The sequence below is a fragment of the Arvicola amphibius genome, chromosome 10 (assembly GCF_903992535.2).
Source record: "Arvicola amphibius chromosome 10, mArvAmp1.2, whole genome shotgun sequence".
In the NCBI taxonomy this organism is placed as follows: domain Eukaryota; kingdom Metazoa; phylum Chordata; class Mammalia; order Rodentia; family Cricetidae; genus Arvicola; species Arvicola amphibius.
Window position 1 is genome coordinate 96,686,877 of NC_052056.1, and position 144,179 is coordinate 96,831,055.

The following is a 144,179-nucleotide window of genomic DNA, read 5'->3' on the forward strand; positions in this document are numbered from 1 at the left end:
TTGGTATCTAATGAATAGAACCGTCCATTCTTCTGTGAGGTGACAGTTTATCTGGGCATAGTAGTGTAGGATGATAACTCAGTACTTGGCAGGTGATATCAGAGATTCTCAGATATCCATTGTTATATCGTGATTTTGAGGCCAGCCTGGGGTACATATGACACTGTTCTTTTTAATATGACATTGTTTTAAAGACAACCAACTAGTCAATCCAATCCAAAAGTGAAACAAAAAAAATAACCACACTCTCACACACATACAAAAGTTCTTGCTTTTCTCTATTTTGGGGAAGCGAGTGATTTTTGAACTTTGGTGGCTAGAGGTGATGAGCAATTTGATGAATGCCTATAGTCCCCCATATATGAAGACAACCAATGTCATCTTGATTTCTGCATTTTCCTCACAGAATCAGCTGGCATCTGGAGTTATGGGATGCAACCTCATAATGGACTTTATGTCAAGCTCCACTTAGGGTTCCATCTCTTGATACAGCCCTTAGAATAATGGATTTTTCTGGCTGAAAAAATCCTTGTTTTCTTAGTCTTAAAGGGATCTGCAAGAATTAAACAAACACAGTAAAAGCCAAGCAATGAAGGGTCACCAAGCGCAGAATCGAGGAAGAGATTCATCAAGGATAAATACTCTTTACATGCACATGAAAGCTATTTTTCTTTCATTAGTTGTCATTTCTTAGAAGGCAATTTTTAAAAAAATATTTGGGGTCTGCAGATAAAGATCAAGCCTTCATGCTTATAATTCAGGCATTCTCCTGAATGAACCACTCCTCAGCCTCTGCATAAGATACAGTCCCCCAACCCCTGAATCCAGAAGCTCCAAACCTCAACAGATACCACAAGTTATTTGGCTCATAGAGTAGATTAAAAAATGCGCATATTCTTCTCTGCATATAGATGGTCCAAATTAAGAAAACCAAACTGTATGTAACTTATTGGGGGAAGCACACTGACCTGAGTTTCCCTACAAGGCTGGAAGGAGAAGTTCTGCAGGACTCTGACAAGAGCAACTTTTATGCTCATGAGAGCAAACCTCATGCCAAGGCAGTTCCTGGGTCCACTCCCAAAGGGCTGGTATGAGTAAGGATCAATGCTGTCCTGGTTCTTCTTGCTGAACCTGGTCCCATAAGAATAGATGAAGACAAGTTAATAAAGCAAAAAATTCGTAGCAGTGTTTGATATCTCTTACATACACACAGCCTTAGTAGGCAGGATGCTACTTGCCTGGGTTGTTTGTGGAAATTCTGGTTGGGGCCTTTTTAAAAGTTAATTTTTGACAGTTTCTTAGCTGTATACAATACGCTGTGACCCCATTTCTTTCATTCCATTCTTCCCTACTAGTCACCTCCTACTTTCATGCCTCTTTGTGTGTCTTTGAGTGTGTGCGTGTGTGTGCACGTGTGTGTGTGGTGTGTACTATCCACATACACACACAAGGTATTTTTTTCTTACAGGAAGTCACTGATACTATGTGCCTACAATGGCAATGGCCATGTCTCGTCCAAGAGACAGTGTATTGCACACCTCCCCACCTGCTAGCCACTACAGTCTGTCCTCCCTGCCTTTCATGATGTTTCCTAGGCATTGGAGTATGAGACATACTGCAGAAATTTTAGGCTACAGGCCTCTCCCTCTCTCTTTACCATGGAGAAGCTTATAGTCATTATGATATGACATCAAAGATGTTCAAAAGAACATTTATTTATTATTTATTTTTGAGATAAGGTCTCACTGTGTAATCTTGGCTGGTTTGAAACTCTCTATATAGACCAGGCTGGCCTCGAACTCAGAGATCTACCTGCCTCTGCCTCACACATGCCAGGATTGAAGGCATGTGCCACCACACCCAGTTTAAGAAAATTCATCCTTAAACAAGTAAAGTGCATTTAGCCCAGTGACATGTTTATAATCTGACATACAAAAATGAGACCAATAGAAGAAAAGCATGTTCTTGCCTCAAGTAACACTTCTGCTGGTCACATGCCCATTGGGTTCAGAGGGCAGCACAACTGGAAGTATGTTATTGGAAGTTTGTTTTCCCTTTGCCTTGTATAATTCTCTCCTTTCCGCTCAATTCTTTCTTTGACTATTTTCCCAGTCTTTCTTTTCTTCTTGCTAGCTCCCTTCTTTCTTCCTTGACTCTCCTTCCCTTCATCCATTTCCTTCTCTGTTTCTTCCATCCTTTCCCCTACCTCCCTGTATCTCTTTTCTTTTCTCTCTTTCTTTTCTATCTCTCCCTTACTCCCATCCCTTCTTTTCTTCTTCTGCTTCTGTTTCTTCCCCAATCTTTTGCTTCTTTCTATTTCCCTTCCTTCCTTATTGAGTATTTAAGTCAGATATCTTAGAAAATATACAAAGCCACTCCAGTTTAGTACCATCAATGTTTTTCTTTAAACGTGTCCTTGGGCATTATATTGTCCTTGAGACAATACATTTTATTTAAATTTGATATCTTTTAAATATTTAAGAGAAGAATAATGATTTTAGAAGGGTGATAATTGTTATGTGGTTATGTATTTCAAACTGTACCATATATTTCAAAGGAGATTATCAAGTATTTATAGATTGTATGTTATACATACATACATACACACACATTCTATGTGACAGCTGAGAGAGAGTTGTGGGTGATGTGTGTGGAGCAGCTGACATGGGTGAATGGTTGCTCAGCACATAGAGATCCATTTAGAATGTTGTACACATAATTTGTATCTATTACTCTTGGGCGCTTGTCAACCAGTCTCTCTAGTAGACTTACATTAATATTTGGATTTTTATCAGTGTTTGGAGTATTCCATATACGAAGCAGGCATGTGTTATTTGTTTCATTGTTAAAAATACATCATAAATACAATCAATGATTCATGTTTTTATAGTCCCAATACTACAGGAGGTAGAATTGCTGAGACTGAAGGGAACACAGAAGTCATCTGGAATGCATCAACCCCTCTTGAAACGCTCAGTAAACATTATGGTGGCAGCAAGCATGCCACAACCCCTAAGGCATGTATTCTGACAGTAGAAAATCCATATCAGTACATATCTGGATCATAACTCCTTTGATTTTTAACCTCAGTGCTAAGACTTCTATTCTCTGCTTTGGCTACCAAACAGGAGATCAAGAAAATAGTATTTTTAGATTTAAAACTATGACTGAAGGCTGACTTTGACTCCAAAATTTTCAGAAGCATCTGCTTGAGGCATCTCCCATGAAGGAGGTTTCTAGACGAGCAGGTGACTTGGCCTTAGAAGAGTCACTAAGTATAATGAAGTTGGGCGGGATTACAGCTAGAGACAGGAGTGTGAGAAGCCATGGGCTCCACTGTCTTCTGAAGGGCTGTTGTAAGCATAATGGAGGAGGGACTCCAGGCCCACAGTGACACAATTGCAGCCATAATAGAAGATCCAGGAGGCAATGTCTAGTCAAGTGGGAGATGCACATGTTCTCTCAAGGTGATGGGGACAGTTAATGGGAATGGCAAGGAAAGTCTGAGATGAATAAAAGGTATATTATAAAACATGAGTGCTGAGAAAATAATGGCAGATGATATACTTGAAAGTTTACATAGAAAAACAGGCAAGTAGAGATACAGAGACACAGACAGACAGATTGTTGTTTCTAAAAGCATATCTTTAACACCAAGAGACAACAAACCATGCTTCAATTAGTCCAGTCTTGGATAGTTTCTCTTTCCAGGGTCTGTGTACCTTTCAGGGCGGAACTCCTCAGGCTCTGGCCAGCACTTTGGGTCTTTGTGAAGAGCAAAGGTTGGTACTATCACCACAGTCCCTTTGGGAATGAGCACCCCATTGATTTCAACATCTGCCTTACAGATCCTCTCAAGTCTCCCACCAACTGGATACAATCTGAGAGTTTCATTCACGACCATGTCCAGATACTCCATCTGCACCAGGGCGTCATATGTAGCAGGTGCCTGGATGAAAGGAAAGGGAGAGTGAGGGAGAGAGATTAATGAATTAATATTTTGAATTAATTTTCATATATGGAGTATTGCAGAAGTGTTTGGAGTTCCACAGAATAACTGCTATTGATAAAAAACTTTACCATTTACAAAGTATTTCTTTTTCGAGATAGGGTTTCTCTGTGTAACTGTCGTGGAACTATCTCTGTAGACCAGGCTGGGCTCAGACTCACAGAAATCCCTCTGCCTTTGCCTCCTGAGTGCCAGGATTATAGGTGTGCACCATCACCACCTGGCATTTTAATAACTCACGTTCTTCAACCTGTTTAATAATCCATCGAGAAGCAATCCTTTAGGATAATCCCAATCACAGGGTCTTGAATCCTCTGCATTACCATGTAATACTTTTTCTTTATTATGTCAGGAACCATTACTAATAGATTATGACAATTACACTCAACAACAACATGCCACAGTTAGTGTTATCTTTCTGCAGAGAGGTCACATATATATGTGAAATTCTATAAAATACAGATGAGAATCAATCGATGACCCGAATATTAATCCACACAACTTCGAACACCTGTTCTTTGACAAAGAAGCAAAAACCATCAAATTGAAAAAAGAAAGCATATTTAACAAATGGTGCTGGCATAACCGGATATCAACATTAAAAGAATGAAAATAGACCCATATCTATCACCATGCACAAAACTCAAGTCCAAATGGATCAAAGACCTCAACATAAAGCCAGCCACATTGAACTTTATAGAAGAGAAAGTGGGAGGTACACTTGAATGCACTGGCACAGGAGACCACTTCCTAAATAGAACCCCAGAAGCACAGACACTGAGAGCAATAATTAATAAATGGGACTTCCTGAAACTGAAAAACTTCTGTAAAGCAAAGGAAATGGTCAACAAGACAAAATGATAGCCTACAGAATGGGAAAAGATCTTCATTAACTCCACATCAGACAGCGGTCTGAGTTCCAAAATATACAAAGAACTCAAGAAACTTGTCATCAAAAGAACAAATAATCCAATAAAAAACGGAGTACAGACCTATACCGAGAATTCTCAACAGAGGAACATAAAATGGCTGAAAGATAAACTTCCATAGCTACTACAGCTTATCAAAGAAGCCCCTTTTTACATCAAATGGAGATCATTGTAGGAAACTGGACACAATACAGAGATCAATGGATCATAGATACATCTACACTACAGTTCCTGCACTTACAGCTCAGGGAACATGGGGAAGATGAGGTTGGTGGAAAGATTGTAAGAGGAAGTTTACTGTAAAACAGTCTTTCTTAGAAATGGATGCATAAACAAGACCAGAACAGTGGTAATATAAATGGACTTGTGAATGGAAGGAGATAATCTCACATGGTTCCACTCCTAGGCAAAGAACTTCAGGAAACTAATGACTTTTAGAGGAGGGAGAATTAGCCTCTCTCAGGAATGAACCCTCTTATTGGTTGTCAAATACAGACTATTTACATACACAAACAACAAAAATGAGTTCAGCAGATTGTGTGTATGTGTACATACATAAAAACATGTGTATATATTTATGCAACAATAGTAATCAAAAGGGGGTTATCAACTTGAGAATTGGGACATGGGAGAGGTTTGAACCATGGGCTTGAGGAAGAAAAGGGCAGGAGGAAAAGTGATGCAATTCTTTTCAATTAAAAATAGTCTAAAATTAAATAAAAGCATGCAACATGGTTGTACAGCGAAAAGCAAAAACAAAAACAGTTAAGTGATCTAAGGAGGTATTAACAGTCTCTTCTATACTAAAGACAACAAAAGACAGATAAAGCCATTGCTATCAAAATGCTCAATTCTGACCCTGGTAAAAATCACAATGAGAACAGGATCGATCACTCAGTCCTATTCTCTATTGCTGGTCCAGCCTTCTGGCTGTTCCTTCAGGGCTTCCTGTGAGCTCTGAAAAGAATGACAAACCAGACAGCCCACTCCACAGACTACATAACCTCATACCCCTCAGCCTCTCAGTTTGGGTAGAGTTGTAAAGACCAATGTGGGTAACTTGTGACTATTACTTTATGGGACTTTTGAACAGATTATAATGTAGGGTTAAGAGTTTGACTCAGGTCACCTATGAGTGGAGAGAGATGTGTGGGGCAGAGCTAAATCAGTCTTCCCAGCTTAGCCCAGCCAAGGCCAGCCACACTCAGACAACAGTGTGAGAAGGCAACAGCACACTCCACAACATCAGCAGAGCTGACAACCCAGACACGTGAGTAACCAATGCTCACACTTCTACGCCACTGTGATTTTGTGATTGTCTCTTGGTAGTTTTTAATAACAGATAATGAATGAAGATGTACCAACGTTTATCTATAGAGATATTACAATCCTAAAAGCAGTATCTGATGCCTGTTTCCCACTCACTATCTCTTCAGATCTTTCTTAAATAGATCTGGAAAAAGAATTTATGCTTATTGCCCTGTGCAAAGATTCTCACCTAATGTGAAAAAGGGCCATATTGCCCATTCCAGGTCCCATATCCTCACCTTATTGGGTAGAGCAATGTCGATTTCATCCTGCAGTTTCTTCTGGACATCAGGGTGAGTGGCCAGCAAATACATGGCAAAGGAAAGAGCGCTGCTAGTGGTCTCGTAGCCAGCGAAAATAAAGAAAATAGACTGGGCCACAATCTCCAGATCAGATAAACCTGGAGGGAGAGGGAATACAATTTATTTTTACATTGATTGATTGATGTATATACAGAGTCCAGCAGGCCAAAATATGTGTTTTGAAGTTAGAGGAGAACTTGCAAGAATGAATTCTCATTTTGTACCGTTTGTGTCTTGGGGCTTGAACTCAGGTCTTTGGGCTTGGGAGAAAGTGCCTTTATACCTACTGAGTCATCTCATTAGTCCAGGACATACATTTTAGGTGAAGGAGGTAAGTATAAATCATGGTTTAGATGAGGAGCAACCCAAAGAAAGGTTACAAATCTCTAAAGAGAACATAAAAAACAATTCAGGGTCGTAGCAGGTTTTTTTTTTCATTTCCTGACAAGGGGATAAAATGAAAAAGTCATTTTAACATAGTTTCCCTAAGGTCTGTGTTCCTCTTGTCCACCTGCTTCTCACCCCAACACCCTTAACGGCACCATACTTTTGCAATCTATAGAGAAAACATGTCTACCTAGTACAGCAGTGTCTTTAGCACACCTCTGGGTGACTGGGCATGATTATAGAAAACATCTACATGTTTTCTTCAATTTTTAGTTCCTCTTTTTGCAAGAATAAAAAATTTCTAAGCCGGGCGGTGGTGGCGCACGCCTTTAATCCCAGCACTCGGGAGGCAGAGGCAGGCGGATCTCTGTGAGTTCGAGACCAGCCTGGTCTACAAGAGCTAGTTCCAGGATAGGCTTCAAAGCTACAGAGAAACCCTGTCTCGAAAAAACCAAAAAAAAAAAAAAAATTTCTAGTACTCCTTTACAGACAGGTAAGTATGGCACATTTAAACTTTAATTCTGTTTAATTCAAAAATTATTATATGTGCATGAATGAATGGTATATGAGATATGCTTGTGTTTGTGAGTGTGCATGTGAGAGTACACTAGTATTGTGTGTATACTGTATGTGAGTGTGTATGAGTTGTGTGTGTGTATGTGAGTGTGGTATGTGTGCATGTATATGAGTGTGGTTTGTGTATGTGGTGTATTCGTATAAGTGCTTGATGGTGTTGGGGGCAGGGGCAGGATGTCTCACAGATGTCAGCAGAACTGACTATCTAGACACTTGACTAGTCATTGTTCACATTTTTATGCCACTGTGATTTTATGGATGTCTTCTTCTGTCATTTTCTGTGTTATTTCCTTGTAATAGGGTCTTTTACTGACATGGAAGCTTTCACTGTCAGCTGTACTGGCTAGACAGAGAACTTTAATGTTCCCTCTGTCTCTTTCTTCAGATGCATGGGGACACATGTCCAACCATGCCTGGCTTTTTATATAGTTTCTGGGGATTAAAATTTAAGGTCTTGTGCCTGTGTAGCAGTTGTTCTTAACTATTGATTCATCTAGCCAGCCCCAAGAAATCTATTTTTATAAATAAAATAGGGAGTAGCATTTTTCCTTAGAAAAAATGAAATTATTCTTGATAAAATATAGCTTGAAGCACTTTGAATAAGCATTCAATACAAAGGCTTGAGTGTATGGAACATTAATAGATCTGTGAACTAAATACACTTTAGGTAATCCAAGTCAATGGTATTAAAAATACTCAAAGTGTAGTCAGTGGACTCACAGCAGTTAGTGAAAGTGAACTACAAAGTCTCAAAGCAAGCTTACATTTCTCAAACCAAAATAACAACTCTGATGCGGTGTGATGTTTTCATGAACAATCTTCCTTGATAAGCTAGAATTACTAGTCTTCCCAAACGGTTGATAACAGAAGTTATGTTAATTAAGAAGCTACAGGGGTGGTGACTGACCTTATTCTAAACAATGAACTAGTGTAGCTGGAGAAAAAACAATGCCAGAAGGAGGAGCATTGAGCGTGGACCATACAAAACATGTGTTCATAGAATAAGGTTAGCAATGCTTATTCAGTCACTGCTGAATATCATCTGCTTTGTATTTCCCCCTCCCCGCTCTGCTCAAGGCTTTAGCTCAGGACCAGACAGCTCCTGAAAACAGTTGCTCTCCCTCTTGGGTTTTTTTTTTAGAGTTAAGTATTTTTTTTCTTTTTTTCATGTTTGATAGCTTTATTTTTTATATTATTAAAAATTTCCACCTCCTCCCCACCTCCCATTTACCTCCCCCTCCCCCCTGCACTCCCCCTCCCTCTCTTGTCCGAAGAGCAGTAAGGGTTCCCTGCCCTGAGGGAAGTCCAAGGGGAGCTAATACCTATACTCCTTAATGTGTTTCACAAAATAGAAACCCATGAGTCATTGCCAAACTCCTTTTATGAAGCTACAGTCACCTTGATACCAAAACCACATAAAGACTTAATCAAGAAAGAGAATTACAGACCAATCTCACTCATGAACATCAATGCAAATATTCTCAATAAAATACTGGCAAACCGAATCCAAGAACACATCAAAAAAATCATACATTATGATCAAGTAGGCTTCATTCCAGAGAGGCAGGGCTGGTTCAACATATGAAAATCTATCAATGTAATCCATCATATAAATCAACTGAAGGAAAAAAAAACCATATGATCATTTCATTAGATGCTGAAAAAGCATTTGACAAAATTCAGCACCCCTTTATGATAAAGGTCTTAGAGAGACTAGGGATACAAGGTTCATTCTTAAACATAATAAAAGCAGTATTCAGCAAGCCGACAGCTAACATTAAATTAAATGGAGAGAAACTCAAAGCCATCCCACTAAAATCAGGAACAAGACAAGGCTGTCTACTCTCTCCATACCTCTTCAATATAGTACTTGAAGTTCTAGCAATAGCAATAAGACAGCAAAAAGAGATCAGGGGGATTCGAATTGGAAAGGAAGAAGTCAAACTTTCGTTATTTGCAGATGATATGATAGTGTACCGACCCGAAAAACTCCACCAAAGAACTCCTACAGCTGATAAACTCCTTCAGTAACGTGGCAGGATACAAGATCAACTCCAAAAAATCAGTTGCCCTTGGGCTGGAGAGATGGCTCAGCTGTTAAGAGCATTGCCTGTTCTTCCAAAGGTCCTGAGTTCAATTCCCAGCAACCACATGGTGGCTCACAACCATCTGTAATGAGGCCTGGTGCCCTCTTCTGGCCTGCAGGCATACATGCAGACAGGATATTGTATACATAATAAAAAAATAAATAAAACTTACCTTTGACAGTATAATTAGGACAGTAGATTGTTAGGGCTCATGTAAAACTAGCTGTAAATGGCCGAGAAGCACAGAGGCTGAAACACAAAGGAAATACCGGAGCAGAACTGCATCACCACATACTTGCCTATGGTGCGTACTTGAAAGTGGAAGTGAGGCCAGACCCTGTGAACCCCAGAAGACTCAGGGAAAGCCGTAAGACACAGAACGCAAAGTCCTCATGATACAGAGTCCACGTAATGCTGTGGAGGTTGTAGCCATTACTAAGGGGATGTTAGTTCCACAGAGTCCACCATTCTCAACTACAGATGGCCTGAGACAGACAGAAGGAAATGATGTAAAACACAAAGTATGGGAATGCCGAGCAAGCATGGCAACACCCCCTGGGGTCATCAACCCCGAACAGTTCATCTGAGTCACACATTCATTAAATCTCAACATTATCTCTTCTTTAAGAATATCAGGACAAAGGTATTTCTGTGGCAACTTTTGGCCTTATCAACAAAAGTTTTATTATTTAGACTGTATTATACATTCCTCACTAGGCAATGCAAAATTAATTGATACGATATGTAGCACCTAGCTTGGTTTTCAATGCAGCATACTTCACAGTCAGTGATCATAGGATAGCGCCAAGAATTATCATCTTGTTTCATAAAACCATTTGTCGCTGAGATTTGTGACTTTATTTTGAAAATCAATCAAGTTATTAGCAAGAGTTTATAAACACTTGCTGCCTGATTAATGATGTCCAAGAGACTAAGAACAAAGAAAATTAGAGAGTGTGATTTATTTTGTTTTCTGTAATTACCACTGGCTCTTTTGGTTGTTTGTACTATTGTCTATTATGTCTTATGTGTTAAAGTTAAAAATATTCCTAGGTGTGAAGTCACACATTCACAAGCTAACCCACCACCATACTCCATCCCTTCTATTTGATTCACTCTTTCCTATTCTTCTATGCCACCTTAAATCTTACTTCCTCTATTGAAGTTCTCTGTTACATAGATGCTCCTTCCACTTAACCCTTATTTTAAAACCAACTACAGTTCTAAAAACTGTAAGTACATGTACAAGAACCCATTCATTTAGTTTTTACCTTCCCTATTCATATGTAGTCAATCCATTTGTAGTCAGAGTCTGATAGTGTCCTTAGCATTTGATGTGTTTCAGTAAACATTTAGGTAAATGAAGCAGAAGGAATGATACACTGACCGAGAAGTCCATATGACTAGTACTGATATAACTAGAACTTGTTAACATTGATTAAGAGAAAACAACATGATAGTGTTGAAATTTATGCTGCTTTATGGTCCATGTCTACTTCCAGGTGACATAAAAGTATGTGACAGGGTCCATATATCATCTCATCTCAGCATTTGCTTAGTTGTTTGTAGCTGTAAATACAGGATTAGAAAATCTAACCATACTGGAATTTTCTGTTTCTGCAGAATTAAGAAAAGGGCTTCATATTTACTGTCTCAGGTATTGAACATGCTTGGAGTATGTTTTTGAAAGCCCACTATGTGATTAATTAATAACTTAATTACTTAATAATGTAATAACATACTTAAGAGTATGCTATGGACTGAAGGTATTGCAGTCAGTCCTTTGAGTAGCAGTTGAAGCACTATTCTTCAGGAAGAAACTCCTTCTATATCCCCAGGATTCCTCTGGCAGGGCTTAACCTTTGGATCAAAAGTATAACAGTAGGAACAAGAAAACTAATATTTATGATGGCATACAGATCTGAGTGGCCAAGTGCTTTGTTTTTATGTTGTGCATACATAATGTGTTGTCCCAGAGAAGTCCATCTAGCTGCCTGGGTGGCAGCTTCACCTGAGTGTGAGAACTTCACATTGACTGTCCCCTAAGACTGGTGCTAGGTCTACACTTATAGTGGTGGTGTAAGGATAAAACCACTGTTTCGTTCCCATGTTGTCAGCATACCATTCAAACAGGATTGCTGCATGCTTATTGCAGTAATATGTATAATATATATATAAATATATATAATATCTTGTTTTGAAATAAAATAGTTTTGTAATGTCTCATAAAAATCTTGTAGGAATCGCTAAGTTTCTGATTATAATATTTTTTTAGATTTTATGGCCCCAGGAAAAATGTTTTATTAAAATACTTAAATTATGGGACAAAAAAAATCAGTTGCCCTCCTATACACAAAGGATAAAGAAGCAGAGAGGGAAATCAGAGAAGTATCACCTTTCACAATAGCCACAAATAGTATAAAGTATCTTGGGGTAACTCTAACCAAGGAAGTGAAAGATCTGTTTGATAAGAACTTTAAGTCTTTGAAGAAAGAAATTGAAGAGGATACCAGAAAATGGAAGGATCTCCCTTGCTCTTGGATTGGGAAGATCAATATAGTAAAATGGCAATTCTACCAAAAGCAATCTATAGATTCAATGCAATCCCCATCAAGGTCCCAACAAAATTCTTCACAGACCTTGAGAGAACAGTAATCAACTTTATATGGAAAAACAAAAAAACCAGGATAGCCAAAACAATCCTATACAATAAAAGTACTTTCAGAGGCATTACTATCCCTGACTTCAAACTCTATTACAGAGCTACAGTAATGAAAACAGCTTGGTATTGGCACAAAAACAGGGATGTTGACCAATGGAATCAAATCAAAGACCCAGATATTAACCCACAAACCTATGAACACCTGATTTTAGACAAAAGAGCTAAAAGTATACAATGGAAGAAAGAAAGCATCTTTAACAAATGGTGCTGGCATAACTGGATGTCCCTCTTGGGTTTTAATCTGCACAGTAGCTCAGCTCAGTTAAGCACTAAACAGTTAGGCACTGAGCAAGGGGTGGAGTGGGACCTCTCTGACATTGTAAATTCAAAACTGAAAAATAAACAGTGGAAAATGAATGTTTGCAGGGTTTATAGAGATCTTGTTTGCTAACTATGATGTCTGTGGTGTTCTCAGTGGGAAGATGGCCAGTCAGATTCTTTGTCCTAGTGAACATAAAACTTATGTTCTTGTTTTGGTTTGAATGTCAAGTGCCCTCATAATCTCATTTGTCTTCTCAATCTCATTTGTCTGGACACTTGGTCTCCAGATGGCAATGATGCTTGTGAAGAAGGCTGTAGCTTCCTCACAGGAACTGGGTTACTGGGATGAGTTCTTGAGTTTTGGTAGCCTGACTACACTTTCTGGTCACTCTATGCTGTTCCTATGACCATGCTTAGTTCCATGTGTTGTAAGTCTCCAAAAACAAATGAACTATCAGCTTGAACAACAAGTCACACTAGACTCTCTCTCCTTTAGATTTATGATTCTCACAGCAACAAGAAAATAGCCAGTGCATAAAAGTAGAGATGCAAAAACTCACAACTCTGCTCTCTCCTGTAGTAGCCAAGCAGAAATATAAAGCTGTTTAATTTTTTTTTTTGGTTTTTCGAGACAGGGTTTCTCTGTGGCTTTGGAGCCTGTCCTGGAACTAGCTCTTGTAGACCAGGCTGGTCTCGAACTCACAGAGATCCGCCTGCCTCTGCCTCCCGAGTGCTGGGATTAAAGGCGTGCGCCACCACCGCCCATGGATCAATATTTAATTATCTTAAAAAAGGAATTAGGAGTTCATAAGCAAGGGCATATATACTGGACACATGTCTTTGATTTTGTGTTTCAATGTAAATTATGAAGGGAAGGGAACAGGATTAATGTATGATTATGATTATGTTGGAGAGAGAGAGAAAGAAGAAGGAGGAGAAGAAGAAGAAGAAGAAGAAGAAGAAGAAGAAGAAGAAGAAGAAGAAGAAGAAGAAGAAGAAGAAGAAGAAGAAGAAGAAGAAGAAGAAGAAGTTAGAAAGAAGAAGTTGGAAGATAAGAGTGGGGAAAGAAGAAACAAAAGAAGCAATGTTGGAAGACAGAGAGAAAAAAAGAAACAATAAAACAAAATGATAGTGTTAGCTGTCTCCCCCTTACAATGGGACTCCTAGCTGCGTAAGATAGGATGGAATTAGAAAGCCATCATTCTCCAACTATCACTGCAGTGGTTTCCTCAAAAGCCATCCATGATGAGAAAATGAGTAGGCGAAAAACTAGTAAGAGTAACGGCACATATGCCTAGTCTCAAGGCTTTCTCCACATGTTCCTTATCTGCTACACAGGAAATCAAAGCTTGGCTATAAATCAAGGTTTCCAATGACCATCACCACTGTGGGGCTGTTCCTCTTGCTAGATGTCTGGATACAAGTCTCCAGGCAGAACTTTTGATTCAGTGGGTCTAGACGAGGCTCAGAGGGTATTTGTTCTGTGGTATGAGATGCGGAGACCACTGATGACCTCCAGTTCTAAATTGCATGTGCATGGCGGCCTTCAGGCTTTGAACACAGTAATAACCCTGTGCTTTTAGAAAGTTCCTCTGGCTGAATATATAATATCCACAAACATGTTATTCTGTAATTTTCAGACATATTCATCTGCCTGGGTAACCCCTTGCCTATTTCCAGAACAAATATCTGTCTTTGTGGTTCCACATCAGTAGATACCGTCTTTGCTTACCATGATGAGACTCTTTGTCTTTGGAATTCTGGGAGTTGATCATCAGCTGAAGAAAATCCAATCTTTGCTGAAAGAAAATAGTTTTGAAAGGTGCAAAGTCAGTTGTGTGGTCAGAGAGGGTCACAAGTGCAGAACTAGCCATACTTCTGATAATATTTATTTAAGACCAGAAATCTCACTAGAGTACCAGATCCAGTGGTAAGCACATATGTCCACATGTCAGCTTTGGAAAGCAGCATGCTTTTTTTGAGTGTACTCTGGCTATGTATCCAGCAGCTCTGGTCTTTGCTATCCTTGACCCTTTAGGTCCTCAACAGTCCTGGTAGTCTCCTTCCATTCACATGTGTGCTCACACAGAAGGAAGTTCTGGACTTCAGACTACGTCCTTCTATCTGAATACCGAATCCTTTCCATATAGAGGAAACTTGTGCCATTTCCAGATTTCACCGGTAGTTTTGGGTTGAGCATCTTGAAATGTTCCAACAAGTAGCATCTGGGGGTTTATCCAGTCTTGCCCCTATGATGGTTGGACATCCTTATTCTGGAACCCAGAATGTATGTAACAAAGCCTGGGTAATGGGATAAGCCTGGTGCTCACTTCAAGCCAGAAGAAGCTCAAATTTAGTTGAGACCAGCCAGGCAGGTTGATACATACTTGTATTCCCAACTTTGGGGTCAGGATGACTCAGAAGAGGCAAAACTGCATTGTCATACCATGTCTCCAAAAATTAAAAGCTAAAAATAAAGCAGACCGAATGGCACCAGATAACTTAAAATGGATTTTCTGGGAAACATTTATAAAATAATAGGTTTGGAACTGAAGTTTTACCAATGGGTGAATTAAAGTTCCTGAAAAGTCATGTTTAAATAGAAAAGTTTTTCCTTTTAGAAAGGATATGGTAACGTTTGTCTCGCATTTTTAAAAAGATTCATTCTTATTTCTGTTTTTATGTGTGTCTCTGTGTGGGTGTGTGCATATGTGAGTGCAGGTGTCCATAAATGCCAGAAGTGGGGACTGGAGTCCATGAAGCTAATGTACAGGATGAGATGAACCCCAAGCCTCACCAAATGTGGACACTGGAAACTAAATTCTGGTCCTCTGCAAGAGCAGGCCAACTGCTAAGAGCCGAGTTATTTCTTTACCTGTGTCATCCCATTAATTTAAAAAATTATGTTAAGGCATACTTAAAAAATAAAAAGTATACATATTAATGGGTACAATGGAGTTTGATACATGCATACATATATATTTACATGGAACATATAATGTATGCTGTTAAAACCAGGTTAAACATATTTTCGGATGTTTATAATTTATTCATGATAGAACACTCAAGTCCATTCCTCTAATAGCCTTTGGAATTTCTAAGATAGCTCCAATAAACATGGGAGTACATCTGTCTCCTACACAAGCTCATGCCATTATATGACCAGCAGGAAGGTGGCTGGAATATATGTGAGTTATAATTTTTAGATGTTTACTCATCTTTCCTTCCTGGTGTGAACTAAGATCACAGAATACCTTAATCCTTGAAGAAATGAGCCATTAATAATGGCTGATACACTGGGATCTCCTGATCCAACACCAAAGTGACGAACTCTGTTCCCAACATGCAGCTCTATAGTAGGGTTGAGTTGGATACCCAGGGCACCTTGGGCCATTGTTCAAGGACGGTGTGTTTGCCAACTATGCATATGATCCTGAGTTTTATCCTCAGCCAAGGAAATTACAAACTTTAATTTTTTCGAGTTATATCCTTAAAGTTTCCCATAATCCCCTTAACTAATTTATAACCTCACAAATGCAAGAAATTTTTTCTGGCATGTGCATTTCTCATTTCAAAAATATTAATTTAATGGCAAATTAGTCATAATATGTATCATTTGATTCTAAATGCTTTTTTCTTGACTTACTTTAAATCTCTATTCCCAATGCTTCATTTTTTTCAAAATATAAATATTCCTCTGTTCTTAACCTAGTCTAATTTTTAAGATTATGTGGAACATATGTGTACAAACAAATGCCTTAACATTTTATCAATAAATGAACAGCCTTGTGTGACCAGTTATTACCTTTTCTTTATCTCGCATGCGATTCTCTTTTATTTGTTCTACAGAAGTTTTAAAAAAGCTTATGACATCATTTGGAAACACGGTCATTTTGAGTGCATCGTATACTGGGATAAGGAATGGAAAGAGTACTGGAGGGGAGAGAAAGGAGAAACCATGGTGAATATATAAAATCTACCAGGAATGATTATGTTTATTCTGACACTAAGAACATCAAAGCTAGTAGGACTTCAACCAAACCTTGCCCTTTTCTCAGGTTCCAGACCACTGGCCGGGAAAGGGCACCGACATAGAGGTGATAGCAATGGTGTCTGCTGCACGGTTTCAGGGTTAAATTCCTTGACCTCTCACTCTTGACATGTTGGATTAAGGTCTTTTTGGATAGATCACGCTTCAGTCCAGTGCTCAAGAAAGAGCTTTCAAGACTGGAGAGATGGCTCAGTGGGTAAAGTGCTTGCTTTGCAAATGTGAGGATCTGTGTTCACTTCCCAGAACCCATGCTAAAAACCAAGTGCAGTGGCTCAGCAATGGCAGCATGAGAGGTGGAGACAATGGATTTTGTAAGCTCAATTGCCAGTTAGCCCAGCCTACTTGGTAGAGTTCCAAGCCAGTGAGCATCTGTTTCCAACAAGGTGGAAAGAATGAGCAATGATATACAAGATTTTTTTATGACCTATCTGTATATAAGTGTGTGGATGTGGTGTGTACATGTAGACACAAAGAGACAGGCAGGTAGGCAGATAAAGGCAGGCAGACATAGACACACACAGAACAGAATATGTGTTTTCAGGTTAGAAATATCATAGTCTGCATTCTTCACCTATCAGGGAATGAAATCAGGAATCAACAATAGAAGAAAAGTCGGGAAAGTACTATATAAATTGATCATCACCACACTCTTCCATAACCAAAAGCTCAAGAACTATGGGGCAATTCCAAATTGTGTTGAAATGAAAAGAGAAAAAAAGCATAGTATAAACAACTTCAGGGACTTGTGAGATGACTCAGCAGGCAAATCCTTTACTGTGGAACCTGACTAAGTTGTTTCTCTGGACCCCATGGTAGACGGAGATACCTGAGTCCCACATTTTGCCCACAAATGTTCACAATGCACCTCCACTTATACAGGTACACAACTAATAACAACATCAACACTAATAATATTACTACCAATAAAGAAAACCCTTCCTTATGAAGATGGAGACAAAGCAGCATCCAGAAGAAAATTTGAGTGTTGAAAAAAACCCGATCTTATATGGCAACACTTTATGAAGAGTACCATTTAGAGAGAACAAACACACTTTGGGCAGAGTAGGAGGGGATGTTAAGGCCAAAGTGGGAACTAATACAATTTTAAAAAAGACAGAGAGGAAATCAGCAAAAGCAAAAGTTGCTTCTTCAAAAGTATCCTTAGAAAGAGTTAACTGCTAGCTGGCATTGTTCTAGAAATAGAGTGATCACTCAAATTACTAGTGTGCATAGTGGATGTTTTAGGGGAATTAAAAACACAAAAGCATATTAAGTCATTCTATTGGTAATTGGAAGATTATAAGAATTGCTTCAATTACAATGTTAAGCTAGCATTGGAGCGCTGGACTGAGCTCCCAAGGCCCAAATGAGGAGCTGAAGGAGGGAGAACATGAGCAAGGAAGTCAGGACTGCGAGGGGTGCGTCCACCCACTGAGACAGTGGGGCTGATCTAATGGGAGCTCACCAAGGCCAGCTCGATTGGGACTGAAAAAGCACGGGATCAAACTGGACTCTCTGAATGCGGTGGACAATGAGGGCTGACTGAGAAGCCAAGGAAAATGGCACTGGGTTGTCTTTTTTTGATACTACTGCATGTACTGGCTTTGAGGGATCCTAGTCTGTTTAGATGTGCACCTTCCTGGACCTGGATGGAGGAGGGAGGACCTGGGACTTGCCACAGGGCAGGGAACCCTGACTGCTCTTTGGACTGGAGAGACAGGGGGAGAGGAGTAGGGGGAGGGGGAGGGAAATGGGAGGTGGGGAGGAGGCGGAAATTTTTAATAATAAAAAATAAAAAAAACACTGTTAAGCTAGGATGTACAAATTCCTAGAAATACACAAACTATAGAAATTGACTAAAAATACATGCATAACATGTGTAATAGACCTGTGACATATGAGAAAGAATTAATAATAGAAGGCCCTTCACATGGAAAACCTAAGGCCAGAAGATTTCAGTGGTGAATTCTTGCAGTTTACAGAAGATCCAAAGCCAATTTCCCCCAAACACTTCCAAAACACAGAGAAAGCGACACATCTTCAAAATTCTCTATAGGGTCACAGTGCCCTTAATCCCATGATCAAATTGACATCATACTAACACAGCAGACAGTCTGCTGTGTAATAGAGCCATACCAATAAAAATGAAAATGAATAAAACAGGTTCATAGATGCAAAACATTTTTAAGCAAAACCAATATTTAAAGGTGTTTAAAGGAATTTCCAGAATTATATGATTACATTTTTTCAGTATATATTTATTTTTGTCTGTCTGTCTGTCTGTCTGTCTGTCTGTCTGTCTGTCTGTCTATCTATTTATTTATTTCGAGACAGCATTTCTCTGTATAGCCTTGGCTGTCCTGGGACTCACTTTGTAGACCAGGCTGGCTTCAAACTAACAGTGATCTATCTGTGTCTACCCCTCAAGTGCTAGGATTAAAGGTTTGCACGACCACTCCCCAAAAACACTTGGCATAATTTATCATTATTGTTATTATTATTTTTAATGACATGTAAGTGTGTGCGTCTGCACGTGGGTTTGTGCATCTGAGTGAAGGTGTTCTTGCCTGAATTACAGATGATTGTGATCCCCCTGACATGAATGCCGGGGACTATTTTGGGTGCTCTGGAAGAGCAGCAAGTGCTCTTAACCTCTGAAGCATCTCTCCAGTCTAAGTACATATATTACATTAAACGTTAATATAAAACTCATCACTTCCAGTTGAGTGTATGTCCAAAAGAAATGAAAATTATTGTTCAAACTTGAATAAGAATACTCAGAGCAACACCATTAATAACAGCCATAAGTTTGAAAAATCCCAAATGTCCATCAATAATAAATTCAACCTCAAAAAGAAAGGATATACTGAAACATTCTTCAAGATACAGGAGCTTTTGAAAACATATAGAAAACCAGAAACAAAAGATGGTAAATTATACAATTCCATTTACAAGAAATGTCGCTTACACCAGAGGAAGGCAGGGAGCCAAGGACTAAACATGCAGTGTTTCTGAGTTGCTAAAAGTGTTCCATAGCTGACCATAGTGATGACTGTGAATATCTTCGTGAACCAGCCTACTTAAATGGGCCATGTACAATGCATGTGAGATAAAGTTCACAAAATCACTAGCAGAGAGAGAGGAGGGAAGAGAGGAACAGGGGAATGAAAATGACTGATATCCACTATAAAATGTATGAAACCATTAAACAATAAACATGGGGAAAAACAGAAATAATGGAATGGTAGTTCACGTACTCACTGAGAGGAAGAATGGATCCAAGAAATTAATTTTTAAGAGCTTTTTCACTTTTTGTACAAAGGGATTTTGTGGGTTGTTGAGGGAATCAACGTTTACTCCGAATGATGTGCCGGTGATCACATCCATGCTGTAGGCCCCAAAGATGCTGAATCGAGAGACACATGGAAATTAACATCTATGCCTTCTCTTATTCCTTCTAACATACACAATGGATAACATGGGAGTAAATTCACAAGCCAAGGCATGACAGACACTGCCAGGACCCCTTCTGTGATGGATCTAGCCCTCCATCACGCTCTCTGGTGAGAAGCTGATCAGAAGACAGTGTTAACACTGGTTTTGCACTGGCTTGTGATGTGGATGTGGTGAGGGTTAGCTTTAGTTGCCTACATGACACCATCTAGATTTATCTGGGAAGAGATTTGCAGTATGAAGTTGTCTGCCTCAAGTTGGCATTTGGGGATATCTGTGAGGGATTGCTTTGACTGCTCTAATGAATGTGGAAAGAGACAGTTCCCTTTGGGCAATACCTTTCCCTGGGCTTGAGTGCCTGACTGCATAAGGGTAGAAAAGGTAAATTGAACACAAATGTGAATGTATTTCTCCCTGTACTTCACAGGGGATGTGACTAGAGACTTCAAGTTCCTGCCTTGACTTCTCTGTAAGAACATTGACTGGAACATGGAACTGTGAGATTTTATGACCTCTTTCCCCCCTAACGTGCCTTCTTTTCAGGAAATTTTACCAAAGATAGTAGATATGAGATTAGAATAAACATCAGGAAACATGGAGTCATAGAAACAGATCTAGAATCAGACAAACTGCACCAGAGTTAATGAAGTGTTGGTAATAAAGAATTTGGAAGCACCAAGTCCCAACAGGACAATACCCATGGGACTAAGAAAGAGAACACTATATCAGGAATTTCTGCATCACTGGTATCTGTGCCCAGAGCCAATTCATCTTCAGTACAACACATAACAACTGTTATTAATTCCCTGGAGCACGGCCCATGCTCCAGGTACTGACAGATTAGCCTTTCCCAGTACCAGGGAGCTGACAGTGCTCTGAGGGCAGAAGTGTTGCTGTATGTTGTGAAAATCAGCACTATTCCTCCACTTATGTGTCCACATGTTCCTTATTCATGAGGAGAGCTGTATGTTTTATCACTGTTTCTTGAACAACTCAAAAGGCCTTAGTTTATTCAAGAAAATGATCCAATGGCAATGATTACATCCTTAGTGGGACTTCACTCTTTGGAAATGAATTAAAATAGAAATAGTGGATTGGTTACATTTTCATATATTGACTCTGGGTGAAACATGCATGTGCACCTGCTCCTGTGCGGTGTCTGTGTATGTGTGTGTGCGCATTTATGTGAGTACACTTGTACCATGTCATACATTCAGAGGACAACTTGTGGGAGTCAATTCTCTCTTTCCTCTGTGTGGGTCCTGGGGATCAAACCCAGGTCCTTCGTCTCAATGGCAAGCTCCTTTACCCACTGAGTCATCTCGCTGATCCTAGGGAGTATTTACTGCCTTACTGATACTCTTCATCAGCCCAGGATGAGATATAAACTGATCTAAGTTCTACATTTAACTTTCTTGGTGCACACACAGTGTTCTAATAGGAGTTAAATGCTTTCTATGCTGTCTATTTTCCATGGAGTCTACACTAACAGAAGTGTTTTAAATCATAGTCCTTCTTTCTAAACTATTTTTTCCTACAATTTCCAAATTAACACTTGATAGAGAGATTAATCAAGGCTTCCATAAAAAGAAGTGGCATCCTTTAATTTGTGGCCACCCTACCTTCTCCTTGGAGATGCCCTTTTCCTCAGATGGCCTATTACAGTCATAAGGCTGTTACAAGAAGGTCTCCACTTTCCACTGGTCTCAACCTCAGCAGAAGACTGAGTTGTTGTGATCAGTTGTAACACCAACAACTCACTCCTGTCTATTTCCTGAGGCATCTTAAGAATAGGAGCTTCAGCACCCTCGATGGCAGTTATAGTGTCTACTAACAACTGCTGTGATTTGAATGTAAAATGTCCCTCATAGGTTCATGTGTTTGAACACTTGGATCTGAGTCTATGGTACTGTTTGGGAAAGCTCCCAATTTTAGGAGGTGGAGATTCATTAGAGTAAGTAGGTTGCTACAGCCAGATCTTGAATCTATATAGGTCGGGCTTCCTGTTTCTTGAATGTTAGATGCAGTGTGGCCTGCTGGACTACGGCTCCTGATATCACGTCTTCCTGCCACAATGGACAGGTAACCCCATGGAACTGTAAGCTCAAATGAAGACTTTCTCTTTCTGGTCACTTTTGTTGCAGTAACAGAAAAGTTTATAACACAACAACCCAGTCCCCAATGACCGTGCTAGTACTTACTCTTTCATGTTGATGGGATCCCCATTCTCCACTCCATGCCTCAAGTTTCTCACCAACAAATCTGCAAACTGGTTAATGATAGGGAACATCTACACACAAAACAAAATCCCATCCATAGTGAGATGAGAGAGCTCAGTTTCCAGTGGACACAACTTTCCTAATGACAAAGTAAGAGGTCCCATTAACACAAAAGGACATTCTTAGGAAGTTTCAACCCAGAGGACACTGATAGGAAAAGAGCTGTGGTCTTCCACTCCCCCTACCCCCAGGATCTGCTCTTTATGTTTCCAGTGAAGAACTTACTACTTCTTTACCTCCTTGAGCTTTCCACTGGTGAAGGTCGGAGACAGCAATGTTCTTAATCTCTTCCATTCTTCATTATCAGATAAGGTGATTGCTTTTTTCAAAAACCCCACTGGACCCAACACCTAAAAACCAAAACAAAAGCAGTGTTGCCCTACATAAGCTTGAAAAATTCTACAGTTGCAAAAAAAAAAATAAAGCAGGTATCATTTATTTAAAAAGATTTATGATTGTATAGTTGGTTAATGTAACATGTTCAGTGAATATTTGTCTTAAATGATCCCACACCTGGGAGGGTTGAGGTGTCATTCAGCCCAAACATGTGGCTCTACGACTATAATTTAGCTCCTTACTTCTATAGAAGTTCCACATAGCTGTTTCAGAGGAACTAGAAAGCAACAAGACTTGGCCCATCCTTCCAGTGTACACCAAGCAGAAAGGAACTGATGACAACTGGTGGCCTTGTAAAGACAGACCAGTGATAAACTGCAAATATTCAGAGTAGAAGCTTCTTGGTAAAGGGGTGATAAAAGTGATTTGAGAAAGCAATAACAGTGCATGAAAGAATTTAGGTATTATTTGGAAGAAATAATGTAATTCTAAGTAAAATATTTTTCTTGCTGATTTTCTTAGGTGTAGATGATTGTACTTCTCTTCCCACCTTAAGCTAGACTTGGCACTATCTTCTTGAATCTTATGCCCATGAAAACATGTGTTTAGTAAAAAAGTGGATATGTCTGTCATTCTATATTTTAAAATGAGCCCATTCTATATTTGATGTCTATACAAGAAAAAATTTACCTGTTTTACCTGTTGTATTAAAATTGAATTCATCGGAAGATGGGGAGAGAAAAGTGTGAAGGGGAGAACGGGGGGAGCTCGGAGGAATGGGGTGCTTGGGATATAGGAAGGGTGGATATGGGAGCAGGGAAGCATATATCCTAATTTAAAGAGCTACCTGAGGGTTGTCAAGAGACTTGACCCTAGAGGGGTTCCCAGGCTTCCAGGGAGACGCCCCCAGTTAGTTCCTTGGGCAGCTGAGGAGAGGGAGCCTGAAAAGGCCAGTTCCTATAGCCATACTGATGAATTTCTTGCATATCACCATAGAACCTCCACCTGACGATAGATGAAGAAAATGACAGAGCCCCACATTGGAGCACCGGACTGAGCTCCCAAGGTCCTGATGAGGAGCAGAAGGAGAGAGAACATGAGAAAGAAAGTCAGGACCGTGAGGGAACCTCCAGCTGGCGACAGATGGGGAAGGTGACTGAGCCCCACATTGGAGCACTGGACTGAGCTCCCAAGGTCCTGATGAGGAGCAGAAGGAGCGAGAACATGAGGGAGAAAGTCAGGAACGAGAGGGGTGCGTTCACTCATGGAGACGGTGGGACAGAACTACTGGGAGATCACCAACTCCAGTTGGAATGGGACTGATGGATCATGCGACCAAACCCGTCTCTCTGAATGTGGCCAACAGCGGGGGCTGACTGAGAAGCAAAGGACAATGGCTCTGGGCTCTGATTCTTCTGCATGGACGGGCTCTGTGGGAGCCTTCTCAGCTTGGTCGATCACCTTCCTGGACCAGGGTGGAGTTGGGAGGACCCTGGTCTTAGCATAGAGTGGGGAACCCTGATGGCTCCTTGGCCTTGAGAGGGAGGGAGGGGAGGTATGGGTGGAGGGGAGAGGAAGGAAGGGGGAGAAGGAGGGGAGGGAAGGGGGAGGAAGAGGGGAGGGAGGGGGGAGGAGGAGGGAAGGAGATGGAAATTTTTAAATATAAAAAAAAATAAACCATGAGGAAAATAAAATAAAATAAAATAAAATAAAAAAAATAAACTTAGAGAAAAACCAATGTTTTCAGTGTTTTTCATTGTGTGCATGCACATGAATGTTCATGTGTGCATGTGCAGAGGCAAGAGGAGGACATAGGGTGTCATACTCTGTCACGTTGCCTTATTCCCTTGAGACTGGGTCTCTCACAGAACCCGGAGCTCACTGTTACATGTAGGCGAGCTGTGAGCTCCTGGGATCCACCTGTCTGTCTCCAGTGTTGAGGTTATTATACCTGTGGCCATGCTCAATGTTTTTTATGTGAGTCCAAATGCCTTCGTAAGAGATAAGATAAATAAATATTCAGATGAATTTCTAAGGTGAGGGTAGGTAAGACCACATGATACACACAATCACTTTCACAATCATTCCAAAGAAATGAAATACCAAGGGCTAGAGAGATGGCTCAATGGCTAAGAGTACTAACTACTCTCTCAGAGGATTTAATTTCCAGAAACCTTATGGCAATTAATAATCATCTGCAACTAATTTCAGGGGTTTTGCTGATCTCATCTAGCTCCATAGGCACTCAACATAAACATGCTGCATAGACATACATGCAGGCAAAACATCCATACTTATATCAAAATAAAATAAATAAAAAAGAAGATGAAACATATTAGGTTTGAATTTAACAAAAATGTATAGTACTCTAGAAGCTGTAAAAGTAGTGGTGAAAGGAATCAAATAAAATTTGAAGGAATGGAGAAACATAATATTTTGAGACCAGACAGCTCTTCCAAAGAAGATGGCTCATCAATTAAGAGAACTTTTTCTCAAACATGAAGACCCAAGTTTGAATCCCCAGCATCCACAGTAGAGAAAGTTGGGCATGACTATATGTGCCATAACTACAGTGTTGAGAACAGAGACTGGTGGATCACAAGAGCTCACTGGTAATCCAGCCAAGATGAAGCAATGAGCTTCGGGTTCAGTTGGAGACTCTACCTCAAGAGAATAAGGCAGAGTGCTAGAACTCTACATCTAATGTTTTGTACTTGCATCTGTACATGTGCACATGGACACATGTATGTAGGTAATACACATACAACTCAAAGTTATAAGAACAGTGATTTTATCCAAATTTATCAAAAGGTTTAGTTCATTTCTAATAGCATAGGTAAGTGGGGTTTTCATGTCTAGGCGTCAATAAGCTTATTCTGGATTTGCATAAAAAGACAATGAAAGAAGAAGAGATAGAAAGGATTCTGAAAATGACGAGAAACCAATTGTTCTGCCTCATGTGGAGTCACAATGCAGTTACAACAATCAAGAGTATGCTGTTATAGGAAGGACAGACACAGGGCTATGGTACTTAACAGGGAATGAGTAGTTCATCTGCAGACACAGCCCCAAATGATTTTTATTCTTTCTTGGTCCTCAATACAATCATTTAATCATTGGTTTAATGAATTGACTCTTTGGAGTCTAATCTGATATGATTCCAGACCAGAATGTGGTCCCCACTGATCTCTCTCTCTCTCTCTCTCTCTCTCTCTCTCTCTCTCTCTCTCTCTCTCTCTCTCTCTCTCTCTCTCTCTCTCTGTCTCTCTCTGTGTGTGTGTGTGTGTGTGTGTGTGTGTGTGTGTATACTTTCTTCTATATGAATGCAGGCATATGCATGCCATGAAGTATGTAGAGATCAGAAGACAACCTTTGGATGTTGGTATTTAAATTTCCACCTTGTTTGAGATAGGGTCTGCTTTTTCCCAGTGCTTAGACCAGGGCATCTGGCCTACAAGCTTTTGAAAATTCTATCTCTACTTCCATTTCCTTATATATATACTGGGAGTACATCTCTCTGTGTTACCATGTCTAGTTTTTGTATGGATTATGAGGAACTGAACACAGGTTGTGTTCTATGAGCTTTTATACATTGATCCACCTTCCAAGACTCCAGATATTTTCCCCCGGGTGCAAAAGTGACTCATTTATGTCAGAAAAACTAGAAAGACGGAAGAAAAAGGGAAAAAATTTGCCTTAAATCTGATACTTCATATAAAGCATAACACAAAATCTCAGACTTAGATTAAAATTTAAAACTGTAAAGTTTAGTAAAGGTAAACAAGAAACCAACAAGGAGGCTTATGGGATGAATTTTCAGACATGCCACCACAGCATAATCCACAAAATTAAAAATAGGTGTTTTGCATCTTTCAGACAAGATTCTCCCCATCCTTTACAGAAAAACTCCCGTTAAACAAACAGTAGTGAAGATATGCTGGAAATGAGCCGTTGTGTGCTACTGGTTGGAGTTTTAATTTGTGCAGCCACCATAGAAACCAATATAGAGGAACATCATCAGCCTAAACATTTAACTACCACATAATCCACTACACTACTGCTGGGTATAAAAGTAAAGAAACTGAACTCAGTATACCACAGAGATACCTGTGCACCCATGGTTTTTGGTGGTTCTATTCAGAATAGCCATGGTGTAGAATCATTTGATTTTTTTTTTTGCTGTGATAAATGAATGCCATCACTAGAAGCAACTTGTAGAGGAAAGGGTTTATTTTAGCTTACAGGTTATAATCCATCACTGAGGGAAGCCAAGTAAGGAACTCAAGAGGTTTAGCAGAAACCAACAGAGGAACTCAAGCCAAGAGGTTAAAGCAGAAACCACCAGAGGCATGCTTCTCACTGGCTTGCTCCAAGGCTCATGTTCAGCTACCTTTCTTATATAGTCAAGGTCATTCTGCCTAGGGATGGTACCACTCATAATGGACTGCATTCTCCTACATCAGTTAACAATCAGAAAAATGCCTCACAGTCATGCTCATGGGCCTATCAGACAAAGAAAATTCTTCAACCGAAGTTCCATTTTCTAGCATATGTCAAGTTGACAATCAAGATTAGTTGTCACAGGTGCCCATCAATAGGTGAATGGATAAAGAAATGGACACACACACACACACACACACACACAAATGGAGTTTGGTTCAGTCATAAGGAAGAACAAAACTATATCATTTGAATGAAATTAGATGAAACTGGACACCATCATGTTAAGCGAAATAAGCCAAATTCAGAAACACACGTCATATGCTTCTTCTTCTATGCCATACCTATATTAGATTTTTTTAAATGCCATGGAAATAGAAGGGGGTATATTTGGGAAGAAGAGCAGAGGGAGAAAAGAGGGAGAGGGAAAGGGAGATATAAGATGGTAATGGAAAGATATTTATAAAGTGCATTATATATGGTAAGAAATGTCATAAGAAAATTCATTATTTTTCAAAATAAATATATGCTAATAAGAAAGAAAATAGACATAGATTCCCATTAATAAAAAGGCTTGACCACATATGCTTGTAACTCCAGCTGTGTGAGGGGCAGAGACAGAAAAATGTCGAGGGCTTCTGGCTGCCAGCTTAACTCTAAGTTCAGTGAGAGACTCCATAAAGGAATGAGAGAGTGAAAGAGCAGGGAACTTGTCATCTTTCTCTGGTTTCCTGTATGTATTGGGCAGGGACATCTACACACGTGTGCATATACTAAACATCTACACACATGCTATACATCCCACACCCACCCACACATACACATACACAAAGTCACATACAGACAAAAACACCCAACTAATGCATAAATACGGGAGTAGATGTTGGAATAATTTAAGAAATGGATGCCTACCCGGCGGTTTGTGAAGGTAGAATAACATTCCTTTATCAGCACTGATTTGATCATTTCTGGATCCATGATAGCCAAAACAGGCTGTCGGCCTTCATAAAACCTGCATTGGCAAAGCAGAGAGGATTCAACCAACCAGCTGGATTCTGCTTCTAGCACGCTCAGAACCCAGATGCTGACCCAGATGTTACATGATCCATAATCCAAATTGTGCAATACATGATTATATGAGCTCCTAGTTCAACTCAGGAACTTGAACCACATATCACAGGAGTCTCAAGAAATGAAGTATAATGTCACTCATGCAGGGAGGGGCAAACACAAAATATCTCTACAAAAATCACAACTAGAAATAAAGGGGAACATTTTTAATGTCTGGGTGATGTACACATGAATATTGAGCTGAATAGCCAGACACTGGACAGAAAAATCAGGTGAGCCATCCCTGGGCCATCAAGTCTGAGAGAAAAGTAAAAACATGTAACTTTTATCAGAAGAATTCAGTCTGTGAATGTGGTACCTGGAGACACATGACCTCTGAGATCCTTATAATCATATCTTCAACTCAAGAGACTGTGGGCTATAGTTGTCTTCTAGGCACTGAGATACGCGATCATTTCAAGTTAACCAATGGAAGTTTCCAGAACACTTACCCCCATATTTTCCCATATTTTTCATAGCATTGTCTGTCAAACTCCCAAAATCCCTGGGGACAGAAGGAAAATGAAAACATGTTATTATTATTTTTTACATTTATTTATTTGGTGTGTGTGTGTGTGTGTGTGTGTGTGTGTGTGTGAGTGTGTGTGTGTGTAGAACAGAAGACCACTTCTGGTAGTCAGTTCTTATCTCTCACTATGTGGGTTCCAAGGATCAAACTTAAGTAGTCAGGATTGGTGGAAGACATATTTATCAACTGAGCCATCTTGTAGCTCCTATTATTTTAAGAAGACTGCTCTTGTCTCTATTCGGATTGTCTATATCTAAATAATTTGAATCTCATTAAATCGTGCCAACTATCCATCACTGACAATAAGAGGATTGCCCTTATTCCAAGGTGTATAAGTGGGGGGAGAGAGAATATAGGAGATATTTGAAATGGGGGCCTTGTAATCTTTGAGAGTTTCCCCCAACATTGTGCATACATTGCCACTTACTCTTGTCGGTTAATAATAGTGAATACCATGTCTCTCTAAATTGTGTTTGCTTCTCCCTAAATGCTCAATCTCTCTGAGATATTCTTTTTTTTTTAGGTGGAAGAGGAAACAGAAGGTAAGTGAAAGCGAGGGAGAGTCCCAGGAACAGGTGTCATTGTGTATTTCCGTATTTAGAGTCCTTTTGTTTACCTCATAATCTCTCTCTAGAACACCAGAGGAATTAGAAACTGAACTAACTTGAGAACTCTTTTAATTTAGCTAGTGGGTGAGTCCCAGACTTGGAGCTGAGTGAGAAAACAAGCAAGTGAAAAATGAGAATACAGGGTCCCTACTGAATGCAGAAAGATGGAGAAATGCCACAATCACGAAGCACTGCAAACTAAGCATTTCTTTGACTTATTTCCTGTACTAGTTTGTTTTCATTATCAACTGGACAGAGCCAACAATTTGGCTAGGGACTCTCCAAGATCATATTGGGCTGTGAAGCCAATGTCTGTGGGGGCTTATCTCAATGGTTAATTGATATAAGAGACCCAGCTCACTGTTCCCTGGGCAGGTAGTTCTGGGCTGTATTGGATGTAGACACGATCGCCAGGCAAAAATTGGGAACTTGAGGTTTGGGTGAGACACGGCCAAGGGAAGATGGGGAGAGAAAAGTGTGAAGGGGAGAATGGGGGGAGCTCGGAGGAATGGGATGCTTGGGATACAGGAAGGGTGGATATGGGAGCAGGGAAGCATATATCTTAATTTAGGGAGCCACCTGAGGGTTGTCAAGAGACTTGACCCTAGAGGGGTTCCCAGGTTTCCAGGGAGACGCCCCCAGTTAGTTCCTTGGGCAGCTGAAGAGAGGGAGCCTGAAAAGGCCAGTTCCTATAGCCATACTGATGAATTTCCTGCGTATCACCATAGAACCTCCACCTGGCGATAGATGAAGAAAATGACAGAGCTCCATATTGGAGCACCGGACTGAGCTCCCAAGGTCCTGATGAGGAGCAGAAGGAGAGAGAACATGAGAAAGAAAGTCAGGACCATGAGGGAACCTCCACCTGGCGATAGATGAAGAAAATGACTGAGCCCCACATTGGAGCACTGGACTGAGCTCCCAAGGTCCTGATGAGGAGCAGAAGGAGAGAGAACATGAGAAAGAAAGTCAGGAACGTGAGGGGTGCGTTCACTCATGGAGACAGTGGGACAGAACTAATGGGAGATCACCAACTCCAGTTGGAATGGGACTGACGGATCATGTGACCAAACCCATCTCTCTGAATGTGGCCAACAGTGGGGGCTGACTGGGAAGCAAAGGACAATGGCGCTGGGCTCTGATTCTTCTGCATGGACGGGCTCTGTGGGAGCCTTCTCGATCACCTTCCTGGACCTGGGGGGACTTGGGAGGACCTTGGTCTTAACATAGAGTAGAGAACCCTGATGGCTCCTTGGCCTGGAGAGGGAGGGAGGGGAGGTATGGGTGGAGGGGAGGGGAGGGAAGGGGGAGGAGGAGGGGAGGAGATGGAAATTTTTAAATATAAAAAAATAAACCATGAAAAAAATAAAAAAAAAGAAAGATAGCTAACAGGAGCCTAAGAGAGTCAGGAAACAGCGTTCCTTATGGTTTCTGACTCAGGTTCCTGACCTGACATCTGTCAATGATGAATCACAACCAGTAAGATGAAAAGAGACCTCTCCCTAATTTGCAGCGTTCACAATGCTTTGCTTTAAAGATTTACTTGCATTTTATGCGTTTGGGCGTTTTACCTGCATGTACACTTGTGTCCTGTGTGCATGCCTTGCGTCTAAGGAGGCAAGAAGATGTCAGATGCCCTGGAATTGGAGTTACAGATGTTGTTTGTTGGGTGCCATGTGGGCTCTAGAAACCAAACTCACCTCACGACCTCCTTCGTTCTGAGTGGTTAATCTCAGAACCAGAAAGGAAACTAGAACACTTTTAAAACTGAGAAACAAAAGGAAGCAAAACTTTTGTCAAGTGTCACTTGTGATGTGTTAAGCCATGGAAACAAAAGCAACCAGTGATATGGCTCAGTGCATAAAGACATCTCCCACCCGAGCTTGTTGACTTCAGTTTGATCCCAGGATCATGAGGTAGAAGAGAATCAAGTCTCACAGTAATTCTCTGACTTTCATGTGTTTGTCACACACACACACACGCACACTGAACAAACAAACAGACAAATGTAAATTTTAGAAAAGATTCCAGAGGCAATACTGTATCTTGCTAGAATACGTACTGGTGTGGGGGGGGGGAAGCAAATTTTCATTTGAGGCTCACAAATCTGAAAGTCCTCAACATGAGAATAGGTCTGACAGAGGTCTGAGCTAATCAGCTGCACGAACCAGAGGCTCCAAAGACAATAATAATAAAATCCGAGAATTTTAACCCAAGATTTGGCCTTCCTATTGGGAGGAACTAAGCCAGTTTCCACAGCCATGAGTCAAGCAGGGTGATCAAGCAACACTTACATTTCGGTATGCAAGAACATTTCCCACAAAAGGCAATGGTTTGGGTCCAGAAATCCCCAAGTTCTTAAAAGTCCCATGTGTATAGGTTCCGTACCTGTAAAGTGGGAGGTCAAGTTTAGGGATCACTACTGTGCGTTATGCAGGCTTACCAGTTACAGACACAGAAACTGTAACATTCAGGTTGGAGTGGGGGATAACATACTCGGTAACAAAGAACGACAAAAATGTCAATGTCAACAACTACTTTTGATGTTCATTTTTTACCTCCACATTTTCTGAGAGACTCCCCAAAGCCACAAATATAAAACACAAAAGGTAGATGAATTGTTTTGGCTCTAAGTCCTAAAGTGAGTTATTTACAAATGTCCCTAAATGTCACTGTTAATGTGAGATTCTGGTTAGAATACTTTCCATAATTTCATTTGCTTGTGTTATTTTGGGAGACTGAGTGGACGTCAGTGGGTCTGCCCTTCTAGTAATCTTCAGTGGGGGGCTGAAATCCACAAGCGTGTCTGAGAATTCTTCCTTGAGAGGAGAGGAATATTGTTTGCTTCCTCCTAACTCAGTGGTTTTCAATCTTTCGAATGCTGTGACCATTTAATCCAGTTCTTTATGCTGTGGTGACCTCCAACCATAAAGTTACGTTATTGCTACTTTGTATCTGTAATTTTGCTACTATTATGACTCTTAATAGAAATATCTGATATGAAGGATATGTGACCCTCGTGAAAGGGTCATTTGACCCCAAAGGGGTCACGACCCACAAGTTGAGAATGACTGTCCTAACCTAACCCATACCTGGATAGAGTTTTTGTCATCACTGGCCCATTCGCTTCCTTATCCACCTACACTGAGAAATTCACATGGCTTGATGGACAAGCACAGCAGAAACTGGTGCGCTGAAGAAATCCAGCTAAGTAAGTTTATTTCAAAGCATGCACACCATGCAGCCCATGCATTTGCTTATGCATTATGCTTGCATTCTTGTCACTTAGAAACAGATGAAATCACTTTGTACAATCAGTTGTCACAAATACTGAGAGCAGCAGCCCCACTTTAACTTTCTGAAAGAAGACTGCTGGTCATATCTCATAGAAGTTCTAGGATCAAATAGAATGAAATGAAACCTTTTCAACTAATTGCAAAACATGATCATATGGGAAAGCTATTGCCACAATATCTTAAGTACTTTTTATCAAAGAATAAAACCATGTTTGAGATTCTATTTCTATTCTATTGTGGAAATTTCTGTTTCCACATTGCTATGAGCATTTATCCTTTATTAAACTTATTTTTTATTGATTTTTATTGAGCTCTACATTTTTCTCTGCTTTCCTTCCTGCCTCTCCCCTACCCTTCAACACTCTTCCAAGGTCCCCATGCTCCCAATTTACTCAGGAGATCTTGTCTTTTTCTACTTCCCATGTAGACTAGATCTATGCACGTCTCTCTTAGGATCCTCACTGTTGTCTAAATTTTCTGGGATTGTGATTTGTGAGTTGATTTTCTTTGCTTTATGTTTAAAAACCACTTATGAGTGAGTATGTGTGATAATAGTCTTTCTGGGTCTGGATTACCTCACTCAGAATGATGTTTTCTAGCTCCATCCATTTTCCAGCAAAATTCAAGATGTTGTTATTTTTTTCTGCTGTGTAGTACTCCATTGTGTAAATGTACCACATTTCCCTTATCCATTCTTTGGTTGAAGGGCATTTAGGTTGTTTACAGGTTCTGACTATGACAAACAATGCTGCTATGAACATAGTTGAGCACATGCCCTTGTGGCACGATTGAGCACATGGGACAACACTATACCTCCGCAGCAGAGGACTCAGGTGAAGATGACACAAAACTCCTTCCATCCCCACAATTGTGAGACATTGCAGAAGAGGCCTCCCATCATGCACAGTTATTTGTAATCTGTTTTTGTTAAACTCTGGTTTGTTAATCTGGGGAAAACCTGATACTCAACCAGAGGATACTCTAAGTCTAACTAGGTCATTCTATCATCCTACCCACAGAAAGTAGAGTTCAGTCGAAGAGGAATGCACATTTATCTCCTTAGAGGACCAACAACAACACCTTAGGTCTTTGTAACATCCCCCACTTAAGCAGCATCCCCTTCATTTTCTCTTGGGATTTTTCAAACGGGGAGAGGAAAGATTTAGCCATTTCACATTCCCAAGTCCTAATCACTGAGGAGAGGAGCCTGGACAGTTTACTCACAGGTAGAGGAGCACCAGGCTGGTAACCAGGAGTATCCAAGTTTCCATGGAGAAGTTTGGGATCAAGTCCATTGCTGCTTCTTTAATCAAGTCTCTTTTGTGCTTTATTCTCAGATGTTTGTGCTCCACCTTGCAGGACTGAGCCTGATGAGCTTCCTTTCCTGCCCAGCTGTGAGTCAAAAGGCAAACCTGCAGTGCTTAAGTACGGGAGAGGGGTGGAGTTGGCCTTGCAGCCAATGAAAACACCACTGTTGTGCCCCACCCACTGTCCTAAGAGTCAAGTGCACCTCAGTAGTTGGCAAAGAACCATGAACGTGTCCACTCAGATGTAAGAATTTGTCTTGTAGAAATATCAATTTAAATAGAACCTGCGTCATCATTGGACCAAAGGTTATTACTTCTTATCAGAGACTCGGGTGAAGTTATTGACTTTAATTTGATGTAGTCTGTCCTCTTGCCCAGGACTGCTTTTATTTTACAGTACTTGAAATTCAGCCAAATGGACTACACCAACATGTATTTTTTTCATTCATTTCCCTCTGCCTACAATATCCTCTGTCTCCCAGAAGACGCTTATTCATTCTTCAAAATCCATTCTTTAAGAGGGTCACATGGATCGCCCTGGGAAGGGGAAATAGATGACATCTTTTGGGTAAATTGGGGGTGGGAACAGTAAAGAGAAGGGAATGGGAGATGACAACATGAATGGACAGGAAGGTCCAGTTGGAGGAGGGGTGAAGGAGATGTTTCCATAGAGAGGGTCATTACAAGGGAGAAGCCTTATGCTAGGGATATTTCCAGAAATCCACAAGGATGACCCCAGCTAAGACCCCTAGTGATAGTGGAGAGGGTGCCTGAACTGGCCTTCTCCTGTAATCAGATGGTTGACTACTCTAAATGTCATCATAGAACTTCCATCCAGCAACTTATGGAAGCAGATTCAGAGATCCACATTCAAGTACCAGGTTGAGCTTTGGGAATCAGTTGAAGAGTGGGAGGAGGGTTTATATAAACAAGGAGTTTAAGATCACGATGGGGAAACCCACAGAGACAGGTGACCTGAGCTAGTGGGAACTCAGGGGCTCTAGACTGAGAGATGGGGAGCCCACAGGGGGTCAAACTGGGCCCTCTGCATGTGGGTGACAGTTTTATAGCCTTTTATATTCATAGGACCCATGGTAATGGGACCAGGATTCATCCCTGGCACATGAGTTGACTTCTTGAAACCCAATATATATATGGTAGGATGCCATGCTCAGCCTTGATACAGGAGGGAAGGAGCTTAATCCTCTCTCAACTGAATGTACCAGGTCCTTTTGACTCCCCATGGAAGGTCTTATACTTTCTGAGGTGTGGGTGAGGAGTGGGAGGGGCAAGAGGAAGGGAGGGAGGGGGAGCTGTGGTTGGTATGTAAAATGAATAAAACCCACATCTGATAGGATTCTGCCTCACCAACCTCATCAAATTTAGAAATACTCTCCTGGGTGACCTTTATCATGTCCAGGAGAAAATTTATTTTTCTCTCTCCAAGAACATTATTGGTTTCCATACATTTTTTTCATTATCAAGTCATAAGATTCTGTAAGACATAGTTTTTAATTAACCAATTTATTTTTTTTTAAAAAACCTACTTTTTCTCATTTTATATACCAATCCCAGTCCCCTCTTCCCATCTACTCCTCAGAGAGCTAAGACTTCTAATGGTGAGTCAACAAAGTCTAGCACATTGCTTTGAGACAGGACCACAGCCCACCCCATTATATTTAGACTGAAAAAGGTATCTCTACAAAGACAATGGGTTCCAAAAAGCCAGTATAAGCAGTAGGGATAAATTGTGGTCTCACTGCCAATGGCCCCACAGTACCCAGGCATACAACTGTCACCCAAGTTCAGAAGGCCAGTTTGGTCCTATGATGGTTCCTTCGCTGCCAGGCCAGAGTTGGTGGGCTTCCATTAGCTCAGATAAGCTGTTTCAGTGGGTGTCCCTATTATGGTCTAGACCTCTTTGCTTGTATTCTCACTCCTTCCACTCTTCAGCTGGACTTTGGGAGCTCAGCCCAGTGCTTTGCTATGACTCTCTGCCTCTGTTTCCATCAGTTGCTGGATGAGGTTCTATGGTGACATTTAAGACTGTACAACTCTCTTTTATGTCTCTTGTCCCTAGAAGATTGCTAAAAAATGTTGACCTCCAGAAAGTTCAGGTGATGTTGTCTTCTCTGTGTCCATTTCCCATGCATATTTGGTGACCATTTTATGGTTTTGTGTCATAAAAACAAAAGTGTTTAGTTAGACCCAGTCTTCTTCCTGACGTATGCAGGCTGATCTGCCTTGAAGCTGACTGATACATCAGATAGAGCTAGAGAAATGTCTCAACAGCTTAGAGCACTGTCTGTTCTACCAAAGGACCATGGCTCAATTACCAGCACCACACAGTGGCTTACAAACATCTGTAACTCAAATTTCAGTGGATTGATCTCCCTCTTTTGGTTTCTCTGGTCACTGTACACATGGGATGCAAAGATATAAATGCAGACAAAACTCCCAAACACATAAAGTAAAATAATTAAAAAACCTGTGTGTGTGTATAGATGTGGTGTTTGTGTGTGTGTGTGTGTGTGTGTGTGTGTGTGTGTACATGTGTGTATTCACAATTGTAGGAGTAAGTTGAGGATTAAACAGATCCCTGATAGGTATACAGATAGAGAAGCATATCACATAAATATGATAAAGATGGTAAATAGCTGGCTTTTCTCTCACCCCCTGATTTGAAATAAAGGCCTGGAAGGCTTTACAAAAATTGTAAGGTGAGACTCAGATAAATTTATCCAAACCTGTGAGCCTTTTCACTTCCCCTTCTATGTTTATGCAGTCCTAAATTAGAAGAAGAACCTATTTCCATCCCACCCAAGCCCTTAAAGTCCCCAGCTCTCCATGGGATGCTGGAATTTAGCTTCCCCTTCTGTTTCCAGGGTTCTTTCTCTATGCATGCCTTGGTATGTGCTTTTTCACTTCCAATAGAAGTAGTTTTCAACTGTTAACTCCACCCACTGTGCCTGAGATTTCCCCACTGCTAGCTGTTATGCTCCAACCTTTATTGCCTTTTAATTCTTTGACTGGCAGACAAAATAAACTTGACCCAGAACCCTCTATGAACTTAGGGGTGCTTGTGAGTATGGGTATGTGCAGTGCACATGTGTGCCTATGAATGTGGTAGATTGCAGACATCCTTTGACCAACAGCCCATCTTTTTTTAAATTGATTTTTATTGAGCTCTACAATTTTCTCTGATTCCCTCCTTGCCTCTCCCCTCCTTCTTTCAACCCTCCCCCAAGGTCCCCATGCTCCCAATTTACTCAGGAGATCTTGTCTTTTACTACTTCCCATGTAGATTAGATCTATTTAAGTCTCTCTTAGTGTCCTCATTGTCTAAGTTCTCTGGGATTGTGGTTTGTAGGCTGGTTTTATTTATGTTTAAAAACCATTTATAAGTGACTACATGTGATAATTGTCTTTCTGTGTCTGGGTTACCTCATTCAAAATGTTTTCTAGCTCCATCCATTTTCCTGCAACATTCGAGATGTTGTTATTTTTTTCAGCCCGTTTTATATAATGGACCAGTTTCTCTCACTTGAAACCTGAGCTTGCCAATTTGGCTTATCTAACTGGCCAGCTTGCCCTGCTGTTCTCTGGCTCTGTCTCCCACACCCTGGAGTTACAGGGTCCACTATGCCTGCCAGACACTGTGTGCAGACAATTGAACTTTGGTCCTTATGCAAGCAGAGCAGGCACTTTATCCACTGAATCATATCCCTAGTCTCCAAGTTAGCCATATTCTTAACCAAATAAATGCAAAGTCTCTGAATGAATGCATATGAAAGGACTGAGAGGTGGACCATAAGCACTCTGGCCACCAATCTATGGCAGCTATCACTACATATAGTATACAAGGGTACCACATATACTAAAATAAAATATTCCTTGATTTTTTTTTTAGAAATTTTCATTTCATCATTTGGAAAGCGTCCACTTAGCTCCTTTGCTAGCTAGTTTTGTGTTAACTCGATACAAAGTAAAGTCATTTTGGGAGAGGAAACTTCTATTGAGGAAATGTCACCAGCAGATTGGCTTTTGGGCAAATCTGTAGTGCATTGTCTTAACCAGTAATTGATATGGGAGGACCCAGACCATTTTGGGTCAAAATGGATGGTAGTTCTGGGTGTTAATAGAAAGCAGGCTGAGCAAGTAATGAGGAATTAGCCAGAAAGCAGTGTTCCTTCATAACCCACACAGTCCATGCCTCCAAGGTCCTGCCATGCTTGAGTTCTTGACTTCTTTCAGTGATGGACTATGATATGTGAATTAGAATGGCCCCCATAGACTCATATGTTTGAATACTTGGCCAGCCAGTTGGTGGAACTGTTTGGGAAGGATTAGGAGATGTGGTCTTATTGGAGGATGTGTGTAACTGAAGGTAGACTTTGAGGTTTCAAAAGCCCATGCCATTCTAGTTGGCTCTTTCTGTCTGTGGTTGTTTTCTCTACATGTAAACTCTCAGTTACTGGTCCAGCACCATGTCTGCCTGCCTGATGCCATGTTTCCTGCCATGATGGTCATGAATTAACCATCTGAAACTGTAAGCAAGCCCCCAATAAACTCTTTCTTTTATAGGTCAACTTGATCATGGTGTCCTTCATAGCAATAGCAAAGTAACTATGACAATAAAATATTGTCTATAAAATGAATATAAAGGGAGATTTAGAATTGCTTTAGCTGGAGCTAGGAATGTGGCTCAGTTGGTGGAATTCTTGCTTAACATGTATGAGGCACTGGGTCTGATCCAAGTGTTCCATGATGCTGGCTGTAGCTCATGTCTAAAATCTCAGCAATTGGTCAGTAAGAACAGGAGTAATAGGCATTCAAGGTCTTCTTAGGCTACATAGTAAGTTGGATAACAGCTCAATGGGAGTCATGGAGAAAAAGGCTAGGCTCATGTCTCAGTTGGTAAAATGTCTGCCATGCAAGAAAGAGGATATGAAGCCAGGCATGGTAATGTGTGCCTGTGACAGCCTAGGGATAGGGTTGAAAACTGATAGATTCCTGAAGTTCACTGGCCTGCCAGTCAAGTGTAATCAATGAGTTTCAGGTTAAGTGGGAGATCCTATATCAAAAAATAAAGGTGGAAGGGCTAGAGAGATCACCAAGTAGTTAAGAGTGCTTGTTTCCCATGTATAGGACCTGAATTAATTCACAACACAGCATTGGGTAGCTTATAACTACCTGTAACTCAGGTTGCAAGAAATCTTATGCCTTCCTCTAGCTATTACAGGCACATGCAAATGCTTTACACACATAAATATAAAAACACTTATAAGTACAATAAATATTAATAGAATAAATGTAGAGAATGAGCAAAGAAAGATGCTTGATTTTAACTGTAAGTTTTTTACACAAGTCTCATACTGTGCATTCACACCTACACACACATACTCTGTCTGTCTGTCTGTCTGTCTATCTGTCTCTCTCTCTCTCTCATACACACATACGCACAAATACAACAGACATGTTAGCATACACATAATAAAATTTTAAAAACTTTCTGGAACTAATGCATTTTACTCTGAAAAACTTAGTAAGTGGATCTTGAATGAGGTGCAATAGAGGTCTCTAGTCTATCTGGGTAGGATAGTCTAGTCATTTTTTGAGACCAAAATCCAGCCAGCACCAGGGTCAACCCAGAGCAAAATACTTTAGTCTACAAAGGGTCGTAAAAGAGGCATGCCTTTTGTGAAATATGCTCTTTAAGGTAATATCCTTAAACATAAAAAGACATAAATACCAGTGAAGAAATTGTAGGAATGGATGAAGACTCTCTGTACAGATACACATTGATGATCTCTGTGCTTTCATCTGCATGTATTGTCTGCCTTCAATGGCCTGCTATGAATACATGGAGGAAAACAGATGACTCACAGACAGACAAAGGACATAGACCACTAACAGCCAGATTCTATTTTGGTTGCAAATAGAGGTGATAATTATAGTATCTTGAGCTAAAATTAACCATATCACAACATAAAACCTTTACCAGTGTTGGTAGACTTATCTTTTTCAGTTTCTCTAAGAAGTTAATGTTCAACTTTAGATAGTAAAGGAAGTAATTAAGCTCATAAATGGTGATAGTCATGTTGTCATGTTATAAGGTTGTGAGCCCCCATGTGAATGACGGGAACCAAATCCAGGTCCTTTGTAGGAACACCCACTGTTCCTAACCAAGTCATCTCTCCAGCCCCGATCTTTATTAAAGATAAACTTTTACTGGTCTCTTGAATTTTTTTTTAACCACAGGGCAAGAGTATTGTTTATCACCAAAGGAAGCTGACATATAATTACCCTTTAGGGATGGGGATTTTTAGGAGAAAGGGCCTTGAGACCATGATCAGATTTCAAGGTGAGAGAATAAGAAAGAAAATACACTATATTAACAACACCATTCCAGGACCATATAGGGAAGGGAAAGCTTCCATTTACAGTGTGCAGAGAGAAGTTGCATTAAGATAAAAATACCGTGGCCATTTTGCAGCAAGGGTCTGAGCTGATGTCCAAGGTCATGCAAATGCCAGGGGTATGGGCAGCTACCTGGGGTCACATTGGTGTCTGAGGGCCATGCTACTTTGGGGACCATGCCAAATCAGGTGGCACTGCCACCTGGGGTTATGGTGACATATGAGCCCTTCATGTTGCCTAGGATTATGTCTGGGTTCATGGTCCTGCCATAGTAAGTGTCTGTGTTGAACTGTAGTCCATATTGCTGCCAGAAGCCACAGGGAGGCTTGGGGTCTAGGTCACAACCTGTGGTCATATGGGAGTCTGGGGTTGGGTTGCTGCCAAGGCCAGGGCATGGTGTCTGTCCTCTGGGCCAGGGCTGCTACTGCTGTGTTTATGACTCTACAGCAGTCAGGGTCTGAGTTGATGTCCATAGTCCCCATTGCCCTTGAGGACTATTTGTATGTCTGGGGTCTGGTCAGACACCTGAGACCATGTTGGTGTCGGAGGGCCATGTTGCTACCAGGGCCACACTGGTCTGGATGGCGTGTGCTGACACCAGACCCACGGTGACACCTGGAACCCAGGTTCTACGGAGGGCTGTGTCTGGGTCAGTGATCCTGCTGTGGCTGGGGTCTCTGTTGATGTCCACAGTTCATGTTTTCACAGAGGTCATAGGAACCAAGCATGTTGAAATTCGAAGTCTGTGCTGAGCTGGCCCTGCTCCTCACTGGACCTGGGAGAGCTGACTCTACCCCTTACTAGATTACAGCCATAGGAGAGCTGCCACCCCATGCTCCCCCAATCAGGAAAGATGGTGTCACTCCTCACCGTGAGTATGTACCTCACCTGGGCAACTGACTAGAGGCAACCCTGTTGTTGAGGATGTAAGCAAGCTGGCCCTGAGGGCATGAGAACAGCAAAGCTGACTCCCCTGAGTCTCCATGTGGTGGCATGGGTAAGAAAAAGATGCCCTCTTGCTCACACCCCTTGCTACCTGTGGCATGTGAGAAAGCTGGCCCTGGGGTCATGAGAGTGAGAGAACTAGCCCCTCAACAACTGCAGCTCACAGGAGAGCAGACAGATCCTGTACTCTGTCAGTGCAGTACACTAAGATATTGGAGATGAAGCTGAGCCAGCTCTGAGGGATGAGAGCAGGGGAGCTGGCTATACCCTCTTATATGCCCCCTACAGCAAAGAGAGAGGGTCCTGAACATTCCCAGAGCAATGCAGTGGACCTGGCCCTGGTGGTGTGAGTGACCTGGACCAAGGGCCTGGGAACCAAAGAACTGTCCCCTGTCCTTGCGGCAGCCTGCATTGGGTAGGTTGACTGAGGCAGAACTGGAGAACTCACCTAGGTGGTGACAATGTGGGCAACCCGATGGGCTGACCAGCCCAGCTACCACCCAGGCCAGAACGTAGGCTATGAGTTGGCCTAACCCAACATTCACCTCATCTATGAACTGTTGGAGCACATAAAGGGGATGGACCTACAAATTCAAAACTGCTGGACATAGAACTCAGGGCATAGAACAATAACAGGGTATCCAAGAGGAGCTCCAGCGAGAGCCTGTCATCGACTGTGCAGCAGAAGCCAGAGGTCCTGAGCCGAAGGAGTCATTACTCATGGAAGTGAACGCTTAGAAGTGAAGATGGCAGGACTAAAGAGTAAACTAAAGTGAGGTGTGACTCAACAGTCTACACCACATCTTCCATGAGATTCTTCTGGGTATTTTTTTCTTCTTCTTGTTTTGTTTTGGTTGTTTGTTTCTTTCTGTTTTCATTTTGCTTTTTGTTGCCTTTTTTCCATTTGTATGTTTGCTTTGTTTGGTTTTCGGTTTTTCTTTCAAATGTCATTTTGTTTTGGTGGGGAGGTTGCAAGAGCAGAGAGTAGATGGTGTGTGTGTGTGTGTGTGTGTGTGTGTGTGTGTAGATGGGCAGGATACTGATGCACGATGTAAAATCTGTAAATAATCAATAAAAGTTAAAAAGAAAGAGAAAAATACATTGCATGCACATATGGAATTCTCAGAGTTAATACTGGCACTATATTTTTTATAAGGTGAAAATAATTCTTCTTAATGGCATTTTATGCCTGATGTGTTTGGGGCAGTGACAAGCACTTAGGAGAAGAGAGAGTCTGAAAACTCTTTCTCATGAAGCTCCACTTCTCATGAAAAAAGCAGAAATGAACTAAACACACATAAAGAAGTGCAAATTTGGATAAATGTTATGAGATAAAAGAACTTCTATAAATGCTTTCCATGGTTCTATCACGACACAAGTTCCTTAACATATAATTTAAAGTTTTTCACTGTTGTTTTGGGGTCATTTAATAACCTCCAGCCAAATTCTAAAACGTTTTTGTTCTGAAATAGGAAATGATATTCAGTGTTCATTAGCAGTCAGTGCTCTTCTACAGCAATGACATGTTGACTGTTGTCATTGCTAATTCTTTTAAATTACATGTGAACCAGCCTCACTTTCTGTAGGCATTTTCTGCACCCTCCTTCAGTGACAAGGGTCACTGGGACAATAATACTGCATCCTTTTGAAATTCTCTACTCAGAAATAATTTCAAACATTGCAAGACTATTACAAAGGCCACCTGTATGGACTTGACACAGATCCCTTCATTGTTAACAGTTTACTAATACATTTGTTTCCTGTGCATATTTGTGTGCATTATTTTTCCGAATGTTTTGACAGGGATTTAAAGACATAATGCCCTATTATCTTCTAATCCTTTAATATGCAAAACCCTAAAAGAAGCACATTCTTTCATAAAATTACATTACAAATGGTTTTATCATCCTACAATCTAATTCACAAACAACATCCCCCCCAGGTCAATTGTTGCACAACATTTTACTCTTACTGTCTATCCAAATAATATTTTTAATTGGTTCACAAAACAATCCAGTATTAAGCAAAGCATTTGGCTGTAACATCTTATTCATCTTCTTTAATTTGGAAGTGTTTCAACTTTTCCTTGTCCTGTCACTGATATTGTTAGTAATTATTTATTGAAAATATATTTTTAATACAGTATTTCCTGGTTATATTTCTTGTTCCCAGCTCCTTCCAGACCCTCTCCATTTCTCCTTCTATCCAAATCTACACCCTTTCTTTCTCTTTCTCATTACAAAACAAACACAAATCTGAAAACTTAAATGATATGATAAAAAACAAACAGAATAAAAAGAGTTAAAGACAAAGCACAGAAAATATATAAGACTGAGACATACATTCATACACACAGAAAAACCATAAAAAAATCAGAGGCTATAATATATAAGCAAAATATCTGTAACTCCCCCCCCACAAAGGTCCAGATGAAGCATTGTGAGATTAAAAAACAAAAACAACAAACAAACAAACAAACAAAATCAATCCCTCTAAAAATACCATTTTGTTTGTTGGCCATCTATTGCTGGGCCTGGAGCCTGCCCTAAAGTGTGATTTGTGTTACCAGTGAGACTCCTTTGGAAAGAACTAATTTTTAAATTGGAAGCAGTTATCAGTTGGAGAAGCCTCTGGGTTAGGAATGGGGGCTAAAGTCCATTTACCCTCTCAGAGCTCAGATTCATCTCTGTAGGCCCTGTGCATGCTGCCAGTCTCTGAGTACATATGTGCATCAGTCCTGTTGTGTCTAGACAGCCTTGTTTCCTTGGTTTCTCTCATTCCCACTGGCTCTGGAAATTTTTCTGCCTCCTTCAGAGTTTCCTGAACCCCAAGGGGAGGAATTTAGTAGAGACATAACATTGAAGACTGAATGTCCCAAGGTCTCTCACTCTCTGAACACGGTCTACTTGTGAGTCTCTGTATTTGTACCCATCTACTGCAGGAGAAAGCCTCTCTGATGATAGCTGAGTAAGATACTGGTCTATGAGTATAGTAAAATGCTGTTAGGGGTCATTTTATTGCTGTGTTCCTTTAGCAGAACAGTAGTGTTTAGTTTCCTGGTAGGTCCATGGCCTATCTAGTTTCAGGTTCTTGGCTACATGGACAGTGTTGGTTAAAGGTTACACCTAATGGAGGTGTTCCTATAGGCAATCAGATTATGGCTGATTACTCCGCCACGATTGCAGTAGTGTATCTTTCAGGAAGGTCACCATTTTTGATCACAGACTTTATAGTTGGGTTGTTGTTTATCTCTCTCCTCTGGTACTGTACAGAGTAACTTATCGTTAGCAGGGGTCAAGACACTATTTATCCACATTCAGTGAGTCATGCATGTGCTGTCTTCACCAATAGAGCCTTACCACCAGTTTGTGGAGAGCAACCAATAGCCTTGGCAATAACCTGGGTTGTTTAAGGGGTTCTATGGGAACCCTTTATCCCAAAATTGACAGATGTAACACATTCCTGGAACTGAAGGTGATCTCTAGTTGGGACCTTATCTATCCTGTTATTTGGTGATTACAATTTAGGATTCTTGAACTGCGCACGTGCAGCCACTGCTCAGTGCAGCCTGCTAGCGCGGGCCGGCAAACATGTCGCACTTACAGATGAAACTCCTGCGCAAGAAGATTGAGAAGCGGAACATCAAGCTGCGGCAGCGAAACCTGAAGCTGCAAGAAGCATCAAACACGAGCCTATCACAACCTTCCAATGAAGATGTGCCCAAAGAAGAGGTAAAGGTCAGAAAAGTTAAGAAAGCCTTAAAGCACGCTGCGAGGGTGGGCTCAGCAGAAGCACAAAGTGGAGGCGTGCCTGAAGAGACAGCAGAAAACTGGACGAAAGTTGAAAAGTTACCCCAGAAACCTACCGCTTTAACCAATGGAGAAACAGCAGCAGTGCCATCTCCTGATTCAAAATCAAAAAAGAAAAAGAAGAAGAAAAAGAGGAAAATGGCAAATGACGCAGAGCCTGACACCAAAAAAGCAAAAACTGAAGATAGCAATGTGGCTCTTGAGGAAGCAGAAGATGCTGCCGTGGAGAAACCAGATGACAAGGAAGTGCCCAGCCTGCCCCTAGGGCTGACAGGGGCCTTTGAGGACACTTCGTTTGCTTCCTTGTCTAACCTCGTCAATGAAAACACTCTGAAGGCTATAGAAGAAATGGGCTTCAAGCGCATGACTGAGATCCAACATAAAAGTATCAGGCCACTTCTGGAAGGCAGGGATCTTCTAGCAGCTGCTAAAACCGGCAGTGGCAAAACTCTGGCTTTCCTCATCCCTGTGATCGAGCTCATTGTGAAGTTAAAGTTTATGCCCAGGAATGGAACAGGAGTCCTGATTCTCTCTCCTACCAGAGAACTGGCCATGCAGACCTTTGGTGTTCTTAAGGAACTGATGACGCACCACGTTCACACGTACGGGCTGATCATGGGTGGCAGTAACAGGTCTGCCTAAGCGCAGAAGCTCACCAATGGCATCAACATTGTCGTGGCCACCCCTGGCCGGCTTCTAGACCACATGCAGAATACTCCAGGGTTCATGTACAAGAACCTCCAGTGTCTTGCTATTGATGAGGCTGATCGTATCTTGGATGTTGGATTTGAAGAAGAATTAAAGCAAATTATTAAACTTTTGCCAGTACACAGGCAAACTATGCTCTTTTCTGCCACACAAACTCGAAAAGTTGAAGACTTGGCAAGAATTTCTCTGAAAAAAGAGCCATTGTATGTGGGTGTTGATGACGATAAAGAGGTTGCCACAGTGGACGGACTTGAGCAGGGATATGTTGTGTGTCCCTCTGAGAAGAGGTTCCTTCTGCTCTTCACATTCCTTAAGAAGAACTGGAAGAAGAAAGTGATGGTCTTCTTTTCGTCGTGTATGTCTGTGAAGTACCACTACGAGCTACTGAACTACATCGACCTGCCTGTCTTGGCCATCCATGGAAGGCAAAAGCAAAATAAGCGAACAACCACATTCTTCCAATTCTGCAATGCAGATTCCCCTGAATACTGCTGTGCACAGATGTGGCAGCCAGAGGGCTGGACATCCCTGAAGTCGACTGGATTGTTCAGTATGACCCTCCCGATGACCCCAAGGAATACATTCATCGTGTGGGTAGAACGGCTCGGGGCCTCAACGGAAGAGGGCATGCCCTGCTCATCCTGCGCCCTGAAGAGTTGGGTTTCCTTCGTTACTTGAAGCAATCCAAGGTTCCACTGAATCAGTTCGACTTTTCCTGGTCTAAAGTTTCTGATATTCAGTCTCAGCTGGAAAAGCTGATCGAAAAGAACTATTTTCTCCATAAGTCCGCGCAGGAAGCATACAAGTCCTACATACGAGCCTACGACTCCCACTCTCTCAAGCAGATCTTCGATGTGAACAACTTAAACTTGCCTCAGGTGGCTCTGTCCTTTGGCTTTAAGGTTCCTCCCTTCGTTGATCTGAACGTGAGCAGCCATGATGGCAAGCTTAAAAAGAGAGGAGGTGGCGGTGGATTTGGCTACCAGAAAACAAAGAAAGTGGAGAAGTCCAAGATCTTTAAACACATCAGCAAGAAGACAGCGGACCGCAGGCAGTTTTCTCACCGACGGGAATGGCTTTCCACCTGGACTTTGCCCTAATTTCCCCTTTCTCTTTAAGAAGGAACTTTTTAAAATCACCTTTAGGATCTTTTTGTCTTTACTATGAATGATAATTTTTATTTTTAAATACTCCCATAAAAATCATGTCATTGTTTTAATGTCATTTATACTTTTCCTTTTTGGTATAAGGAGGGATGCAGTGATGGACAAAATAGGCTGGATTTTTATTTTTTGAATGTTAGCAATAACCTGGAGCCCCTGAAAATGCCACACGTATGTAAGGGCAAAGACTGTTGGGAGTAATTAGTGCACATCTTCAGTGGTGCCGTTGCAGCTGAGATGACTCGGTGGGTAATCAAGTGCTGCTGCACAGATCCTGAGTTCAGCATCCACGAAAAATGCTGAGCGTGGCAGCGCATGTAACTCGAATGCTTTGGAGCCAGAGACAGGCAGGTCCTGGAGCTTCCTGGCCAGCTGGTCTAGCCAAATACCATTCCATGTTCAAAGAGAGACCTGTTTCAGCAGCGAAGGTGGAACGCAACTGAGGTAACTTCTGGCCTCTACATGTGCACATAGAACGTGGACATAAAAGTAGTACCACTTCTGTTGTATGTTCCTGACTTTTTGTTTTTCAAGACAGGGCTTCTCTAACTATGGAGCCTGTCTTGGAACTCATTCTGTAGGCCAGCCTGGCCTTAAATTCTCAAAAATCTGCCTATTTCTGCCTCCCCGGAGTACTGGAATTAAAGGCATGTGCTTTAATAACAAAAAAAAATTTAGGATTCTTACACACACACACACACACACACACACACACACACACACACACACACACTAAAAAAAACTTCTACTGTATTAGGTTTCCATATAACCCCTCAAATGACCCTTAGATTTGGCTGTCACTCCCCACATTCCCTTCTGCTATGAACCACAGAATCATTAATTAATTAATCAGCCTCATTTCACAGGATTGACTCATCAGAGTCAAGATCTCTGTAAGGAGGATTAAGCCAAAATGTAAGACATGTTAGAATTACTGGCTTGCAAATAAGGTGGCTGTTTCTTGCTGTAGATTTCTCACCACAGCTTATACCCTTCTGTTACAAATTTAGAATTTATCTCCCATAGTGCAGCACTATTTGATAATTTACTGGGCACAATTTCCACTATGCATTTGGGGTTTACTGATAACATCCCCTTACTATGTGTGAAATTACTCACACAGTCAAAAAGCCTGCTTCCCAATATCAGGTCTTTGTTCCTTTCTCCTATGTAAATGTAGAGATCTGCCTTCTTGCAGTTATCTTTATTGACAGGTCAGTGTTTGTGGTCCAGACAAAGGTATTCCATTTAAGACATTTCCAGGTATCCAAGGACATAGAATTACAACCTGTCCAAAGCTGTTGATTCATAGATGCTCAGAGAGAAAAAAATAAGCATGCCCTGGTTTTATCTCACTCATAGATAAGAAAAGCAATGACCTAAAACTACCTTTGCACTAAAAGATTCCTAGCACCTTACGCCCTCATATACCTCAGTTTACTGATGATTTTTGATTAGGAGATTGACTGCTTGTGTTTTACTCTCAGGAAAAGTAATTAGCAATCTACCCACAGCCTGGAGGGAGACAAACCTTCACTGGCACATCTGATAGGTGCCATGTCCTGGATCTGATAATTTAGATAATTTCTATCTGGCTCTCCTCTTTGTTTCAACCATTTAGAGTAGATGCTGTAAACTTCAGATCTAAAAGGCCTCTCTAACTTGCAACATTTGAAAAAAGTGCTATTTGTGGCTATCGTGAAAGGTGCTGCTTCTCTGATTTCCCTCTCTGCTTCCTTATCCTTTGTGTACAGGAGGGCAACTGAGGTTTTGGAGTTGATCTTGTATCCTGCCACATTACTAAAGGTGTTAATCAGCTGTAGGAGTTCTTTTGTAGAGTTTTTGGGGTCGCTTATGTACACTATCATATCATCTGCAAATAACGAAAGTTTAACTTCTTCCTTTCCAATTCGAATCCCCTTGATCCCCTTATGTTGTTTTATTGCTATTGCTAGAACTTCAAGCACTATATTTGAAGAGGAATGGAGAGAATGGCCAGCCTTGTCTTGTTCCTGATTTTAGTGGGATGGCTTTGAGTTTCTCTCTGTTTTATTTGATATTAGCTGTCGGCTTGCTGTAAATAGCTTTTATTATATTTAGGTATGACCCTTGTATCCCTAACCTCTCAAAGACCTTTATCATAAAAGGGTATTGAATTTTGTTAAACGCTTTTTTCAGCATCTAATGAAATGATGATATGGGTTTTTCTTGCAGTTTCTTTATATGATGGATTACATTGATAGATTTTCGTATGTTGAACCAGCCCTGTATCTCTGGGATGAAGCCTACTTGATCGTAATGGATAATTTTTCTAATGTGTTCTTGGATTCGGTTTGCCAGTATTTTATTGAGAATTTTTGCGTAGATGTTCATGAGTGAGATTGGCCTGTAATTCTCTTTCTTGGTTGAGTCTTTGTGTGGTTTTGGTATCAGGGTGACTGTAGCTTCATATCTTGGGGTAACTCTAACCAAGGAAGCAAAAGATCTATTTGACAAGAACTTTAAGTCTTTGAAGAAAGAAATAGAAGAGGATACCAGAAAATGGAAGGATCTCCCTTGCTCTTGGATTGGGAGGATCAACTTAGTAAAAATGGCAATTCTACCAAAGGCAATCTATAGATTCAATGCAATCCCCATCAAAATCCCAACAAAATTCTTCACAGACCTTGAGAGGACAATAATCAACTTTATATGGAAAAACAAAAAACCCAGGATAGCCAAAAGAATCTTATACAATAAAGGAACTTTTGGAGGCATTACCATCCCTGACTTCAAACTCTATTACAGAGCTACAGTATTGAAAACAGCTTGGTGTTGGCATAAAAACAGAGACGTCGGCCAATGAAATCTAATAGAAGACCCGGATTTTAACCCACAAACCTATGAACATCTGATTTTCGATAAAGGAGCTAAAAGTATGCAATGGAAGAAAGAAAGCATCTTCAACAAATGGTGCTGGCATAACTGGATGTCAATTTGTAGAAGAATAAAAATAGCTCCATATCTATCACCATGCACCAAACTCAAGTCCAAATGGATTAAAGATCTCAATATCAATCTGAACACACTGAACCTGATAGAAGAGGAAGTGGGAAGTACTCTACAACATATGGGCACAGGAGACCACTTCCTACGTATAACCCCAGCAGCACAGACATTAAGGGCATCATTAAATAAATGGGATCTCCTGAAACTGAGAAGCTTCTGTAAAGCAAAGGACACTGTCATGAAGACAAAAAGGCAGCCTCCTGACTGGGAGAAGATCTTCACCAACCCCACAACAGACAAAGGTCTGATCTCCAAAATATATAAAGAACTCAAGAAACTAGACTTTAAAATGCTAATTAACCGAATTAAAAATGGGGCACTGAACTGAACAGAGAATTCTCATCAGAAGAAGTTCAAATGGCCAAAAGACACTTAAGGTCATGCTCAACCTCCTTAGCAATCAGGGAAATGCAAATCAAAACAACTTTGAGATACCATCTTACACCTGTCAGAATGGCTAAAATCCAAAACACCGATGATAGCCTTTGCTGGAGAGGTTGTGGGGTAAGGAGTACACTTATCCACTGCTGGTGGGAATGCAAACTTGTGCAACCACTTTGGAAAGCAGTGTGGTGGTTTCTCAGGAAATCGGGGATCAACCTACCCCAGGACCCAGCAATACCACTCTTGGGAATATACCCAAGAGATGCCTATCATATTACAAAAGCATTTGTTCAACTATGTTCATAGCAGCATTATTTGTAATAGCCAGAACCTGGAAACAACCTAGATGCCCTTCAGTGGAAGAATGGATGAAGAAAGTGTGGAATATATACATATTAGAGTACTACTCAGCGATAAAAAAACAATGACATCTTGAATTTTGCATGCAAATGGATGGAAATAGAAAACACTATCCTGAGTGAGGTAACCCAGACCCAAAAAGATGAACATGGGATGTACTCACTCATAATTGGTTTCTAGCCATAAATAAAGGATATTGAGCCTATAATTCGTGATCCTAGAAAGGCTAATTAAGAAAGTGAACCCAAAGAAAAACATAATTATCCTCCTGGATATTGGAAGTAGACAAGATTGCCGGACAAAAATTGGGAACTTGGGGGTGGGGTGGGATGGGGGTAAGGGGTGATGGGGAGAGAAAAGTGAGAAGGGGAGGATGGGGAGAGCCTGGGGGAATGAGATGGTTGGGATAAAGGAAGGGTGGATATGGGAGCTGGGAAGCTTATATCTTAATTAAGGGAGCCATTTTAGGGTTGGCAAGAAACTTGACCCTAGAGGGATTCCCAGGTGTCCAGGAAGAGATCCTCAGCTAGTTCCTTGGACAGCTGAGGAGAGGGAACCTGAAATGGCCCGATCCAATAGTCATACTGATGAATATCTTGCATATCACCATACAACCTTCATTTGGCGATGGATGGAGATAGAGACAGAGACCCATGTTGGAGCACTGGACTGAGCTCCCAAGGTCCTAATGAGGAACAGAAGGAGGAAGAACATGAGCAAGGAAGTCAAGACCGCGAGGGGTGCACCCACCCACTGAGATGGTGTGGCTGATCTAATGGGAGTTCACCAAGACCTGCTGGACTGGGTCTGAAAAAGCATGGGATAAAACCGGACTCTCTGAACATGGTGGACAATGAGGGCTGACTGAGAAGCCAAGGACAATGGCACTGGGTTTTGATCCTACTGCATATACTGGCTTTGTGGGACCCTAGCCTGTTTGGATTCTTATCTTCCTAGACCTGGATGGAGTGGGGTGGACCTTGTACTCCCAACAGGGCAGGGAACTCTGAGTGCTTTTGGACTCTAGAGGGAGGGGGAGGGGAGCTGAAGGAGGGGGAGAGAAATGGGGAGGATATGGAAATTTTTTAATAGAAAAAAATAGAAAAAAGTGCTAATGTACAAAGGGCTACAAACTTCCCTTGTCTGTTTTCGTGGGTTGCCTGCCTGGCTACTCTCTCTCTGTGCCTGCATGATTTTGTGGGTCTTTATAGCTGGGTAAGAACAAAGAGAGTTAAAGAAGCTGGAGCAGAAGTTGGAGCAGAAGTGTCTCTGAAATTAGCAGAGATAGGAAAATTGAGAAGGAGAAGGAGAAGAATGTAGCGGAAAACTGGAACTGGAATTAGAATTGAGACAGAGAATTAGAGCTAAGAAATTATAGACAGTTAGAACAGAAAAATTAGAATAGAGAACAAGAAAGAAAGAACAATAAAGAGACATGGATAAAAAGAAAATGTTGTGAATAGATTAATTTTTTAGTATTGAGAGGGGGTTTCAGTGATTACTGAAATTCACCTGCATTTAATTTCCAAGTGCTTAAAATATCCCTGACCCCTAAAGGTAGGAGTAAGAAAAAAAATTACATTAACATGATACAAGGAAATGAACATACCAATTGAGGGTCTTGGGCTACATTCATAGTTAAACATTCTGTTGCTGGAACAAAGCAAGCCACACTTATACCCTAGACCAAAACATTCTGCAGGCAAATCACTCCCTGGGTGGAATTGTTTTTAACTCTCAAATTTCAGTCCTTTTGCTTATTGTAGTGTCTTTTTCTGAACCCCGAGAGAATGTTTTCAGAGGAAGTCCCTTTAAATTTCTTCTCCCTTCTTCATTTGATCCTCAATTACATTTGGCCCCCAATCTATTTATAATGATTTATTCTTTTTCCCTTTTCTAGGGTTTAGTTTTTTACTCCTTTAGACCTTTACTTTATATCTAACCTCTGTGTCACATATGTTTTCAAAGAGTTCAGCTGTTTATTCTGTAGAACATTACTCAGTTTGAGTTTGTCTAGTGACTGCTCATGACTGTACTTAGTTTGTGTGTTTTTGGCAGTAACACAATAGCATAGACACTGAGAGCAACAGTAAATAAATGAGGCCTCCTGAAACTAAGAAGCTTCTGTAAAGCAAAGGACATAGTCAATAAGACAAAAAGGAAGCCCACTGAATGGAAAAATTTCTTCACCAACACCACATCAGACAGAGGACTGATCTCCAAAATATATAAAGAACTCAAAAAAACTAGACATCAAAATACCAAATAATCCAATTAAAAAAAACAGAATTTTCAACAGAAGAATCTCAAATAGTTAAAAAACATTTAAAGAATCACTCAACATCCTTAGCCCTCAGAGAAATACAAATCAGAATGATACTGAAATATCACCTTATACCTGTCATAATGGCTAAGATCAAAAACACCAACGACAGCTTATGTTGGAGAGGATGTGGAGTAAGGGGAACATTTATCCACTGCTGGTGGGAATATAAACTTGTACTCTGCAAATCAGTATGGTGGCTTATCAGAAAATTGGGAGTCAACCTACCTCAGGACCTAGCAATACTGCTATTGGACATACACCCAAAAGATGCTCCACAACCTCTCTCATTGTCATCATAGAACCTATATCCAGTAACTGATGGAAGCAAATGCAGTGATACACAGCCAAGCACTGGGCTGAGCTCTTGGATTTCAGTTGAAGAGAGGGAGGAGGGATTATATTAGTAAGAGGGTGTCAAGATCATGATGAGGAAAACCACAGAGATTGCTGACTGAGTTAGTGGGAGCTCGGGGACTGTCAGCTGGGTAACCTGCATGGAATCAAAGTAGGACCTCTGGATGTGGGTGACAGTTCTGTGTCTTAATCTGTTGGGGGGGGGTGGCTGGCAGTGGGACCAGGACTTATCCCATGTGCATAAAGTGGCTTTTTGGAGCTCATTTCCTATGATGGGATACCTTGCTCAGCCTTGATGCGTGGGGGTGGGACTTGATCCTGCCTCTGTTTTGTATGCCAGACTTTGTTGACTCTCCAAAGCAGGTCTTACTCCCTCTGAGGAGTGGATTAGTGGTCAGATTGCAGGAGGTTGGGGGATAGGACATGAGGGGATGGGTAACTGGGGTTAGTATATAAAACAAAACAAAAAAAATAAACCAAAGAAAAGAACTAAAAAAAGTAGATGTGTGGAAACTTCTTGCCAAACAAAGTGCATAGAATGCATGAAAACAAGGAGACAGTACCGCATCCTAACTGTTGACAACTTACTGAGCTCACCAGACTCAAAGCCCATTTGTTAATACTTTTAAAATACAAAACCTTGTAGAATGAGCTGCGGGCAGACCTGCTTTTTCATCCGGCCTGGCTTCCAGCCACCGGCTAGCTTATGCCCCAAAATAACAACACACAAACTGTATTCATTTAAACACTGCCTGGCCCATTAGTTTCAGCTTCTTATTAGATAATTCTCGTGTCTTGCTTTAACCCATATTTAGTAATCTGTGTAGCACCATGAGGTGGTGTCTTACCGGGAAGGATTCAGCATGTCTGACCTGGTGGCTGGCTTCATGGCGACTGTCTCAGAGAGGAGAGGCATGGCGTCTGCCCAACTTCCCTCTTCTTCTCAGCATTCTGTTCTGTCAACTCCACCCACCTAAGGGCTGGCTTCTCAAATGGGCCAAGGCAGTTTCTTTATTAACCAATGAAATCAACACAAACAGAAGACCCTCCCACATCAAAACCTGGCTGGGGAAAGGACTCTGTTGATGGAGTACTCACCACTGAAGCCTAACAACCTGAGTTATTCCCTTAAATTCCAGCATAAAAGTCATGCCTGTAATGGGGATGGAGGGACAGGAGGATCCCTTGGGCTTTCTGGTCAGGATTCTATTCTCTTTGGATGTATACCTTGCTCAACCTAGATGTAGTGGGGAGGGCTTTGGACTTTCCACAGGTCAGGGTGCCTTCCCTCTCTTAAGATTGGAGAGGGTGGGAAGGAGGGTGTGTGGAGGGAGTGGGAGGGGAGGGTAATATGGGAGGAAGTGGATTGGTATTTCTTTTAAGTAATAAAGTATTTAAAACAAAAAATGCCACTCTGTTGAATCAATTCTCAAAAGTAGAACCTAGTTTATTTTCAATTTAATTATAGTGATTGACATAATTTACCTTCTACCTTATTCTTGAAAGTTATAGCTTGTGAACTGTAAAATAACTGATTACTGACAAATGATAAGATATAAGGCACACAGCAATAAGGTCTTATACATTTGTTCAAATGTGTGTTACAGAAGAAATAAGAAGAGTCAAAAATATTGTTCTCAAAGAATTACATTTTTATGAAATATCAATAAAATATAGAGAAATGAGTACTCATAAATGTACAGGAGTCACACAATACACAGTTACAATCTTCCGAGATTTAACAGAAGCTTCATGTAATTGTCTGGGTAAATATCTGATTAGTTGATATCCAACTTTGGGGTATAATTAAGAAATAAATTGGTCCATTCTGTTATAGTATGCTGGTACTTATGTAATCATTTGGCATTGCAATTCATTCATGTCAAAATTATATTCATTTTTTAAAATATGCTTCCATTCATAGTAAAAGCATTCATGAAATGTAAGCAAGATGAATCCAGAAAATATATCAAGGGCATCAAAAACACATGAAAACATATGAAAATGTTTGGTGCTATAAAGGTGAAGTTATATAATGTTGAAGAGGTGAAGAATACATATACATCTCATTCAGCTTTTTCAAAATATTGAGAGAGTAATGAATGAAGTATGATCCTAATTAATCTTAATAATAAAACCCAGAGCCTATTGTCAGGGTAAAAGTTGAAAGATCAGAGACGCAAAGGAGCAGCCACAGTCACCTCTTACCTCTCCGACTCCTCAGACCAAAAGGGGCTGAGATCCTGCCTTTGCCCTGCCTTATCACTTCCTCATTTACACCAGCTATATTACTTCCAGTCTCCTGACTGTATAGACCTCCAGACCTCTATGGTTAACTAGTGGCTAGCTTCACACGCCAATCTCCAGGTAAGCTTTATTTGTCAGAACACAAACAAAATATCATAACAAATGAATTTTCATGGATGTCAGCTCCTAATTTAAACAAATAAGTAAATCATATTAGGAGATGAGAAAATAAAGATGGATTTCATTAATAAACAAAAGAAATTATATATATATATATGTATATATTCTTAAATTTCTATACTATCTCTGACAATTGGGTTGGTGCTAAACAGGCTGGGTTACTTCTATGTACTTAAGAAAACATGGACGAAGACGTAAGATTGACTTTTCCTCTAGAATGTGTTTTGTTCCTGACATGAGGAAGCACATTCCTATCTGGTCTGAACAAAATAATATAGCACTTGGGGACAAAGATGCAGCCTAGGAGGTCTGCACTGGAAGCTAGGATAGAGAAGACTTCCATGGCTACCATGAGTTTCCCCTTGGTGCTGTGGTAGACAGGGAGGAAGGTCACCCATACACTGAAGAACACCAACGTGCTGAAAGTCATGAACTTGGCTTCATTGAATGTGTCAGGCAGGTTCTTGGACAGGTAAGCCAGAGTGTAGATTCTGAGTGCCATGGAACAGAGGTATCCCAGGACAGTAAGGGTTCCCTGCCCTGTGGGAAGTCCAAGGTCCTCCCAACTCCCCCCAGGTCCAGGAAGGTGAGCAACCAAATTGACAAGGCTCACACAGAGCCCGTCCATGCCATAGAATCAAAGCCTATCGCCATTGTCCTTGGCTTCTCAGTCATCCTCCACTGTCAGCCTCATTCAGAGAGTCCGGTTTGATTGCATGTTCCATCAGTCCCATTCCAACTGGTCTTGGTGACCTCCCGTTAGTTCTGTCCCACAGTCTCAGTGGGTGAACGCACCCCTCATGGTCCTGACTTTCTATAAAATAGGGTCATTTCTACACAATGAGTTAATGAGTACTTCTCACATTTTTAGCTTATGTTAATCAAATTAACAAAGACATGATACAAATCTAGATTCAAATTCATGATACATAACTACTGTTTATTTAAAAAATGTGTTCAGTATAAGAGTCCATAAAAGCTTTTTGACATACCTCCCTAATGGATATATTCTGGTCTACACATGTTTTAGATCTTTAATACTTAACGTTACTGAAAGATATCACTCTCCGAGCCAGCAGGAGAGCTTCCTGCAGGTAGGCTCCCCCCAAACTCAACCCTCTCCACATGATCTTCTGTACTACTAGTCCCATCCCACCCCCAAACTCGCCTATCTTCCTGCAACCTCAGTGGAACTCTGAAACACAGCTTGCTACAATACTGAGGGGACTTAAGAGGTGAGTGAACAGCCCTGAGGTAGGACACCCCATTCTCTAGGACCTCCACAGTGGGACAAAACCCCAGGCCTCTCCCCCAACTCCCTTGGCTTTTCTAGCCAGCTGGCAGGAATTTTCTGCAGGTAGGCTCCCCCAAAACCCAATCCCATCTACTGGACCCTCCAAGCTACTAGCCCCACCCCACCTGCAATCTTATCTATCCTCCTAGAACCTCAGTGGAACTCTGAAACACAGCTTGCTCTAGTACTGAGGGAACTTAGGAGGTGAATGAACATCCATGCAGCAGGACATCCCACTCTCTAGGATCTCCACAATGGGACAAAACCCTGAGTCCCTCCCCCAACTCCCTGAGTTTTTCTAGCCAGCCAGCAGAAGAGTTTCCTGCAGGTAGGCTCCCTCAAAACCTAACCCCATTCACCAGACCCTCAAAGCTACTAGCACCACCCTGCCTGCAAACTCACCTATCATCCTGCAACCTCGGTGGAACTCTGAAACATTGCTCTGATACTGAGGGGAATAAGAGCTTGGTCCAATATTGAGGGGATCAAGAGGTTGCTACAACATTGAGGGGTCCAAAACTTGCTACATCCCTGAGGGGATCAAGAAACAGGATCAAGAGAGTTATCCAGGAGAGAAGACCAAGAGAGCAGGCTTAGAGAGACCCAAAGGCTTCCCGATACACAGATATTGACAGAGCAGAGCAGAGCAAGAAAAATTCCCAATCACTGAGAAAGCCACTGCAAGGATTGGACAAAGGTGCAAAGACACTGCTGGCCTCATTTGAAGGAAGAGATGGGTAGGTATCAATGCAAGAATTCATCCAACAACCTAAAAAGCAACATGGTAACACTAGAACCCAAAGGTCATACAACAGGAAGACTTGATCATCGTAACCCAGGAGAAGCAGAAGAAAACAACATTAAATGTAATTTTATGAAAATTATGGAGACCTTTGAAAAGGAAATGAAAAACTCCCTCAAAGAAATGGAGGACAAGACAAACAAAAAATTGGAAGAAATTGGTAAATCCCTAAAAGAAACCCAAGAAACCTGAGGGGGAAAAAAAAACAATCAAACAGGTGAAACAAACAGTTCAAAACTCGAAGACTGAAATAGAGGTAATAAAGAAAATAAAAGACAAGGGAATTATGGATATGGAAATTCTAGGTTAATGGACAGGAACTAAAAATGCAGGCATAACCAACAGAATAAAGAGATGGAAGAAAGAATCTCAAATGTTGAATATACTATAGAGGAAATAGACTCATCTGTCAAAGAAAATGTTAAATCCAACAAAAATCCAGGAAATCTGGAACACCATGAAAAGATCAAGCCTAAAAATAATAGGGGTAGAAGAAGAAAGAGATGAACTCCAGCTCAAAGACACAGACAATATATTCAATGAAATCATAGAAAAAACTTTCCCAACCTAAAGAAGGATATCCCTTTGAAGGTACAAGAAGATTACAAAACACCAAATAGACTGGATAAAAAAACAAAACAAAAGAAACATCCTCTTAGCATATAATAATCAAGACAAAAACCATATGGAATAAAAAAAGAATATTAAGAGTTGCAAAGGAAAAATGTCATGTAACATATAAAGGTATACCTATCAGAATTACACTCATCTTCTCAGTAAAAACCATAAAAGCCATAAGGTCCTGGAAAGATGTGCTGCAGACATTAGAGACCTAAAAGCCCATACTACTAAACTTATTAAAGCTTTCATTCACCATTGATGGGAAAAGCAAAAAATTTCATGACAAAACAGATTTAAACAATAGATACACACAAACCCAGCCCTACAGAAAGTACTAGAAGAAAAACCCCAACTCAAGGATGCTAACTGCACCCACAAGAACACAGGCAAAACTTAAGACTCCACCAGCAAAACCCAAAGAAGGGAAACACACAAACATTACTACCAAAAAATAACAGGAATTAACAACCACTGGTCATTAATATCTCTTAATATCAATGAATTCAATTCACCTATAAACAGACACAGGCTAAGAGAATGGATACAAAACCAGGATCAAGTCTTCTGCTGTATACAAGAAACACCTCAACCTCAAAGACAGACACTACCTCAGAGTCAAGGTTTGGGAACAGGTTTTCCAATCAAATGGACATAAGAAACAAGTTGATGTAGCTATCCTAATATCTAACAAAAGAAATTTCAAGTGAAAATCAATCAGAAAAACTGGAGAAAGACACTTTATACTCATAACAGGAACAATTCATCAAGATGTAGTCTCAAATCCTGAATATCTATGCCCTAATACAAGAGCACCCACAAATGTAAAGGAAACATTATTATTTTTTTGGGGGGGGTTTCAAGACATAGTTTCTCTGTTGCTTTGGAGTAAAGGAAACATTATTAAAGCTTAAATCACACATTAAACCTCACACACTGTTAGTAGAATACTTCAGTACTACACTCTTGTCAATGGACAAGCAAACCAGGCAGAAACTTCTCAGAGAAATAAGAGAAATAACAGATGTCATGACATCTATAGAACATATCACCCAAACACAAAAGAATATACCTTCTTCTTGGCACCTCATGGAACCTTCTCTACAACTGATCACATACTTAGTAACAAAGTAAATGTCAACAGTTTTAAAAAGAATTGGAGTAACCCCCCTGTATCTTATTGTATCACCATGGATTAAAATCAGATTGTAACAATAATACTACTCTCAGAAAGCATATAGACTCATAGAAATTGAACAATGAACTACTGAACCACCCCTGCATCAAGAAAGAAATTAAGAAGGAAGTTAAAGACTTTCTAGAATTCAATGAAACTGAAGGCACATAGTATCCAAACCTATGGGACACTATGAAAGCAGTTCTAAGTTAAAAGTTCATAGCACTAAGTGCCCACATAAAGAAAATGGAGAAAGCTAACATTAGTGACTTAACATCAAACCTGAAAACTCTAGAACAAAAAGAAGAAGACTCACCAGGAGGAGTAGAAGACAGGAAATAATCAAATTGAGGGCTGAAATTAACAAAGTAGAAACAAAGAAAACAATACAAAGAATCAACAAAACAAAGAGCTGGTTCTTTGAGAAAATCAACAATATAGACAAACCCTTATCCAAACTAATCAAAAGCACAGAGAGAATATCCAAATCCAGAAAATCAGAAATGAAAAGGGGGACATAACAACAGACACTGAGGAAATACAAAGAATCATTAAGTCATACGACAAAACCTGTATATTACAAAATTGATAAATATAAAAGAAATGGAAAATTTTCTAGGTGGATACCATATACTGAAATTAAATATATACTAGGTGAACAATTTAAATAGACCTATAAACTGCAAGTAAATGAAAGCTGTCATCAAAAACCTCCCAGCCAAAAAGAGCCCAGGACAGGATGATTTTAGTGCAGAATTCTACCAAAACTTCCAAGAAGAGCTAATACCTATACTCCTCAAAGTGGTCCACATAATAGAAACAGAAGGAACATTGACAAACTCATCAGGCTACAGTTACCCTGATACAAAAACTACTGGGGAGTACTCTACAACATATGGGCACAGGAGACCGTTTCCTATGTATAACTCCAGAAGCACAGACATTAAGGGCATCATTAAATAAATGGGACCTCCTGAAGCTGAGCAGCTTCTGTAAAGCAAAGGACACTGCCACTAAGACACAAAGGCAGCCTACTGACTGGGAAATGATTTTCACCAACCCCACAACTGACAAAGGTCTGATCTCCAAAATATATAAGGAACTCAAGAGACTAGACTTTAAAATGCTAATTAACCCAATCAAAATATGGGGCACTGAACTGAACAGAGAATTCTCCACAGAAGAAGTTCAAATGGCCAAAAGACACTTAAGGTCATGCTCAACCTCCTTAGCAATCAGGGAAATGCAAATCAAAACAACTTTGAGATACCATCTTACACCTGTCAGATTGGCTAAAATCAAAAACACCAATGATAGCCTTTGCTGGAGAGGTTGTGGGGTAAGGAGTACACTCATCCATTGCTGGTGGGAATGCAAACTTATGCAACCACTTTGGAAAGCAGTGTGGCGGTTTCTTAGGAAATTTGGGATCCACCTACCCCAGGACCCAGCAATCCCACTCTTGGGAATATACCTAAGAGATGCCCAATCATACTACAAAAGCATTTGTTCAACTATGTTCATAGCAGCATTATTTGTAATAGCCAGAACCTGGAAACAACCTAGATGCCCTTCAGTGGAAGAATGGATGAAGAAACTGTGGAATATATACATATTAGAGTACTAGTCAGCGATAAAAAACAATGACTTCTTGAATTTTGCATGCAAATGGATGGAAGTAGAAAACACCATCCCGAGTGAGGTAACTCAGGCCCAAAAAGATGAACATGGGATGTACTCACTCATAATCGGTTTCTAGCCATAATTAAAGGACATTGAGCCTATAATTCGGGATCCCTGAGAAGATAATAAGAAGGTGAACCCAAAGAAAAACATAGAGTTATCCTCCTGGATATTGGAAGTAGACAAGATTGCCAGGCAAAAATTGGGAACTTGTGGGCAGGGTGGGATGGGGGCAATGGGAGATGGGGAGAGAAAAGTGTGAGGGGGAGGATGAGGAGAGCTTGGGGGAATGGGATGTTTGGGATATAGGAAGGGTGGATATGGGAGCAGGGAAGCATATATCTTAATTAAGGGAGCCATTTTAGGGTTCTCAAGAGACTTGACTCTAGAGGGGTTCCCGGGTATCCAGGGAGATGCCCCCAGCTAGTTCCTTGGGCAGCTGAGGAGAGGGAGTCGGAAAAGGCCAGATCCTATAGCCATACTGATGAACATCTTCCATATCCCCATAGAACCTTCATCTGGCGATGGATGGAGATAGAGACCGAGCCCCACATTGGAGCACTGAACTGAGCTGAGCTCCCAAGGTCCAAATGAGGAGCAAAAGGAGGGAGAACATGAGAAAGAAAGTCAGGACCATGAGGGGTGTGTTCACCCACTGAGACGGTGGGACAGAACTAACGGGAGATCACCCAGACCAGTTGGAATGGGACTGATGGAACATGTGATCAAACTGGACTCTCTGAATGTGGCTGACGGTGGAGAATGACTGAGAAGCCGAGGACAATGGCGATGGGCTTTGATTCTATGGCATGGACGGGCTCTGTGTGAGCCTTGTCAATTTGGTTGCTCACCTTCCTGGACCTGGGGGGGGGGAGTTGGGAGGACTTTGGACTTAACATAGTGTAGGGAACCCTGATGGCTCTTTGGCTTGGAGAGGGAGGGAGTGGGGGTTTGGATGGAGGGGAGGGGAGGAAAGAGGGAGGAGGGAAGGAGATGGAAATTTTTAATAATATTAAAAAATTAATAAAAACAACAACCAAGAAAAAAAATCAGAGACCAATCTCACTCATGAAAATGGTTGCAAAAATACTGCATAAATTACTGGCAAAATGAATCCAGGAAAACAAAAAAAAATATATCCACTATGATCAAGTCAGTTTCAATACAGAGATGCAGGGATGGTTCAACATATAAAAATCCATCAATGTAAACCATCATATAAATAAACAAGAAAAAGAACCATATGATAATTTTATTAGATGCTAAAAAAGCATTTAAAAAAATCAAACACTCCTTCATGATAAAGGTTTTGAAAAGATCAGGGATAAAGGAACATACCTAAATATAATAAAGTCATATACAGAAAGCTGACAGCCAACATCAAATTAAATGGAGAAGAACTCAAAGCAATTACACTAAAATTAGGAACAAGACAAGGCTGTCAACTCTTTCCATATCTCTTCAACATAGTTCCTGAATTTTAGCTATAGCAGTAAAACAATCAAATGAGATCAAGGGGATTCAAATTTGAATGGAAGAAGTCAAACTTTCATTATTTGCAGATGAGATGGTAGTATATATAACTGACCCCAAAATCTCTACCAGGGAACTCCTACAGCATATCAATACCTTCAGTGATGTGGCAGGATACAAGATAAACTAAAAAAAATTATTAGCCCTCCTATACACAAATGATAAAGAAGCTGACAGTAAAATCAGAGAAACGCCACCTTTCGCAATAGCCATAAATAACATAGAATATCTTGGGATAACACTAACCAAAGAAGTGAAAGACCTTTTCGACAAGAACTTTAAGTCTTTGAAGAATGAAATTGAAGAAGATAACAGAAAATAACAAGGCCTCCCATGATGTTGGATAGGTAGGATCAACATACTAAAAATTGCAATCCTACCAAAAGCAATCTATAGATTCAATGCAATCCTTATTAAAATCCTAACAAAATTATTCACAGATTTTGAAAGATCAATAATCAGCTTTATATGGAAAAACAAAAAACCCAGGATAGCCAAAACAATCCTATACAATAAAGGAACTTCTGGAGGCATTGCATCCCTGACATTAAGCTCTATTACAGAGATACAGTAATGAAAACAGCTTGGTATCGGCATAAGAACAGAGATGTTGGACAATGGAATCGAATTGAAGGTGTGGATATTAATCCACACACCTATAAACACCTGATTTTTGACAAAGAAGCTAAAATTATACAATGGAAAAAAGAAAGCATCTTCAACAAATGGTGCTGGCATAACTGGATGTCAACATGTAGAAGAATGAAAATATATCCATATCTATCCCTGTTCAAAAACTCAAGTCCAAATGCAGTAAAGACTTCAATATAAATCTGACCACACTGAACCTGATAGAAGAGAATATTGGAAATAGTCTTCAATGCATGGGCACAAGAGATGACTTCCTAAATATGATGCCAGTAGCATAGACAATAAGAGCAACAATAAATAAATGGAACCTACTGAAACTTAGAAGCATCTGTAAAGCAAAGGGCACTGTCAATAAGACAGAAAGGTAGCCTACTAAATGGGAAAAGATCTTCATCAACCCCATATCAGAAAAAGGACTGATCTCCAAAATATATAACAAACTTAAGGAATTAGACATCAAAATTTCAAATAATCCAATTAAAAATAGGGTACAGAACTAAACAAAGAATTCTCAACAGAAGAATCTCAAATGGCTAAAAGATACTTAAGGACATGTTTAACTTTCTTAGCTATCAGGAAAATGAAAATCAAAATACCTCTGAGATTCCATCTTATACCCGTCAGAATGGCTAAGATCAAAAACACTAATGATAGTTTATGCTGGAGAGGATGTGGAGTAAGGGGAACACTAATCCACTACTGGTGGGAATGCAAACTTGTACAACCACTCTGGAAATCAGTATGGCATCTTCTCAGAAAATTGTGAATCAACTTACCTCAGGATTCAGCAATACCACTCTTAAGAATATACCCTAAAGATGCTCAATCATGCTACAAAGGAATTTGTTCAACTATGTTCATAGCAGCATATTTGTAATACCCAAAACCTGGAAATAACCTAGATGCCCCTCAACCAATGGATGGATAAAGAAAGTGTGACATATTTACACATTAGACTACTACTCAGTGGGAAAAAAGTCATTTTGAATTTTGCATGCAAATGGATAAAATTAGAAAACACTATTCTGAGTGAGGTAACCTAGACCCCCCCAAAATGAATATGGTATGTACTCACTCATAAATGGATACTAGCTATAAATAAAGGATGTTGAGCCTATAGTTCATGATCCTATAAAAAGCTAAGTAATGAGGTGAACCCTAAGAAAAACATATATAATTCCACCTTGAAAGCTTAAACAGACAAGATTGCCTGACAAGATTGGGAGCATGGGGGTGGGGGAGAAGGGAGAGTGGTTAGGAGAACTTAAGGGAATGGGATAATTGAGAAGCAGGAATGACAGAGATGAGAGCAAGGAAAGATATATATTGATTGTGGGAGCCATTATAGGGTTAACAAAAAACCTGGCTCTAGAGAAATTCTCAAGAATCCACAAGGATGACCCCAGAAAAGACCCTAAGCAATAGAGTAGAAGGGGCCTGATCTTGACTTGGCCTGTAGTCAGACTGATGAATATCTTAAATATGACCATAGAACCTATATCCAGCAATTGATGGAAACAGAGGCAGAGACCCACTTCAGAACACTGGACTGAACTCCCAACGTCTACTTCAAGAGTGAGAATATGAGCAAAGAAGTCAAGACCATGAGGGGTACACCCACTGAAACAGTCTACCTCAGCTAATGGGAGCTCACCAACTCCAGCCAGACTTGGAAGGAATAGGCATAGGACCAAACTAGTCCCTTTGAATGTCGTTCACAGTTGTGTGGCTGGGGCAGATTGAGAGGCCACTGTCAGTGGCACCAAGATTTTCCCCTACTGTTGTACTGGCTTTTTGGGAACTCATTTTCTTTGAATGAATATCTTATTTAGCCTAGATATAGTAGGGATGGCCTTGGATGCTCCCCAAAGCAATGTGCCTTACCTTCTCTGAGAATTGTTTGTGGGTGAGGTGGGACTGTATGTTCAGGGAATGGTAGGAGAGGAAGGAGTGGGAACTTAGATTGGTATGTATAATGAAAAAAGATAGTTTGTTTTCTTCAAAAAATAAATTAAAAAAGAAAATTATATCCCTCTCCATGGAAGTTACGTAGCTTGATATTTTTAGTACAAAGGTATTTAGAAAAACAGGGACAAAAAGATACACATTAAAGAAATGTTGAAAGTTGTTTGTGCTGGACATCAAAATGATGAAGTTACATAAATGGTTCCATGGTCAGGATGCCTGTTAATCTTAAGGAGTAACTGGTTTCAGTTGCAAGCACCCACATGTTGGTCAGTGCTACTGTGACTCCACCTCAAGCTGATCTGATGCCCTCTTAAGTTTGATGTGCATCACAAAGGTATATTTCACACATACATGCATGCAGACAAAACACTCACAGATTAAGTAAAATGAAAAAAAGTAAAATAAATAATTTTTAACATGTCAATGGGTAAATCATATATGACCTTTCTGATCACCTCTGATGAACCTACAACCATGACTGAAATCACGTGTCTAAGGGTTACAAGGATCCAACGCTTAAATGTTTGCTAACTATGAACTAAATATGCTTTGAAATACAAGAAATGTCAGGTGTGTGTGTGTGTGTGTGTGTGTGTGTGCGCGCGTTTTAAATGCCATGGTGAAATGAAGCAGACTTCTCTGTGAATGGTCAAGTGATTCTCTGAATGGAACAATGACTGTAGTGGATCAACAATGTAAATCAAGTGTGAGTTTCAATGGCCAGAGCACCATTTTAAATGATGATAGAATGAACTAAAATCTTTTTACTTCTAACTTTAAGAATCACAGGACATATCTGTACTCTTCCTTCATAGAACTTGTCCATCTTCTTAGACATTCTAGGACACCGTGGAGAGGTGGTCAATACCCCATTTAGACTGTCACTTACCTGTCTCATTAGAAATCTCATTGTCTGGACAAGGAGTGCAATCATAGCAACATACAGCTGAACCCTCGAGGGGAGATTTTCTGAAACCAGGAACACAGCTCTCATTGCACACAGAGTGAGGAAGCTGAGAATTAAATATTTATAATAGGAAATACTTAGGAAACTACACTTTTAAAACAATAAAATATTATTTTTTAATATTGAACAACGAAATGACAAGATTTGTGTATTTATTATTTGCAGATTCTTGTTTTGATGCACTGCTTCAAATTTCAATGTATTTAGACAATAATCCAAAGACAGTAGAAATCCAAACAATTGTCCAAATAAGAGGTAGGGCAAAATAAGTAGAAGTTAGGTCATTGAGTATATGTCTAAAAGGACAACTCTAATACCGTAGTGATCCTATTGTGTACTTCCTGACAGCTGGAGTAAGCAGATTTGTTTCCCAGTGGTGATGTTTAATTTACTTTTGCAACTTTACAGAATTAATAATTACCATATAAACTAATCATTTGTGACTTTTTGTGAGAGATGATCTACAATAGGGTACTTGACATTGAAAGACACATTCTATGATTAGCACTGTTTCATTGGCTGTGTTAAGGACTGAAAGAAAAACAAAGAAGAATGTGAAGAGAAAGTTCATCTTGATCTACTTCCTGACTGAAGATGCAACTTTCTCAGGCTTGGCCAACATGATTTCCTGAATCATTATGAACACTTCACACCAAGTGTGACCCAATAAAGTCTATGTTCTTAACTTACATTTGACTTATTTTCTTGGGTTGTTTGACAAATTGCTTGCTTTTTCAGGAGCAAGAAATGAAATTAAGCCAAGCACAAGTTTTCTCCATGCTACTGTGCATTGCCAGGTGCCTGAAAACAAAATGACCATGCACTGATATTTCCTAATCTGGGAGTCAAATTACTACACTTGTCAGGTGGTTTGGGGACAGGAATGAAATCTCAAAATATAAGCACTGTATTTTTTGACTAGAAATAATTGCTCATAGAAAAAGTAAGGAAAAATAATCTATTACTCAGAATAAGGCAGCAAAACTTCCCTCATATGACAATAGTTTCATGCATACAGTTGGGCACTGAGCAAGGAACCACCAATAATTACATCCATAAACAAATGTTTAATGACATAGGAATCAAAGCAATGAGATAAGATCCAGCCCACCTCTGTAAATCCTATAGGCCATTGTATCCTGTGGTTAGACAAAAACAGTTCTTGGCCTTGTAGAGCCTTTGGAGAAAATGTTCCAACTTTCACCTTTTGTCTGAGACCATTTGGGAAATTCCAGAAGTTGAGAATATCATATTCTATATTCAATTTCCATTGTGAATCCAAAATCACAAGGCTTCCAGCACCATTTTTGAAATGGATATTCTTGAGAAAAGGGTGAAGCTAAAAGAGATGAATAATTTGATGATGAATTATTCTCAGAAAGCTTCAACAGAACCCAGTGAAGCAATGGATCTCATTGTTCTAGATCCCTGAAATTAATTGCCAGATATACCAAACTACCAATATTTTAATGGATAAAGACCAAAATGAACATATCATAACGTTTCTAGGATTTTAGTTAGTTTCAAAAAAAAGAAGTGACATCCAAAAATACAATAACAAGCAAACAAAATGATTAATCAGTGAATGCTGGTTCAATAAAATTTCCATAACCTTGAAGTGCTAGACACATCCAAGTATTTAATTAATCTACTCAAGGTTTCAGTTTGTAAATTGTGGTCTTTATGTCAAAACTATAATAAAATGGTCAGTTAGAAAAAAAACATAGCTTCAGAATTTGAACTTTAAAGATCTAATAGCATTTGATTGTTTAAGATATAGTTTTCCAAGTCTCTTCTGAAATATACTTAGAGATAATGGGGTATCAATTGAGTGTAGTATCATGAAAAGATTCTAAGGTTAATTATAACAAGAGTAAATAACAACACACACACATTTAAACTTTTTTTATTGCCACCTATTTATCATGTGTTTGCAATGACTTCTAGATGATTAATTACATATAGTCTTCCAGGTGACTTTTGGCAAAGCCTGCCACAGTAAACAATCATGTTTTAAGTGCTTTTATTAAACCTCATATGTCATAGAACTATTGGTAAAATATACATGGAAAGAAATTACCCCCCCAAGGGTAGGTAGGTATTTACCTCCCCATTTCCATGGGGGTCACTTTGTACTTGTTTGAGAGCCATCTCATGGAAACTGTGAGCCACAGCATATATAGAATTATATGCATTGTAACTCTCTTCAGTCATATCCATTTCCCAAATATTTTCAGGCAACATTTCCAAGGAAACATTGGGTAGACAGTTACCCAATATTTTAAAATCAAGTCCAGAAAAAGAACAATTGAAGAATCTATTCCACAAGAGGGCAAGATAAAAGTCTTCTGGATATTTGGAAGGGTTGTATGATTGGATAAACTTCCTAAAATCTGAAAGCTCATTATGGTGATGTGCAAAAATGAGACTCCCATGGAATGAATCAAATATGAAATATTGAAAAACAGTAGTTGTATCCCATTGTGAATTCATTACCCAGACTTTCCAATTCAATAATGTATGTGAAATATTTAATATTATAGAATGAAAAGATTCAGTGTCACCATAAATAATAACCACATTTGCAGATGATTTCTGGATCTGCAGATCAGTTCTAGAAAAATATTCCAAGTAAACCAAGTTGTCTGGAATCATTTCTACAAAAGCTACACACACTCTGTTTCTGTCCATCTCTTCTCTCAAGTCTGATAGAACCTCAGCCCCATTGTGGTCTTCTATGAGAACCAGTCCTACCCAGGTCCAGCTGAAATGAACCATCAAAATGACAATGCCGGAGATACCTGCACAGCAAGGAGCCATTAGCCTGAAACAGAAGACCCAGCGGAGGGTAAGTGTGTCTCTGCAGACATTCCTTGACCCCCGAATCTTTCTGGTCATTCTGCAGGGGTTTCTTCCCGCGCCTTCTGCCCTTCTCTTCCTATCCCATCCCAGCGTCCCTAAAGCACCACTCCACTCCTTAGGGGCCACAAAACCACCCTGCTTGCCCCCTATCTGGGCTGGGAGTCAGTGGTGAGGGGGGAGTTCCTTTATCTCACTCAGCTTGCTGCTGGCAAGCTGGGCCTTAGTCTGAGATACCTGCCCAGCAAGGAGCCATTAGCCTGAAACAGAAGAACCAGTGGAGGGAAAGGGGTGAGAGGCTGCCCTCCAGGGAGATCTGAGGATTCTGGCAAGGGAGTTCCTCCTCCTTCAGATTGTGCTGCTAGGTTCTCTGTGGGATACTCCATCCTACCCTGCCCCCACCTTTGCCCTTTTGTCCCTGTGGGGTCCCAGGGCTATCAGGAATCCCGGATTCAGTGCTGTGGAGTTCCATCTGGACAGGTGAGTGTGTGCTATCCTGGGGGAACCTGTCCTGGGAGAGAGCACATCCCTCCGCCCCCAGCGCCTGGTGCAGGGGTGTCTTTGGTACAAACGTCCCTACCTCTCCCAAGCCTACCCTAGTGTATTCAAGTGTCCTGCTCCTATACCAAGGCCACCCACACAGAGGTGAGATAGGCTGCCCACTAGGCAGGTCTGAGGATTCCAGGCAAGGGAGTGCTGGCTCCTTCAGATCGTGCTGCAAGGAATAGCTCCTGATTCGGCACTGAGGAGAGCCACCCAGATTCAGTCACAGCAAAGATTGGACCAAGACACCAAGTCTATCCTAGCTCCATTTGAAAAAAGAGATGCAACATAGTGTAGAGAACCCTGATGGCTGTTTGGCCTCAAGAGGGAGGGAGTTGGAGTGGGGGTGGAGGGGAGGGGAGGGAAGGGGGAGGAGGAGGGGAGGAGATGGCAATTTTTAATAAAAAATAAATAAACTGGAAAAAAAAAGAAAAAAAAGAAAAAAGAGACGGGCAGGCGCCAATGCAAGAACTACTCCAACAACCCGAAAGGCAACATGACATCACCAGAATCCAGGCATCCCGAAACAACAAGAATTGTACACCCTACTCCAGAGGAAATAGAAGAAATCGACCTTAAACAGTACTTTATGAAAATAATAGAGGACCTTAAACAGGAGGTAAAAAGCTGCCATAGAGAAATGGAGATGACAAACAAAAAGGTAGACGAAATAAATAAATCTCTCAAAGATACCCAAGAAAAACAAGAAAAAGCAATCAAACAGGTAAGGGAAACAGTACAAGACCTGAAAAATGAAATGGAGGTAATGAAGAAAACACAATCTGAGGGAAGACTGGAAATGGAAATTCTGAGTAAACAAACAGAAACTACAGAGACAAGTATTTCCAACAGAATACAAGAGATGGAAGAAAGAATCTCGGACTCTGAAGATACTATAGAGGAAATAAACTCACAGATTAAAGAAAAAAACAAATCCAACAAATTCTTAACACAAAACATCTAGGAAATCTGTGACACCATGAAAAGACCAAACCTATGAATAATTGATGTAGAAGAAGGAAAAGAATTACAACTCAAAGGCCCAGAAAATATATTCAACAAAATTATAGAAGAAAATTTCCCCAACCTAAAGAAGGATATTCCTGTGAAGGTACAAGAAGCCTACAGAACACCAAATAGACTGGATCAAAAGAAAGCATCCCCACACCATATAATAACCAAAACACAAAACATACAGAATAAAGAACAGATATTAAGAGCTGCAAAGGAAAAAGGTCAAGTAACATACAAAGGGAAACCTATCAGAATTACACTTGACTTCTCACTGGAAACCATGAAAGCCAGAAGGTCTTGGAGAGATGTGCTACAGACACTAAGGGAACATGGATGCAAGCCCAGACTACTATACTCAGCAAAGCTTGCATTCACCATTGATGGAGAAAACAAGATATTCCAGGACAAAAACAGATTTAAACAAACCCAGCCTTGCAGAAAGTAATACAAGGAAAATCACAATCCAAGGAGTCCAACAAGGCCCACAATAACTCAGACATCTAGCGACCCTTCAACAGCACAACTAGAAGAAGGGAAACACACAAACTATACTTCGAAAAAATGTCCAGAGTTAACAAGCACTGGTCATTAATATCACTTAATATCAATGGACTCAATTAACCTATAAAAAGGCACAGGCTAAGAGATTGGATACGAAAACAGGATCCAACATTCTGCTGTTTACAAGAAACACACCTCAACCACAAAGACAGACACCTACTCAGAGTAAAGGGTTGGGAAAAGGTTTATCAAGCAAATGGACCTAAGAAACAAGCGGGTGTGGCTATATTAATTTCTAACAAAGTTGACTTCAAACTAAAATCAACCAGAAGAGATGGAAAGGGTCATTTTATACTCATAACAGGAAAAATCCTTCAGAATGAAGTCTCAATCCTGAATATCTATGCCCCTAATATAAAAGCACCCACTTATGTAAAAGAAACATTACTAGAACTCAAGGCATCCATCAAACCACACACATTAATAGTAGGAGACTTCAACACTCCTCTATCACCAATGGACAGGTCAATCAGACAGAAACCTAACAGAGATTTAAAAGACTTAATGGAGGTAATGAACCAAATGGACTTAACAGACATCTCTAGAACATTCCACCCAAATAGGAAAGAATATACCTTCTTCTCTGTGGCTCATGGAACCTCCTCGAAAATTGACCACATACTCGGTAACAAAGCAAACTTCCACAGTTACAAAAAATATTAGTAACCACCCGTGTCCTGTCAGATCACTATGGATTAAAATTAGAATTCAACAACAATGATACCCCCAGAAAGCCCACAAACTCATGGAAACTGAACAGTCAACTACTGACCCACACCTGGGTCAAGGAAGAAATAAAGAAAGAAATTAAAGTCTTTCTTGAATTTAATGAAAACAAAGACACAACATACTCAAATCTATGGCACAAAATGAGGCAGTGCTAAGAGGAAAGTTCATAGCACTAAGTGCCCACTTAAAGAAAATGGAGAAAGCACTCATTGGAAACTTAACAGCACACCTGAAAGCTCTAGAAAAAAAAAGAGGCAGAGTCACCTAGGAGGAGTAGAAGACTAGAAATAATAAAATTGAGGGCAGAAATCAACAAAATGGAAACACAGAAAACAATCCAAAGAATCAATGAAACAAAAAGCTAGTTCTTGGAGAAAATCAACAAGATTGACAAACCCCTAGCCAAACTAATCAAAAGGCAGAGAGAGAACACGCAAATTAATAAGATCAGAAATGATAAGGGGGAAATAACCACAGACACAGAGGAAATTCAGAGAATCATTAGATCTTACTACAAAAGCCTGTATGCCACAAAATTGGAAAATATAAAAGAAATGGACAGTTTTTTAGATAAGTACCATATACCTAAGTTAAATCAGGACCAGGTAAATGGTCTAAATAGTCCTGTTAGTTGCGGAGAATTAGAAACTGTGATCAAAAACCTCCCTACCAAAAAGAGCCCAGGACCAGATGGTTTCAATGCAGAATTCTACCAGAACTTCCAAGAAGACCTAATACCTATACTCCTTAAGGTATTTCATAATATAGAAACAGAAGAGTCATTGCCAAATTCCTTTTATGAAACTACAATTACCCTGATACCTAAACCACACAAAGACCCAACCAAGAAAGAGAATTACAGGCCAATCTCACTCATGAACATCGATGCAAAAATTCTCAATAAAATACTGGCAAACTGAATCCAAGAACACATTAGAAAAAATTATCCATTACGATCAAGTAGGCTTTATCACAGAGATGCAGGGCTGGGTCAACATACGAAAATCTATCAATGTAATCCATCATATAAAGAAACTGAAGGAAAAAAACCATATGATCATCTCATTAGATGCTGAAAAAGCAATTGACAAAATTCAACACCCCTTTATGATAAAAGGTCTTGGAGAGAATAGGGATACAAGGGTCATTCCTAAATATAATAAAGGCTATTTACAGCAAGCCAACAGCTAACATCAAACTAAACGGAGAAAAACTCAAGGCCATCCCACTAAATTCATGAACACGACAAGGCTGTCCACTCTCTCCTTATCTCTTCAATATAGTGCTTGAAGTTCTAGCAATAGCAATAAGACAACATAAGGAAATCAACTGGATTCGAATTGGAAAGGAAGAAGTTAAACTTTCGTTATTTGCAGATGATATGATAGTGTACATAAGCGACCCCAAAAACTCCACCAAAGAACTCTTACAGCGGATAAATGCCTTCAGTTAAATGGCAGGATACAAGATCAACTCCAAAAAATCAGTTGCCCTCCTATACACAAAGGATAAAGAAGCAGAGAGGGAAATCAGAGAAGTATCACCTTTCACAATATCCACAAATAGCATAAAATATCTGGGAGTAACTCTAACCAAGGAAGTGAAGGATTTATTTGACAAGAATTTTAAGTCTTTGAAGAAAGAAATTGAAGAAGATACCAGAAAATGGAAGGATATCCCTTGCTCTTGGATTGGGAGGATCAACATAGTAAAAATGGCAATTCTACCAAAAGCAATCTGTAGATTCAATGCAATCCCCATCAAGGTCCCAACAAAATTCTTCACAGACCTTGAGAGGACAATAATCAACTTTATATGGAAAAACAAAAAACCCAGGATAGCCAAAAGAATCTTATACAATAAAGGAACTTCTGGAGGCATTACCATCCCTGACTTCAAACTCTATTACAGAGCTACAGTATTGAAAACAGCTTGGTGTTGGCATAAAAACAGAGACGTCGACCAATGGAATCGTATAGAAGACCCGGATCTTAACCCACAAACCTATGAACACCTGATTTTTTATAAAGGAGCCAAAAGTACACAGTGGAAGAAAGAGGTCATCTTCAACAAATGGTGCTGGCATAACTGGATGTCAACTGTAGAAGAATGAAAATAGATCCATACCTATCACCATGCACAAAACTCAAGTCCAAATGGATTAAAGACCTCAATATCAATCTGAACACACTAAACCTGATAGAAGAGAAAGTGGGAAGTAGTCTACAACACATTGGCACAGGAGACCACTTCCTGTATAAGCCCAGTAGCACAGACAATAAGGGCAACATTGAATAAATGGGATCTCCTAAAACTGAGAAGCTTCTGTAAAGCAAAGAACACTGTTATTAGGACAAAAAGGCAGCCTACTGACTGGGAGAAGATCTTCTCCAACCCCGCAACAGACAAAGGTCTGATCTCCAAAATATATAAAGAACTCCAGAAACTAGACTTTAAAATGCTAATTAACCCAATTAAAAAATGGGGCACTGAACTGAACAGAGAATTCTCAACAGTAGTAGTCCAAATGGCCAAAAGACACTTAAGGTCATGCTCAACCTCCTTAGTGGTCAGGGAAATGCCAATCAAAACATGTTTGAGATACCATCTTACACCTGTCAGAATGGCTAAAATAAAAAACACCAAATGATAGCCTTTGCTGGACAGGATGTGTAGTAAGTAGAAAACTCACCCATTGCTGGTGGGAACGCAAACTTGTGCAACCACTTTCAAAATCAATGTGACGGTTTCTCAGGAAATTTGGAATCAACCTACCCCAGAATCCAAATATACCACTCTTGGGAATATACCCAAGAGATGCCCTATCGTACTACAAAAGCATTTGTTCAACTATGTTCATAGCAGCATTAGTTGTAATAGCCAGAACCTGGAAACAACCTAGATGCCCGCAATGGAAGAATGGATAAAGAATATGGAATATATACACATTAGAGTACTACTCAGCATCAAAAAACAATGACATCTTGAATTTTTGCATGCAAATGGATGGAAGTAGAAAACACTAACCTGAGTGAGGTAACCCAGACCCAAAATGATGAATATTCTATTTACTCACTCATAAGTGGATTCTAGACATAAATAAAGGTCAGTGAGCCTATAATTTGTGATCCTAGAGAAGCTAAATAAGAAGGTGAACCCAAAGAAAAACATATAGTTATCCTCCTGGATACCGGAAGGAGACAAGATTGCAAGGCAAAAATTGGGAGCTTGGGGGTGGCATTGGGGTGGGGGTAAGGGGAGATGGGGAGAGAAAAGTGAGAAGGGGAGGATGGGGAGAGCTTGGGGGAATGGGATGAATGGGATGGAGGAAGGGTGGATATGGTATCAGGGAAGTATATACCTTAATTAAGGGAGCCATTTGAGGGTTGGCAAGAGACTGGACTCTAGAGGGGTTCCCAGGTGTCCAAGGAGATGTCCCCAACTTTTTCCTTGGGCAGTTGAGGAAAGGGAACCGGAAATGGCCCAATCCTATAGCCATACTGATGAATATCTTGCATATCACCATAGAACCTTCATATGGCGATGGATGGAGATAGAGACAGAGACCCACATTGGAGCACTGGACTGAGCTCCCAAGGTCCAGAAGGAGCAGAAGGAGGGAGAACATGAGCAAGGAAGTCAGGACCATGAGGTGTGAACCTACTCACTGACATGGTGAGGCTGATCTAATTTTGAGCACCCCAAGGCCAGCTGGACTAGGACTGATGGAGCATGTGATCAAACCAGACTCTCTGAACGAGGTGGATAATGAGGGCTAACTGAGAAGCCAAGGACAATGGCACTGGGTTTTGATCCTCTTGCATGTACTGGCTTTGTGGGAGCCTAGACTGTTTGGATGCCTACCTTCATAGACCTGGGTGGTGGGGGGAGGACCTTGGACTTCCCACAGGACAGGGAAACCTGAGTGCTCTTTGGACTGTAGAGGGAGGGGGGAGTGGGAGTAGGGGGAGGGGAAGGGAAATGGGAGGAGAGGAGGACGTGGAAATTTTTAATAAAAAAAGATTAACTAAAGATGTACAAATAGGAGTAACAGACCCAGAAGATGATTAGTACTTATTGAATCTCTGGTTCTTGAAAATGCCAATTTAGAATGCAAAATTATACTTTGGTTTTTAAAGGTTAGGTCAGCACCAATGGATGCATGAACCCTGAATACAATGAACATTGAGACATTTGACTATAATAATGAATCTTGGGAGGAAAGCAATTTCCAAAGTTATGAGGTGACATTAAAATGTCAAATGTTTTGGTTGTGGTAGAATAGGACATCTGAGAAGAGATTGTAGAAAATGAATTTCTAGAAATAATGTTTCTTCTGGGAATGACAAGAACAAAAGTTATCAACCATATGGATTATGTAGAAGGTATGTCAAATGCCAACATTGGACCAATCCAATGAATGCAGATCAACAAAAGATAGACAAGAAAATTTAATAACATCAGGAAATTCCTAGATGTGCCTCTCACAGGCCCCCAAGTCAAAAGTGGTCTAGTCATTCCCACTGATTGTGGAGGACATACCTTACAAGGAAAATTAAAAAATCCAGTGCTCTCTGTAAAAAAAGACATACTGTTCTTGATGATGGAATAAACATGAAAAATGAATTAAAAATTCTAATAGGAAACAGGAAACATATATTCTGGCAGACTTCTATAAATGATCAAAGACAAAAGCTAAGAGTGCATATAATGGCATTGTAATTGTGGGCTTGATAGACACAAGTGTGGACAAGATTATCATTACTCCAGAATCTTGGCATCCATATTGGCCTCTTCAGGAAGCAGAAGTTCTATTTCTAGGAATTGGAATCCTATCTCAAATGAAACAAAGCATGAGATGGTTTGAATGGATAGAGCCAGAAGGACAGAGAGGAAGGTTGAGGCCATATGTGGCTAATATTGCAGTGAATTTATGGGATCATGACCTATTGAAGCAATGGAAGACCCTGGTTAACATTCCTGCAGTCCCAGAAATATGAATTTCTGGGAAGGATATTATAAGATACTATACACAAAGGTTACCAGCTGTTCAGGCTGTAGAAGAACAGAAAGCAACTGCAAACCCTCAGTGGTACTAATGGACCTACCTTTAAAATGGTTAACTGAGAAATGAATGAGTTAAATAGTGGCCTTTAACATAGGCAAATTGCAGGCTTTAGAACAGCTGGTACAGGACCAACAAGATATTCACCATATTGAAGAATGAACCAGCCCTTAGAATTCTCCTGTATTTGTTGTTAAAAAGAAATCTGGAAAATAGAGAATGGTGACAGATCTAAGAGCTGTCAACAAGGTAATTCAACAATGAGCCCTCTACAATCTTGAACTCCTCTGTCTTCTCTGTAACCAAAAAATGGCCTCTTATAGTTATTGGTTTAAAAGATTGTTTCTTCACTATACCTTTACAAGGATGGGACAGAGAAAATTTTACTTTCACAGTGCCTACTTATAATAATTCTTAGCCTACTAGGAGATACTAGTGGACAGACTATTATTCCACAGGGAAGGCTCAATAGGCCCACCCTGTGTCAATAATTTGTAAGTCAGTCATTGGAAATATTTCCCTAAATCTTTAATTTACCTTTACCTGGATGACAATTTGCCATCTGATTCAAATGTAGATACTTTAGTAATGATGTTTGAAGAAGTAAAGAAAATTTTGCCAAAATGGGGATAAAAATTGCTCCTGATAAAACACAGAGAGGAGATTCTATAAATTACCTATGTTATTAAATAAGTTTACAGAAATTTAGAAAACAAAAGGCACAAATTAGGAGAGACTGATTGTGAACTCTTAATGACTTTCACAGATTGTTAGGAGACATTTCCAGTGTATGACTGACTTTTGGGATAACACCTGATTGAATAGTTCATTAAAAAAAAAACCTTAGATGTTGACAAAGACTTAAATAGACCCAGGGAATTAAAAGCTGAAGCTGAAAAGGAATTGGTTGTCATAGAAGAAAAAATTACAAGAGACACATGTGGACAGGATGAATCCCAAGCATTTAAGGCTGCTTTGTGACACAGAGACAAGATTTGTTCCTGTGGGTCAGCATAAGTGCCCTTATCAAGCATTTGATCTTGGAAAGTCTCAAGTCCTTTTACTTTTCCCTGTTGTTCTAATATTTTTGCCTCTTCTTGTAAATGGCATTTCCAAAATAATTGTGGCCAATATCCAGGACAGTTGAAACTAACTGAAGCCAGTCATGTGGGGTAGCTTATTGCTAGAAGCCCATGTGTTTACCCGCTCCCCAACAAAGCCATAAGATACTACTGCTTGCTTAGTTTCTTTTAGATCATTCATTCCTATAAGTATCCATCTACCTTCTTTGGGTCCTTTTGGGCATTTAGAACTTGATACTTTTTCAAAGTAGATAGCAGGGTAGAAAACTAAAACCCTGGGTAAGTCATCTCTGACAGGTTCTTGTGATGTTATATCCTGCCCTTGTTCTTTCTTTCCATGTTTATCAGCTCCAATAACTACCTCAATCATTTCAAGTCTTTTTACTACTGTCTTTTGTAAAGTCTGAATCTCCTGGCCTGTATATATTTCTAGTGATTTCATTGAGACACATAGCTTTTGTTTTTCATTCTTCACATATGATTCCAAGGTCTGAAGTTTTTCCTTTAAAGATAACATCTCATCCTTGGACATATTTGGATAGTGTGCAGAAAGCCTTCTTGGAGAGATACTCTATCTGCTAACCTGTCATGAAATTAGTAACAGATTTTGGTTGTCAAATTCAACAGTATAAATTCTTTCAGATAATTTTGCAGTACACTTTGACATGGATTGAATTTGATCCGTCAAATTAATGTTATCATTTTCAATAGTATTAATTTTTTCAGATAACTTTTGAATTTTGGTGGTATTAATCCTATTAGCTAGCTGTATATTATTAGCCTGTAAAGATTGTATCATTTCTAAAAGTGCCTCATTTTTGGTTCTGTTATCAAACCATTTTCTTAAGGATATTATATTAAAAAGAAAACTGAGTCCCAATATGTATCACAATAATGATAAAAAACCTTGCAGAATACAATTCATATTATCAGCAAAAGGTTATTAAAATTTTGCATGGTAGTGTTATCTGAGATTATATAACTTTCAAGTTTATTGATTTATTTATTAATCAAACTTTGTTATGAGACTCGGCAGATTGTTTTAGGTGTAATAATATTTATTGTCCAGCAGGTGTCGTGGTTGCAGCTGTGTGGCAAAGAGCCACAAAGGGTGGTGGCATAACAGGTGGCAGCACAAAAAGTCATGCACTGCTTTGGTTTTCTCCTTTGGTGCCTGGTTAAATACTGACATATATACTTTGCCTGACAAACTAAAAGCAATTAAATCAAATCCATACACAGAGCAAGGAACCCAGAACTCAGGAGCAGGGAGAGCAAACTGGTAGCTGCTCAAGTCGCCACACAGCGGGGAACATGGCAGTGGGGAAAGGATGTGCATGAGCCTGGGAAATTTCCAAGTCACTGTGCTTAACTCTGCTGTGGTGTGATTTTTTTTTTTTTAAAAAAAGAACTTGGTAGGAGAAAGCAAGTCAGGTGTGTGTAGCGTGGGAGACCTTCTGGGCCATGGACATTTTGGGTCTTTTAGACCAGTCCACCTGGTAGGTATGGAGTTGGCATCCATGTAGGGTGCCAGATGAAGACAGATGTTAAAAGAAATCCCACACTAGCTCAGAATTGAGTATAATAAATGCTTATTTATTTAAGGGTAGACTCATATATCACACTCCTCTGCTCAAACAGGGAGCAGCAAACAAATCCAGCATCTGGAAATGAGAGGGAGAATGTGCTTTACATCAGCATTCATATTATAAGAGGCCATGCCCAAGTAGGCTGGTAACTTAAAGACTACTGGCTGAAGGAATTCCTACAGCATGCTAAGTGCTTTGGTGGGAAACATCTATAAGCAGTAAGTGGAATCAGATACATATGCACAAATTACAGATAGATGACAACATACTGCACAGACAGTCATGGGGTGGGAAAAGTGGAGAGATCAAGAATGGAGTTTCTCTTGTTCAAACTGCTCCAAAGGGAAGTTCTAATGTAATGAAAACACAATTTGGTACCTCTTGGCAAATCTTTAACTCACTTAACTGACACAGGCACTGAGAACATAATATTGAGCAATGCAGAGATTATTTGCTTAATAATAACATTGTGTAAAGAGAACATGTATAGATGATGGGGAAAAGACAACAAAAGAAATGCATGGTGCCAAGCAATGGTGGCATATGCCTTTAAACCCAACACTCTGGAGGAAGAAGTGGGTAGATCTTTTTGAGTCAGAGAGTAGTCTATTCCACAGAGTGAGTTCCAGGAATTACAGACCTACACACACAAAGACCCTGACCTGAAAAAGAATAAATAAATAAATAAATAAATGGAATTTTTTAGTTTACAAAGAAGGATAAAGTGATTTTTTTTGCCCAAGTGGTTATAAAATATAGTTCATCTTCTATTGTGAAAAGAGACCCCAGAGATAGTAATACACATATGTAAAGATTTATAGATGGGGCTCTAGCAACCTCAGTGGAACTCTGAAACATAGCTTGCTACAATGCTGATGGGACTAAGAGGTGAGTCAACAGACATGCAGTGAGACACCCCACTCTCTAGGACCTCCAAAATGGGACAAAACCACATGTCCTCCTCGCAACTCCCTTGGCTTCTCTAGCCAGAATGAAGGAGAGTTTCCTGCAGGTAGGATTTCCCAATACCCACCCCTACCCACCAGATTCTGCAAGTTACTAGCCCCATCCCACCTCTAAACTACCCTATCCTCCTGTAAACTTGGTGGAAACTCTGAAAAACAGCTTGCTATAATACTGACAGGAATAAGAATTGAGTGAACAGCCACATGGTAGGACACCCTACTCTCTAGGACCTCCACAGTGGAACAAAATTCTGGGCCCCTCTCCAATCTCCCTTCACTTCTCTAGCCAGTCAGCAAGAGCTTTTCTTGCAGGTAGGCTCTCCCAATATGTACCTCCACCCACCAGACCAAAAAAGCTACTAGCCCCATGCCACCCCCAATCTAAGAGCTTGCTAGAATACTGAGAGAACAAAAAGCTTGCTAAAACACAGAGGAAAGCAAGAGAGAGGACCAAGAGAATAAAACAGGAGAGAAGACCAAGAGAGCAGGCCTAGAGAGACTTCAGAAGCTCCCGAGAAACAGACATTGACAGTATAGAGTAGATTAAGAACAATTTGCAAAGACTCAGACAGCCACTGAAAGAACTGGATCAAGATTCAAAGACACTGCTGGCCTCATTTTAAAAAAGAGATGAGTAGGCAACACTGCAAGAATTTATCCATCAACCTAAATAACAACATGGTAACCCCAGAACCCAGTGGTCACACAATAGGAAAACTTGATCATCCTAACTCAGAAGAAGCAGAAGAAAAATCCCTTTAAATGTAACTTTATGAAAATTATGGACACCTTTAAAGAGGAAATGAAAAACTCCCTTAAAGAAATGCAGGAAAATACAATCAATAAATTGGATGAAATTAATAAATCCTTCAAAGAAACCCAAGAAAACTAAGAAAAACAATCAAACAGGTGAAGCCACCAGTTCAATACTTGAATACTGAAATAGAGTAAATAAAGGAAACACAAATCAGGGAATTCTGGATATGGAAAATCTGGGTAAAAGAACGTGAACTACAGAGGCAATTATACCCAACAGAATATAAGAGATAGAAGAAAGAATCTCAGGTGTTGAAGATACTATAGAGGAAATAGATTCATTGGTCAAAACAAACCATTAAATCCAGCAAATTCTTAACACAAAGCATACAGGAAATCTAGGACACCATGAAAAGCCCAAACCTAAGAATAATAGGGATAGAAAAAGGAGAAGAACTCCGGCTCAAAGACACAGGAAATATATTCAACAAAATCATAGAAGAAAACTTTCCAAACCTAAAGAAGGATATCCCTATGAAGGTGCAAGAAGCTTACAGAACACCAAATAGATTGAATCAAAAATGTTCCCTTATCATATAATAATCAAAATGCAAAACATACAAAATAAAGAAAAAGTATTAAGAGCTGCAAAGGAACAGGGTCAAGTAACACATAAAGGTAGACCTATCAGAATTACACCTGACTTCTCAATGGAAACCATGGAAGCCAGAAGCACTTGGGCAGATATACTGCAGACAATAAGAGACCATGGATGCAAGCCCAGACTACTATACCCAGCAGAGTTTTCAATCCCCATTGATGGAGAAAACAAGATATTCCATGACAAAAACATTTTAAATAATTGTCTCCATAAACCTAGTCTTACAGAAAGTACTAGAAGGGAAACCCCAATCCAAGGAAGCCAAATGCAACCACAAACACACAGGCAACAGATAACCTTCCTGATGTGGGAGGGTCTAAATAACAGTGCCCCCATTCAGCAGGAAGCAGTTTAGAGAGAAATAACTGCACCCATATTCCCAAATACTGTTTATAAATGTTCTTTTACATTTAAAGGGAGATATGATATAGATATGAATAATTTGCATTGGTATAAATATTGACTTATTGATACCAATTTAAGGTCAATTTTGTTATATGTATATGTATTTCTGATCTTGATTAAGGTATTGTGATTGTGTAGTTCATTTTAAAAATGTAATGTATAATTAGGAGATATAGGTTGTTAATGAATAATCATCGATAATAGTCAAGCTTGTAGTCACGTTAGTTAGATTTTCTAGATATATAGAGACATATTTCAGTTAGATAGACATTCTTCGTATCTTTCAAAGACTACAGAATAAGGCATTTAATGTTTTAATAAGTTAGGACTGTTCATAACAATGAGACACGTCTGCTCCTGGCAGTACCAGTGACTTCAAGAGGAAGATGGGCATTGAGGAGGCTCCTTATGGAGTTTGATAGCCATTTGGGCAAGAAACTGCTGTTACCTGGACTGTTGCATAAACTGGACACAGAGAACCCTCAGAGAGGGACTGCTGAACTTGCCTAAAGGTGAGATGATTCTTTCGGATTCCTGACTCATGAAAGAGTCTGTGAGATATTCTGAAGGACACAGCAGATAGTGACTGAACTGCCTTCAAAATTTCCTGCTTCATGGAAATGTCTCTGGATACTATGGGCCTGAAGGCCGAAGATGGATGCCCCAACGGTAGAGAGGAACTTTGGGTGTCTGTCCAGGCAGCAAGATGTCTCTGTGATTTCTAGAGTTTTGTAAGTTGCTTACTTCTCATTTACTTAGGTAATATTATATCCTTCTGGAGTCTTTGATGGAGTTGAAGAATAGATAGATAGTTATAGTTTTCCTTAGTTATGATAAAAGATAAAGTAGATATAAATACTATAACTGTAATTCTTACTTGATAACTGTTTTGTTATATGTAATTTTACTATGTTAAAGTGAAAGCCTTCTTTTTTGTTTAAACAGAAAATGGGGAAATGATGTGGGAGGGTCTTCTGTTTGAGTTGATTTCATTGGCTAATAAAGAAACTGCCTGGTTCATTTGATTGGCCAGCCCTTAGATGGGTGGAGTAGACAGAACAGAATGCTGGGAAGGGAAGTTAATAAATCGCCATGCTTCGCCTCTCTGGGGCAGATGCCATGCCTCTCCTCTCCTCTCTGAGCCAGATGCGATGAAGCTCTGGCCCAAGATGGATGTACGCTAGAATCTTCCCTGTAAGGCACCACTTCGTGGTGCTCTATAGATTATTAGATATGGGTTAATCAAGATGTGAGTAAGAGACTGAAACTAATGGGCCAGGCAGTGTTTAAATGAATACAGTTTGTGTGTTGTTATTTCAGGGCATAAGCTAGCCGGTGGCCGGGAGCTGGGCAGGATGAAAAGCAGGCCTACCCGAAGCTCCTCACTACACCTTCCACCAGAAAAACCCAAAGAAGGTGAACACACAAACACTACTAATGAAAAATAACAGGAATTAACAACCACTAATCATTAATATATCTTAATATCAATGGACTCAATTCACCTATAACAAAAAAAAACACACTGGCTAAGAGAATGGATACACAAACAGGACCCAGCCTTCTGCTGCATACAAGAAACATACCTCAACCTCAAAGACAGACACTACCTCAGAGTAAAGAATTAGGAAAAGGTTTTCCAATCAAGTGGACCTAAAAAACAAGCAGGTGTAGCTATCCTAATATCTAACAAAATAGATTTCAAACTAAAATCAATCAGAAGAGATGGAGAAGAACATTTTATACTCATAACAGGAACAATCCACCAAGATATAGTCTCAGTCTATGCCCCTAATACATCTATGCCCCTAATACAAGAGCAACCACATATATAAAAGAAACATTACTAAAACTTAAATCACAATCAAACCCCACACACTAATAGTAGGAGACTATTCCTCACTCTACTCTCTCCAATAAAACAGGTCAACCAGTCAGAAACTTAACAAATAAATAAGAGAACTAGCACATGTCACAAATCAAATGGACTTAACAGAGATCTTTAAAGCATTTCCTTATACCTTCTCAACACCTCATAGAAGCTTTCCTAATATTGATCACAAATCTCCACAGACACAAAAATTAGAGTAATCCCCATGTCTTATCAGATCACTGCAGATTAAAATTAGAAGTAACAACAACACTACTCTCAGAAAGCCTACAAATTCATTGAAACTGAACAGTGAGCTATTGAACCATCCCTGAGTCAATGAAGAAATAAAGAAAGAAATTAAAGTCTTCCTAGAATTCAAAGAAAATGAAGGCACAGCGTACCCAAATCTACGGGTCACCATGAAAGTAGTCTTAAAAGGAAAGTTCATAGCACTAAGTACCCACATAAAGAAAAGGGAGAAATCTTGCTTCAATGACATAACAGCACACTTGAAAGCTCTAGAACAAAAAGAAGCAGACTCACCCAGGAGGTGTAGAAGACAGGAAATAAATTGAGAGCAGAAATCAACAAAGTAGAAACAAAGAAAACAATAGAAAGAATCAAAGAGCTGGTTCTATGAGAAAATTAACTATTGACTATCCTGTATCCAAACTAATCAAAAGGCAGAGAGAGAATACCCAAATTAACAAAATCAGAAATGAAACGGGGGACAAAACAATTGACACTGAAGAAATCCAGAGAATCATTATGTCATACTATAAACCCTATACTCCACAAAATTGAAAAACATAAAAGATATGGACAGTTTTCTAGATGTCATTTACCATATACCATAATTAAATCATGACCAGATAAATAATTTAAAAAGGCCTATAAAATGCAACGAAATAGAAGCTGTCATCAAATAACCTCCCAACCAAGAAAAGCCCAGGGCCAAAGGTTTTAGAGGAGAATTCTACCAGAACTTCCAAGAAGAGCTAATACCTATACTCCTCAAAGTGTTCCACATAATAGAGACAGAAGTAACATTGCCAAACTCTCTTCATGAGCCTTCAGCTACCCTGATACCAAAACTACACAAAGAATCAACCAAGAAAGTGCATCACAGACCAATCTCACTCATGAACATGAATGCACAAATATTAAATAAAATACTGGCAAACCTAAACCAAGAACTGGTGTAGGATGTGTTGCTTTCATTGGTTGAATAAAGAGACTGCCTTGGGCTTTTGATAGAGCAGAAACTTAGGTAGGTGGGAAAGACAGAACTGGATGCTGAGAAGAGCAGAGTCATGCAGATGCCGTGATTCTCTTTCCTGAGATGGACTCTGGCTAGACTCATGCCAGTAAGCCACAGTCAAGTGGCAATACACATTAATAGAAATGGGTTAATCAAGATGTGAGAGTTGGCCAATAGGAGGCTAGAAATAATGGGCCAGGCAGTGTTAAATGATTACAGTTTCTGTGTAATTATTTCAGGGTTAAGCTAACAGGGTGGCTGGGAGCCAGTGTGGTTATTTCGGGGGTTAATCTAGTCGGGCGGCAGGATGCAGCTTGCTCCTCTTTACTACAAAGAACACATCAAAAAATTCATCTACCTGATCAAGTCAGCGTCATTCCAGAGATGCATGGTTTGTTCAACATATGAAAATATCTCAATGTAATCCATCATAAAAATAAATTAAAAGTAAAAGTCTCCATATGGTCATTTCATGAGATGCTGAAAAGGCATTTGACAAAATCCAACACCCCTTCATGATAAAGATCTTGGAGAGATCAGGAATAAAATGAACATATCTAAATATAATAAAAGCAATACACAGCAAGCCTACAGCCAATTAAATGGAGAGAAACACAAAGTGATTCCACTAAAATTAGGAACAAAATGAGACTGTCCACTCTCTCCATATCTATTCAATGTAGTTATTGAAGTTCTCATGATAGCAATAAGAAAACAAAAGGAGATCAAGAGAATTCAAATTGGAAAGGAAGAAGTCAAACTTTCATCATTTGTTTATATATGTATATATAAGTTACCACAAAAACTCTGCCATAGAACTCCTACAGATGATAAATACCTTCAGTAATGTGGCAGGATAGAAGATCAACTCCAAAAACTTAGTAGCCCTCCTATACACAAATGATAAAGAATCTGAGAAAGAAATCAGAGAAATGTAACCTTTCACAAATAACATAAAATATCTTGGGGTAACACTAACCAAAGAAATGAAACATCTATTTGACAAGAACTTTAAGTCTTTGAAGAAAGAAATTGAATAAGATACCAGAAAATGGAAAGATATTCCATACTCTTTAATAGGTAAGATCAACATAACAAAAATGTCAATCCTACCAAAAGCAATCTATAGAGTCCATGCAATCCCCATCAAAATTCCAAGACAATTATTCATGGACCTAGAAAGAAGAAAAACCAATTTCATTTGGAAAAACAAAAAACTCAGGATAGCCAAAACAATCCTGTACAATAAAGGAACTTCTGGAGGCATCATCATCCCTGACATCAAGCTCTACGACAGAGCTACAGGAATGAAAACAGCTTGGCACTGGCATAAAAACAGAGAGGTTGACCAATGGAATTAAACTAAAGATGAGGATATTAATCCACACACCTATGAGTGCCTGATTTTCGACAAAGGAGCTAAAAGTATACAATGAAAGAAAGAAAGCATCTTCAACAAATGGTGCTGGTATAACTGGATGTCAACATGTAGAAGAATGAAAATAGATTCATATCTATCTCTATGCACAAAACTCAAGTCCAAGTGGATTAAAGACCTCAATAAAAATCTTACACACTGAACCTGATAGAAGAGAAATTGGGAAGAAATCTTCAATGCATGGGCACAGGAGACCATGTCTTATATATAACCCCAGTAGCACAGACAGTGAGAGCAAAAATAAATAAATGGGACCTCCTGAAACTGTCAAGCTTCAGTAAGGCAGAGGACACAATCAGTAAGGCAAAAAGGCAGCCTACTGAATGGAAAAAGATCTTCACTAAGCCCGCATCAGACAAGGGAATGATCTCCAAATATATATATATATATATATATATATATATATATATATATATATATATATATATATAACTCAAGAAATGAAACATCAAAATTCTAAATACCCAATTTAAAAATGGGGTACAGAATTAAACAGAGAATTCTCAACAGAAGAATCTTAAATGATCAAAATGCACTTAAGAAAATGTTCAACATCCTTAGCCATCAGGGAAATGCAAATCAAAATAGCTCTAAGATTTCATCTTACACCTGCCAGGATGGCTAAGATCAAAAAGACCAATGAGAGCTTATGCTGGAGAAGATGTGGAATAAGTTGAACTCTCATTCACTGCTAGTTGGATTGCAAACTTGTACAACTACATTGGAAGTCAGTATGATGGTTTCTCAGAAATTTGAAAATCAACCTATGCTCAGTAACCAGCAATGCTACACTTGGACATATACCCAAAAGATGCTCAATCATATTACAAAGGCATTTGTTCAACTAGGTTCATAGCATCATTATTTGTAATATACACAACCTGCAAAAACCTCATGCCCCTCAACCAAAGAATGGAAAAAGAAAATGTAGCACATTTACTCACTAGATTACTACTCAGCAGAAAAAAAATGACATCTCAAATTTTGCATATAAATGAACAGAACTAGAAAACACCATCCTGAGTGAGGTAACCCCGACCCAAAATGATGAATATGGTATCTACTCATGCATAAATAGATACTAATCATAAACATAGGTCATTGAGCCTATAGTTCATGATGCTAGAGAAACTAAGTAACAAGGTGAACTCTAAGAAAAACATATATAGATCCACTTGGAAAGTCGAAATAGAAAAGATCATCTGAAAAAAAATGTGAACATAATGGTTCAGAGAAGCTAGGGTGGAAGTGGGAGAGGAGGGGAAAAAGGGAGGAGTGAGGAGAACTTCAGGGAATGAGATAGGATGGAGATAAGAGCAAGTAAAGAGATGTCTTGATTGAGGGAGCCATTATGGGGTAAGCGAGAAACCTGACTCTAGAGAAATTCCCAGGAATCCACAAGGATGACCCCAGCTAAGATCCTAAGCAATAGAGGAGAGGGTACCCAAACTGGCCTTGCCCTCTAGTCAGACTGATGAATATCTTAAATATCACCATAGAACTGTCATCCAGCACCTGATGGAAACAGAGGCAGAAACCTGCATGAGAGTCCTGGAATGACCTTCCAAAGAACAGCTGAAGAGGGGGAAGAGTGAAAAAATGAGCAATGATGTCAAGACCATGATAGATAAACCCACTGAAAGCAGCTAGCTGATTTAACAGGAGCTCGTCAACTCTAGCCAAACTGGGAATAAAAAAAGCATAGGACCAAACTAGTCTCTCTCAATGTGGTTGACAGTTTGCATGGCTGGGGCAGAATGAGGGGCCACTAGCAATGGCACCAGGATTTATCCCTACTGCATGCACTGGCTTTTTTGAAACCTATTCTTTTGGGGTGGATACCTTGCTCAGCCTAGATATAGTAGAGAGGTCCTTGGATCTTCCCCAGAGCCATGTGCTTTACCTTCTCTGAGAGGTGGATGGGATGGGGTGGGGAGATATTTGGATGGAATGGGAGGAGGGAAAGGAGTGGGAACTTGGTTTGGTATGTATAATGAAAAATGATTGTTTTTTTTCTTAAAAATACAAAAATATTTATAGATGGATCTTGTATAGAAAGACTTACTGTGCTTTGCAATAAAGATAGGTGAAGAAATACTAAAGGACATTTAATGTCAGTCATTCTATTACATTTCTGGTAAAAAAAAATGACCTCTGGTCTTCTCACTAATATTTTTATAACCTAAATAGTTATTAACTTATTAAAATAATTATTAACTTATTAAAATTATGCTTAAAATTAACTATTAAAACTCAAAATGTCAATACCCGTGTTGGGGTCACACCTCATCTTTCTACTGGCAGTATCACCTCCTCCACCCCTTTTCCTAGCACATAAATACTGTGGCCTGGCTTCACAGATTCATACCTGGACTCAGAAAGAGTATTCAAGTCCTCACCGAGAAGGAGACGTCAGAGAGCAAATTTATTGAAAGAAAAAAAATCAATGGATTCAATTTTAAATTTTTCCATGGAAACGTGGGCTCTGCTGGCTAGCATCCTGGTGCTCCTCTACCTGTGAGTAATGGGCTGGATGTCTCCCCTTTGTGGCCCTAGAGTTTGGATGATTCGCAGGTTGCTTTTCCCTGTCAGGAAAAAATATCATCCAGTGGAAATTAATACTGCCACAGCTGAACAGATTTCTACTGCAAACTTAACCATTTAACTCTCTGTGTTTCTGGCCAAATGTTCTAAATGCTTTTCAAGAAATCAATGCTGTAAAAAAAATCAGAAGAAGTTTTAAAGTGATTACAGTAAGCTGTTTCTCTTGGTTTGTTTTCTGCCTTTACTCTTGTCATGTCTTCATCAGTCTGCAATAGGAAGTTTTGAGGGACCTAGAACTCTCAAGGATGGAAACTACATTTGAGTTGCAAATGACTACTTGACTCAGGCCTGCCTTTCCAAAAAGGAAACAGAGGTTGTTGTGTTACGAACATAGTTAATAAATAAATACCTTATGACTCATCCTATTGCAGAAAGCTAACATGGTGATGTCTATGGTCTAGAAAGAAATAGGGCATAGAAATTGTATTTTATGTGGGCCATCACCTCATGAGTTCATGTGGGTAATACATGGTGAAATTTCACTTTTCTGGGAAATACGGGAGCAAATACCTTTTGACCTAAGTAGGACACAATTGACAGATCAAAGTAGCTCTTCCTACAAAATACCCCTTGGAGACACAAAAATTTATGAAGTTATCACAGGAGTTTATTTAAAATGTTACTTGAAGGACCATGAATGACTCAGAAGCAACCACAGCATCAAACCCCCACACCTGAGCAGATGATGACTCAAAAAACCTGTATCTTTAATATATGTATTTATTTTAATTTTGTATAAATAAATGTTTTACATGCCTGTATGTATATGTATCACATGCCTATCTGATGCATGTTTAAATTAAGAGAACTGCACTGGATTTCCAGTTATTTGGGTGTTGAACCTGCATGCCCTCAAGAGCAGCCAATGCTGTTAGTTGCTGAGCCACCACTCTAGCCCAAAGTATCTACATGGGAAACTCTTCACAATTTTCAAGCTGAGGGATGGGCAATTTGAAAGTCTGGTCAGGAGGCTCTGATGGTGGGCTAACTTCCTCCTCTGAGCAACCTCACTGTTCACTGTTCTTGAGGTATCAGGTGAACTTTGTCTTGCAGATTACCCAAGTTGTTGATGTTTGATTATTTATTTACTCTGGTGAGCCCCTTTCTAACTCAAGGTTAGAAAGTGTTACTACATATTAAATCTAAGTCTTGGACCATTAAGTATTAAAAGAATAGTTTAAAATAAGAAAGTAGGTCGGAGTAATTAATGCTCTCAGTTTTTATGTTATATTCTGCCAACCTGTTACCACACTGAATAACTTCTTGTAGTTGTCAATATTTGTATCCAAGAATGTATATGTACATATATATGTATTTATTTTGACTTAATAGTATACATGTATATATATATGAATACATACAAAAATATGTATTTATATACATATGTGCATATGCATCTTAGTTAAGGTTTCTGTTGCTATGAAGAGACACCAAGACCACAGTTACCATTTGGCTAACAGATGGTGCAATTCTAGCTCCTGGGAAATATGGAAGTAAATACCCATTGATCTCAGTAGGACACAATTAACAGATCAAAGCAGATGGGAACAAATACCATATGATCTTAGTAGATCTTGATTAACAGATCAATGTAGCCCTTTCTCCAAAGTTCCCCTTGGAGAGACATGAGTTATCAATTTCTCACAGGAGTTTGTTTGAAAGGTTACTTGCAGGTGCATGAATAACTCAAAGGCAATTGCAGCACCAAATCCTCATAACTGAACAGATGATGACTGTAAAAATCTATGTCTTTAAATATATATTTATTATTAATTTTGTTCATATGAATGTTTAGCATACATGTTTGTATGTGTATCACACATCTACCTGATGCCCTTTTAAGTTAAGGGAAATGTTTTGGATTCCCAGGAACTAGAATCGTAGACGATTGTGAGCAGTCATTTGAGAGCTGGGAACTGAACCTGAATATTATGCAAGAGCAGCAACTGCTGTTATGTGCTGAGCCACCTCTCCAGCCCAAAGGCTGCATATGGGAACCTCTGCACACCTTTAAAGCTGAGGGATAGGCCAGGTGAGAGAGTCTTGTCATGAGGCTCTGCTCGTGGGCTAACCTCCTCCTATGAGCAACCACACTCTTCACTCTTCTGTGGGCATCAAGTAGAACTTGAATCACACATTATCCATATTGCCGATGTTTGCTTATTTACTAACTCTGGTGAGCCCCTTACTAATATTCAAACTCAAGATTAGAAAGTGTTATTGCATATTAACTCAAGGACTAAGACCATCAAACATTAACATAAAAGTTTATACTAAAATGGAAGGTGGAGGGAATTAATGCTCTGTGTTCTTTTATGTTATATTCTGTCCTCTTGGTATCACACTGGGTAAATATTTGTAGTTGTCAATATTTGCATCCAAGAATGAATACGTACACATGCACACACACACACACACACACACACACACACACACACACACAGATCAATAGTATAGATGAATGTGAGTAATTCCCTATGCGAGTATGTATTTATATATGTATTTGCATGCGTGTCTTAGTTAAGGTTTCTGTTGCTGTGAAAAAAACACCAAGACCACAGTTAGCATTTGCATAATAGATCATGCAATTTTAGTTTCCTGGGAAAACAGAACAAATAATCACTGATCTCTGTAGGAAAAATTAATAAATCAATGTATCATATCCTCCAAAGCACCCTTGAAGAGACATGAGTTTATCAGGTTATCACAGTAGTTTGGTTGAAAGTTTACATGCAGGAACATGAATGACTCAAAGGCAATGCAATAACAAAACCCCCTATCTGAAGAGATAACTCACAAAGTCTGTATCTTTAAAATATATATTTATTCTTAATTTTGTGCATATGAATGTTTTTATGTTTTTATGTATGTGTACTGCATGCATGCCTGTTAGCCTATGTTAGTTAATGAAAGGCATTGGGTTTCCAGGGACTGGAAGTGTAGACCACTGTGAGCAGTCATTTGGGTGCTGGAAACTGAACCTGCATGCCCTGCAAGAGCAGCCAATGCTGTTAGTAGCTGAGCCACCTCTCTAACCCAAAGGCTATACATGGGAACCTCTGCACAATTTTCCAGCTGAGGGATGGGTCATGTGAAAGTCTTGTCAGCAGACTCTGCTGGTGGGCTATCATTTCCCTTAGAGCAACCTTACTGTTCACTGTTCAGGAGATATCATGTAGAGCTTGCAATGCAGGTTACCCGCGTTGCCAATTTTTGCTTATTTTCTGTCTGGTGAGACTCTCAGTAACATTCAATCTTAAGGTTAGAGATTATTATTACATATAACTCTAGGACTGGGATCATGAAGTATTAACATAAAAGTTTATAATAAAATTGTATGTGAAGGAGATTATCATACTTAATTTTTGTGTAAAATTCTGACCACCTCTTCTGTCACTGGATAAATTATTGTAGTTCTCAATATATGTGTCCAAGAAAATATATATGTATATAAACACACATACATGTATGTATCTGTATATATAAACACACATGTGTGAATATATTTACATATGTATATATTATATATTGACTCAATAATACGCATGTATTAGGAGTACATGAGTAACTACATATGTGTATTTGTTTTATACTTGTATTTATATTTGTGTTAAAGTTGTTATTGCTGTGATGAGACACCATGACCACAGCAACTCTTATAAAGAGAAATCTTCAGCTAGTGTGTTTCCTTTACAATTTAGAATTTTAGTCCATTCTTGTCATGGCGGGAAGCAAGTCAGCATGTAGGCAGACATGGTGCTAGAGCTTAGCATCCTTTCATTCTTGTCCAAAGGAACAGGAATTGAATTGTCTCAGTGGAGGTGGCTTGAGCATATATGAGACTGCCAAGCCCTTTTCTACAATGACACACTTCCTCTATCAAGACCATACCTATTTCAGCAAGGACATGTTTCCTAATAGTCCCAGTCCCTTTGTTGGCCATTTTCTTTGAAATCACCACAATGTACAATATGTATATTTATATTTGTGCATGCATAGATATGTATATTTATGTACATGTGTATATGTGAATGTGTCAACTTATGTATGTGAAGATGGAAATATATATTCATTCACTGTGTGTGTGAATGTGTATATTTACATGTACTACCAAGAAGCCCATAACTTGGTTTTCTTCTCTATGTCTTAGTTATGGGACCTCTTCACATGGACTTTTCAAGAAGATAGGAATTCCTGGCCCCAAACCTCTCCCTTTTGTTGGGACGCTACTTGACTACAGGAAGGTGAGTGATTTGGGAATTTTTCCTTTACTTATTGTGACTGTGTCAATTTCATGAGTGTCCAGACACCCTGTGTCAGTTCATCAGTGCAACTGGCCATTGGTATGAAATACTAAGGTTTTCAGCTTCCAGAGTTGTATGTGTCACAAGAACATCATTGTGAGGTTACCCTGTTGTTGTTGTTTAACAAATGTCTGAGGCCTCAGGTTACATCATATGAGAACCCACAGTGTTTGCATAACCTGATTTAAAAACCTGATGTATAGGCTTTGGAAGCCTCAAAGATTAAGGTTTTTTTTTTCAGTACAACTTCCAAAAATGTAAAGTTACACTAACTCAGTATTTAAAGAAACACATGTCATGACTTCTGCATGGCATGCCACTAAATTGAGTGTTTCATTCATGTCAGAGTTCGCTGTAACTTTGGCCCTTCTTGTTGAGTAACTCTGGCACATGCTGATCAGGAGGCACACAGTTATTTTGTGGTATATGCACATGAATGAATACTCAATGATACCATAAAATTCTTTGAAATCATTTCCCAGGCTCTTGCTATCAGTGATTTCATGTGTGTGTGGAGGGGTATATTGAGAGGTCAAACAAGAATATTCTCCTTTTCACTTAGAAATAGAACCTATTTGTAATTCTTAGCAGGAGGAATATGAGAGACGTTGTCTTTCAACCTAAGATATTTAGCTAGATTATGAGTTTTGTTTCTTTAAACAAAAGCAGAATCATTTATACATAATCACTAAAGAAAGCATGATTTGACACATTTTTGAAAAAATTTAGGAAGTGGATTATAATATATGCAAATGCATGCTAATATAGTCATTATTAATATATAACAAACTGGACTATGAATTTACACAGAGCCTTCCTGAATGCTTTCTTTCTAAAACGGTAGGCTCCTGTACTGTTGTTCCTAAGCTCATGCCCAGGAGACCAAAATCAGTTCCTATATGCAGACTGCACTCTTAAAAGATTAGTTTTTCAAAATACTCATGGTTTACTTATCAGATCATAATTCTTCAAAACTGATGGTCCATTACTAACTTTACTAAGAATTCCATACTTTCCCCCTGTTTCAAAATGTAGTAACTACCCCATTATTTTTAGAAGATGGAGATATTCTGTGAAATGCACGTTTGGGGTTTGTCCCGTTCATGCTTTTGTTTCACATCTGGTTTTGTGTTAAGCAGCATCTCCCGAAGAGAAAACTGGTTGCAACCTTGCTATTCAGAAGACCATGGATTCCCTAATATCCGTACTTAGTGCTTTGTGTGACCTGGTATCTTATTTATAGGAGGGTGGGTAACAAACCTAGGGTTTGACCCTAACCTACAGGAATAAGGGTCCCAAAGACGATGTGTTCAGGGGAAGAACTGGAGATGAAAAATAAAGAAGGTGGACAGCTGAAATCGGGAGGTCTTTCGTGAGCTCATTATACCGAGCAATTTTAATAAGACACATAGCTTCTTACATACTATTTGCATGGGGGAAATGGCCAAGGATAGCAAAGACAATGTTTGCCAAGAAAACAGAAGATAACTCAAACTATCTTCTGTCAACTGCCTTAGGAGTGACAGTCCAGTCCAGATGAAAGGTCAGTTCCTGAGAAAAAAAACTGCCACATTGACTCTCTTGAGGCCTTTGATCCATACACAGACTGGACCGTACCAAATCTGTTGCTGGACAAGGACACAGAACTTGTAACATGATTTCCCTACTATATGTAGACTGAGCAAGATATCCATCCAAAGAGAATGGGTTCCCAAAAAGCCAGTACATTCAGTAGGGATAAATCCTGGTGCCACTGCCAGTGGCCCCTCAGTCTGCCCCAGCCATGCAACTGTCACACATTGAGAGGGACCAGTTTAGTTTTATGCATGTTTCTTCCTTGTCTGACTGGAGTTGGTGAGCTCCCATTAAATTAGGTAGACTGTTACAGTGGGTATACACATCATGGTCTGAACTCTTGGCTTATATTCTCATTCCTCCCACTCTTCAACTGTGCTTTGGAAGCTCAGTCCAGTGTTCTGATGTGGGTCTCTGTCTCTGTTTCATTCAGGTGCTGGAAGAAGTTTCTATGGTGATATTTAAGATATTCATCAGTCTGACTATAGGGCAATGCCAGTTTGGGCACCCTCTCCTCTATTGCTTAGGGTTTTAGCTGGGGTAATCCTTGTGAATTCCTGGGAATTTATCTAGAGACAGGATTCATGCTAATCCCATAATGGCTCCTTCAATCAAGATATCTCTTTACTTGTTCTCATCTCTGTTCTTCCTTAATCTCAACTATCCCATTCCCTGAAGTTTTGCTTGGAACCACTTGTTCATCCCAGATGCTCAAAACTGAAATAATCATACAGAAACAGTATTAATTAAATGACTCTTTGGCCCATTAGCTCTAGCTTCTTATTGGCTAACTCTTACATCTTAATTTAACCCATTTCTTATTAATCTGTATATCACCATGAAGCTGTGGCCTACCAGCAAAGTTTCAGCACATCTATCTCTAGTGGTGGATCTATGGTGTTCTCTGACACCACTTTCTTCCTTCAGCATTCAGTCCAGTTTTTCTGGCCTAGCTTAATTTTCCTATAGCTCTGCTCTAGGCCCAAAGCAATTCCTTCATTAACCAATGAGATCAACACATAGAAGGACCTCCTACACCCCTCCAGCTCTTCCCTCTTCTCCCCCTTCCACTCTAGCTTCTCCCCACCATTATGTTCCCAATTTTGTCAGTTGATCTTGTCTATTTTGACTTTCCAAGTGGACCTATATATGTTGTTCTTAGGGTTCACCTTGATACTTAGCTTCTCTAGTATCATGAAAAATAGGCTAATAACCTATGTTTATAGCTAGTATCTACTTATACATGAGTAGATACCATATTCATCTTTTTGGGCCTGGGTTACCTCACTTAGGATGGTGTTTTCTGGTTCCATCCATTTACATGCAAAATTAAAGATGCCATTGTTTTTTACATCTGAGTAGTATTCTAATGAGTAAATGTGCCACATTTTCTTTTTCCATTTTTCAGTTGAGGGGCATCTAGGTGTTTGCAGGTTTGGGCTATGACAAATACTGCTGTTATGATCATAGTTAAACAAATATCTTTGTAATATGATTGAGCATCTTTTGGATATATTCCCAAGACTGATATTGTTGGATCCTGAGGTAATTTGATTCCCAATTTTTTGATTTCTAAAGTGGTTGCACAAGTTTGCATTCCCACCAGCAATGGTAATGTTATTATACTTACTCCACATCTTCTCCAGCATAAGTTATCATTGGTGTTTTGATCTTCGCCATTCTGACTGGTGTATCTCAGTGTTGTTATGATTTGCATTTCCCTGATGGCTAAGGATGTTGAACATTTCCTTAAGTGTTTTGGCCATTTGAGATTCTTCTGTTGAGAATTCTCTATTTAGTTCTGTACCTCATTTTTGATTGGGTTATTTAAAATTTTGATGTCTAATTTTTGAGTTCTTTATAAATATTTTGGAGATCAGTCCTCTGTATGATGTGGGGTTGGTGAAGGCATTTTCCCATTCAGTAGGCTACCTTTTTTTCTCATTGACTGTGTCTTTTGCTTTAAAGAAGCTTTTCCATTTCAGAACATTTCATTTATTTATTGTTGCTCTCATCATCTGTGATAAAAGTGTTATATTTAGGAAGTAGTCTCCTCTGCTCATGGATTGAAGATTACTTTCCACTTTCTCTTTTCTCAGTTTGGTGTGGTTATATTTATATTGAGGTTCTTAATCCTTTGGACTTGAGGTTTTTGCATGGTGATAGATATGGATCTATTTTCATTCTTCTATGTGTTGATATCCAGTTATGCCCACACCATTTGTTAAAGATGTTTTCTTTTTCCCATTGTATAATTTTAGCTTCTTTGTCAAAAATCAGGTGTCCATAAGTGTGTGGTTTAATATCTTGGTCTTTAATTTGATTCCATTGGTCAACTGCTCTGTTTTTATGTCAGTACCAAGCTGTTTTTATTACTGTAGCTCTGTAGTAGCTCGTGATGTCAGGGAGAGTGATGCCTCTGGAAGTTCCTTTAATGTATAGGATTGTTTTGGCTCTCTTGTTTTTTCCATATGAAGTTTATTATTGTTTTTTCTATGTCTATGACAAATTTTGTTGGGATTTTGATGGGGATTGCATTGAATCTAAAGATTGCTTTCATCCTACCTATCCAAGATCATGGGAGATCTTTCCATTTTTTTGGTATCTTCTTAAATTTCTTTCTTTAAAGACTTAAAATTCTTGATGAAAATGATTTTCACTTCTTTGGTTATTTGTTGCTATTGTAAAAGGTTTTCCTGGTTCCTGTCTCATCTTCTTTATCATTTCTTTCCCTTATTTGCTTTTTTGATACAGGGTTTTCTGTAGCTTTGGAGCCTGTCCTGGAACTCATTCTTGTAGACCAGGCTGACCTCAAACTCAGAGAGATTCACCTGCCTCTTCCTCCTGAGTGCTGGGATCAAAGGTGTGTGCCATCAATGTCTGGCATTCTTTCTCATTTCTGTATAGGATGGCTACTGATTTGCTTGAGTTGATCTTGTATCCTGCCACATTACTGAAGATATTTATCATCTGTAGGATTTCCTTTGTAGATTTTGGGGTCACTTATATATACTTATATATCATTAGCAAATAATGAAAATTTGACATCTTCCTTTACAATCTGAATCCCCTTGATTTCCTATTGTTGTCGTATTGCTATAGCCAGAACTTCAAAACTATGTTGAAGAGATATTAAGAGAGTGGACAGCCTTGTCTTTTTTCCTGATTTTAGTTGAATCACTTTGAGTTTCTCTTCATTTAATTTTATGTTGGCTGTAGGCTTGCTGTATATTTCACTCATATTTAGATATTTTCCTTTTATCCCTGATCTCTCAGACCTTTAATATTAAGAGGTGTTGAATATTCTCAAATGCTTTCTCAGCATCTAATGAGATGATCATAGGGAGATTTTTTCTTTCAGTTTATTTATATGATGGATTACATTGATTATTATATGAAGAGGGGATTATTTTATTCAGTGTATTTGGTGTTCTGTAAGCCTCTAGGGATATCCTTATTTAGGCTTGGAAGGTTTTCTTCTATGATTTTGTTGAATATATTTTCTGTGCTTTTGAGCTGGAGTTCTTCTATCACTATTATTCTTAGGTTTGGTCTTTTCATGGTGTCCCAGATTTCTTTGATGTTTTGTTTTAATAATTTGTTAGATTTAATGTTTTCTTTGACCAATGAATCTATTTCCTCTATAGTATCTTCAGCACCTGAGATTCTTTCTTCTGTCTTTTGTATTCTGTTGGTTATACTTGCCTCCTTAGTTCCTGTTAATTTACCCAGATTTTCTGTTGCCAGAATTCCTTTGGTTTGTGTTTTTCTTATCGCCTCTATTTCAGTCTTGAAATCTTGATCTGGTGGCTTCACCTGTTTGACTGGTGTTTCTTGGTTTTCTTTGAGGGATTTATTAATTTCTTCAAACCTTTTTTTCCTTGTTTGTTTTTTCCTTCATTTTAAAGGGAGTTTTCATTTCCTGTTTAAAGGTCTCCATCATCTTCATAAAGTTACATTTAAAGTCATTTTCTTTGGGTTCTTCTGGGTTAGGATGAACAAATCTTTCTGTTGTGTGACCATTGGGTTCTAGTATTACCATGTTGCTTTTTAGGTTGTTGGATGAATTCTTGCATTGGTACCTAAACCTTTCTTTCTTCAGTTGATGCCGGCAGTATCTTTTTGTCTTGGCACAATCTTTGGAGTTGCTCTCTGAATCTTTGCAAATTGTTCTTGGTCTGTTCTGTACTGTCAATGTCTGTGTCTCAGGGAGCCACTTTGGTCTCTCTTATCCTGCTCTTGGTCTTCTCTCCTGGTTCACTTTCTTGGACCACTCTGTTCATTCACAGCTTGTGTTTTAGAGTTCCTCTCTTGGTCCTCTCCCTCTCGGTCCTCTCTCTTGGTCCTCTTAGCAGGAACGTCTCCTGCTGGATAGTTAGATAAGCTAAAGCAGGTGGGGAAGGGTCCTGGGGTTTTGCCCCACTATGGAGAGCTTAGAAAGTGGGGTGTCCCAACTGGTCACTCACCTCTTGTCCTCTCTGCATTGTAGGAAGCTGTGTTTCAGAGTTCCACCAAGGTTGCAGGAAGATAGGCAAGTTTGGGGGTGGAATAGGACTAGTAGTTTATGGGGTACAGTGGAATGGGGGTGGGTATTGGGTCAGCCTACCTGCAGGAAACTCTCCTACTGTTTGACTAGAGAAGCCTACATAGTTTGGGGAGAGACTCAGGGTTTTGTCCCATTGGAGGTCCTAGAAGGTGTTGTGTCGTGCTGTGTGGCTTGTCCCTCACCTCTTGGTCCCCTCAGTATTGTAGTAAGCTGTGTTTCAGAGTTCCACTGAGGTTCCAGGAGGATAGTCAAGTTTTGGGGCAGAATGGGGCTAGCAGTTTTGTTCTTGTGTTTTTAAGGCCACAGAAGTATTATAAGTAAGCTGATTTACAAAATGAGAAGTTTGCATTTGTTGAGCAAGAGACAACATGGAAGCAGTCTCTGGCACTATAGCTGTAATGACTTCAAAAATAAGAAAATAAAGATTAAAAGAGAGACCTAGAAGCCGGGCGGTGGTGGCGCACGCCTTTAATCCCAGCACTCGGGAGTCAGAGGCAGGCAGATCTCTGTGAGTTCGAGGCCAGCCTGGTCTACAAGAGCTAGTTCCAGGACAGGCTCTTAAAAAGCTGCAGAGAAACCCTGTCTCGAAAAACCAAAAAGAAAAAAAAAAAGAAAAGAGACCTAGAAATCTTTATTTGTCATAAAAGTCTGATAAAATTCAAAGAGAAACTGTTGTCCAAAATCACCATATGATATATCTCTAAAGTGAATATGAATCATGACAAGTGAAGGCTATTGAAGTAAAACAAGGCATTTATGAGCAGAAGAGTTTGCACAACCAGAGAGGATACAATTGGCACAAATAATCTTGAAGTATCTCCCACTTGAATAGAGGAGCTCACAATAATGATTATGAAGGGTTAATAGCAAGCAGTGAGTCCACATACAAAAGAATTTCTATGCCATACATGGCTGTTCATCTGATCAAAAATCCAATAGTTCATTACACTGTCCAGGACTGTTAATAATGACCAAAATGTCCTGTTGATACTTTTCTGTTGAAAATAGTATGACAGGATATGGTCAATGAGTGGGTTCAAGAACATATCTTCATCCAGACCAGGTGGGTGGTTCCAGGTCAAGTCAACAGTACCTTAGATCATCCATTCAGAGGCACAAAGTTCTGAAGATCCATGGAGCCTGCACCCAATGGGGAATTCCATTCCGAAACCAAATTTCTAGTGTCTTATGAGATACTAAGAAACACCAGTACATCAGAGTAACCTGTGGGCAATGGGAAACTAGAAAACTAAAGGGATGAATGAATTTGTGTTGTTTAATAAATATTACCTTTGCACTGTCATGGACCCCAAAACAATAGGCCTTACCAGTCACTCAAATGAAAGGAACACATCCATACTGAACCATCTGATGTTGTGCTAGTACAGTTAGATACCTGAAGGTGCGTGGTTGATCAGCAGTTATGATTCACCAGAGTAGCTTTAATATATATAATTCAGTTTTAATAAAGGAAAGAAAAGGGAACTTACAAATCCAAGGTTCCAGCGAGGAGCAAGGAGCGCAGGAAAACAAAAAGCAGGCAGGCCACAGGCTCGCAAGATTTTATAAGTCAATATTAGCCTAAGGGGGACACGCCTTACAAAACAAGGTGATTGGCTGAGCTTCCCCTTCAGATACCTAGTATTGCCTGGAAGCACCTGTAAAATAGAATTGTGAAATAACCTGCACATCATTAGCAAATATTCAGATAGGCAGATCTTCCCAATTGATGGAATGGATCAAATGTGTGGGGGGAGGAACAGTCACAAGGACTGGTAGTCTATCATACTTTCTATGATTGTTTCTATGATTGAGTCAGAGAGTAATTGCAGAATTACTGAAAATAAATGGATGCAACTCACAGGCTGCCATGTCTTCTAGACCACAGAAATTTCTTCTTCAGTGAGATGATTAATCTGTCCCTAAACTGGGTAGAAACTTCACTGGGTAGACTGCCAGGGATGCCCTGGTCTCCATGATACTTTCAAACTCATCATTATCTGTAGCTTCACTTTCTGACATCTGGACCACAGCAGACGCCATTGAAGTCTGGAAGTGCATAACAAGGTGTCCAGTGACCCAATGTGGCTTATCAGCTTCTTTCAAGAAAACACGGACATATCCTCTCTCCCACCTGAGCACAAGTTCAGGATCAGCTCCACACCATTTCTTTCTTTCTTTTGATTTTTTGAGACAGGGTTTCTCTGTGGCTTTGGAGCCTGTCCTGGAACTAGCTCTTGTAGACCAGGCTGGCCTCGAACTCACAGAGATCCACCTGCCTCTGCCACCTGAGTGCTGGGATTAAAGGCGTGCACCAACACTGCCCGGCCACACCATTTCTTATAGGAAGATCTTGCCACATAGCTTCTCCTTCTGGAGCATGTATGACCCTTAAATTTTCTTCATTAATTAATTTTTATTGACCTATTCTCAAAAAATAAAGAAAATAAAGTATGAGTAATGAGATTCCTAGGAGTGGGGGCATAAATGTGTTCCCTCTTTTAAATTTTCAAGTAAAATATTAAGAGACCCATGTATTAGCTCAACTATTTTCAATTTTTATTATAACAGGTGATAGTTTTGTGTGCATTACCTAAGAGGGGTACAAAAGTTCTTAAAGGCATCAGAAGAGTGTCTTTCACTGTAACATTAAAAATATAAGGAGTTTCTTCTTGAAACATAGCAGTAGACATCCCAGAACTCCCAACAAAAGCACAGTATCTGTTTCCAAAGTAGTGGATAGCATAAAAATGGTTAGGAGAATTATAGATAGGTATCAAAAATTTAAATTAAAGGTTTTTCATGATGTGAAGTAGAAAGTTTCCCCATAGTCAACAAGATCTGCCTGTAAAGAGTCAGAAAATATCAAACCAAATAAAGCTTTGAAGAGGTAAAGGAATACACTATTATCATGATCTCATAAATAAATTGACAGGTTTTAAATCCCCAGCTTGATAAAACTAGCAAGTAGCCAACATAAGGAGTCATGGCATAGCCAGGCTTAGTAGGCAAAAAATTCATTCCATAGATTTGTAAGGCTGGCAAAGTATGATGTTACTCATTCTTGATGATTTCTTCAATTCTCAACCACAAATTGGGAACCACTTGACCTGAAACCACAATAATAGGGTCCTAAACTGAGAGGTATCAGAGGGGAAACCAAAAATGAGATGTAAAGAAGACAGATAGCTGGAACAAGAGGTCTTGCATATGATGATGATTTATACCAAACATAATTTTAGATCATCATTATTTCTTATATGTTATTCATAGGGTATAATAGTCAAGGCCAGGAGTGCACTAAATCAGACAATATTTGCAAAGAAAACCCAGGAAACATCAGGCACAGCTGCCCTGGTACTAATATCCAAGGGAAAGTTGGATTCCCAGAAACTGCAACCCTCACTCCTTGGAGAGAGTGGCTCCAGCCCTAACTGGAACTTGCCACGTCAACCCTAGACAAGAACAGAAATGGTATTTACTTTTTCATTTGTCATTTTATTAGAGTCTCTGAGAATGCCTTGTATCAGTTTGAATCTAAATGGTAGGCAAAAACTCAACATGTTGAGCTCTCTCATCTGCCCAGAGACCTAGTTTCATACACTTCAAACTTGCAATGCCTGAAGATGAAATTCTGTCTGTAGATTACTTGAAAACCATGGGAAAAGCCCTAGTGGGTGTGTAAACACTAGCTGTAAGTCTTCCTACAGCAAACTCAGAATATTCAATTTAATGTGAATTTTGTGGTGGGTGACATCTCCTTCTCTTTCCATATTGAACTGAGGCACAAGAAGGCATATCCATCTTCCTTTACTTATTGTTATTTTTCATTTCATACTACAAAGACAATTATATAAATCCAGTGTGGTATAGGCATCAATGATATTGTCAATTTACTAATCAGTAAATGCAATAGAATTGCAAGGGAAATCATTGAGTGAGTGAAAGGGATTATAAGCAAGAAACAAATAGATTTTACACATTCACAACCATCTCCTCAATTCTTGGTCCACAGATCATAAAGAAGGGGGAAAGACATAGTGTTTTAGGAATTCAGAATCAAAACATAGCAAGAAATTGTCACAGATAAAGACAACTACTGCTTTTAATAAAAAACAAAGTTGGGCAGTTGTGTGTTGCAAGGAATGCCAAGAGTTGCAGGAGGGCCTACTTGTTTTTCCTGGCCACCCAGATAGCTTAGCCCCAAAATAACCTTAAACTTTATTAATTAAATTGTTGCTTGGTACATTAGCTCTAGTTTCTTATTGGCTAACTCTTATATTAATTTATCCCATTTATATTAATCTATGAATCACTATGTGGTAGTTTCTTACTGAGTAAAATTCCCAGTGTCTGTCTCCAGTAGATCTATGGTGTCTCTCCAACTCTGCTTTTTTCCTCCCAGCATTCAGTTCCATCTTCCCTGCCTACATAAATTCTACCCTATCAACAGGCCAGGGTTGTTTATTTATTCATTAAACAATGAAAGCTGCACATGGACAGAAGACCCTCCCACACCATTTTCCCTTTTGTTTAACGTAGTAAAATTACACATAACAAAACAGTTATCAAGCAAGAATTGCAGTTACAACATTTATTGTAGTGATGTGATGCGGGCCTGCTTTTCATCCTGCCTGGATCCCACATGGTTAGCTTATGCCCCGAAATAACAACACACAAATTGTATTCTTTTAAACACTGCCTGGCCCATTATTTTCAGCCTCTTACTCACATCTTGACTAACCCATATCTAATAATCTGTGTAACACCACGAGTGTTGTCTTACTGGGAAAGATTCAGCATTTCTGACCTGGTGGTTGGCTGCATGGCATCTCTCTCCCTGAGGAGAGGCAAGGAGGTCTGCCTCACTTAGGAGAGGCGTTGCAATTGTTTGAGCCATATACCTCATTTCCTTCTTCCTGTTCTGTCTACTCCACCCACCTAAGGGCTGGCCAAGGCAGTTTCTTTATTAACAAATGAAACCAACAGATAGATAGAAGACACACCTACATCAATTTATATCTATTTTACCTTTATCATAACTAATGAAAACTATAACTATAACTATAAATTCTTCAACTCCAGAAGAAAATAATTTAGCTAAACATGAAGTGCACTGTAAGCAACTTCCAGAACTCTAGAAATGACAGAGACATCTTGCTGCCTGGACAGTCACCCAAAGTTCTTCTGTACTGTTGGTGCATCCATCTTCAGCCTACAGGTCCATAGTATCCAGCAGACTTTTCCATGAAGCAGAAAATTTCAAAGACAGGTCTGCCTACACTGGCAGTTTGTCGGTCACTTTCTTCTGTATCCTACAGATTGTCTCACAGACTCTTTCATGAAACAAGAACCCCAAAGGATCATCTCTCCTTTTGGGAAGTTCAGAAGTCATTTCTTGGTGGGTCCTGCATGTCCAGTTCAGCATTTTAGGCAAGAGCAGTTTCTTGCTCAAATGGCTAACCAACTCCATAAGGAGCCTCTTCAATGTCCATCATCCTTTTGAAGTAGCTTGGCGCTGCCAGGAGCAAATATGTCTCACTGTCCTGAAAAGTTTTAAGTTCTTAAACATTTTAAATGTCATATTCTGAAGGTCTCTGAAAGATGTGAAGGATCCCTATCCATCTGAAATACTTCTCTGTACATCTAGATAATCTAAATAGCATAACTACAAACTTGACTATTATAGATGATTATTAATCTTTATTTCTTAATTATGCATTACATTTTTAGATGAACTATACAATTACAATACCTTAATCAAGAGCAGAAATATACATATACCAAAATTGACCTTAAATTTGTATCAATAAATCAAGATCCATATCAATGCAAATTATTCATATCTATATCATATCCCCTTTTAAATGTAAAAACATTTATAAACAATATTTGGGAATATGGGCATAGTTCTATCCATACTGCTTCTGCTGTTTGGGGGCACTGTTAATCAGTTCTTTCATTGTGTATCCTGTGTGCTAGGTTCATTTTAGCCAGCAGTTGGACAAGGTAATTTTGAGGGGTGTTCTTGGAAACCTTTCAGGGGGGTCTTGTTCCATGATAACATATTGGTCTGGAAATAATCCACAAGTTCTCATTTTCTGTGAAAACAAAAGAAAACCCCTTTTTCCAAAGCAACATGTCCTTAGACTCAAATTTTGAAATCAAGATACCTTTAGCTTGTTTTAACTTAGCAGCCCATACAATGGGCTCATTCACAATCAAAAATTCAAAGAAAACAGAACAATAGACATAATCCAGACTTTCTGTGAATTTTCCATCTTTACGTGGCTTGTTTTTCTTTCTGTACTCTGTATCTTTAAAGTCTTTTCCTTTTTTTAACAATTTACTTATTTTTATAACTGTCTATTCTCTTTCTTCTCTCTCCCAAGCCTATGTACATTTGTCCACCACTGTGACTCATTTAGAGTTCATTTATGTCTGGATATTGAGCACCAAAGACACTCCACTTGGAGCTTGTTTTCTTCTTAGCAAAACTGGCCTTTGGCAAAGAAATGCCCATGCCTCAACTACTGACAAGACACATGGTATTCAGAAATGGATAAGAGAAACTGTCAAATCTTGCCAAAACAGGATAAGACAGTTTTGATAAAATTCTTGCCTCTGAAAGTGGTCTGTCAATTATTCTAGGCCTTAGCCAAAGTTGGTTGCTTCAACGTTGCAAATGAGACTTTGGGCCCAGGTAGCCAGTTGTCTCTGTCATTTGTTGCACATTTTGGAAATTGCTTGATTGCACTTCTTGCTTACTCAAGTAATATTATTTCCCATCTTGGATCTTGAATGGGGTTGAATTCTAAATAGTTGTAGTTACTTTCCTCTCATGACTTGGTCAGGTTATTATACTAGTTAGGATAGGATAATTATTGACTATATTTGTTCTTAGTATATATAATTTTGTATTAGACTTAGAACTCTCTTATTTAAACAAAAAGAGGATGTTCTGTATGAAGTCTTACAGCCAGTGGTTACCTGTCCACTGGGGCATGGCCTCTTATACTATATAAGACGATGTAGAGCATGCATCTGAGCTCTTTTTCTGGTTGCAGGATTTGGTTTCTGATCTCCAGTCAGGCAGAGGATTCTGATTTGTGAGTCTACCTCTAAATAGATAACTATTTATTTCTCAATTCAGAGCTAGTGTGGGATTTCTTTTATGCATCCTTCTTCAGTTGTGGCACATGCCTTTCATCCCAGTACCTAGGAATCAGAAAATGACAGATCTCTGAATTCAAGGGCAGCCTGATCTACAGAGCAAGTTTCAGGGCAGCCAGGGACATGCAGAGAAACCCCGCCTTGAAAAACCAAAACAAACAAATACACACAAAAAAACAAAACTATAGAAAGAAAAGTTTTGGAACATAAACTGTCCTGGAAATGAAAACCTGATTATCATTAAAATCCCCATTTCAAGCATGTCCTGTATTTTATTTTACCCCATCAAAAATTCTGAAGGATTTCCATTAACTTCTTATTATGGAAATTAAATAATGAACCTGATATCCTGGGCTTTGAGTCTTTTTTTAAATTTAGTGGCCAATACATGTAGAAAAATAATGGCCTTTCTTTGTTTCATTCATCCTTTCTTTATTCCTTTTTCTTTTCACAGGGTTTGTGGAAATATGATACAGAATGCCAAAAAAAGTATGGGGATTTGTGGGGGTAAGTATTCTGGAAAAAGCCAATATGTAGGTTGGTTATTATATGACACCAAACTGCAGGACAATTTTGTCAAGTCCAGAGTATCTTGGGACATATTTGCCTCATTTTTAAATTTATTCTTTGTGCCTTTCACATTATGCATCTCAATCCCATTCATCTCTCTGTCCCTTTGTATCCACCTCTGCCTTTGTAACCTCTGGCCTAAAGTAAAATAAAATTTAAGAGAAAAGAACAAAGTACAAAAAAGTAAATAAATGAAGAAAGGAGAGAGAGAGAGACTGACAGAGAAAGAGAGAAAGAGAGAGAGGAATGAAGGAAAGGAAGGAAGGAAGGAAGGAAGGAAGGAAGGAAGGAAGGAAAAAAGGGAGATCGATCTTATTGTGAATTCTATAGTGTAACATCTGTGGTGGACCAGTGCAGCCTGGATGCCGAGACTGGCAGGGTGGTGCTGGGATTGAGACACTGACTCTTCTTTTCAGGTGGAAGCAACCTTTATTTTCCCTGAGCTAAAGCCTTTTATACTACTACTGCTTTTGTGGAAAACCACCAGCCAGAAAAAAACACAAAGATCCTTGTCAATTACAGACCACAAGGAAGCTCTGCTATCGGTCAGAGGGAGTGAGGGCAGCTAGATCACAACACACATCAAGCCACATAGTATACCTCTTAGTCCATATACTTCTACCTGCTATTGTTCATTGCAAGCAATCATTGTTCTGTTTCAACTTCTCTGGTTTTTGTTCCATTATAGTAGTGGGCCCTCACTGGGACTCCTCTTGGATATCCTGTAGTTGTCTTGGGTCATTCCTGAAGTTTGTCTTGTGTCATCCCTTCACACGCTCCAGAAGATCATAGGCATGGATATTGGGTTGGGCCACCTCATTGTCCTGGTTCTGGGACTGTGTTGTTATTGCAGGGTTGGTCAGACTGCCAGTTCTCACATGTCATTATGACAAGGGTGAGCTCTTCAGCACTGCCATTGCTAGTTCACCCTATGCAGTGATGAGCATGATGCAGGACCAGTTCCTGCTTTCATGCTCTCAGGTCCAGCTCACCTACACAAACACCACTAGGGCCAGCTCTGCTATGTTGACCAGGTGAGGTCTCCTGAGTCCTGCAGCGGATGAGGGACAGAGACAACTCTCCCACTCTAATGACCTCAGTGCCAGTTCTCCCAACCTGCAACAGATATCTTAGCAGGGAGCATCTTTCTCTCACACAAGCTGCCAAGTGGCAGATGATGAGCATGGCCAGATCTCCCAAGCTCACTGTTCTGGGTGACTCACCTGTACCCTGTGTACAGTATCAGCTATACTGTGTTGCCCAAGTGAGGCATAGGACCTGTTCTTAGGAGTGATGCAGTTGGCAAGGGGTTAGGTCATATCCTTTTCCTACTGCAGGTAGTGAGGGGATGAGGTGGGGCATCTTTCTTTCACTCATGCTACCACATGGCCAACAAGAGAGGATGGGAACCTCTTTCCAACTCTCATGTTTGCAGGGCCAGCTCACCCATCATCACTTAGCTTTACATTGCAGTCCAAGAAAGATATAGGAGCCAATCCTGAGTGCTACAGTTGATAAGGGAAAGGGACACTTCTCCCTAGTGTTGCAGCTAATGAGAGGCTGTTCCAACTCTGTGCAATCCTATCTTCTAGGCCTATGGTGGTATCAGACATGGGCCTTGGCAGCAGCCCAGGCCAAGACATCACCATGGTTCTGGGTGACACTTAACCTCAGCCCACTCATCGCTGCTTTCACCTCTTTGATCTACCTCTCTCCATAGAATCTCTCTCTCTCTCTCTCTCTCTCTCTCTCTCTCTCTCTCTCTCTCTCTCTCTCTCTCTCTCTCTCTCTGTCTCTCTCTCCTATACACACCTTACATTTGCTCACCAAAATAGTGCCCAACCACCCAACACTGTAAGGACCCTGGAAAGCCCATGTTTTCTCCTCAGCACCCAGAACAGTCCACCCTGGAAATGCATGTGTGAGTACTTGTCCTATTCAGTCATAATCACATTTGCCTATTTTAAGTGTGTGACAGCATTTCCTGCCAGTAGTTCCATATGTATGTTATAACTCACAGTCTGAAAGACTGAGAAAGTTGCAGACAATCCTTTTATGATCCAGGGACACATAATATTACTTCCATCCAGTACTTTGTAAGGGTTCGTGCCTCCATTTACCCTTCTTTAGAACTTTTAAATTGTGTGGAATATATTATTTCAGATGACACATAATGTTTCCTCATAATTCGGGAGAGCACTTCTTTTCCATACTGATTTGCACTTAAGGAAAAGCAAAATCATTTTATAAATTTATTTACAGTAAATATATACTTTTAAAAGATATGCCACCAGAAAACAGGCATATTTATGATGACTTGTTTAATTTCCTATATCAAAACTTTGTAATGATTTTTATCTATTATATCTTTTATTGTTTGGGACTATAATACAACTTCATTTCTCCCTTCACATACTTCCATATTCCCCTCATTGCTCTCTTTCAGACACATTGTCTTTTCATTAATTACTACTACATGAACATATATAGATATATGTAAATGTTTAATATATGTAAACACATATATTTGTATATATATACATATATACAAAGGTAGTTGATATATATATATATATATATATATATATATATATATATATATATATTCCTAAGTACAACCTGCTCAGTTTGTAAAATGTCACTCATATGTATGTTTTCAGAATGGACCATATGTAAGTGAATAATCAATTGGTGTAGTTTTCCCTGAGAAGAGTATTTCCTTCACTCTCAGCATTTCTTGGTTTTCTGTAGTTCTTTATTCATGTTTGAGTGTTCCTTGGTTTTCTCCCTCTTTTATCAGGCCAGATCTAAATGTGTCTTATGTTGTCCTGGAAGTGTCTATGAAGCCCACATTGGCCTGGAGGTCACTGACTTCAATATCTGCTTCCTAACTACTGATCCTAGGCATCTGTGACATCACATCTTGCTGAATTTTATTTGTCTTTTCATTTTTTTACATTTGAAAATAGTCAATGTCTATTTAGCAGGAATGTATGGGATATAGTCTCTCAACACATATTACTCACTTTGAATAACAGGTATAGGATGACTTATACCATGCTGTTGCCTTCTAGGATTTTATTAATTACTTTGTATGATGATTGAGCCAACAGCAGCAGATCTTCCCTCTCAGAGCTCATGGGGTTTTGGTAAGAGCCTGGGAAAAAGTGACATCGCTGTACTGTGTGCCACAAACATGGAGGCACACATCCATCATCAGAAACCACAGTACTAATGGCAGAGTCTGCTGAGTTGACATGGCCAGGTGACCCATTGCCAAGACTGTGCTGTGCTGCATTTCTTATAGCCCTAAAGGAACTTCCTGTAATATTATTGCTTGTTAATTGTTCATAGTTTATCTTAAGGGGCTGGAGAGATGTTTCAGCAGTGAATAACAATTGTTGGTTTTTACAGAATATCCACAGTTGGATCCCAACACCCATATGGTCACTCACACCCAGGAAATCTGATACAACCTCAGATATTCAAGAGCCTCTGCACATGCATCATGCACATTCATCGTAGTTGTGTTCACACTTACATATGAAATAAAAATAGCTTATCTTTAAATTTGAACACATTTATTATCATTCTGATATCAATATGTCTTTTAATTTTTGTATGTTTGTACTGAAGTCCATAAGCTCATGTTATTATACAACCTAGGAAGGAGTCCAATACCAGCCTCCATTCCAAGCATAGATAGTTAATAATTTTAAATGTTGAACAAACTAAACCATATATGATATAGGATTCCAGGCAATGACTAATTTTTGGAATCCAAGGACTTTCCTACAAATAACAGTTTTATATTTTTAGGGTAAGAGACATATGATCCTTTGGTTGAGGATTATGGCCCTTATTGACATGGAAAGAGTTGCAGAAGACTGATTCACCATCAACCTTCTAATCCTTCACAACTATTTTTGGGACCATGTCTCTTAGGGGTAAATCCTAAGGTTAAATAGGAAATGAGTAAAACATCAAGTTAAGCATAAGAACATAAGAAATAACCCAGTTTCCAGAGGCAGTCTGGAAGCCCTTCTTTATTTGGGCTCCACATGAGGATCAGAGCATGTGTAGATAAGATAAAAGCTAGAGAAACACAAATTTGAGAAGCTGTACTTAAAAGGTCTTATCAAGGGCTGCACACTCCATGGTAGATACCAATATGGCTCTTTTCTCAAGTTACAAGTATACTTCATTGCTGACAGTGCAATCATATTCTTAATCAGTTGTATCTATTGTTTGCATAAGAGTGATATATATACACATATATACATATACATATATATACATACATACATATACATATATATATATATATATATATATATATATATATATATATATTACTATCCATGGCCCGGGGTCACAAAAGCCTAAGATCCTGTGTCATCTGAACTCTTGATTAGTATCTTGGCATTCCAAACACTCTTTCCTTCAGAGTGTTGTGCTTTCTTGCTTTTATTTTGACCTCCATGACTAACTTAAAACATGTTACTTTTGTGCTGTTTTCATTTCCTTGGAATGTGCTGGAATTTTTTACTTCCTTGCATTGCTGTTTTTCTATCAAACACTAATAAAACTGTCTTTGAACTTAAATTATAAAGGACAGCACAGTTCATTCCCAAATGTGCTCATTTGGAGGGCTGTTTTGTTGTCATGTATTTCATCTTTTCCTGGGTTATGTTACTCTTCATTTCCAGAACTAACAAGTGGCTTCTGTGGTTGAACTAGCAGAAGTTGTTGCCCTTTCTTGTAGAACCGGAGGTAATATCAGGATCAAAGTTTAACCATATCTCTTTTCCTAATACAGACTGTATGATGGGATGCAGCCTCTTCTGGTCATTGCAGAGCCAGACATGATCAGAAAAGTGCTAGTGAAGGAATTTTATTCTGTCTTCACAAATCGGCAGGTATATTTTTCTCTTCTTTTAATGTGAGCAACAAATGAACTGAAGAGGTTATGTTTAAAATATATATGTGTATAGATATGTATATATGCTTGTAACAACAATTATTTTTAAAAAAGAAACTTGAATATGAAATAGATCAGGAAAGAGTATATGGAAGAGTTTAGAAAGAGGAATGACAAATGAGAAATGTTGTAATTGTATCATAATCTCAAAAGTAAAAAGTAAAAATGTAAGCATTCATTGGTTGTTGGTCTTGTTCAGTGATAAATTAGTCAATTAGCTCAGGGTTCAATCTCCAGTTGACAAAACACACAAACAAGCAAACATTTTACTATAAAGTTCTTAGTTATTCACTGTAATTTGCCAACAATAGACAAGGAGTGTTGTGTGTCTTCATGCTATTCAATCTTCCAAAAGGGGAAATTCTCAAACCTCAAAGCTGAGAGGTAAACCAATGGAATGAAATATTAATTCACACACCTATGAAAACCTAATTTTTGACAAAGAAGCTAAAAATATACAATGGAAAAATGAAAGAATCTTCAATAAATGGTGCTGGCATAACTGGATGTTAACATGTAGAAGAATGAAAATAGATCCATATCTATAACAATGCAAAAACTCAAGTCCAAAAGGATTAAAGACCTCAATATAAATCCGACCACACTTAACCTGATAGAAGAGAAAGTGAGAAGTAGCTTTCAATGTATGGGCACACGAGACAACTTCCTAAGTATAACCCAAGTAGCAGAGGGAGTGAGAGCAACAATAAATAAATGGGACATCCTGAAACTGAGACGCTTCTGTAAAGAAAAAAACACAGTGAATAAGGCAAAAGGCAGACTACTGAATGGGAAAAGATCTTCACCAACTCCACGTTAAATAGGGAACTGACCTTCAAATATGTGTGTGTGTGTGTGTGTGTGTGTGTGTATTAAGAAAATAGACATTAAAATTCCAAATAATCCAATTATAAAAGGGGGTAGAACTAAATAAAATTCTCAATAGAAGAATCTCAAATGGCCAGAAGACACTTAAGGAAATGTTCAATATCCTTAACCATCAGGGAAATGCAAATCAAAACAATTCTGAAATACCTTCTCACAGAAATTAGAATGGCTAAGATAAAAAGAAACAATGAGAGCTTATGCTTGAGATGATGTGGAGTAAGGGGAACTCTCATCCATTTCTGGGGGGGGGGGAAGCAAACTTGCACAACCACTTTCCAAAGCAGTATAGCGGTTTCTCAAAAAAAAAAAAAATAGGAATCAACCTACCTCAAGATACAGCAATACCACGCTATATCTCAAGATACAGCATATACCCAAAAGATGCTCAATAATATTACAAGGACACTTGTTTAGCTATGTTCATAGCAGTATTATTTGTAATAGCCTGAACCAGAAACCAAATTGGTACCTCTCAACCAAAGAATGGGTAAAAATATGTGGCACATTTAGACATTAGGGTAGTACTCAGTGGGACAAAAATGACATCTTGAATTTTGCATGCAAATTGATAGAACTAAAAAACACCATTCTGATTGAGGTAACCCAGACCCAGAAAGATGAACTTATTATACACTCACTCATAAGTGGATACTAGATATAAAACAAAGAATATTGAGCCTACAGTTCATGATCTTAGAACAGGGAAGTAACAAGGTGGACCCTCTGATAAACATACATAGATCCACCAAGAAAGGGGAAAAGAGAAGATTGCCTGACAAAAATGAGAGCATGGTGGTTGGGGGAGTAGGGAGGGTGGAAGGGGAAGATGAGGGGAGAAGGGAAGGGTGGAAGAAATCATGAAGGAACAGGATAGTCGAGATGGAGGAAGGGCAGAGATGAAACAAAAAAAAGATATTTTGATTGAGGGAGCCATTATGGGGCTAGCAAGAAACCATGCACTAGAGAAATTCCCAGGAATCCACAAGGATGACCCCAGCTAAGTCCCTAAACAATAGAGGAGTCAGGGCCCAAACTGGCCTTGCCCTGTAGTCAGACTGATGAATATCTTTTTTGTTATTATTAAAAAATTTCCATCTCTTCCCCTCCTCCTTCTCCTTCCCTCTCCTCCCCTCCACCCATACCTCCACTCCCACCCTCTCAAGGCCAAAGAGCCATCAGGGTTCCCTACACTATGTTAAGTCCAAGGTCCTCCCAACTCCCCCCAGGTCCATAAAGGTGAGCAACCAAACTGACAAGGCTCACACAGAGTGCGTAATTGTCATATAGTTCGAGCCCATCGCCATTGTCCTTGGCTTCTCAGTCGGCCTCCACCATCAGCCCTATTCAGAGAGTCTGGTTTGGTCACATGTTACATCAGTCCCATTCCAACTGGACTTGGTGATCACCCGTTAGTTCTGTCCCACCGTCTCCATGGGTGAACGCACCCTTCATGGTCCTGACATTTTTCTCATGTTCTCCCTCCTTCTGCTCCTCATCAGGACCTTGGGAGCTCAGTCCAGTGCTCCAATGTGGGGCTTTGTTTCTATCTCCATCCATCGCCAGGTGAAGGTTTTATGGTGATATGCAAGATAATCATCAGTATGGCTATAGGATCTGGCCTTTTCCGGCTTTCTCTCCTCAGCTGCCCAAGGAACTAGCTAGGGGCATCTCCCTGGAAACCTAGGAACCCCTCTGGAGTCAAGTCTCTTGACAACCCTAAGATGGCTCCCTAAATTAAGATATATGCTTCCCTGCTCCAATATCCACCCTTCCTATATCCCAACCATCCCATTTCCCCAAGCTCTTCCCATCCTCCCCTTCATGCTTTTCTCTCCCCATCTCCCCTTGCCCACGTCCCACCCCACCCCCAAGTTCCCAATTTTTGCCTGGCAATCTTGTCTACTTCCAATATCCACGAGGATAACTGTATGTTTTTCTTTGGGTTCATCTTATTATCTTCTCAAGGATCACGAATTATAGGCTTGATGTCCTTTAATTATGCTAGAAACCGATTATGAGTGAGTACATCCCATGTTCATCTTTTTGGGCCTGGGTTACCTCACTTAGAATAGTGTTTTCTATTTCCATCCATTTGCCTGCAAAATTCAAGATGTCATTGTTTTGATCGCTGAGTAGTATTCTAATATGTATATATTCCACAGTTTCTTCATCCATTCTTCCACTGAAGGGCATCTAGGTTGTTTCCAGATTCTGGCTATTACAAATAATGCTGCTATGAACATAGTTGAACAAATGCTTTTGTAGTATGATAGGGCATCTCTTGGGTAATTCCCAAGAGTGGAATTGCTGGATCCTGGGGTAGGTTGATCCCGAATTTCCTGAGAAACCGCCACACTGCTTTCCAAAGTGGTTGCACAAGTTTGCATTCCCACCAGCAATGGATGAGTGTACCCCTTACCCCACAACCTCTCCAGCAAAGGCTATCATTGGTGTTTTTTGATTTTAGCCAATCTAAGAGGTGTAAGATGGTATCTCAAACTTGTTTTGATTTTCATTTCCCTGATCGCTAAGGAGGTTGAGCATGACCTTAGTGACTTTTGGCCATTTGAACTTCTTCTGTTGAGAATTCTCTGTTCAGTTCAGAGCCCCATTTTTTAAATGGATTAATTAGCATTTTAAAGTCTAGTCTCTTGAGTTCCTTATATATTTTAGAGATCAGACCTTTGTCAGTTGCAAGGTTGGTGAAGATCTTCTCCCAGTCAGTAGGCTGCCTTTTTGTCTTCATGACAGTGTCCTTTGCTTTACAGAAGCTGCTCAACTTCAGGAGGTCCCATTTATTCCATGTTGCCCTTAATGTCTGTGCTGCTGGAGTTATACATAGGAAACGGTCTCCTGTGCCCATTTGTTGTAGAGTACTTCCTACTTTCTCCTCTAACAGGCTCGTTGTGTTTAGATTAATATTGAGGTCTTTAATCCATTTGGACTTGAGTTTTGTGCATGGTGATAGATATGGATCTACTTTCATTCTTCTACAGGTTGACATCCAGTTATGCCAGCACCATTTGTTGAAGATGCTCTCATTCTTCCATTCTGTACTTTTGGCTCCTTTATCAAAAATCAGGTGTTCATAGGTTTGTGGGTTAAGATCTGGGTCTTCTATTCGATTCCATTGGTCGACTTCTCTATTTTTATGCCAATACCAAGCTGTTTTCAATACTGTAGCTCTGTAATAGAGTTTGAAGTCAGGGATGGTAATGCCTCCAGAAGTTCCTTTATTGTATAAGATTGTTTTGGCTAGCCGGGCGGTGGTGGCGCACGCCTTGAATCCCAGCACTCGGGAGGCAGAGGCAGGCGGATCTCTGTGAGTTCGAGGCCAGCCTGGTCTACAAGAGCTAGTTCCAGGACAGGCTCTAAAAAAGCTGCAGAGAAACCCTGTCTCGAAAAAACAAAAAAAAAAAAAAAAAAAAAAAAGAAAAGAAAAAAGAAAAAAAAAGATTGTTTTGGCTATCCTTGGTTTCTTGTTTTTCCATATAAAGTTGATTATTGTCCTCTCAAGATCTGTGAAGAATTTTGTTGGGACCTTGATGGGGATTGCATTGAATCTATAGATTGCTTTTGGTAGAATTGTCATTTTTACTATGTTAATCCTCCCAATCCACAAGCAAGGGAGATCCTTCCATTTTCTGGTATCCTCTTCAATTTCTTTCTTCAAAGACTTAAAGTTCTTATCAAATAAATCCTTCACTTCCTTGGTTAGAGTTACCCCAAGGTATTTTATGCTATTTGTGGCTATCATGAAAGGTGATACTTTTCTGATTTCCCTCTCTGCTTCCTTATCCTTTGTGTATAAGAGGGCAACTGATTTTTTGGAGTTGATCTTGTATCCTCCCATGTTACTGAGGAGTTTATCAGCTGTAGGAGTTCCTTGGTGGAGTTTTTGGGGTCGCTTATGTACACTATCATATCATCTGCAAATAATGAAAGTTTCACTTCGTCCGTTCCAATTCAAATCCCTTTGATCCCCTTATGTTGTCTTATTGCTATTGCTAGAACTTCAAGCACTATATTGAAGAGATAAGGAGAGAGTGGACAGCCTTGTTGTGTTCATGAATTTAGTGGGAAGGCCTTGAGTTTCTCTCCGTTTAATTTGATGTTTGCTGTCAGCTTGTAAATAGCTTTTATTATATTTAGGAATGACCCTTGTATCCCTAATCTTTCCAAGACCTTTATCATAAAAAGATGTTGAATTTTGTCAAATGCTTTTTCAGCATTTAATTAGATGATCATATGATATTTTTCCTTCAGTTTCTTTATATGATAGATTTTCATATGTTGAACCAGCCCTGCATCTTTGGGATGAAGCCTATTTGATCATAGTGGATAATTTTTCTAATGTGTTCTTGGATTTGGTTTGCCTGTATTTATTGAGAATTTTTGTTTCGATGTTCATGAGTGAGATTGGCCTGTAATTCTCTTTCTTGGTTGAGTCTTTGTGTGGTTTAGGTATCAGGGTAACTGTAGCTTCATAAAAGGAATTTGGCAGTGACTCTTGTGTTTCTATATTATGAAATACCTTAAGGAGTACAGGAATTAGTTCTTGGAAATTCTGATAGAATTCTGCACTGCAACCATCTGGTCCTGGGCTCTTTTTGGTTGGGAGGTTTTTGATAACAGTTTCTAATTCTTTGCGGCTAACATGAATATTTAGATTGTTCACCTGGTCCTGGTTTAACTTTGGTATATGGTACTTATCTAAAAAAAAGTCCATGTCTTTTACATTTTCCAATTTTGTGGCATACAGGCTTTTGTAGTAAGATCTAATGATTCTCTGAATTTCCTCTGTGTCTGTGGTCATGTCCCTATTTTCATTTCTGATCTTATTAATTTGCGAGTTCCCTCTCTGCCGTTTGATTAGTTTGGCTAGGGGTTTGTCAATCTTGTTGATTTTCTCCAAGAACCAGCTTTTTGTTTCATTGATTCTTTGGATTGTTTTCTGTGTTTCTATTTTGTTGATTTCAGCCCTCAGTTTGATTATTTCCAGTCTTCTACTCCTCCTAGGTGAGTCTGCTTCTTTTTATTCCAGAGCTTTCAGGTATGCTGTTAAGTCTCCAATGAGTGCTTTCTCTGTTTTCTTTAAGTGGGCACTTAGTGCTATGAACTTTCCTCTTAGCACTGCTTTCATTGTGTCCCATAGGTTTGAATATGTTGTGTCTTTGTTTTCATTAAATTCAAGAAAGACTTTAATTTCTTTCTTTATTTCTTCCTTGAGCCAGGTGTGGTTCAATAGTTGACTGTTCAGTTTCCATGAGTTTGTAAGCTTTCTGGTGGTAGCATTGTTGTTGAATTCTAATTTTAATCCATGGTGATCCAATAAAACACAGGTGGTTACTAATATTTTTTGTAACTGTGGAAGTTTGCTTTGTTACCGAGTATATGGTCAATTTTTGAAAAGGTTCCATGAGCCGCAGAGAAATAGGTATATTCTTTCCTATTTGGGTGGAATGTTCTATAGATGTCTGTTAAGTCCATTTGGTTTATTACCTCCATTAAGTCTTTTAATTCTCTGTTTGGTTTCTGTCTGATTGACCTGTCCATTGGTGAGAGACAAGTGTTGAAGTCTCCTACTATTTATGTGTTTGGTTTGATTGCTGCCTTGAGTTCTAGTAATGTTTATTTTACATAAATGGGTGCTTTTATATTAGCGGCATAGATATTCAGGATTGGGACTGCATTCTTAAGGATTTTTCCTGTTATGAGTATAAAGTGTCCCTTTCCATCTCTTCTGATTGATTTTAGTTTGAAGTCAACTTTGTTAGAAATTAGTATGGCTACACCAGCTTGTTTCTTAGGTCCATTTGCTTGATAAACCTTTTCCCAACCCTTTACTCTGAGTAGATGCTGTCTTTGTGGTTGAGGTGTGTTTCTTGTAAACAGCAGAATGTTAGATCCTGCTTTCATATCCAATCTCTTAGCCTGTGCCTTTTTATAGGTGAATTGAGTCCATTGATATTAAGTGATATTAATGACCAGTGCTTGTTAACTCCAAACATTTTTTGTAGTAGAGTTTCTGTGTTTCCCTTCTTCTAGTTGTGCTGGTGAAGGGTCGCTAGATGTCTGAGTTATTGTGGGCCTTGTTGGACTCCTTGGATTGTGATTTTCCTTCCATTACTTTCTGCAAGGCTGAGTTTGTGGCTACGTATTGTTTAAATCTGTTTTTGTCCTGGAATATCTTGTTTTCTCCATCAATGGTGAATGCAAGCTTTGCTGGGTATAGCAGTCTGGGCTTGCATCCATGTTCCCTTAGTGTCTGTAGCACATCTATCTAAGATCTTCTGGCTTTCATGGTTTCCATTGAGAAGTCAGGTGTAATTCTGATAGGTTTCCCTTTATATGTTACTTGACCTTTTTCCTTTTCAGCTCTTAATATCTGTTTTTTATTCTGTATGTTTTTAGTTTTGTTTATTATATGGTGTGGGAATGCTTTCTTTTGATCCAGTCCACTTGGTGTTCTATAGGCTTCTTGTACCTTCATAGGAATATCCTTCTTTAGGTTGGAGAAGTTTTCTTCTATAATTTTGTTGAATATATTTTCTGGGCCTTTGAGTTGTAATTCTTCTCCTTCTTCTACCCCAATTATTCTTAGGTGTGGTCTTTTCATGGTGTCCCAGATTTTGGATGTTTTGTGTTAAGAATTCATTGGATTTGTTTTGTTCTTTAATCTGTGCATTTATTTCCTCTATAGTATCTTCAGAGGCTGAGATTTTTTCTTCCATCTCTTGTATTTGGTTGGAAATACTTGTCTCTGTAGTTTCTGTTCGTTTACTCAGAATTTCCATTTCCAGTCTTCCCTCAGATTGTGTTTTCTTCATTACCTCCATTTCATTTTTCAGGTCTTGTACTGTATCCCTTACCTGTTTAATTGCTTTCTCTTGTTTTTCTTGGGTATCTTTGAGAGATTTATTTATTTCGTCTACCTTTTTGTTTATCATCTCCATTTCTTTATGGCAGTTTTTTACCTCTTGTTTAAGGTCCTCTATTATTTTCATAAAGTACTGTTTAAGGTCGATTTCTTCTATTTCTTCTGGAGTAGGGTGTACAATTCTTGTTGTTTCGGGATGCCTGGATTCTGGTGATGTCATGTTGCCTTTCAGGTTGTTGGAGGAGTTCTTGCACTGGCACCTGCCCATCTCTTCCTCAAAATGGAGCTAGGAGAGACTTGGTGACTTGGTCCAATCTTTGCTGTGACTGAATCTGGGTGGATCTCCTCATTGCCGGAGCGGGAGCTATTCCTTGCAGCACAATGTGAAGGCGCCAACACTCCGTTGCAGGAATCCTCAGACCTGCCTGGAGGGCAGCCTCTCACCCCTCTGGGTAGGTGGCCTTGGTACAGGGTCAGGACACTTGAATATGCTCGGGAAGGCCATCCAGATGGGACTGCACAGCACTGAATCTGGGATTCCTGGTAGCCGAAGGACGCCTACCAGATCTGGTGTATTAAGATCTGGTGTCTTTGCTCCCAGATGTGTCTTCTGGTACTAATATCCGGTGTCTTGGCTCCCAGATGTGTCTTCTGTTAATAATATTCGGTGACTTGGCTGGTCAGGGAGTTCAGAGAGGGCCTACCTTGCTGCAGGCAGGCTATTGAAACAAAGAAACTCCCTACATGGTCCCAGCGCCCTGATCAGGCTGAGCTGGAGATGTTATGAACCCTAAGAGGGGAGGAAGAAGGAACAGTTTTCCTGAGTGCAGGCTGGGTGGACTAGGAGGATAGAGGCAGTAGCCAGGGAGACTCACTGATGAATATCTTAAATATGACCATACAACCTTCATCCAGCAACTGATGGAAGTAGAGGCAGAGACCTGCATCACTTCACTGGACTGAGCTCCCAAAGTCCAGTTGAAGAGTGGGAAGTATGAGAATATGAGCAAAGTGGTCAAGACCATGATGTGTACACCCACTGAAACAGTTTACCTGAGCTAATGGAAGCTCAGCAATTCCAGGCGGACAGGGAAGGAAACAGCATAGGTCCAAACTAGTCCCTCTGAATGAGGGTGACAGTTGCTGGGGAAGACTGCAGAATCACTGGCAGTGGCACCAGGATTTATCCCCACTGCTTGTTCTGGCTTTTTGGGAACCTATTATTTTGGGATGTATACCTTGCTCAGCCTAGATATAGTAGGAAGGGCCTTGAACCTTCCCCAGAGAGATGTGCCTTACTCTCTCTGAGGAGTGGATGGGATGGGGTGGGAGGTATGTGGAGGGAATGAGAAGAGGGAAGGTAGTGGGAACTGGTATTGGTATGTAAAATGGAAAAATATTGTTTACTTAATAAATAAATAATTAAATAAAACTTTAGTTCCCAGCTATGGCCTCAGCCTTTGCTTAAGGACACCTAAACATGCTAATGGGTTACTGGTGGTGATCACTTTTCTAGAAAGAAAAGCTAATGTGACCCTTTTCAAAAGAGAGGGGGGACAAACAGATTCACATGGCAGAAGCCAGAAGTTCATGTAACTCTGTTGTCTCTGTCCAGAAATGCATTCTTACTCTGTTACCTTATTTCTGCATCAACTAGTAGTCCCTAAAGATGCTTGGTAGTCATAATTAAGGTTAAAGTTGCTGTTTTTCCATTCTCCTTCAGTTTTCCTTGGATATTTATTTATTTCATCTGGCAGCATGCTTAAGGCTTTGTTAGTAAGTCTCAGTGCTTGCCTTCAAATACAGTTTTGTCTAATGACAGAGCCAGGATAATTTATGAAAAGAAAATATTAACATTATTCAAGTTCATGTCTTCTTGCATAAACGGCTTTAAACTATTCTTTTATAATTTTAATTAAAAGATAATTGTATTATTTCCTTTCTCCTACCACATATTTCCCCATTTTTAGAACCTCATCCTATTCTTTCTTTTTTATTTTTGAGAAAGAGTCTCACTATATGACCTAGATATCCTAGAATTCAGTAAGTGGATCATGTTGACCTCACAATCACTTCTGCCTCCCAGGTATAGGGATTGAAGGCATGTGTCTCCAAGCCAAGCCATGGTTCCCCCAGTGTGTAAATCATGTCTTCAGCTCATAGAGATCTGCCCTCATTTTCTCCCATGTGCTAGGAATAAAGCCCTGCAGCACTTAGACCATTTCTCATTGTCCATTTTTTTTTATTATTTTCTCATATGTTATATCCTGATTGCAGTTTCCCCTCGGGTCCAGTCCTAGTTCCTTCCCCCTTTCCCCTCTCTCCCAGATCCACTCCTTCTCTGTGTCCCTTCAGAAAAAGAGCAGAACTCCCAGGGATATCAACCAAATATTTTGTATAATAAGTTTCAATAATACTAGGCACAAACCCTCATATCAAGACTGGTTAAGGCAACCCAGTATGGGAGAAATGGTCCCATGAGAAGGCAAGAGAGTCAGGCACAAACAATACTCTCACTGTTAGGAGTTCCACTAGAACACCAACTGCTCAACCATAACATATACAGAAACTAGATCAGACCCATAAGGCTCTGTAATTGTTGGTTCAGTCTTTGTGATCCCATATGAACCCTGTTTTGTTGATTCTGTAACCTGTGCCCTTGACTCCTCTGGCTGCTACAGTCCTTCTTTCTCCTCTTTCTCAGGGTTCCCTGAGGTCAACCTAATGATTGGCCATGGGTCTCTATGTATGCTCCACCAGCTGCTGGACAAGGCCACACTGATGACAATTGCACTAGGCTTCAGTCTATGAGTATAGCAGAATAAAATTAGGAATAATTTCAGTGATTTTTTTGGGCAGGCATGTTTGGTTCTATCCTGGGTCTCTGGACTATCCAGACTCTGGTTCGTGGCCATCCACGCAGTTTCGGTTGTGGCTTCTCTCTCAAGGTGTGGGCCTCGAGCTGGACCAGTCACGGATTGGCCATTACCACAAGTTCTGCACCCCTGTTACCCCTGCACATCTTATAGGCAGAACAAATTGTAAATTGAAGATTTTGTGGCTGGGCTGATATCCCAGGTCCACCACTGGAAGCCTTGCCTGGTTAAAGAAAATGGTCAGTTTAGTTGATATATTCCTCATTACTAAGTATTAACCATAGTCTGTTTTTTAATTGTGTTGTTCTTGGCTCCTTGCTTTTTGAGTTCTTTACACATTCAGATAATAATCCTTTTCAAACATAAAAAGATTCTCTCCCACTTTGTGGGCTTTGTCTTCACTCAATTGATTGCTTTTATTCTTTTGATCTCTGTGTAACAGACCTCACTTGTCCTGGAATTCACTTTGTAGACCAGGCTAACCTCGAATTCACAGAGTTCGACCTGCTTCTGCCTCTTGATAGTGGAAATTAAAGGTGTGTGCCACCACCACCAGATAATTAATTGGTTTCTTTGCTGTATTGAGCTTTTAAATTTCATGAAAAATCATTTGTCAGTTGTTAACCTGATAATTGCTAGACATATGGAATCCTATTCACAAATTCCTTTCCTACACCTAGTGTAGGCAACACATTACAAGATACTGTTCTACAAGATTTGGCATCTCAAGTTTTACATTGAGGCCTTTGATGCATTTTAATTATTGTTATAAGGTGATAGCTATGGAAATTTATTCCTCTACATGTAAATATCATGTTTCATAGCACTATTTATTGAATTTGCTCTTTTTCTTAGTGTCTCTTTTTTAACATCTTTATCAAATATCAGATGGCTGGAGTTGTGTGTGCTCATGTTTAAATAGGCTGTTTGTTACATTATTCAATAAATCATTTTGTGTGCCATAGTATTTTTATTACCATAGCTGTCAAATGTATTTTGAAATGTGGAATAATAATCCCTCCAGCTTTGTTCTTATGCTGAGGACTGCTTTGGTTTTCCAAGGACTCTTCTGGTTGCATATAGATTTTATGATTTTTTTTCTGTTTTTATAAAGAATGCTGTAAGGATTTTGATTGTTGTTCTATGGAATCTGCAAATTTGCTTTGATATAATTATAGTTTTTACAAATTCAGTTCACCAATCCATGAATATAGGAATGTCCTAATCTTTTTCTTCACAGATATAAAGTTTTCATTGAAGAGTTTTTCCCCTCCTTTGTTAGGTTTCTTTCAAGGTCTATTATTTTCTTGGAGGCTATTGTAAATGGAAATTTATACATGATATCCTTCTCAACATACTGGTGCATGGAAAGACTACTGATTTTTTTAAAATTAATTAATTTATTTATTAAAGATTTCCACCTCCTCCCATTTCCCTCCCACTCCCCCCACTTCCTTTTCCCCTCCCTCTCCAGTCCTAAGAGCAGTCAGCATTTCCTGCCCTGTGGGAAGTCCAAGGTCCTCTCCACTCCATCCAGGTCTAGGAAGATAAGCGTCCAAACAGACTAGGCTCCCACAAGGCCTTAAAGAACTTAAAAAATCAGTAGACTAGCCTTGTGGAAGACTACTGATTTTTTTTTAATATTTATTTATTATGTATACAATATTCTGTCTGTGTGTACGCCTGCAGGCCAGAAGAGGGCACCAGACCCCATTACAGATGGTTGTGAGCCACCATGTGGTTGCTGGGAATTGAACTCAGGACCTTTGGAAGAGCAGGCAATGCTCTTAACCTCTGAGCCATCTCTCCAGCCCCAGACTACTGATTTTTTAAGTTCATTTTGTATCCATCTTGTTAGCTGAAATTGTTAATCATTTCTACAAGTTTTCTTACAAACCATTTGATATCATATATATGTGTGTGTATATATATATATATATATATATATAGTCTGCAAATAAAAATAATTCTAATTTTTCTATAATTTCCTCCTCTTTCTACCTTGCACCAGAAGATATCATGAGGCCATAGTACTATATTGTAAAGGAGTGGAGATAGTAGACAGCCCTGTCTCATTCCTGATTTTAATAGATTGCTTGAGTTTTCCTCCATGTAGTATATAATTGGCTGTGGGTTTGAAACATAGTATTTATTATTTTGATGTTCATTATAAATTTTTGATGTATGTTTCTTTCAGACATACCCTTTCTAGAATTTTAGTCATGAGAGCCTGATAAAAGGCTATATTTCTTTTTGAAACAGGGCCTCTCAGTTATCTCTGCCTGACATGGAACTCTTATTAGTCAAGTATAAACTTGAATTCACAGAGATTGGCTTGCTTCTGCCTCCTAAGAGCAGAGTAAAGCCTGCAAAATCACACCGGCTTTTTAAAAAGTTACTTATTCATTATTTATTTATTTTGAAGATTTATCTTTGTTTTTCAAATTATATATAGGGGTATGCACATGACCTTTAAGTGCTTGAGGAGGCATGGGGTCACACTATACAATATGGGTGCTGGGAATTGAACATAAATCCTCTGCATGATTAGCATTTATTCTTGTCTGCTAGATATCTCTCCATTATAACCTTTTGTAATAATAGTAACTCTTACATTTTTATGGTTTCTTTATTTCATTTGTATATATCTATACAGGTAGGCAATCCAATTTATTGTCACATGTAATATAATAATATTTATCAAATTTATCATCAAATTTATTATCATATGCTAATATATATACATATCATATATACATATTTAATGTAGTTCACTTATATTTAGCTCCAATTGCTTACACTTGTTTTTCCACTCTTGCTTTTCCCCTTCCCCTTTCTAATTATTCTTCCTTTTATTCTAATGTCTTCTTGAAAAGTTTTGGTGACTCAATGAATTTAATATGGGTTCCTTCTTCTCTGTCTTGAGGCTAGATTTCTCCTATTTACTCTCTGTCTAGCATCCCCACCCATCCTTTCTGCCTAGCTGTTGGCCACTCAGCTCTTTATTTGACTAATCAGGTGCTTTAGGCAGGCAAAGTGAAGGAGTTGTAATACATTTTTATATAATTAAATACACATCCTTGCATTGTTAAACAAATGCAACCAAAACAAAAGTAACATACCTCTACACAGTTAAAGTAATATTCTTCAGCATAAACAAATGTAACATATCTATACCTAGTGAAAATAATATTCCACAACATACATACATGCATACATACATACAAGCAAAACACTATCATTAGTTCATTAAATGGGGAGGTGGTATCAGGAGCAACTTTCCCCTCAATGTTGTTTTTTTAAATTATACTGATCTTCTTTGTGTCTTGGAGTGACCATAGCGACTAAGAGTTCATGTGTGTTATAGTTAGTCCTGTCATGTTCAGAGGCCAGTCTGACAATACTGCTCTAATTCTTGAAGTCTTTCAACCCCTTCTTCTGAAATGTTTCCCGGGCCTTGGGTGGGCATGTCTAGAGATATTCTGTCCCTTAACATATCCTTAATTTTTGTGTATAATTGTTAGGTTTCCGCGTGGTTAATGACATCAGTTAAATATGGAAATACTTTTCTTTCCAATTAAATCTTCATGCATTTTAATTTATTATTTTTCTCTCATTGAACTAACTGTCAGATTGAGTTGGAATAAAGGGTGAGGATTGTTATTTTAAAATGTTTTCTTAAAGGAAAACCTTCAGTGTTTCTCCACAAACTGTGATATTGGACAAAGGCTTTGATGATGTTTTTGCCATGTGGAAGAAGTTCCCCATCACTAATAACATGTATTTTTATACTGAAAAAATACTGGAAAATTTCAAGTTAGAATCAAATACAGATGCATTTGATGGAAGGAAATCTCCATCTGGAAAATATAATTATATTTCTCTTCTGCTTATATTCCTGTATAACCAAGCATGAAAAAATATTTCCATTACATTCAAGTAATGCTTACAAAAGCAAAACATGGTCCTTTCAGTATTTCTAACAATTTTAAGAATTATTAGATCATGTCACTTTTTTTTAAAGAAAAAAAAGCTCATGCTGTAGATAGTTGCAAGTACAAAACTGATCTGAAGTAAGTTTGCCATTATAGCCTCTATGTGGATCCTATTGTGCTGGTTGCTATTTGACAACATGGCATAAACACAGTCTTATTTAGAACCCCAATCGTGATAATGCCTGCCTCAGGTCACCTGTAGTCAGACCATGTGGCATTTTCTTAGTTACCGAGGGCCCCGCTTGCTGTGGTGGATGCCACTTCTGGGCAGTTAATCCTAGGTTGTGTATGAAAGCAGGCTAAGCAATTCATGTGGAGGAAACCAGCAAGTGGCATTCCTCCATGGCTTCTGTTTCAGGCCCTGCCTTGAGGTTCTGACTTTCAGTCCCTGCCCTGACTTCCCTCACTGCTGGAGTGTGACTTGAGAGTTGGAAGCTGAAATAAACCCTCTTCTCCCCAAAGTGGTTGTGGTTATAGTCTTTATCACAGCAATAGAAATCTAAACTAAAACTCTATCCAGTATTTTCTGTATTGTCTTAGAGACTGTTTTAGATTTTCTACCTGCCTATTCACCTATACAGGCAGTTTTTCAGAAGAATAAACTGTGCTGAAATAATATTTTAATACAACAACTTTACACCACACAATATGGTTATATTATCCTTATTTTAGTTTGAGGCATTCTACACATTTTAATTTATTTTTCAGGTGTGTGTCTGAGTGTATGTATGTGCACTGAAGGTGTATGAGAAGAAGATGGTATCAGATACCTGCAATTGGTGTTAGTTAGTTGTTTACCACCAAATATGGGTGTTGATAATTGAAACAGGGTCCTCTACAAGAAGAGCACGTGCACTTAACCAATCCAGTTCCAGTTTGAAGCATTTTAATTAAAATTATTAAGATTCTAGCATAAAACTGGACACCTAGAAGAGGGTCAGAAACTACATTAAGGGAGTGTTCTTTCTTTTATCCATGTTTTACAACTGTTAAGATAACCAATCTCATAAAGGGCAACATCCATTTTTCTCGATATTGTAGTCTTTTGGTCCAAATGGACTATTGAAAAAGAGTGTCGCTGGTTGTGAGAATGAAGAATGGAAGAGAATTCGAGCATTGCTAACTCCAACCTTCTCCAGTGGAAAACTGAAAGAGGTAAGAAAATGAAGGACTTTATGATAAATGTAAAAGAGTATATCTGAGAACAACTAAAACCAGTATCATACTCTTTGAAGGGATGTTCTTTTGAGCATTACGTTCTAAGAATGGTCTTTGCTCTATTGAGATCTAATACATTCCACTTAAAATGTGATTATCTTTTCATAATTGCAGATATATTGTTATTTTGGGACTCAGAACCTCACATTTTAACAACATACTTTTTTGTGTATTGTGCTTAGATGTTCCCCATCATCCAAAAGTATGGAGATGTGCTGGTGAAAAACATGAGCCAGGAAGCAGAGAAAGGCAAGCCCATTAACATGAAAGTGTGAGTAGTGGGGTACGTGTTTTCTGGGGCCTCTTTGCTCTATATGGAGATCTCCCCCTTCTTGCCAGGTAGCTTATTAATGGAGACTTTGTTCCAGATGGATTCATGGACCTGGGATAGAAGTGTAGAATCATTGCAACAAAGAAATTGTGACCACCTGTTGCTGTTTAATGAAGTGTCCCCAGATAGCTTGAACAGTCTTTATTCAGTTTCAATAGTTCACATGAACAGTTTTACAACCAGTTTTTACTTCCTATGTTTCTAAATATTATTACAATAATTACCGATTTGTTCCTTGCCTATTTCCCTTTCTGTCTTCCAACTCTCCTATAGGTAGACATTATTATTTTTATCTATATTGCTATTATCAGAAACATGAGCAGTTTTGCAAGCTACAAAGGAACTTTCTTTTTTTTTTATTTTTTTTATATTTAAAAATTTCCATCTCCTTCCCTCCTCCTCCCCCCTCCCTCCCCTCCTTCTCCCCCTTCTCTCCCCTCCTTCTCCCCCTTCCCTCCCCTCCCCTCCACCCATACCTCCCCTCCCTCCCTCTCAAGGCCAAGGAGCCATCAGGGTTCCCCACTCTATGCTAAGACCAAGGTCCTCCCAACTCCCCCCAGGTCCAGGAAGGTGATCGACCAAGCTGAGAAGGCTCCCACAGAGCCCGTCCATGAAGAAGAATCAGAGCCCAGAGCCATTGTCCTTTGCTTCTCAGTCAGCCCCCGCTGTTGGCCACACTCAGAGAGATGGGTTTGGTCGCATGATCCATCAGTCCCATTCCAACTGGAGTTGGTGATCTCCCATTAGTTCTGTCCCACCGTTTCCATGAGTGAACGCACCCCTCTCGTTCCTGACTTTCTCCCTCATGTTCTCGCTCCTTCTGCTCCTCATCGGGACCTTGGGAGCTCAGTCCAGTGCTCCAATGTGGGGCTCAGTCATCTTCCCCATCTGTCGCCAGCTGGAGGTTCTCTCACGGTCCTGACTTTCTTTCTCATGTTCTACTAGGCACACCTTCACGTAGAACAGTTTTCTTGTTTGTCAGCACATATGGTCACAGTATCATGCAGAATGAAGGACAATTTTCTCTCTTTGCTTAATATTGACATCTGTACCATACAGTATGATCTGTGTTCTCACAATCAACTTACCAACCAGAATTGGATCAATCCATTCTATATTTTTTTACTGTTATACTTCTTCTTGGGGAATGCCAGGCTTTTCCATTTTGTTCTATAAGCAACGTAACCTGGAAACTTATTCCTAAGTGTTGCCATTGCTTATCCCTTGACATTATGTCTATCTTCCTTAACTTTTTGGGGATATTTACATAGTTATTAAATGAGAGAGCAGTGGGTTTCTGTGATTTTGCATTATTCCCTGTTCTGTTCCTTGAATGTTCCCATTAACTTCTGGTATCATTTATGTAATAGTATTTCTTTAAAATTCTTGTGGTCAAAATCATTCTTCCCAGAACAGTTATATAAATATGTATCTTTAAAATTCTGATACTGTGACCCATTCAGGCCAGCAGTATAGCTAGCATAGTGAAAACAAGGAAAGCACATAACACACGTACTCCTAGGGTCTTGCACAGAATTATGCAGGGAACTGTCCACAAATCCTTGCCAAGTGGACTTGCCACAAGGAGAGCTGTTCATGCTATTCTTAGGCATTGTTTCCCAAAGAAGTCACATAACTCCCACCAGCTACTGTTGTGCATGTTGAATTATTTCAGCACCAGAGTAAAAGAGGAATGTGATGTTATTCTGCTATGAACCTTGTGGGAATTCTCTTCCAGATTGCCTTGGGAGAGTCCCCCTTGTGTATGCAACACAAAATTAGGTTAGTTGTTGTCTTATTGTATGCTCTAAAAGAAAATCATATATAGTTCTGAAAGAAAGAATGTTTTAGAATAGCAATGGGAGTGGCAATTAATAAATATGAGATGTAGAGACATCTGACCTGAGTTCATAGGAGCTCATCGAATCTGTACTGGTAGTCAGAGAGACTGAATGTCACCAGCCTAGGCCCTCTGCATGTAGATGACAGTCATGTTGTTTGATCTGTTTGTGAGGCTCCTAACAGTAGGATAAGGACTTTTCCCTGGCCCTTAAAGTGCTTTTGGTAACCTATTTTCCATACTGAGTTGTCTTACCTTACCTTGATGCAGGGGTAAGAGCTTGATCCTGTCTCAACTTGATGTGCCCTGCTTTGTTGATGCCCAAAGAAGGCCTGCCCCTTTTTGAATGGAAACTGAGGAGGAGTGTATGGGGGGGGGTAAAGAGGAGGCCTAAAGGAAGGACTAGGAAGAGGGAAGGTAGGGGAAACTGCAATCCAGATGTAAAACTAAATGAAAATTTTAAATTAATATCACTCCTGAAGGAGAGGACCATGAGTGTGGTAAATAAGAGGTATTTGGTCAGGAAAGAATGTTATTGTTTATAACTGAACAGTCTAAAATTCCAATTTCTGTGGAGGAAAAATAGCAGGAAAAAACAAGTTTATTCTAACTTCATCAAACTGAAAATGGAGAAGGTTCTGGAAATTGAGCGGCTAGCAAAGTCATGCTGAATTCTGAATACATCACAATGATAAACTCGTACTACAGATGAATTGTCAGACAGCTCATAGGTTGTGTGTGTTACTTGTTAACTCCCCTGTTTCTCTACTCAGGATCTTTGGGGCCTACAGTATGGATGTAATCACTGCCACATCATTTGGAGTAAACATTGATTCCCTCAACAACCCCCAGGATCCCTTTCTGAAAAATACCAGAAAGCTAGTAACATATGGCTTTTTCAAACCACTGATTTTCTCTGTAGGTATGTAGCCTATTTTTCAACCATGTAAACATTGTAATTTATTTTCAATTAGTATGCAAAGTAAAAATTTATTATAGTGTATACATAAACACTTAATTCTCTCCCCTATCTTACTGTCCCTACTCTATGATCTAGCCCTATCATCCCCCTTTATGCATTCATATCACATTTGGTTATTCACAATTGCCAAATACTTTTCAGTACTTTTGCAGGTCTGAGAAATTTGAATAAGGATAAACTGAAAAAAGGAGAGGGAGGTTTGTACAGTCAGGTCATATAGAACAGTTTCCTCTCAACGGAAACTGAGTCACAGAGGTCCTATCGAGCAGGGCATTCCATGTTCAAAAAAGAAGAAAGGATATAGAGAAAGCTTCCCAAAACCTTCCATAAAATGTGAAAATTGAGAAATGGTAATGGCTTTCTAAATTGAACTTGGATATAAAAAATAAAGAATAACTCAGAGAAAATGAGAATGGGGTGGTCGGTCATTGGATAATAAAACCAACTAGCCAGAATAATGGGTTGTCTCTCTTCTGAAAGATCCTCTCTATATATTTTCCCAAAAGTCCTGCTCCAGAATATTTTTGCATCTTGATTTTCAACTTCATATCCTTTCTGGACCATCCTCCATGATTTTGAAGCAGCCAGTTGGACCAGTATGTAGTGGTTGGACCAAGATTATTTATGTTTTGATGATTTTGTAAATGTTGTTTTCTTGCTAATCTCATGTTGTACGTATTTGTTGCTTTAGACATGAGTACAATTAAATAAAAGTAAATGATTATGTCAAGTATTTTGGTGAAGTTTTAATGCCAGCAGTAATTCAATAGAGATAGGAAGATTGTAATTCTTGACCTGTCTGCTCTAAAATCAAGATTTTAATTTAATCTCAAATGCTGGAGGTAGAGTTTCTTGATATGACTCTTGGCAAGCATGTAAAAGGCTATGTATACCACCACTAAAATTACAATTTCTAAAATTTTTACCCTAATTCTGTCTAATAATTAAATCTACTCTCAAACCTGTGTGAGTCTCTGCCTCAGCCCCCAATGAGGTGTAATAATGGATGTACAACTGCATGTAATTATAACTTTGTATTCCTTGTATTTTTGCATATTAATGTTGTACAAGCAAAGACATATTTTAAGCAGAGAGCCACTTGTTGGTTCCTGGCTGCTTAGCCCAAAAATAATCACACAGAAACTATTAATTAAATCACTGCTTGGCCCATTAGCTCTAGCTTCTTATTGGCTAACTCTTACGTATTAATTTAACCCATCTCCATTAATCTGTATATCGCCATGTGGCTGTGGCTTACCAGCTAATGTTTCCAGTGTCTGTCTCTGGCAGGGCCACACTGCATCTCTCTGACTCTGCGTCCTTTCTCCCAGCATTCAGTTTAGTTTTCTCCAACTAGTTCTGTTCCCCTAAAGCTCTGCTATAGGCCCGAAGCAATTTCTTTATTAGGCAATGATATTCACAGCATAAAAAGGGGAATACCACATCAACATATAAAACTGCTTTTTGGTTTTAATTGCTGAACAGAGGTGAGAAGATAGTGAGCAAGATATCATTGCCTCTTCTCTGAACATGATGGGAAAGATTTATTCATTCAATTTCTGTGTTAGCTCTTAGTTTCCATAGAAAGTTTTCATCAAGAAAAGTGAGTTACTTCTCTTTCTATTTTTTGTAAGAATGTTAAGCAGGGAAGAATGTTGAGTTTTACCTAAAATTTTATCATAATACTCCATCTCTGGGTGTTTGTGTGATTTGACTCTATTCTGTCTTGTGCCTCCTTGGGTATCACATATGTGATTACGGACCAGGATTCATTTCATGTTTCTGCATTCAGTTGGTGAGTGATTTCTTGATAAGGTTTCTGATAGAACTTGCAAATCAGATATCCAAACAGGATTCCTTTCCAGGATACATTCTGATTTTAGTAGCAGGGAAGTACTAGCTTTCAGATTGAAATTTCACATTCTCTCAAGTTTTCTAAGTTTTGAAAATGCTTATGAAGTATTGGTAAAAATTTTCTGTTAACTATTTCATAGAATTCCATGCAAAATCTTTCTGAAGCAGAACTCTCCTTTCTGGGTGTGTTTTTATTTGTAACTTAATGATTTTGGGGTATAGCAGGTATTCTATATTTCATAATTCTAATCATTTCTACCAATATTTTTTATTTTTGTTGTTTTTTACCTAAATTATTGAATTTTTGTCATTAGTGATTAAAATAACTGTCACTAAGTAAAATTTTCATTTTAATCATGTTTTTTCTTTTATCTATAGCACTCTTTCCATTCCTTCGCCAAATATATGAAAAATTAAATATCACCATATTTTCAAGTGAGGCTGTGACATTTTTAAAGATTTTTGTAGAAGAGACCAAAAAAGACCGACTTGAAAATAACCAAGAGGTAAAATATAACAAAATTTATTTCAATTTTGAAGTAATGTCACACATTCCCCTTACAAGGTACTAATAGGATATTTTATTGATTCTTATTGAGCTCTACATTTTTCTCTGCTTACCTGCCTGCCATTCCCCTACCCTTCAGCCCTCTCCCAAGGTCCCTATGCTCCCAATATACTCAGGAGATCTTGTCTTTTTCTATTTCCCAAGTAGATTATATCTATATATGTCTCTCTTAGTGTCTGGATTTTTGGTGAATTTGGTCAGTTTAATATGATTTTTGCTTGCTTTAAGCTTGGGCTATGTCTTTGAGTACTGAGCATGTTATTCCAGTAACCCAGCTTTATCTAATATTTCCTATATGATAGCCTAAGAATGATGGTAGAAAGATGATGTCAGAAGAATCTCAGGGAATGACTATTTTTCCTAAGGTTACTTCATTTTGTTGAGCATTCTGCGATTTGGAGCATTTGTAGGTGATCACATAAAACCCAGAAATGAACTCCAGAAACAGTAGTTGATGAGTATGGGATATTGGTTAAGAATATGTCAAGGAACAACACATTGATTGCAGAATTTACTTCTACACAACTATCTATGGCAGGAGAGGAAACTGATAATCATCCAGTAAGGGTCTGTCCTTAGCAGATGCAGATGCTCAGAATGAGGAAAAGCCATGAGAAAAGGTGTTGGACCTGGCAGCATTATACTAGACCATGATAGATTCTTTGTCCTCCAAAATCTGTGGATGAGTATTTTGTGTCACTAGTGATTTAGGCAAACCTAGTCATAGTCTGGCTGTAATTACACCATATCCTCATAAGAGTTTAAGGTTTTCATTCCATGCTCATCTTTTAGTTCACAGTATAACTTAATGCTCTTGAAAATTGTGTCTGCTTTCAGAACCGAGTGGATTTTCTTCAGCTGATGTTAAACTCCCAGAATTCCAAAAATGTGGGCTCTCATAAAGGTAACTAAGAATGTCTTGGGGTCTAAAAGAAAAGCACAGAGGGTGGGTCTTGTTCTTGAAATATAAGGGAGTCATTTAAGCAGAGAATTTTTCCAGCTCAATTGCAAAAAGAGATATGTGTGCTATGGGCAACAGTCTGAGGAATTATCTTAAAGTACACAGTATAAGAATGCTCAAACTCTGAGGATTATTGTGCTTTCTACCAATGACAGGGAAACTACACCCATGATATTTCATCAACATGGCTACTTAAGACCTGAATAGTTCCAGAAACTATCAACATTCTTACATAGGTGAGGGAAATCACAGGAGGAACCACCCTTAGATAAAGAGCTATAGGGGTACGTCTTCCTCAGGAATGAGCACCCTGATTGGTTATCCAATATCTAATCACTGGCCCTAGACCTAAAATATGTAGGCAACACTAAGAAGACTCAGCAGACATTTTCATGTGTGTAACAATAATGGTTAATGAAAAGGAGACCATGAATTTGGGAATGAGTGGGAGTATAGCATAGGAAGAATAAGAGGGATATCAGGAAAGGGTAAAAATGGTATGGTTAAATTGTATTAAACTTACAGAAATCTTAATGTCATCTGTAAACATGACTTTCATGCTCTAAATGCATCCAGTGATGTGTGGGTCACCTGCATCAGTCAAACGCTAATTCTCAGCCTCCTTCAGAGCCATTGAATCAGAACCTTGGCCTGTAAATCTACATCCATAGGATACAAGTAGGATGTGCAGTAGCCACACATAAATGTTTACTGTGTTTCACAAAGTAGACGTGTTCACTAGCTTAATGGACAAAGGAAATTTATTTTAATTTTCAAAATGATCTACTACAAAGAAGAAAAAATCATTGTGAGTGAATTATTTCCTCTTCATTCTTTTACCCATTGTCACTGATATCAGTATTTTAGAACAATGTTTTCCCAATATGTTAGTATTGCAATGGTTGGAAAATTACAATTATCTAATTTTGTCACTTATTTTACATTTAATATAAGTGTCCAATTTAAAGAGTATCTCTTACATGCCAGTTAGCTTCTAGTATAGTTTCTAACTTGTTCCTCACTAATAAGATTTTACATGTTTGCAAATTCTATCTTTGTAAATCATAGTTTGCAACATGTTTTGTGTTCTCTGAGATTAGTGAATTTGTCCCTCTCATGTACTTCTAGATCTTTCTTTATAAAACACTACTTGTAAAAATAAAGATTATTTTTAGAAAAATTTTGGCTCAAAGTCCCCTTGATGAGAATGTAATATTTCCTCAATTCTCACCACCCTAGAATCAAATACATTCCCCAGCAATCAGTATCCTCTAGTGGTAGATACATTATAATTGATTGATAGGCATTAACAAACTATTGTTACAGGATTTTGTAGTTGACATAATGTTTAATTCTTGTCCATTATATCCTATATATTTTGATTAATGTAAATTGTGAATATCCTATTTATTTATGGTGACAGCAATTTCTGTGCCTTTGAAATCATCTATGTTCTTTAAATAGCTATTGTTTAGAATTTCATACAAAAATTAATGTATTGTGGTCAAATCTACCCAAATTTCCTCCTCTTCTAATTCTTCTGAATCCCACCACCACCACTTTTCCTCCATGTTTATATCCTGTCTTTTTTTCAAAACCTCCTGAGTCCTTGGTGCTGCCTGTCCATGATGAATATAGGACCATGTATGGATTTGTGAGTAGAATCTCAGATCCCCATTTCTAAAAAAGGGATATCTCTACATTTCTTCGCAGTCATCAAATGCCAATAGCTCCTCATTTACATGTGGGACATCATAAACTCTCTCCAACCCATGTTAGGTTTTTGGGTGGCTTGATGTCATACAAGTCCCCTGGATGCATCCAACCTGTTGTGAGTTCATCTGTGCAAGGATCCTGCCGTCTCCAGCAAGCTCTCATCCAGCAGATATCCACCACTTCTGGCTCTGACAATCTTTTTTTTATTCAAGGATAAACTCTGAGTCATGAAGCTAAAAGGGATGTAATGTAGATATCCCATTAAAAACTAAGCACCACACAGTCTCTTATTCTTTGCATGTTGACCAGTCCAGGATCTCTGTATTGTCATCTATTGAAAAAAAAATAAGTTTCAATGATGAAGGGTAAGAGATGCATTGACATAGAAGGAAAAAGGAAATAGTTTACTACTGAGTCATTACACTTTTAGACTCTTCCATAGGACCTATGACCCACTCTGCCATATACCTTTGGCCTACTTGCCAATATTAGGCTTGAGTTCTTTGCCAACATTGTGTTACTATCGTTCCAAATGTCATTACCAAGCAGGCTAGTTATTATTGTTGCTCAAGGTTTACAGCTAGGCAACAGTATTGATTACTACCCCTTCCCTGGCAGAGTGCTTAGAACCATGCTTCCCTGTGAAAGTTGGTCATCAGGGATAAAACTTCCAGATTCAGTAACAGCTTGATTTCTTCATGTCTGTGACTTAAATATGTAGTGTCTTCAGCAATAAAGTCTTACTATCAGTTCTGAAAGATGACAAAGAATAAGGGCCATAGACAGTAATGTTTGGAGCCCACAGACCAGCAACTATCAAAAGGGATAAAACTCAGCTATGGTCTTTCTTTCTTTCTTTCTTTCTTTCTTTCTTTCTTTCTTTCTTTCCTTCCTTCCTTCCTTCCTTCCTTCCATCCTTCTTTCTTTCTTTCTTTTTTTCTTTTCTTTCTTTTTTTAATGATGTCTAGGGAAGATTTTGTCCCTCCATAATAGTCAAGTTAAACTTTTTTTTTACAAATGTATATATCACTTAGAGTAGCATGATTCCTTGAGATATTTAAAATGATATTTGGTCTTAGTTACACCCCCCTCTACCTGCTTCACAACATCTAAGATCTCCTGAACTATTGCTTCATTTTGCTCCATCACACTTCATAGTTTGTACTCTTTCCCTAAAACACCCTCAGAATCAGTTACTAGGTTTGTGTCTTCTATGGTTATTCCAACTTAAGTATACATATTGAAAGATACAAAACTAACATCTTTATATTAGGGACAACAAGGAGTGTTTTCTTTTCTATGTCTGGGTTATCATCAGCAGAATGAACATTTTCACCTCCATACATTTCCCCATGAAATTTATTGTCTCATATTTCATTAAAATGCATTCTATTTCTGTGGTGATATTTTGTTTTTGATCTAATAAATAATGCTTGTCCAAAGATCAGAGTTTGGAGCTAAGCCACTAATTAGCCTTAGAGGCCAGGCAGTGGTGGCACACACCTTTAATACCAGCACTCTGGAGAGAGAGAAAGATAGATCTCTGTTAGTTCAAGGCTACCCTGGACCACACAAGATGATCCAGTCTAAAACAGAAACAGATCTATGTGATGATGGTTTACACCTTTTATTCCAGTACTTGGGAGTCACGTGTCTTTAATCCCAGAACTAGTCAAATGGAAACATGAAGCAACATAACTAGGTGGATAGTGGAATATAAGGTAAAGGAGGCAGAGCTCAGCCCATTCAGTCTGATGATTCATGAAGACAAGATCTTGTCCACTTTGGTCTAATGATTTCGTAGAGCTAGAAAGTCTTTCTAGAGATTGGATCATTTACTTCTCTGAAATTTCAGTATTTGTCCCAATATCTGACTCTAGGTTTTTATTATTATTATTAAATATTATTTATTATAATTAGAAGTTATGCTATATATTTCACCACTTATATTACTATATTTTCATTACCATTCCATTCTTCAATTGGTCGATATGTAGTTTGCTGTTAATATAACGTCTATGAATATATATACATTTTTTCTAGTGTCCCTGCAGTAAGATGAAGAATCATCTGGGACTAAGCCCAGTAGCAGTATATCTGAATCATATTGTAGATATATTTTTAGCTTTCTGAGTAACCTCCACACTGATTTACATAGTGGCTATACCAGATTGCTATTTCACCAACACTGAATAAATTTCCCCTTAAATTGTGTCCATGCCAGCTTTTATTGTCATTTTTAAATCTTAGTCTAATTGGGGTAAAATGAAATCTCAAAATATTGATCATTGCATTTTAATGATGACTAGGGCTATTGAACATTTAAAAATATTTCTCTATCATTATCATTTTTATATAGCTCTCTGTTTAGATACTTATCCCAATATTTAATAAGTTTATTAGTTTTATTGACTTTTAGTATTTTAAGTTCTTTGTATATTCTAGATACTAATCCTCTGTCAGATACATTGTGGGTAAATTTGAATTTTTCCCTATTCTATAGCCTGCCTTTTCAGTCAAATAATTGTGTCCTTTGTCATGAAAAACATTTTTAGTCTCATGAGCTACAGTGCTCAGTTACTGGCATTAATTCCTATATTAGTTGTATTCCTTGTAATAAATGATTGCCCTTGCTTATAAATTGAAGCTTAATGCCTACATTGTCCTCTAGCATATATAAGTCTCATGTTGAAGTCCTTGATCCATTCATTTGAAGTCGAGTTTTGTGCGGGGTGAAAAAAGATCTATTTTCATTCTTTAAGATGCAACATCCAAACATCCACTTTGATCAACACCATTCATTGAAGAGGCTCTTTTCTATAATATGTGTATTTCCATTCTGTAAATTATAAATTCAGATGGCCATAGGATTGTGGGTTCACATTTGATACTCAGTTCTAGTCCACTGATCAGTGTGCTGTTTAAATGTCATTACTTTGATTTTTTTTATTGCTATAGATCTGCAGTATAACCTTAAATCAGGGCTGGTGATACCTGCAAGAAGTATTTTTAAATATCTGGATTTTTCATATTCAATGTGTTTTTTGTTTCCACATGAATTTTGAAATGACCTTGTTGGTGTAGGAAAATTGTCTATATTCTGTCAAATATGTTTTAAATAAACACTGATTGGTCAGTAGCCAGGCAGGAAGTATAGGTGGGACAACCATATAGGAAGTAGAGACAGGTCAATGAGAACAGGAAAACTGGGAAGAGGGATGCTCCCTCTGCAGTCCTGTCCAGACACAGAAGAATCAAGATGTGACTATGCTACTGAAAAAGATACTAAGCCATGTGGCTAACAAAGATAACAATAATGAGATAATGTAAGTTATAAAAGTTAATAGGAAGCCTGAGCTAATGGCCCAATCAGTTTGTAACTAATGTAGACCTCTGTGTGATTTCTTTGGGACTTAATGACTGCAGGAACCCGGCAGGACAGAAACCTCAGAAAACACTTTCTACATCCATTGCCAGGTGAAGGTTCTATGGTGATATGCAAGATATTCATGAATATGACAATAGGATCTGGACATTTCTGGCACCCTCTCCTCAGCTGCCCTAGGAACTAGCTGGGGTTGTCTTCCTGGACACCTGGGAACCCCTCTAGAGTCAAGTCTCTGCCAACCCTAGAATGGCTCCCTTAACTAAGATATATAATTCCTTGTTCCCATATCCACCCTTCCTATACCCCAACCATCCTGTTCCCCCAAGCTCTTCCCATCCTCCACTTCACACTTTTCTCTCCCCATCCCCCCATCCCCCCATCCCACCCCACCCCCATGTTCCCATTTTTTGTCCGGCAATCTTGTCTACTTCCAATAACCAGGAGGATAACTATATGTTTTTCTTTGGGTTCACCTTCTTATATAGCTTCTCTAGGATTTTTTACGAATTATAGGCTCGATGTTCTTTATTTATGGCTAGAAACCAGTTATGAGTGAGTACATCCCATGTTCCTCTTTTTGGGCCTGGCTTACCTCGCTCAGGATGGTGTTTTCTATTTCCATCCATTTTCATGCAAAATTCAAGATGTCATTGTTTTTTACCACCGAGTAGTACTCTAATATGTATATATTCCACACTTTCTTCATCCATTCTTCCACTGAAGGGCATCTAGGTTGTTTCCAGGTTCTGGCTATTACAAATAATGCTGCTATAAACATAGTTGAACCCTTGTCAGTTTGGTTGCTCACCTTCCTGGACTTAGGGGGAGCTGGGAGGACCTTGGACTTAACATAGTGAAGGGAACCCTGATGGCTCTTTGTCTTTGGAGAGGGGTGGAGTGGGGGTATGGGTGGAAGGGAGGGGAGGGAAGGGGGAGGAGATGGAAATCTTTAATAAAAAAATGAGAAAAAAAAGAAAACACTTTCTATGTAGAACTGCATTGGAATAATGGAAGGGATTTCACCGAATCTTTAGATTGCTTTTGATATGTGGCCCATTTCACATTATTAATACTACCAATCCCATTACTGTTATCTTCTACAATTATTTTCTTCAGTATCTTAATATTTTTATTATGCAAATTTTTTACTACTTACATTTATTCCAAGATATTTGTGAGGTAACTGTGGATGAAATAGATTTTCTGACTTTTTTCTTGGTTTGTTTGTCATTGTTATTATGAAGTTATTGATATTTATTTGTAAATTTGTATCCTGCTACTTTCTAAATATATCAATGGGACTATTTTAGTGGAGTTTTAGAGTTCTTTCTTAATAAAATCATATACTCAAAGATAAAGATACTTTGTAGTCTATCTCACTTTCTATTGGTTTACTGCCCTATCTATGAATTTTGGATATTGAAGAAATTTATAGACTCATAAGATACAGTTTCAAAATCTATATTCTATTAAACTGTAAAATCTAAAACAAATGTATGCATTTCTAGATGTATATGATATGTCATAGTTAGGAAAAAAGATAAAATAAACAACTGAAACATACCAATAGCAGAAAAAAAGGAAGAATAAGTAATTTCAAAATGTCACAACTTATACAAGCTCACAGCCAGATCAGTTTAGTGTAGAATTTGACCATACATTCAAAGAACTAACATCGCATCAGAACTTCTCAAAATTTTCTGTAAAATAAGGAAGTATAAAATATATAATTTTTTTATATATCCAAAATTACTCTGATACAATATATGGGTAAAAAAATGGAAAAGTGATGACTAGGCAAATCTCCCTCATGAGTATACATGCAAAATTTCTTGATAAAATACTTCAAAACCAAATTCAAAAGAACATGAAAAAGATCAGTTAGCTGGATCTAATGTTTTTTGTCTCAGAGATGCAGGAATGATCCCATTAATATAAATCAACACATATAACCAATGGCATAAAAAGGCTCAAGAAGGGAAAGTACAAGATCATCTCATTAGATGGGAAGCTGCCTTTGAAATAGCCAACACCTCTATATGCTGAAAATCTCATAGAATCTCTCAGTTCTTGAACATGTCTCAACATAATATGGGAAACATAAAACAAGGCCACATTCAAACCAATCTAAATGGAAAAAACTTCAAAACATGTCCACTAAAACCAAGAGCAGTACAGGATTTCCATTCACTCCAACGGACATTTTCTAAGTAAGGTGTTGCTTTCTAGTAAAGCTACTCCTGGTCTCTCATTTCTAAATATAGCCCTGAAATCAGCCAACAGCTGACAAGTACGACCATTTACATGGAAAGCACTAGAGAGCAACTAGGAAGTACAGGGCCATTTTCTTGACTATGCATGATGCTCTTAAATCTCTCATCTTAAACTTTACTCATGTAAAAAACCTAATTATGACTGTTGGAGGTTCGCAGTCCTTCTCTGCCATGTTTTGCTTACAGCTGTACAGTGTGTGGCAATTTGATCCCTATCTACCACTCTACTTAGTGCCCTACATTATAATCCATGATTGTCTTATTCACCTAATGTATAACATTTTGTACTTTTTATTCTTATACAGAATTACCTTCGACACATTTGATAATTCCTTCTCTAAATTCATATAAACAGGGACTATTTCACTTGGTCTAATCTATGCTGCCTTCCTGTGGTGACATAAATATCTATTCTCATTCTAGGACTTTCTGATATGGAGATCATAGCCCAATCGATCACATTTATTTTTGCTGGCTACGCGACTACAAGCACTACTCTTTCCTTTATTATGTATACATTGGCCACTCACCCTGATGTTCAGAAGAAACTCCAGCTTGAGATCGATTCAGTCTTGCCCAATAAGGTGAGTGCGTACTGCCTGGAGACAGATGGAAAAAGTGAAGGCCTAATGAGAAGCTCTTCTTCCATACTTGCACTGAGAATTGTAGTAAATATAGTAAGCATTGGTTCTTTCAGTAATAGTCACTAAGAATATATGGGAAGAAGAAAAAGAGAGACATAGAAAAATTGTGTTCAGAGAAAATAATAATCTTTTTAATTCCATTACTGCTCTATTAATAGACATTATTGATTTCCATAGTGACAGCATGCAAAAACATGCATAAAACACTTTAGATTTTAATAATAAGCATACAAAAGTCAAGTGTCTCCTTTAAATTTACTTAATTTAAATTTAATTTATTTTTTATAAAGGTTTTGCCTGAATGTTTATCTGTGATCCTTGTGCATGTCTGGAGAAGCCAGAAGAGAGCATCAGATCCCCTCTAACAAGATCTCCAAAAACTGTGATCTATAATATGAGTACAATAACTGTCTCTGGATCAGACAGAATGAATAGTGCTCTTAACCAGAGGCATCCATCTAGACTTTACAACAATTGACGGCTATATTATTAATAGTGGAAGTATTTTGGCATGGTGGTATACTGATAGAGACTTGGCTTAATTTGGCTGAGTAGGCTGATCCAACTATTCTCACCATAACTCG

The 144,179-nt window shown here is 39.1% G+C and overlaps 2 protein-coding genes and 1 pseudogene across 2 annotated transcripts in view; 2 read left to right on the top strand and 1 right to left on the bottom strand.

The window, feature by feature from the left end:
• Positions 1-261: 261 nt before the first annotated feature.
• LOC119824438 (cytochrome P450 3A9-like) lies at positions 262-69,447 on the bottom strand. Its single transcript, XM_038344565.2, has 16 exons — positions 68,712-69,447; positions 67,739-67,968; positions 66,550-66,673; positions 33,908-34,103; positions 31,682-31,775; positions 28,703-28,755; positions 28,053-28,152; positions 22,601-22,714; positions 22,287-22,375; positions 19,890-20,038; positions 16,387-16,514; positions 14,314-14,380; positions 6,486-6,646; positions 3,723-3,949; positions 969-1,131; positions 262-553 (listed from the first exon to the last, which is right to left on the bottom strand). Exons 1-16 carry the CDS (start codon positions 69,445-69,447, stop codon positions 458-460), a joined length of 2,727 nt encoding a protein of 908 aa, XP_038200493.1. The 3' UTR covers positions 262-457.
• LOC119824961 lies at positions 44,898-46,972 on the top strand (annotated as a pseudogene).
• Positions 69,448-89,874: 20,427 nt separating the features above from the next.
• The window catches only part of LOC119824363 (cytochrome P450 3A6-like), a 62,524-nt gene continuing 8,219 nt past the window's right edge, over positions 89,875-144,179 (top strand). The window contains exons 1-10 of the mRNA XM_038344483.1: positions 89,875-89,945; positions 94,183-94,276; positions 108,085-108,137; positions 113,020-113,119; positions 128,862-128,975; positions 129,221-129,309; positions 131,983-132,131; positions 134,424-134,551; positions 135,451-135,517; positions 143,375-143,535. Coding sequence (XP_038200411.1) covers positions 89,875-89,945; positions 94,183-94,276; positions 108,085-108,137; positions 113,020-113,119; positions 128,862-128,975; positions 129,221-129,309; positions 131,983-132,131; positions 134,424-134,551; positions 135,451-135,517; positions 143,375-143,535 — 1,026 coding nt within the window. The remainder of the gene's footprint in view (positions 89,946-94,182; positions 94,277-108,084; positions 108,138-113,019; positions 113,120-128,861; positions 128,976-129,220; positions 129,310-131,982; positions 132,132-134,423; positions 134,552-135,450; positions 135,518-143,374; positions 143,536-144,179) is intronic.

Coding starts and splice junctions, on each gene's coding strand:
- LOC119824438 (XM_038344565.2), bottom strand. CDS start 69,447: ATGGCTCCTTGCTGTGCAGGTATCTCCGGCATTGTCATTTTGATGGTT. Junction 14,381..16,386: donor GCATGCGAGATAAAGAAAAG/GTAATAACTGGT, acceptor ATTTTCTTTCAG/CAAAGATTGGATTTTCTTCA. Junction 3,950..6,485: donor ACATTGCTCTACCCAATAAG/GTGAGGATATGG, acceptor CCTTTCATCCAG/GCACCTGCTACATATGACGC.